Source organism: Scardinius erythrophthalmus (genome assembly GCF_964197995.2).
Source record: "Scardinius erythrophthalmus genome assembly, chromosome: 3".
In the NCBI taxonomy this organism is placed as follows: Eukaryota; Metazoa; Chordata; class Actinopteri; order Cypriniformes; family Leuciscidae; genus Scardinius; species Scardinius erythrophthalmus.
Genome location: NC_138223.1, coordinates 50265988 through 50379021, shown reverse-complemented (window position 1 = coordinate 50379021; position 113034 = coordinate 50265988). Strand labels below are relative to the sequence as shown.

Below are 113034 nucleotides of genomic sequence, written 5' to 3'. Positions count from 1 at the left end.
AATCTCAGTGTGAATTACTTTAAGACAGAGGAGTGAAGAGAGAACCAAGAAATCAGCCAAAAACAACAAGCTGCACAATTACAGTTTTTCTGAATTGCTAAAACACATTTCTTGAAACCATCACTCACTTTCTCAAAACATTAAACACAAAAGCAAATGTTCAAAACTCATTCAGAGAATCTCTGACTCTTCTGGCAAAATCAAACAATGCTTTCAGATCTTACACACATCAGTCAATATTAGAAACACAACAGATCATTCGTTAGACACTACATGAAGAATGGAGAACACAGAATACAAAGCATGCAGTTACAGGAGAAATATGTATTTATATATTGTAACAAAGTAAACAAATTTTGCAATTCTGTAATAAAGTAGTACTGACACCTGACAGTGGCGAGTGAATAAATACTGTATGCACTGCAAGTACTGTATAGTATTGCACTGAATATTGTATAGTACACTGTAAAAAAGAATACATTGATTTTATTAATATCTAATTAATAAAAATGAGGCAACAGATTACAAGCAATATTATCAATTAAATTTAACAAATTAGAATTGAGCAATAATTAATCAAATGAATTCCTTAAAGGGTTACTTCAGGATTTAGCATTAAGCTTTGTATTAGTAGAAAACCTGTAGTATTTTCGAATTACCATGCTTTCCCCCCTCATATCCCCCTGAGAGGAGAGATTTGTGTATTTTTTGTCTGGAAAAAATCCTCCGATGACGCAAAAATCGTCATTTTGCGTCATCGGAGGATTTTCTGTCCAGAGGCTAAAGACTACAGCCAGTAGATGGCGTTGTTCCGCATGTTTTCAACCCGCCCATACAGGGTGGGATCTCACTCACAGAATGTACACAGTATCAGCCGTCTTTCTTTGGAAGCTAAGCTAGCATGCTCTTGTTCTGTGGAGAAAGCTGAATAATAGGAGAAAGCTGAGTAAGTAGGGGTTACCATCTTCCTTTTCCCGGACTTGTCCGGCGGGCGAGACTGTTAAAAATGTCCGGGATTCGGCTTTTGCGTTCTGCGGTCGCCATTCATTGTTTACATGCACACCTCTCGTTTCAATCTAACTGAATTAATTCCGATCGGTGAATCTGACTGTAGTGTTTACATGAACGCTAAACAAGTGATCGGTTGATGTGCGTTTTAACATTGCTAAGAAAATTCCCGCTCCTCCGTGAGAGATGCGAGACCCGGCGCGTCTCAGTAATGAAGCCACCGGCCTCGCGCTGTTCTCCCGCGGCCGTCAGCCTCGTCCTACTCGCCACAGTAAACATGATGAATGGCGACTGTAGAACGCAAAAGCCGAATCCCGGACATTTTGGGTCTCTAAATCCCTGGCAAACTCATCACTTACTTAGGCTAGCCTTGTTGTTTTCAACTGTGCTCTCTAACCGGTAGGCGTGGCCTCCTAAGGCAGCGAAGCAAGTGCATTCTGGGAGTTGTTGTCTTTCATCCACATAAGCCAAAAATACATTTTCTGGCTTTTCTCAGTCTAGAAAGCTCCAAATTCAAAAATTTCTCCACATTTCTTCTACTTAAATGACCTATTTTAAATACACATTCATCTCCCCAGAGGTGAAGTATCCCTTTAAAAGTAAACCATTTAAAATGAGTAAAATGTACAAAATATATTTTATTGCCAACATTGAAGACACCTGGTGTTAACAAGCAGAATCACTGAAGGAGAAAACCATAATTAAAGTTACCATTGTGGAGATCAGTGTGTGTTTTAGTTGGGCTCTTGACCTTAAATTATTAACTTTAAGTTTTGTTTGGCTGCTGTACATGAGTTATAACAGCCAGATGAACAAAGACAAAAGGTGATCTGATGATGTTGGTTGTGTTTTAACATAATCATTATTTCACAATCATTAGACCTGAATCACTGAACCTCATATAGAATCCAATTTATGAGTCAAGTTAACTTTATTAACTACAGCAGTATAATATTTTTAGCCTTTTCAATGAAATCCAAATGATCAAATCAATAATAAAAAATAAATAAATATGTGTTTTTTTTTTTTTTTTTTTTTAGGCACAAACACACATCAAGATTTTGCGTATGAATCTCAGCAATGGTGACAAACAGATCACCTCTGAACATAAGCTCATTATTTATTCATGCAGCAATGCATGATGGGAGCCATGAATGAGTTTTGATTGGTGGAACCCAGAATGCACTGCAACATGCTTTATTATTGTCACCATTGTTGAGATTCACAGGCTGATTATTGATGTCTGTGTGTCTCCTTTTTATGGCGGAGAAACTTTTTAGAAATTATTTGCCTTACATTGTAAAAGTTAAAAAATATTATGCCGTACAAGGCCAGTGCTGCTATAGTTAATAAAGTAAACCTAACTCGTAAATTGGACTCTATGTGAGTTCTGTGATTCAGGTCTAATGATTGTGAATTAATGATTATGTTAAAACACAACCCACACCATCAGATCACCTTTTCTCTTTGGCCCCGTTCACACCGCAAGTCTTAATGCTCAATTCTGATTTTTTGCTCAGATCCGATTTTTTGATTGGCTGTTCACATTACCTTTTAAAATGTGACCTATATCTGATTGCAGTGTGAACTGTTTGAGGTTTCAAACTAACCCGCATGCGCAAAAGAACAATAACAATGACATCAGACGCAGCACGCGGTTGCATTAAAGTTCGGGAGGTTATGGAGGAAGTAAGCATATTCGCATTTATTTCAAAATGTTTGTGTAATGGAAGCCGTGAAATTAATGAGCAGGTGCTGAGGAGGAGAAGAACGAGGAGAAAGAGAGCAAAATTGGCTATTTTTGCCTTTTGCGGGTTTATGGCTGTAAATTCACTACAGAGGTCTGTGTGGATGCGTAGTTTGACACTGCAACCACGTTCTCCTGTGTCCCCGTTCTTCCATTTCGTGTGCAATTTTTTCAAAAACGGAGCGGTTACGGTAGGATCCTTCTAGTTTAGCTTGAATTGAAGTATCTCCCCATATACTAATTAGGTCTAACACCTCACTCTCCCTCCATTGACTCACTCCATCACTGTTTTCCATATCTAGTCAAGTTTTTAATGTTAGGCTACTGTCTGTGTCTGTTGTGTCTAGGGCTCCGTCGCATAATTGTGTCAAATGTCGACGTAGGTAAAAGTCGCATCAAATCCGCCGTGGTTGTTCACACTGCGGCCGCATTGAAAAAAATCAGATCTGGGTCTGATTCAGGACCACATATGTATGTGGTCCAAATCTGATTTGAAAAAATCAGATCTGGGCTAGATTTGAGTGTTCACACTACCTCTGAAGAAGTCTGACCTGGTCACTTGACCCCAAAAAAATCAGATTTGGGCCACTTTTGCCTGCAGTGTGAACGGGGCCTTAGTTCATCTGGCAGTTATAACTCATGTACAGCCAAACAAAACTTAAAGTTAATAATTTAAGGGTCAAGAGCCCAACTAAACCACACACTGATCTCCACAATGGTAACTTTAATTATGGTTTTCTCCTTCAGTGATTCTGCTTGTTAACACCAGGTGTCTTCAATGTTGGCAATAAAAGATATTTTGTAAATTTTACTCATTTTAAATGGTTAACTTTTAAGGAATTCATTTGATTAATTATTACTCAATTCTAATTTGTTAAATTTAATTAATAATATTGCTTGTAATCTGTTGCCTCATTTTTATTAATTAGATATCAATAAAATCAATGTATTCTTTTTTACAGTGTATGGAATGTCTGTATATTCAGCATTTGCATACTGTGAAATACAGTGACCAACTGCAGAAGCCCAAAAGGTTACAGTAAAAAACTGTAAATGAAAAGCATGTTACTGTAAAGTACAGTCAGAAGAGTTGAGCAACTGCAGAATCAAGGTCAGTGAGAGAGATTTATTCTGCTTCAGCTTCACGTCTTCATGTCGGTCCGGCCGGAGAATATCATCTCTGCAGGAGAAGAGAAAAACCCTGAAGCAGATCCAGCCTTGACAACATTCTCCACACCTTCCTCTTCCTCTTCCTCTTCGTTCATCACCTCTTTCACACACTCTTCCTCCTCTTATACTCACACTCTTCCTCCTTTTATACACACACTCTTCCTCCTCTTATACTCATACTCTTCCTCCTCTAACTCATACTCTTCCTCCTCTTATACTCACACTCTTCCTCCTCTTATACTCGTACTCTTCCTCCTCTTATACTCACACTCTTCCTCCTCTTATACTCACACTCTTCCTCCTCTTATACTCACACTCTTCCTCCTCTTATACTCACACTCTTCCTCCTCTTATACTCATACTCTTCCTCCTCTTATACTCACACTCTTCCTCCTCTTATACTCACACTCTTCCTCCTCTTATACTCATACTCTTCCTCCTCTTATACTCATACTCTTCCTCCTCTTATACACATACTCTTCCTCTTATACTCATACTCTTCCTCCTCTTATAATCATACTCTTCCTCCTCTTATACTCATACTCTTCCTCTTATACTCATACTCTTCCTCCTCTTATAATCATACTCTTCCTCCTCTTATACTCATACTCTTCCTCTTATACACATACTCTTCCTCCTCTTATACTCATACTCTTCCTCTTATACACATACTCTTCCTCCTCTTATACTCATACTCTTCCTCCTCTTATACTCATACTCTTCCTCTTATACTCATACTCATACTCCTCTTACACACATACTCTTCTTCCTCTTATACTCATACTCTTCCTCCTCTTACACACACTCTTCCTCCTCTTATATTCATACTCTTCTTCCTCTTATACTCATACTCATACTCTTCCTCCTCTTATACTCATACTCTTCCTCATTTTATACTCATAGTCTTCCTCCTCTTATACTCATACTCTTCCTCATCTTATACTCATACTCTTCCTCATCTTATACTCATACTCTTCCTCCTCTTATACTCATACTCTTCTTCCTCTTATACTCATACTCTTCCTCATCTTATACACATACTCTTCCTCCTCTTACACACATACTCTTCCTCCTCTTACACACATACTCTTCCTCCTCTTACACACATACTCTTCCTCCTCTTACAAACATACTCTTCCTCCTCTTACACACATACTCTTCCTCCTCTTATACTCACTCTTCCTCCTCTTACACACATACTCTTCCTCCACTTACACACATACTCTTCCTCCTCTTATACTCACTCTTCCTCCTCTTACACACATACTCTTCCATGAAGTGCGCCATTTGGGACAGGGCCTTAGACACGCACTTGCAAACTTCCTTAAGCACTTCCCCTTGGGAGCAATGTACATCCGAGTGAACGAGACGGAGGGAAATTAGCGAGTGAAGGGCATTACATTTTTGGACTACAGTTTCACTACAGCGGTTTTGCCCTGTCACATTTCATTTTTAAATCTTAGCGACTGTTCTGTCCTAAAACTATCTAAAGGTTATTGTTACTCCTGCTGTTATTTTTTGCTCCTGCTGTTGCTCTTTTAATGAAATAAAATAATGCTTGTGTCATGAACACTTTGATCTCCAAAAACGAACAGCCTAGTATAATAAACTCACTTTATTTTTGAAAGCCTGCATGGCATAACAAACTTTTGCATAGACATTCAAAGGGCAATTATTAGTCTAAAGTCAAGATAACTCTTAATTCCTTAAGTTAATTAATTTTACCTGGGGTTAATGTGTAAACTTGAACACAAATAAAACTTAATTTCAAACAGGCTGAAAGTGTGAACATATTAATTTGTTGGAGACATAAACAAGAATACAATTTAATTTACCTTTCAGTGTGGACACACCATTATGTTACCATTACCATTGATCATTCACTATAAAACTATACAAGCTCAATTACACCAAGAAGTAAAAGAAAATAAATGGTGAAATTGGTCACAGCAAGAAGAGCATTTTGAATACTTAGGGAAATTATTCCCTTCCAGTGCCGTAACATGCATCTCGACGACAAAACTCTCTCAAACTCTCACAACGAAATGTGCATGCGCGGGCAAAAGTGCTGTGGGGTAAAACTGTGGCTCTGCGGCTCTGCAGTCAAACCCTTCTCGCTATTTCAACACTGTGAAACAAAAACTAATTTATTGTTGTCTTTGTTGAATTTTCAGATTGTACAGCGTGTGACAGAAATAGAAATGATATGTGCCCCCAGAAAACACAGCCTCTTCTGTGTGTGCGACACCTCACACATTATATCGATCAATCAGTGTTTTTCAACTGTGGAAAGAAGTCAATAAAACAGCTGGAGAACAAGAATATCACATAACGTTACATAACGCTGGAGAAGAATAACATTACATTTACCTCAAGAAAGCCATTTAATGACCATAGCATGTTAGTTAGCTATAAATATTAGCTATAGAGACCATTTGCTAAATATGCGCACTATATTAGCCTACATATTTATTATATTTTTAGCTATATCACTTAAATATTATTATGTTGTTAGTATAAATAAAACACATTATATTTAATTAGAGTTGTTATTTTTTACCTTTAATTATAATAGTTGACAGGGCTCTGAATGTTTACAGCAATGTGTGAATTTTTTTATTTCCTTGAGAAAAATTATCATGTACCTAAAGTTTATCCAAATTAATGGATATTGAATCAAATCGGAATCAAATCACAATAATTGAATTTGTGAAAGAGATTGAAAATGAAGTTTTTTTTTACACCCCATCAATGCCCCTTTCATAATCATCACTCCAAACTAAACTCAAAAGTTGGCAGCCCTGATGAGCTTTGATGGACGGTGTTGCTGAAAAGCAGAAGAAAATGTACATACAGAGTGAAGAGAGTTTTGTCCAATCAAATGCTCTGAACTTTGAGAAAGTCCCTCCCCCTAAACCATGTGACACTGACCAGCAAGTAGCAAAAGACTATTGGACATTTCTAAAAGGGATGAGCGTTTGACATGTTCAACACAAACTTCCTGTTTCAGAGAGAAATATGTGAGAACAGGACAGAAGAAAGTGCAGATCAGCCGCTCATGAGGCCTTAAATAAAACATCAGAGTGTTTCTAATGTGAATGTAAGAGAGACTCACCGTGAATCATGAGCAGAAAGAAGATCAGAGGAAGAGGAGGAGCCATTCTGACCCGCATCAGCATAACATATATCTATAATACAGCATTCAATTCAATTCACATTAATAAGTTATGTAGGCCCAATTTCAGAAATGTACATATACAAAATAACAGTTAGCTAAAAAAAAAAAAAAACAATGTAATAATTTAAGGCAGAAACATCTCTTGTTTTCATCTCTTAAACAAGTATATGTAAACATACTATTCTTAACATTTCTCATGTAAAGACACGTATGTTATATGAGCAATAATCATTTAAGCAAGAGTGTGTTTGTCTTACCGTGTTGAAGCTCATCAGATCAACAGCAACCAAATGACTGACTGTTTTAACACAAGCACTTTAGCTTTACAGTGAAGGACTGTGTGTGGTTAACAGTTTATTAACACCCAGCGACGGAAATATCACTGTCCCTCCCTCAACAAGAGAACAACATTACTGAACTAAACCTAACTAAAGATAAATGATGATCTTTTTCTGTAAGTTGAAGATGAATAATTGTGAAGATGAATGAAGATGAATGATAGTGATTTACAGGTGAGGCTCATCAGGGTTGATGTCAGTCGCAGGAGATGGTGACCTCTGGTGGCAGTTTGAGGGATTGAACGAGCACATATGAGACGAGGGGCCCTATCTTGCACCCAGCGCAATTGACTTTGTACACCGACGCATGTATCATTCCTATTTTGCACCCGCGTAAAGCGCACTTTTCCCTCCACAGAAGCACGTCGCTAAACTAGGGAATGAACTTGCGCTCCCTGGGCGGTTCCGCTATAATAGGATCCGCTATAGAACAAGCGCGCCTGCTCTTAAAGGGAATGTGAGATGACACTCTGATTGGTTTATTTCACGTTACGCCCAAACCACACCTATGAATAATGAAGCTCTTCAGACCAACCCATTTTAGATTTGGGCCTGGCGCAAGAGCCATTTATCCCGCCGGGAAAATAGCAACAGCGCCAAGACCTGCCCACAAAGTTACTTGCGCTTTGCGCTTTGCGCTTGGACACTTGCGTTTCAGATCATTAAAATAGGGCCCGAGATGTGTCTGACTGCAGAACTATATACGTGACAGCAGTTTCAGGCCAGCAGTTTCAGACCGGACGTTAGGAGCTGACGATCACCTAAAGCTGCTTTATACCAGAGATTGTCTTATTACTGGGAGATACCAGGATCTGTGGCTCTACCATTGTAAAGTGTAACTGCTGAATTGGATCACGTGTGCCTTGATAACCAATCACATTACAGCCTTGACGTCACTGAGGCTGTGCAGGGCCGGTTCTAGACATTTGGAGGCCCTAGCCTAAGCAAAAAAAATGTTGGAGGCCCCCCGCTACGCCCTCCTCCCCTCCACCTTTCAGAATTCACGAGTTCACACTTACATCACATTAAATAGAGTAAAGATCATGCGTATTTTGCGTGCTGTCCAGTGGAAGGTTCAGGGCTCTGAATTTTGTCCCGAACCCAGAGTATTACCCCCGTTTTGTGATAGGAATAATCTAGAACTATTGCATTGTATTTTGGATTGTGTTGTTTATGCTGATAAACAGTCAATGAACAGAGGTAAGTCTGCAGTATATATACCTCTTATCACGTTGATTGGGTTGATAAACTGATTGTGCGTCACTCGTGTTTAATTAGGTTTAATTATCTTAACTTTGTTATTAAAACATCATTAAAGTGTAAGTTGCAGGTTAAATTTTTCACGAAGATAATGCAATGTGTTTATTAAATATAAAGATAAAAACCGCCCACCATTGTTTTTTATACCAAAATGCTGAATATAATATGAAAAGTTGGCACTTTTAACAGTGGTTTTAAGCACTCCCGCTCCATTCCACTAGATGAGGCGTGACGTCATAAGAGGAACTTCACTAGTAGAGTTACCGGCATAATCCATAGTACGCTAGCAAAATGGTAAACCGTTGTGTTTGTGCGGGATGTACAAATTCGTCCAAAACAGGGCACAGGGTCCACAATTTCCCCAAGGCCAAAAGGTTGATTCGTGCCTGGGTGAGGTTTGTGGAGATTTTGGAAAATGTAACACTCCAAGAAAATCCTGACATTCCTGAGCCCGAAACCCTTCCACCTGCATCTGGCCTATGTCACACTGGGTCGCAGTGTGATCTGAAACCTCATGGAAAGTCCTTTGGTAAGTCTAGGGATATATTTTAGTCTGGGGTTCAGGGTTGTAGTGGAGGCTAAACGTCAATAAACATATTCCAAAATCACACTGTATGTATTATTCACATTCATATATGTACACTGATTAATAAGCTATTGTTGTTTAAACCAAAACATAGCAACATTATTATACCATCATTGTCATTATTATACCATCATTGTCATTGTGGCTATGTTTGTCTTATGCTTCTCTGACACAGCTTTGCAGGTAAGGCCCAAGATGGTCAGTGTGGGGACACAGACCACACGCATAAGAACATCTACACCCCTTGCCAGTCCTGATAATAGTGATGAAGAGGAGTCTTTCATCAGAAGTGACACATCCTGGGTGCCTGATGAAGAGGACGTGTCCTCAGATGAGGAGGCATCATATGAGGAGCCGCCACCTCATCCAAGTGACTCTGACCTAAAGTGAGACGATAAGCCTCCTAACTTTCAGCACCATTGATGGCTAGCTAAACTGTGATGTCTGTCTACCATAGCACCTTGTCATGGTCAATGTATCACAGGGTCAGTCCCTAACAAGCCTTTGTATCACTTTACATGCCCTTTACTTTACTTTTTACATTTCTGTGAGTTATTTTCATGTGTGTGAGATATGTTTATGTGTGTTGTGTTGCAGTGTGGTTGTATAAGCTACTGGATACATACATTCCCCCTGGGATGAATGAAGTATCTAATATTCTCTTTTTGTTTTACAGTGGTCCAGGTAAATACATTGTGTGCAAAGACCAGCTGATGGCCCTGTTCACCATTTGCCCTGCCTGTTGTAGTGAATCTAACGGTAGGATGGTGCAGCAGGGTGGCACATTTATCAAAATAAAGCAGGTAAGAAGAACATGTTTGAAAATGATATAGAGTGAACCTTATATAGAGTGATAGAGTGGACTTTAATGTTTTACTTATTCCACAGTGACCTGATAATTTTCTGATTTATTTTCTGCATATGGTAGGTCTGTGCAACATGTGGCTTCCAGCGGTTCTGGCAAAACCAGCCAATTTTGCACAGAAACATGCCAGCCTGCAACCTACTTCTGAGTGGGGCAATTCATTTTTCGGGATGTCTTCCAACCCAAACTCTCAGAATGCTGACATTATTTGGTCTACAGTGTATCAGCGCGAATACATTCTTCCGCCACCAGCGTTACTACACCATCCCCATCGTCATTCAGGCCTGGCAGGAAGAACAAGCAACCATAATAAGTGAATTGAAGGAGATGGGGGGTGGCCTGATTGTAGCAGGGGACTGTAGGTAATGCACAATTTGCCTGATGTTAATATGAGACATGTTTACAGATGACATGGTCTGATGTGCTATGTTGTATCTTTAACATAATTACAATTACAAAAAAAATACAAATAAATACAAATAATCATACCCAGGTCAGACTCTCCTGGACATTGTGCGAAATACGGGACCTACTCGCTGATTGAGGAGAGAATACAGTAAATAAGGTTGTCGACCTTCAGCTTGTCCAGGTAAGTGTGATGTTATCAGACAAATAAATAAAGTTTATCCACTTTCACCACTTACACTGATTGTGTCATGTTGAAGTGCTCAGAGGTCCCGAACAGCAACTGGTGCGAGTTAGAGGGTTTGAAGAGGAGCATAACCCTCCTCAGGGGGCAGGATCTTCAAGTGTCGACCCTCATCACCGACAGGCATCGCCAGGTAAATACAAAGATATACAATATAGATGTATAAATTCTCCCCTCTATTACTGAGTGGTTTCAATTCTTGCCAAAATGTCAAGGAGACCTGGGAATAAGTAAGTCTTACACTGACAAAGCATATCAGACCATGTAAATAGTGCATTAACTACAGTCGCCTGCAACAATTAGGTCACCACCCATCCTCCCGAGGTCCTGAATGATGATAGGGATTGTATCATATACACTGATGCCAGAAGAATGTCCTCATGCTGATGCAATGATGGCAAGATAGTGCAAGCTTCCTAACAGTTTGTGTATTACTTTTAAGGTTGCCAAGTGGGTGCGAGAGGAAATGTGTACTGAGGGGACAAGGCATTTCTTTGATGTCTGGCATGTCGGAAAAAGGTATGTATCCCGATGTTGGAAGCTTTAAGGTAATTCTTGAAATTACATTTCCATCGATATAATACTTTCCATTTGTTGTAAACAAGGTCTCAGCAAGGCTTTGGATACGGCGGTCAAGGAAAAGGACTGTGGGGACCTGATGTTGTGGAGGCCTCCAATTATAAACCACCTCTACTGGACTGCAGCCTCCACTCCTGATGGCAACCCAGAGGTCATGGAGGCCAAGTGGAAGAGCATGGTGAACCACATACAGGACATCCATGAGCATGACACTCCTGCCTTTCCCTGTTGTACTCATCTACCTCTGGAGGGGGAGCAACGGAAAAAGGAGTGGCTAGAACCAGGTATACACCATGAAATATGTGTACTCTATGGTTTTATGATAATGTGACCTGAGAGATTTTTTGCTGGAACCTGTGTTTTAATACAATTTAATCAGGGTAAAACAAAATGTTTTGTTTGGGACTTTTTTTTTTCTACAAGCTCAACGGTTGCGGTGAAACTAGAGGGTGTTGTCACAAAGGCATCCTTGCTGAAGGATGTGAAGCAGCTGTCGCCACAGCACCAAACCTTTTCCCTTGAGGCGTTTCACTCCCTCATCCTGCTCTTAGCTCCCAAACACACAGGGTTTTCTTACCTTGGGATGTACAGTAGGTCAGTGTTACGAAATGGATTAATTACATCTCATATTGGCATGTCATACAGACATCTGATATTTCTATCGCAAAATCTGCTCTTATTTTGTGATTTTCTATAGACTTCTGTTGGCAGCTCTGCACTACAACTGTACTGGCAGCCGCGAAGTTGCGCAAACAAGTGGTGGTGTTGCAAAGTATGCCGTGCAATAGGCTCTATGCACGAACGCTGCTGACATATTTCCGGTAGGATCTCAGCCGGCGTCTTTACTTCCGCATAGCGCATTCTATAGGACAATTCACTTTTATAAAATTCATTTTCTCAGAAACGGAGACAACGATTTTAGAAACTGATTCGCTAGTCGAATTTCGCGTGATATGAGAGAATACTCACCCTTAAAGTTGTCGATGTAGCTCGAAATTTTTAATTTAAAGAACTTCTCTTTCTTACTCATATTTGTGACAGTTAACTGCCTCACAATATTGTTAACATCATTCACGTTAACCGCTGGAAGTTCTTGTAAACAGAGAGTGTAATTTGCCATTATCTCCACCTAATGCAAAAACGGCTTCTGACGCAGCACCGGATGTAACTGGGCGGGCTGAGACAAAACGCGGAAGCGATCGTGCATAGAGCCTATACCCGAGGTTCTGGAAAGGTGAACACACAGTCCGGCCAGTTAAACAGAAGGCCTCATATGGTCAGTAGTTTCAGTCAGTTTCCATCATATTTGGATATGTATGCATGAGACCTTGGTAATCAGTGAATGTGATCTACATGTTTTTCATTTCCCCCGGAGTAAAGGTATGAGTGAGTGGGTATGTATCGTTCTCGGTACCCTTCATTATTTTTTGCATGCTGCATGTTTTTGTTTTATGTTCTGTGTGCTTGTAGTGGTTGTTTGTTAGTTGCGCCTTCTCCTTTTGTTCTGCAATTTTACTTGGTGGTGGGATCCTGTCACTGCAATTCTGCATGTCGTTTGCCATGGTCTGTCATTGTGTGCTGTTGCATGTTAGTGTTGCTTTGTCTTTTATTTGCTTGTAATTGTACCTGGTGGTGGGAGCTTTTAGTTGTTTTGTCATGGGTCACTTTGCATGTGTTTATGCATGTGTGAGTCCCAAAACGCAACCATCTAATAAATGTTTCAAATTGTGTCTAAGCTTTGACTCTTCATATTTATTCTGTTTGATAGGACTTCCAAAATCATATAGCAAGATACTGTACTAAATGTATCACATTTTGTCTAACCTTTGAGTCTTTTCAGATTTAACAGATTTTTCACAGGTATAATAACAAAAAACAAATAATAATAAACACATTTTATTGAAATTAAATTCATGTCTTCTGTCTACTGTTTTTTAGATTTATTTCAATGAGGGGGTTGGGGATGTAAGCTCACAACAACACAAACATACCACAAAACTCTTGGTTGTATGTTTTATATGATAAAAAAATTATGGATAAAATAACTCAATTGTAAACATACTCGTGTGTGCTTCAAGAGGGCCGTGATCCTGCCTGAAATGAGAATAAGCTATTCGCAAAACAAACGGGTTCAGGCACCGGGTTCAGACACGTTAGATCAGCCAGTCTCGCGTCGAGCTGTTCCACTAAACTCCAAAACACGTTCACCTCACGGCAGCACACACTCTCCCCTGCTGATAGCCCACACAAACACAGTGATGGACACATCAATCTCTCTTTTTCTTTTCTGATAATAAACATCGCTAATTAAATCATGAGAAATTGATAAAGCGTGGATTGAGGAAGGGTATTACATGACGTTTGAGGCGTCGATGAGACTAGCGATTGGTGCCTGTGCAGTGTGTGCATCTCTGATTTGGACTGACACCATGTAAGTAAATAATGTCTTCAGTCGTTGTCCCTCCTTGCTATTCTACATGACGACTGTGGTCCAAAAAGAATTTGATGGTTTCCCACATCTTCAGTCATTCTCCAAATAGCCATAATACAGTAGGAATCTAGCAGAGTATGGGTTGCGAGTGCCTCTTGTGACGTCATCACCCAGTTAACGTAAAAACACGCTACCTTTGAAGAAACCCCAATAAATGTTATTTTAACGCATTTTAAGACAGAAATAATTACATACATATAGAGCACTTTAATTTACATTTGGCTGTGGTGGTTAACCTGCAACTTACACTTTAAAGGGCACCTATTATGCAAAATTCACTTTTACATGGTGTTTGAACATAAATGTGTGTTGGCAGTGTGTGAGCAAAACCACCCTAGAATGATAAAAACCACCCAGTAGTTTTTTTACTATCTCAATAAATCATAAGCACTGTCTCAGAACACCCTGTTCTAGAATTCCCTCACTGTGACGTAGAAATGAGCTAAGCCCCACCGACGTGATTTGATTGACATCTGGTTTTGGCATAGACCCCGCCCTCGGTGATCTGTGTACACCATCGCCATTGTTTCAACGACAGCCGGTGTGTAATGTCTCATAAGAAGTGTAGGTGTTCTGTTGTGGGATGTAAGAATGGACATACTAGTCACTGACATCTGAGCCACTGAAAACGCAGCGGATGGATTTTATTTATGAAGAAAAGGCGCCACTTAAACTTCCTAAATACGAGAATCATCTTCTGACTGACTGTTTAGTGAACGAGGAAGTTAATCCTCAAGTGTTGCCTACTGTTCGCGATCCAACGTCACCTCCAGAAGTAAGTGTATTTTATGATTTATGAGCAAATAGTCATTTCAATCGATGCCAGCCAGTTCAACAACAAATGCGTCTAAAGCTATTTATTGGCGTCGTCATAGGAAGTCTCAACAAACAATGTCAGACAGTTTTATGTCACGTAGGCTATCATTTTATGCAGCATTTACAAATGTAAATAAATTAAGGTCTGCTCTATCTCCATAGACAGTAAATAAACGTCTATCTCCCTCCCCTTAAGAAAAAAATAATAATAAATCGTTTGTATATTTCTTCAATGAAGATGGACGCCAATAACATTACGATGTCCAGCAATCGATTTAAATAGTAGCTTACATGGGGTTAAAATGGGGTTCATCAGTGGTTGTATATCAAGCAGGGACATGCAAACGTTTGAATTATTTTGTTATTTCAACAGAACAAATAGAGAGTATCCGCAACGGATTGAAGCGCGCGTCGAGTGAATACAATGCAGTGTGCGCGCGAGCCACACGAGTAAACACTGTATCTGCACCACTGATCGCAGCAGCAACGAGCACTTTGATCACTTGATTAAAAAAAAAAAACACATTTCAGCGCTAGTATCTTATTTAAAAAACGAACTAAATGAATGCTCTGCCAGTTAACTGGAGATGTTTTATTTAGAGAATTTGTAGAATTGGGAAATTCAAGGGGGAGGGGGAGACAGGGGAGCTTTACAGGGGGTATGACTTATCTACAGATGGTGGCCAACCAGAATGAGACTTTTACCGCCGCCGTTCCCGCGGCAAAATTGGGATGTGTATTTGCTGCCTTTTACCGCTGAGTGGCGCTGTAATCACAGACTTCAAAAGTGTCAGTTTATTCTCTTTATGACGTAATCTGCCGCGGCAGCAATAATCTGAGCTGAGGTCACAGATAAATTCAAGATAAATATTGTGGTTAAACGAATTCAAATTCATTAAATTTAAACAAAGTAGACACACGTTAACATTGTGTGCCCAGTTTTTCTATAATTTAGAAAGGCTATGTCAATAGGTTACTTGTCATTTACTTCGTGTTATTTTAATGTGTTTGTAGATTTATTAACTGACACATAACAGTGAAATAAATTAAAATAATTTACCGTAAAATTAAAACATTTTCAGGACTTGCAGTTACCCGATGTTAGTCAGTTTAAGCATTCTTTGTTATATTCATAATTAAATAGGCTTACATGTTGTTATGATTATCATTTGAATTCTTTAATAAATAATCAACCACAATGCCTATTAGCCTACTGCCGCAGCAAAAATAAACCAGTCGAATTTCAAAGTCGTTCGCACACAGCAGCAACTGCGGCATTTTAAAAGGTAAGTTTCCTATATGTTTATAAAAAAAAAAAAAAAAAAAAAAAAAACATGGCGCAAGATCTTGTAAAAAAAAAAAAAAAAAAAAAAAAAAAACTTTTTTCATTATTTGAACAAAAATGAGACTGATTGAATATGTAAAAATATAAACAAACAAAGCAGAGAATAAAACAAACTTTTAGGGAAAAAATATAGGCCTATTATGCTACAACAGAATTGGTTAACATTAACGAAAGCAAAATATGTAAAAATACATTTCAAACAATATAAAACAAAACAAATTCGTGGCCGAGTGGTAGGCTATAACGTTCAAATCCCGAACAAACATGGGCTACTTTTTTATTATTAATGCAGAAAGATTTAATAGTTCTAAAATATTGCTACACCATAGCCTATTGTTTTTTTCTCATAGCCTATTTTAAATATTTTATATTTATAAAATAAAATTACCATTAATTTCCATTTTACATTAGGGACAATTTTTATCCAACAGAATGGCTGAATTAACATCTGCATAATAATAATAATAATAAATAAATAAATAAATAAACAAACAAACAGCACATGGTCTTGTAAAAACACTTTTTAAAAAAATTTTCGACACATAATTTCGAGAAAGTAAATTGCCAATGTTAAAAAAAATAAACAAATAAAAAAGAATATGACAAACTTTTAAAACAGAGAAAATAGTTTATCTAGGCTATCCAGACGATAGCTCTGTGGTCAATGCAATAACAATAGCCTCTCGAAGCTTCAAACGATCTGAGATCGAATCTCAGTATAGCCGACAGTGTTTATGTTTTTCCGTTCTTGATGCTTAAATATGCATCTGTTTATTAAAGTCAATCATCTTGTTTAATTATCAATTGTACATTACAACATCAATTTGCTACATTCCAGTTGAGCCGCTGCAAAGACGACACATCTGATGAAGGAAGACTGTCAGCCGATTGCACCAGAAAATGAAGATGATGAAGCTCGTCTTTAATCTGCTAAATTATTATTTTTTTGTGTGTGTGAATCATTCACGAGATTGAGATGACTGACAGTGATACCCGGCCATAGCAACGGAAGACATTTTTCAAAACAGATCGAACAAATCAGAAAAATACTTTCAGTACAGTATTGCTTTCAATTAAAAAATAAACAATGAAAATGTAAAAGAAAAAGAAAATTAATTATTATACAGCTTCAAATATAAACAACACGCCGACAAAACACAGTATCTCACGGGAGGAGAACCACACCGGCCGTCTGTTTCCTCTCTCTTTTTAAAGCCCCATCTTAATGCACGTTCCTCTCACAACACTCTCTGTAATTCTCCTCACCTGCTGTCAATCAGGCAATTGGCCTTGCTGCCATGGCAACAGATTTCGCGGTGTGATGAGATGACCATCCACAAGAGGTCTCCAAATAAAACTGCCTTCATGAGGATTTTACTCTCTCTCCTTATCTGACTTTTGTCACACCGTGACACCTGCATCACGAGCTGCACTTTCTGTGCGTGCCTGCATAGCCTTACGCTTAGCAGCAAGAAACAAAAGATACAAAAACACTTACAGTTACTGTCATCTCCTGTTGCCTGACTGCTTCTTCCTACTGAATGCTACAAACTAGAGGTCTGCATTCCCGCGGCTGTCCCGCGGGACCCGACCAGATATTTTGCGCCGCGGGATTAAATTTCCGACTAAAAAACGGTAGCGGTCGGTAACTCTGGTGTAATTTGAACGGGAGCGGTCGGTCATTCAATATCACGTTCCCGACGCCGACGTTCTTTCAGAACAGCATATCTTCGCTTTACCTAATCTTAATATTATCGACCACCCGGTATAGGCTACAGTCTGCTCTGCACTCAGGACCGTTATGCACGCGCTGCACGCACGGACCAGTAACGGTTCTTTCTGTCATGCATTGATTGTATTTGCCGGATCTGTGCGCGCGCGCAGCATAGTTCATAACGGTCCGACTCAGGGCAGACTGTATGTTATAAACGGCCCTCAAAAGAAAAAAATGGCAGAACAAAGTGTGGAGCAAAGTGTGGATGCGCTGTCCTTGAAGGACGTTCAACTTGGACTGGACAATGGTCAGTTTACTGCTAAGAAACCCACGTCAGGCAAGTCTAATGTATGGGAGTCTTTTTCATGCATCATAGACGCAGATGGGAAAAAAATACCCTTTGCGCAATGTGATAAATGCCTAAAAGTGTTCCCGTTCAGCAGTCACAAGACTGGAACCTCGGGTTTAAGGCGGCACTCATGCATCATCACAAAGGGTCAAACTAAACTGGCATTTACAAAGTCTAGGCCGGTGCCAGAGCAGTTTAAAAAAGAGACCACAGAAAAATGTGTTGACTTTGTTTGCCAAGACATTCGACCGTATGATACTGTGTCCGGAAAAGGTTTTAATCAGCTGGCCCAACATTTGGTCGACACAGCAGCAAAAATTGGAAAGTTTAATGTCAGTGAGATACTTCCACATCCAACAACAGTGTCAAGAAATGTTGAAAATAGGGCTCAGAGTCTGCGTAGACATGTTGTTGACGCAATCACTGCAGTAATACACAAATTCGGATGTGCAGTTACAACAGGCATATGGACAGAAACTTATCGCAAAACGTCATTTTTGTCGGCAACCATCCATTATGTTAATGAGCAATCTGAGCTACATTCTAGAGTGCTTTTTGCTGTCCCCTTTGACCCAAGCACCTCAAAGACGGGTGAAAATATTCGAATCCACCTGCTGCAGAATCTCAGAATATTTGGCATTGATGCGACAGAAATGGGCAGAAAGATAGTTTTTGTGACAGATCGTGGAGCTAACATGATCAGTGCCTTACGAGGATACACGAGACTAAACTGCACAGCGCACATACTAAATGTGACTCTGTCCAGTGCGTTTAGTCCTGCCGTAATGGAAATGTCTCCAGAGATCGCTGGGCTTCTAACTGATGTTAAAAAATTGGTCACATTTTTCAAACACTCAGGACAGCAGGCCAAGCTAAAAATGTCACTGAAACAATCCGTAGAGACACGGTGGAACTCAAATTTTGACATGCTGAATTCCGTTTTGGAACAGTACGAAGACATCGCATCTGTGCTGACTGAGAGCAAAAATCATGACAAGATCTTACGCATCAACGCCAGCACGCTCAAGTTACTAGTATCATTCCTAAAACCCTTTAAAGAGGCAACTGACGACTTGGAAACCGACAACTCAACTCCAAGTGCCTCACTAGTTCTTCCGTGGTCTGTGCGATTAATTGAGCACTGTACATCAGCCACAAAAGACCCTCTGCTCTCTGAAATCGCAACAGTCTGTGTGAAACGGCTGAAAGAACTACTGTCAACAGACACCACTTTGCCAAATTCAGTTCACATGCTTTATAGAATAGCAACCTTTCTTACGCCAAATCTGCGAAGTTTGAAAATGTTGGATGAAAGAGGGCGTCAGGAGGTGATACAGGGTGTCAAGGAGATAATAGAAGATTTAAAGTTTGATACCCATGGTGAGGAGGATGTTGAGCCAACACCTGCCAAAAGGCCTACTGTTCTCTCAAAATTTTTTGATTGGGAGGACAATGAAGAATCAGTTGGATCGAAATCACTAGATATTCAGATTCAGGAGTACATGACCATGAGACTTGAATTATCAAGTCAACAAAAAGTTTTGCAGTGGTGGGATTCACATCAGTCCCAGTTTCCTGCTCTGAGCAACCTTGCGAGATACGTCCTCTGCATCCCAGCCACGAGTGCACCTTCCGAGAGAGCATTCAGCCTTTGCGGTCGGATTTTGGAAGAAAGACGTACGGTATTGAAACCGTCATCAGTCAATGACATTCTTTTCTTGCATGGATATTTAAAATAGTCTGGAAAAAGCTGATTTTTCCAAGTAAGTAAACGGCTTTCGTTCATTTCATATATTGCCTACAATTTTGAGATGTTAATTTATTAGTTATTGTTGAATTTAATTTATGTTTTGTTTGTAGGAGATACGTTGAAACCGATGTCGGCACATTCCCAGGGATGTTAAATTGTTTTAAAGTGTTTTAATTTTGCGATGGAAGGCCTACAATTTTGAGTTGTTAATTTATTATTAGTTATTGTTGAATTTATTTCGTTTGTAGGGGAGACGTTGAAATCGATGTCGGCATATTCTTTTCTTAAATTGTTTGGTTAAAAAGTGATTTAATTTCGCGATGGAAGGCCTACATATTTTGGCTACAATTTTGAGTTGTTATTTTTTTTTTAAGTTATTGTTGAATTTATATATTTTGTTGGAGAGACGTACGTCAGCACATTCTTCTCAGGGATGAGAAGGTTAAGGCCTACATATTGTTCGGTTAAGGCCTACATATTTTGCTTAATGACATGTCATATTTTCTTTCTTTCTCTGACACTTTTCCTGTGTTGACAGCAAAATTTACGAATTTTGATAATACGAATAAAAATAATAGCCTACTACACTTCTTTTTTTTTTTTCACTGCGACATTTTTCCCCCTACTGTCTGCAGCAAAATGTTAAATTTTGTATATTGACAAGGCGAATAAAATAATAATAAAATAATAGTAAAAAAAATGTTTGTGCAGACTACATTTTTATTTTCTCTGTGAAAATGTACATGTGAAATTCTGGGAGATCTATATTAAGCGGGATGGTCGGGTCGGGAAGAAAATTATTCTAAGCAGACAGCGGGTGAACAAATAGTGTATATATAGCGGGAACGGGTGGGTGCGGGATATAACCCCAGCGGGAGCGGGACTTAAAAAACAGTCCCGCGCAGACCTCTACTACAAACACACTGTATGAACAGCGTGAGCTGGCTTAGGCCACGCCTCACTACTTAAACTCTGAACAAACGTGAACAAACAAGACAACGCGATGACGTAGCGATTGTGTGAGAGGATAATTGGTGTGAAAATGGGAAAGTACAGCAGAACAGTCTACAAACTCCTGTCTGAGTATTGAAGCTGATTCTGCTGATGAAACTGCAAACTTTCTTCAGGAAAACTTTCATCAATTGACTGCACTTCTGACTCCTGGTCTTCATTCCTCTTATCTGGTCCTGGTCTTTAACTGTAAATTCCTCTCCTTCAACAAGACAACAATAGGACTAAAACTAAAGAAAAATGGTGATCTTTTTCTTTGTTGAAGAATGAAGATGAATGATAGTGATTTACAGGTGAGGCTCATCGAGGTTGATGTCAGACGCAGGAGATGTGACCTCTGGTGGCAGTTTGAGGGATTGTTAGCGATGGGCGATTACAAACTTTTTTATTTTGATCCCATACCAATACTTTTTCTTACAGTTTTAACAATGCCAATGTCAAAACCAGTTATTTCTTTAAATTGGTATGTGATTTTTCAAAATTATTTTTAGAAGAAAATATTAAATTACGCTTAAAGGCATATCACACCAACAAACTCCAGCTAAATGCCAGGGGGTGTTTTGAAGTAAACATGAAAAAAGTATTAAAAACAAAAGTGATGAAACCCATGTTTTATCACTAACAAATTTAATATTGATATTTTTTTAATGGAATCAATACCAAATAAGTAGCTTGTGAGAATCGATATATATCAATACTGCAGGATCTATGAGCCCTTAAGGTTTGTACAAGTATATGAGATGATCACAAATACAACTTAAAACATTTAAAGCGAGAGTTACAGGAACACAAAAGACAGAATAACAGAAGTTGATTATATTGAGCACTTTGAGAGCAAACAAAAAAAATGATACATTTTCCAAATTCCATTATCAGAATAAAATGATCAATTATGATTTAAAAGCAGGAAAATGTTGTAAAATGAGAAAGCGTAGATTGTTTGCCTGAACATCACTTTAGGTGTTCTGACTTAATTTTAACATATATTTAGACAATAACAATTCACCAGGTTTTAACTTTCATTTAATTACACTGTTACATCATGTTTCTTAAACTATACAGAAATGAATCTCTTGTGACTCATCACTGATGATCCCTGTCAATCATCAGTGGCTCCGCCCACAGAGCTCAGGATTGGTTCATTTGTGCTCCGCCTCTCACAGCAGAATCTTCCTGTTGATCTGAACAAACAATAAGATGTAGAAAGACTGACTGAAGTTCATCAACAACATTATAAAACCTTTCACAAGATACATAAAACAATCACACTAAACTGAAGAGAGTGTTATTGATTATATTGAGAAGAGCTGCAGGTTCTGACACTTACTGATGGATTCTCATGTTTAGAAAAGCTCTGAGGATCAGGAGTCTTCAGGAGGTCTGCGATCAATGGTCTGTGTGAAAGAGAGCGAGAGATCGGTCATGTGATCATCTGTGATGGAGTATCTGACTTTGACGTCTCACTTACTGTGAGTGTGTCGTACAGGTCAGAGGTCGTGGACTTGAGATCAAGAGCTGTATATGTGTCTTCATTGGGATCAGAGATCTGCAGGAGAGACAGAAGGTCTTGCATCACAAAATATCACAATCACATTAATAAATATACATTTTTAAAAACATGATCAATGATAAACTTTGGAACATACACAATTTTATGAAAACACTATCAAAAAAGTTCCCTGACAATGTTCAAAGTAAAGGGCTTTTTCATATGTTCGTAATTTTAACAGTAAAAAACTGTAAAAAAGCAATGGAAAAGACATGTTAATTGTTTAACAGAGATACCCTTACTATATACAGTGAACAACTGCAATAGCTCTCACGGGACATTTCATGTAATTTTACAGTAAAGTACTGTTAATTGTATGGATTTTGGAAGTACACTATTAAAAAAAAACCTTAATGTTGCATTTACCCGTAACTTACCGTAAAAAAATACAGTAGCAATTGTTATGTTTCACATCATTGAACAAAAATTTACGGTAAAAAACTGGCAGCTGTGGTTGCTAGTACTTTACCGTAAAAAATATGCTAGAATTATTTCTACATGTGAGCCAGCCAGCAACGACAATGAATTAATCTTAAGAACTTTAAAAACACATGTTGTGTAATAAATGTTTTGGACTACTGTTTGATGTAGACCAACACAGACATCAAGAATCAGCGTATGAATCTCAACAACGGTGACAATCAACAAAATAATCAGATAAAACTCTGTACATCACAAAACAAGCTACTAAAAAGTTGCAACAAAAACAACAGCAAAAATAAAATCAGATATAATAATAAAAGAAAATACTAAGGCAATTCAGCATAATTTATTCATGCTGCAATGCATGCTGGGAGATACTGATGAGTTTTGATTGAATGCTCCCATCATGCACTGCACTTTTATCATGACCATTGTTGAGATTCTGAGTGTGTCTGAAAGATACAGTACACTGTTAACCCTTGCTGTAAAAAAAGGCCAGATTCTGACAATATCATACCATTTTCCATTAAAACAGTAATATACCGTAGAAAATAAAACTAGCCTACAGGAATATACTGTGAATTAACAGTGCTCAAAATCGACACTCAGAGGCTGTTTTCCCAATCACACCCTATAACCTCATTCACTATTCCCTACATTAGTTCACTAATATAGTCCCCTTGACAAAGTGAATGAAAAGAAGTGAGTGAATTGAGACACTGATGAACACCTGATAAGCAGAATCACTGAAGGACAGAGAAACAAGAACAGAAAAAAGAGAAACACAAAAACTACAATTGACTTCCAGCCACAGAGTGTGAAACCAGTTTACGATTATTTCTTTCATACATGTACAAAAGTTTTTGTTGAGAATTAACAGAGATTTAGTTAATAATAAAGTTTGTTGTCACCATGATAGAGATCAGTATTTGCTTTAGTTGGTGTCTTGTCCCTTGACTTCTTACCATTCATCTCTCTCTGACTGTTGTAACAGTGAGTTTATAAAACACATTTGTTATGGCAAGAAAGAGCCAAGAGGAAGATCATCAGATGTTTTAGGCATTTGTGATGATGTCACAATTATCCTGCACATGTCTGTGAACATGTTCTTTGATCTTTTCTGTATATATTCTTTGAATTGTTGGGTATTTCATATTTAGCGTATATCAGTGAATCTACAACATGAAATCAATATTTCTGTAATCAATGAAGAATATCGTAAGCATATAGAGCATTAAAACATTTTTAACTCCTGCTTTACTCAGACATACACACACACACACACACACACACACACACATCAACAATCAGCACATGAATCTTAACAATGGTGACAATCAAAAGTTTCATGTCGCAATGCATGCTGGGTTCCAGGATAGTATAAAACTCCCAGCATGCACTGCTGCATGAATAAAAATAAAATAAAAATATTGCCACCATTGTTGAGATTCATGTGCTAATTTGTGATATCTCTGTGTTTCTGGAAGAAAGTGTAGCTCTGTTTCTTTTGTTTACACATGTGTTAAAAAAAAAGAGTCATTGTAATTTATTGTTGTGGTTCCACAGTAGTGGTAATGTAACACTTTTGATTGAGGATTAAACTCTGAACGAGTGAGAATGAACTCCTTAGTGAATGAACAGGCTATAATGATTCTGTCATCACAATCATTACAACCGCAATCATTCACTAACTCTGTGTGCACACAAGTGTGATTTGCACAAAAAGCAGCTCAAGCAGCAAAAGGAACACTAATGTTTTAGCATCAGCATCCCAACTAAAGCAAACACTGATCTCTATAACGGTAACTTCAAACCAAACATTTTCAATTAAACATCTCAATAACAACTTCTGTAGATGTATGACAGAAATAAAGTCATGCTGGTTAATAATAAGTGTAATAATGTGTAATGGCTGGAAGTCAGTTGTAGTTCTTGTGTTTCTCTATTTTCTGTTCTAACAGCAGGTGTTCATCACTAATGCTCAACAATCACCTTTTACTCTTTGTAGTGTGGATTTCCCTGTGGGGTTGAAAGGGTTAACAGTGCAAGATAAAAAGACACACCCACAAAATGTATTTTACAGTAATAAACTGTAAGTTATAAAACAGGTTTATACTGGCAACACTGTTGCCAGTAGTTTACTGTAAAATGTATTTTTTGGGTCACCATTGTGCAGAAGAGTAGAGCCTGTGCTTCAGTCCAGGAGAAGATCTACAAAGATTGATGATATGCTGCATGTTGCTTTATTTAACAGGCGGTGACTGTGTAGTTGCTGGTCCAGTGGAAATCTCTTTATTTACCAAAGTTTTTTTGTGGTTTCAAATTAAAGAAGTTCACAGCAATACTTTGCTCACGTTGTTAATGATTTATAAATTCTAGTTAATACATTTAAATGACAGTTGGTCAATTTAAGGCAGTCGGTTTCTGCAAGTGTAATTAGTTAACTCGAATTTTAGTGCATTTTTACAGTAAATTACTGGCAACAGTGTTGCCAGTATTTTACTGTAAAAAAACCCGGTAAGGTCTAACAGTGTAGTTCAAACCTTTATTGTGCACAATGTTTTAAAATTCTTCAGATTATCACAACACTGATGGATCACATGCAGAATCATAGAGCTACTACAGTCAATATTGTAATATTATTAATATGAAAAACTTTTCCCTTCAACTGAAGCGATGAAGTGCACAGAAGTGTGAGCGTTTGCTGCGGTAACAAAAAATGGCGAAAACTTCCTTCATCTGAGATGAATCCCGAATAAATATTTTACTCCATGTTTCATGTAAGTAAAAGCTATATAAAATTAACAAAATGAAATAACATGAATTTCTTCAAAGTTTGGTCTTGATGTGGATTTTATAGTTTCTGCAGTTTTTCTCACTTTGCTTTCTCTTAATTTGAGCATATAGCTGAAACAAATTGAAGCCACATCACAGAGATTAGACCATGTGTTTTTGACCAGATAAAATATAAATCAATGAGAAATGATTGCACGTGAATTAATCTCTGATTGATCATGTATCTTGTTCAAAACCCTTAATGGCTTGAGTCATCATAAATTTAACAGTAAATTATAATTAAAAACTTAAGCAGATTGGTTAAATTCACTAAAAAACTTCACGGCCAAGGCCATTTACAACTGTCCACTATAATCAGCTTTATTTCATCATTTTCTTATATTATAGTACAAACTGGTTACTGCTGGATTGGGAAAGTTTGAATCCTGTCACTTTGTACATTTACAGTCTGAAACACAGATAACGGCCGATCGATTCATTCTCTGCTTTTGTGAAGTCATGTTTAGATGATTTACCTGTTTCACTGTGCGATCTTCAGATTTAACACTCCTTCGTTTCTTTCTGTTATAATGAAAGACATTAGCAGCATAAGAATTTATTTTAAAGATTACTAATAATTAAAAACACAAATTAGCCATTTCCTACATTAGACCAAAAGTGAATTTATACAATCACTGCAGTTTTTTATTGAGCTCACATTATAAACAGGATGATGATGAAGATGATGATGAAGAATAATCCTCCAGATGCCGCTGTGATCACAATCACATTCCCACCAGCAACATGATGAACTGAAAGAGGAAGATCATCATGATTAACTCTCCAAACTGATGAATGATGTGAAGATACAGGAGTGTGTTAATAAAAGCTTCACCTGTGACAGTTACAGCGTCTGATCTCTGAGATCCATGTTGATTGTGAGCCTGACAGTAGAAGCGTCCACTCTGTAGTGCACTGAAACTCTGTCCAGATCCAACAGCTGAGGTTTCATTCTCCTTAAACCAGCTGAAGTTCAGAGCAGGAGGGTTTGAGTCACTGGTGCAGTTCATTACCATTACACCAAATCCACTTATCAACACTGAGACGCTCCTGGGAGGATCTAATAACAATTATCAGATTGTTATTTTTAAATCGTATTACACATTTTTAAAATGCTAATATGAATTTATCAAAAAAAATTGCATCTTATGTTTTATCATTAACTCACACATGACGTTTAAAGTCACATTATCAGAGTATTTCTCTCCATGTTCATTGATGGACTTGCACTTGTATTCTCCACTGTCATCAGAGCTGATCTTTGAGATGTTGAAGATTCTTCCAGATCCTACAATCGTTCCTCCTTTAAACCAGCTGAAGTTCAGAGCAGGAGGGTTTGAGTCACTGGTGCAGTTCAGAGTCACTGAATCTCCCTCCACTATTACACCAGATGGACTGATGGACACTGAGACGCTCCTGGGAGGATCTGAAACAAACAAACAAAACATTAACAAATAAAATTTGACATCACACTTAGTTGAGACTTATAAATCACAGAGTCACTGAATCTCCCTCCACTATTACACCAGATGGACTGATGGAGATCACAGGTTTCACTGGAGGATCTACAGATGTCAGGTAAAAGTATTTATCAGAGACGGCTGGTGGAAAATGTTCTAGGAAAGACTGCAGTTGGTTATTATTGGACAATTTCAGCAAACATCCCAGTTTAATTTTTCACTGTTTAATGCTCAAAGTTAAAGAAAAAGTTTAAGCCAAAAAGTTAACAAGGAAAAACTATTAAGACTAGAATTTGAGAGGCTTGAAACATTTGAAATACAGACAAATGTTTTACCAAGTTCTGGATTAAGTTTGAGTAAGATTTTTTTTTTTTACTTTTCCTAATTTACAATGAATGTATATAGTGCAACTGCAAAAACTGAGAGGAAAGAATACATGTTACATTTGTTTAGAGATTTTTTATATACAAGTACAATTTTGATACTTCTTTTCCTCGCTCCTCCGTCCTCCAGCCTGTGACCCAGTTTATATAAATTATATATCAAACATATATCAACAGGACATATCGCTTTATCTTTATTATGTATGAATTTCTTAAATAACCAAACTTTAACAACATAAGGGCAGATCCCTTGATCACAGCTGTTGATGCTTTAAAGTGACGCTCCAGTGATCAAGAATATTCCAATATACAAATAGAGCGCTTCTCATTTCTTATTTGTGTATCCTCGTTTCCTTTCCTCGTGTCTCAGTTCCACCCCCTGTAGTGGTGCTCGGCAGCGTCGGCGCTGTGGTGGGGCATTCGAGGGCCGTGCCCCCCCTAGCGGTTATTGATGCCCCTCCTACCCATACCTGTCAACCCTCCCGTTTTTCCCGGGATTCTCCCGTATTTTACCTTACTATCCCGCTATCATCCCGTTTAAATATTTCCCCGAATTTCTCCCCTATTTTTAATCTTTCTATAAAAATATTTTTAAAAAATCCCACTGGGCGCAAACCAGTTAAGCAGAAATCCCGCCCTGCAGCTTATTTCATTGGTTAAGGTTACAATGACGGGTAGTTTTAGGGATCAGTGTTTGGTGTATTCAAACAGCAGTTTGTTTGACAGGCGATCTGACCAATCATAGTAGATTAACATGAGGATTTGAACTTGAAAAACGGAGGGTAGGCACTAGGCAACAAACGTCTTTCCATGGTCAAAACAACATTCCTTTTTATATTCATTCATGTTTATTTGATGCTATAAATATAAATTAACTATAAGGTAGAGATGGTTGGTTCACGAGCAGCTTTAACTGAGGCTCTACAGCGATCTGTCCGACACATTCAAGAGCCACAAAACGGTATTGTTTACTTTTCTTTAAAAAATTACCAAATTTGAAAGTTGAAGTGTTTGAAATTACCAAATGAGACTTTGTTTCATATCAAAAGCTGGTCTGTCTTGTCTGCCAGCGAGTTGTTAACGTTAGTGTCCTCTGAAGTAGTTTGGGGAATAAAAAAATTTGCACGAAGAAGAACAGCAGAGATGGTATTGGAGACTATGTATGTAATGTAGTATGTATGTAATACAGAGATTATGTATTTATTTATGTTAATATCTGCGCAATTAATGTGTAGTAATATCTGCATTTGTGTATACTTGGCTGCCTGTAAGAAGATATGTAAGGGATCATGTAGAGCGAGGCGGTTGTATTACATGGCTACCAACAAAATAAATCAATAATTTGACACAAAATATTGATTTAAAAAGGAGTTTATTTATTTAAAAACTATTGTATTGCTTCCGCTAAAGAAAATAATCCGTTCCGTCTCTACGGTTAAGTCCTGCGTCCATAGCAACGCTCTGTTTTTCATGGCAATGGTGTGTTAACGTTATACTTAGCAGCGGCTGTTATCAAGAAATAACAGACCGCGTTATATATTAGAATTCAACCAAGCCATGTAATTGTAATAATAATAATAATAATTATAATAAACGTGTTTAGTTTTATATAGCATTTGTGCTGTGTTGGACTATGATGTCGCCACTGCGTCAAAATATTTGTCAAACGTCAGTGCCCCCCCGCCGATGACCCAATGCCCCTCCAGTAGATCTGCCCTGGCGCCGACTCTGGTGCTCGGTTACTCAGCGGTGAACACAGGGATTGTGGCAAAGGGACGTAACTTCTCCCTTCCCTCCTTCAGGGAACGGGGGTTACATTAGTAACCTAGACGTTCACATTCAGTCATCACTATGAGTTACGTATAAATATATTTATACTGTATTTAGCGTCTAGGTTACTGATGTAACCCCCGTTCCCTGAAGGAGGGAACCGAGACGTTGCATGACTGACGAATTAGAATCGCGCCTGAGAACATATCATCATCGAAATTTAACAGAACCGCTCCAATGGACATTGTCGAGTGAGATTTGCATCGTGAACCCTGTGCTGTGGTTATAAAGGAAGCGATCAGAGACACTCCCCAAGTTTTCGCAGAGGAGCCGAGTGGTGCTCAACGGCAACGGGACGTAACTTCTCCCAGTTGAGAAAGACATACTGTTAAATGTATTAAAAATGCATTAAAGTATATTTGTATTGTACTAAAAACTAGGGCTGGGTAAAATTATATCGATTTCTCGATTTTAATCGAGTCTCATTTTTACGAAACCATATTGATTCTTAAATCCCAAGAATCGATTAGTCATCCTGTTTTCAGACGATGAATGGATGGAACATTTTTGCGCGCATCTATGGGATCAAATTCCCGCCAAATATATAGCGGTCGCGTATAAAATAATTATAAGCGTGAATCAAAAATTTAAAAACACATGTAAAAATATATTGCACAAACTGAAAAAAAGAATGCAAAATGATCAGAATGGCAAACAACGTGGTCACGGATCAAAATATAATAAGCGTGAATAAAGAAATAACAAGCATGAATAAAAACTTTAAACACATTAAAAGTTATTTTGCACAAAACTTAAACTTATGGTCATGCTTTGTTAAAAAGTATGGTTTTATTACTGTGTACTTTGTGCTTTCTTGCATTTTCTGCTCATATTTTACTCTTTTGTACGCTTGTGATGTTTTTCTCTTCGCTCTTCTTTCTATGTTCTGCGCTTGCTCTTCCAAATGTTGCAGTTCGAGTTTCATGTAAATTAGGGCGGGCTTAAGCGTCACCATTGGTCCACTAGTTCTAGATTGACAGATACTCCTCTAGCCAATCAATCGAAGAGGGGAGTTGACGTCACACCAATGCGACTCGTGGTACAAGCTGTTTATGTTTGTACAATTTCTTCAATTCCATTATAATATACTAAAATGTTATTTTTCTAATACTTTTACATACTGTTCAATTTCTTATTTGTGCTTTGATATGTGCATTTATTAAATTAATTATTTTCGCTTGGCATACCAGCGTGATTGCGTCACCGCCATAGACTGTAAAAAAATAGGTCACCGCACACTTCAGTAGGTGGTGCGCGCCCGTGATGCACTTCATTCTGAGTAAATATAACAACAAAGAAGCTCTGCTGCACTCTCTTTTATTTCATTTTTCTTTAATCATTATACTCCTTTTCAGGAGTGCTACACTTACAAGGGAAGACGGCAGTTCAATTTAACTTTACAAAGACTTTCAAGCAGTAAAGCTATCTGAACTCTGGACATAAATAATTATATTCATTTTTTTTGAGATACATGAGAATGTTAATGTGCACACTGGTAATTGGTGTTAAACAATATTACTTGGCTCATGATGTCAATATGCTAAGGCTGCTGTAAGTAAAACATCCTGCAATTATGAAACACTACAATTCGTTGCAAAAACTAAGTTAAAAACGGCCATTGTCTGAAGACTTTAGGACTTTGACCTGTCGCCGCTACGCATTGCCTTCCCTTTTTTATTAACCTCGCCAAATTTGACAAGATTATTGAAAATGATTGTGTTACAGAGAAGATAGAGAAACCAGTTGAATTTAATACAGTGATTTATTACAAACTTACTGTGTTTACTTACATAGCTACATAATTGCATATTACTTTAGAATTAATGTTTTAAATATAGCTTAAAATTTGAATACAGCAACATCTCCATCAGCGATAGGTAACGTTGTTTCTAGAGTGCCGCAGCTGTCCTGCAGAGTTTAGCGTCAACTCCGATTAAAAACCTCACCTGTCTTAAATATCCTAAAGACGATGATTAGCTGGTTCAGGTGTGTTTGATTAGGGTTGGAGGAGCTAAACTCTGCACCCAGGACCGACATTACACATCCTTGTTATTGATTAAATATTAAAGTAAAACGGCCAGTAGGTGGTGGCTGCTCGGAGAAGATCGACGCTCGCGGTGCCAGGTCAAGTGCATTAGAGGTGAATGATGGATCATCAGACAGGCATAACTGTAACAGGTCGTTGTTAGGATGACGAATTTAACTATACCATATTGCCAGGTATACGTATACCGGCAACAGTTTGAGTTGCAGGCACACATGCAGTTTAAAGGTGTCCTGTTGATGGTCGTCTTCCCCTGTATAACAAGTAAGCATCAGTAGCCACAAGTCGCATTGGTGTGACGTCAACTCCCCTCTTCGATTGATTGGCTAGAGGAGTATCTGTCAATTTAACTAGTGGACCAATGGTGACGCTTAAGCCCGCCCTAATTTACATGAAACTCGAACTGCAACATTTGGAAGAGCAAGCGCAGAACATAGAAAGAAGAGCGAAGAGAAAAACATCACAAGCGTACAAAAGAGTAAAATATGAGCAGAAAATGCAAGAAAGCACAAAGTACACAGTAATAAAACCATACTTTTTAACAAAGCATGACCATAAGTTTAAGTTTTGTGCAAAATAACTTTTAATGTGTTTAAAGTTTTTATTCATGCTTGTTATTTCTTTATTCACGCTTATTATATTTTGATCCGTGACCACGTTGTTTGCTATTCTGATCATTTTGCATTCTTTTTTTCAGTTTGTGCAGTATATTTTTACATGTGTTTTTAAATTTTTGATTCACGCTTATTATTTTTTTATACGCGACCGCTATATATTTGGCGGGAATTTGATCCCATACGCATCCCATCCAATAAATCGCAATAATCTTTGTGCTTTGTTATTATTGATATGAAACAGAGTCTCAGATTTAAAATTACATACATTTTCTTACGAAATTCAAAAACATAATTTTTGGCACTGTGGCGTTAGATCGCTCTGGCGCAGCTCAGCTCTAGAGAAGCAGCACATGACCTTCTCTTCCGCCTTAATAATACCAGTTACAGCGCGAAATAAACATGAATGAGCATCTGAAAGTATGTTAAAATATAGAGTACAACTTATCGAAGTCCGTATCATGTCACATGGAATCGCTCAATCAGTGTTTCGACCGTGGAAAGACGTTAGTAAACAATGTCATGTAACCAGTGATGTAGTGGTGCCTGGAGAAGTGGGTATACTCTTAATTTTTTTAAGCGTCCCAGCAAAGGATGAACGCTCTGTGTTATAAACAGTGACATGTAAGACAAGTCTTGTATATTAGTTCACCCCAAAATGGGCCAGTATAGTATTTGCACATTATCATTTAACTTTTGTTGCTTGACTTCACGGAGAAAGGATCATTATGAAATTAATATTAGCCACAGAAAAGGTGCAGTTTTTGCAATTAATACTGGCTTTTAATTATTTATTAATACTAAATAATTATGAATTTTGAGTGACTATTCCTCAGTCCATCCACACATGAAAATTGGACAACTGTTGAAGGGATCACTGCATCGCTGTCTTTACTGGGTGCAGGGCCGTACGCAGGGTTTTATAAATACCGAGGTCCCAAAAATGATCTTGCTAGGCGGGTTGGGGGATTATTACCCCCTCGAGAAAATATAGATTTTCCTGATCTTGACGTGCATTTTAAAGTGTTTAAACAGTAGCTTTAAAAGCATGTCAGAGGGCAGTAGCATGAAGTTTTTTATCAGATATTTTTAAACATGAGAATCAGTTTAAATGTCGCAATGAACGATCCACGCTACAAAATGGAAATGCAGAATGTTTATGCTTATTGTTGACAATACACAATCACATATTCGAAACGGAAATGGCCTTAAATAAGAAATGATTCAAGGATTATTTTGCATAGATGTTACATTTCAAACAAACGCCAATGCAATCCTTCTGTGTCCAGAGGCATTATGAGCAATTAGTATGAGCATCAAAGATCAGTTTCAGCTACTTTTTCTTTCCTAAATTAATCAGTGTTTTGGACTAATCTGTTCATTTAATCAATGGTTCAATTGCGCACTTATAAAGACAGTCACTTGTCGCCACCTTCTGGCTTAATGATGCAAGTTGCACAAACACAGACAAGCGGAGTGATACAAACAGTGAAAAGTCTCAGTGCTGATACTGGGGAAATACTCGAACACATTCGAGGTAATGTTATACAAATACATTTAAACATTATATTTATTATAATAATGGCAATATATTTAAAAGGGTGCTTGTATTGTTAAATTGAGCTTATAGATTCCACTGTCTTTGATAAAACGGATTATTCCTGTTTGTCATTTAAAACTTCGATCGAAAAACAGCTGTTTAGTTTAGCTACTTGTATGATCGTTAACTGAAGCGTGAAGCGTTGCGTTGGGATTCGCGCTCGGCTCGCACTTTTGTGAACATAAATCCCGCTTGCTTTAATTGGTCTCAAACATTTTGACATGACATTGACGAGCGGGTTTTTGTGTGCCGTAGCAGCTCAGATGAGGAGGTCAGTTATCGTCGTGATGGGCGAATCATTGCAGCACCAAATTAGAGTTAATATTAGGCAATTATTTCACAACTTTCATTATATAGGCTACACTAAACACACATCAGAGGGGATTTTAGAAGTGGGTATACGCAATGCCGACAGAACAAGAAGTGGGTATACGCCATATACCTGCGAATACCTTGGGAGCATTTTGTTAAATATATGCACCATATTCAGGGCTTGACATTAACACCCGCCAACCCGCCAAATGCGGGTGGATTTTGCTCGTGGCGGGTAACATAGTCACTCCAACTAGCCACTTTGGCGGGTTGAATAATTGTAGTCTTTTCAAAAGGCATCTGAAATAAGTGTGACACTACGTCTACGACACTACAACTCCCATGAGTATTAGGGCTGTCAACGAATATTCTCAATTCGAATAGTTTTAAAAAACAGAATTTCAAAGGTGAAAATGAATATTCGAATGTGGAAAAACGCCCGCGGTAGCAGAGGCGCGGCTGTCTGCTTTGCGAGTGGGCGCGCTGCCTGAGGGGTCAGGGACAGGTAACAGGAAGAAGCGTTGACACATTAAACAGAAACATTACTAAAGTGTAGGCTACTGTACTGACTGAATAGATATTGCACAAATAAGGTAGGTTAGATACAGCAGTTTCATGCACTGCAGGCTTCCACTGGTTTGATTATTTACCGTTTCATGTCAAGGAAAAGTTCCGTTTACTACAGCACAGCTCGCTCGGAGCGTTCAATGTAGGTATATACTGTAAAACTTCAATTAATGTTAATAATATTTGTTTCAATCACTGAATGAAGCCTGCTATATAAGTCGCGACCTTAAATTGCTTGCACAAAACTCTTGATCAGCACCCAACATTTGCTTATTGTTGTTGTTCCTTTAAACCGTTTGTGCAGAGAGCTTGACGCCTCATTCGCGCCGCAAGACCCCCAGACGCGCATAAACGCGTCTTTACATTGAAATCACTCGCGCCTGACGCGCTATTCGTGTCCGGCGTGAACGCAGCAGGGTGAGGGCGAGCGAGAGAAAGTTGATTTACTTTTTTTTGTGTAGGTAATACGTTGTCAAATATGTTTAAACTTAAATAAACTACCTATACAAGTAGTTATGTCTCTTTCTATTAATTTGTCCTGTTATTGACGTAAGCGCGCGTCATTGACAAAATGCGCAACCAGATGTTCGAATAGGCAATAGGCTATGTGTTTAGCCTATTGCCGACTAATGTGTTTTTTTTTTGTTTTTTTTTTAGAGGGAATATTCGAACGTCATTTTTGAGCAATTTTGACAGCCCTAATGAGTATTACATGCACACAGTGTTGCCTTGCGCGCTAGTGACCGACAACACAGAAACGAAGAGACAGCTATAGCTCTGCTTGAGTTAGTCGTATGCCAGTGGAGCTATGTGGCGACATATAATACATAATACATGGTTTTATTTAAAAAAAGGAGCTTTACACACAACCTTATCTGAGCTAATGATAATGACAGCTGTATTGTTATATATTTATGCAGTCTTGATTTGGGTGTGTACAGTGGTTTTACATTTAAAAGGGTTGTAAATCTAGTTCAAGTAAATTTTAGCACGCCATAGTCAACTTTTATCAGGTAATTTCACAACAACAAAAATGTGGCTAGTAAAAATACTGTGTGGCTAGTAACTTTGGAAAACCACTAGCCACATTGGCTAGTGAGCAAAAAAGTTAATGTCAAGCCCTGACCATATTACATATTCATTATACTTTTTAATGTTCTTCAATAATGCATGTTTGAATAAATTTGGAAAGTTTTATTATGACAGCCACCATTTACATTTTTATATAATTTCATATAACTTTATTATTATAAAAATAAATAAAAGTGTATTTTAATTGTTTGTATACAAATCAGTTCATTTTTACCTTCAATATTATAGTAGGCTAATGAAGCCAATAGGCTACTTGACTCCCATAGTTTACAATAATAGTAAAGAGATTTGTTTTCCTTGAGGAAATTTGCAATGTATTGTAGGGGAGAGCCGGGACAGTTGAAACACTTTTCAGATAAATGTCGTTTTCTAAGATAAGGTTACAGATAGAATTTTTATTTTTTGTGATTAACAACTCACATATGTGTTCTCTTAGTATCGTGTGTTATTCGGTACAAATATAGAATGATTTAAGTAAAATTTGACTTTGAACGGTAGTTGTGCTTTGTTTCAATCGCCCTGCCTGAGCGGGACGATTGCAGCACAGGGGTGGGACGGATGAAACATAACAGTTTAAACGGCAACTATTCATCTAATGCTTATTTTTGTGAACAATACCTGACAAGTAACTTATGTACATATTGTTACAAACATATTCTGTAATTTATTTTAATTTAAAGGTTCATATTAACCATTTTTGTTATGTCGCCCAATAAACAATAGGCGATAAGCATATGCTCATTTTGTAATCTTTCTAACAGGCTATTTTGACGAAGACAGACAAATCCGTTTACAATTAATTTTCTTACATTTCTCCCTTGAGTCATATTGAGTGTTTGCTAGTTGAATAGCCTGTTATTATGAAGAAAACAAGGTTAACCATAAGACGATAAATGACATTTATTGAAGATTGAAGATTGGACAATTGATGATTATTATACAGAGATAACATGTGTTGCGTAATTGAAAATTAATTTGCATTAAAAGAAACACAAGTATAGGAACAGTATATGAATCTATGAACAGTATAGGCTATGACCAGGTTTAACGGGCAGGACGCGTTGTCGGGACGGTTTAAACACTTGTTTCAACCGTCCCGACAGCGCCTCCTGTCAGTTAAAAAAACTCTGATATTGCCCACTTAAGGGTGTGTTGCAGTACTAATACACCTGCCGTATTATCATTACAATGGCACATGAAACAATAAATCCAATTTGTCAGTCCAAAAAAAGTACCGCACGAAAAAATTCACATACCGCACTAAAAAACAGCTTTGCGGCTTTAACTCCAAAACGGCACAACGTAAAGAAGAAATATTTTCGCAGGTATGGTAGACATTGCGTGCTGTACGTGCTAACGAAATTTGACGTACATGACGCGAGTGGTTTTCAAGGAAATCTCAGTGTTTCATCCGTCCCGCGTTTCAATCGTCCCGGCTCTCCCCTACCTGATATCCAAAATAATCCATATTGAATCGAATCGAATCGTAATTGAAATCGAATCGAATTGCAAGCTTGTGAATCGAAATCGAATCGAATTGTGAAATTTGTGTCAATACCCAGCCCTACTAAAAACATACTCAAGTACATTTTTAATACATTTAATTGTACGTCTTTTCCCCCTTGGCTCCCTTCCCTCCTTCAGAGAAGAGGAGTTACATTAGTACCCTAGACGTTCCCCTTCAGTCGTCACTATGAGTTACGTCAGTGACTGATGAATTGGGATCCCAAAGAAAAACGCCACAAACACTGTCTTCCAGCGCCTCGTGTAAACCGTCTGATCCCCCGCACCGTTGGAGAAGGAGAGGGCTTTACACAGAGAAGTCAATCACTGCTGTTCCTGCTTGTTAACGCCTACTTGTCACTGTTCTGCCATTTTCACTATGATGGTATAAATTAATTAATTAATTAAATAAGTAAATAAATAACCCTTTAACTTTGAGTTCAAAACTGAATGGTAGAAACTTAGAAGAAGTGAATTATTTTTTGAGTCTATTTACCCGTGGAAGAATACACGTATAGGATCACCACATATGGGCACCAGTCTAGCACAGGGGCTGACCACTGACCAGAGTCGCTTCTGACTCCAGAGGAGGAGATGGTGGATGAGTTGTGACGCGATGGGAGTGTAGATCACCTTGACGGTTTATGTACGCATATCGATGTGTTGTCCGTTCGGACCAGTATGCTTGTCTTGCAGAAACCGGCAGAGAGCAAGGAATACTGTGAGCAACTTGAGACAATTGATCTGCCACTGGAGTCGAGTTTGCTCCTTCCCAGTTGACCTGAAGCCCCAGATGGCAGAGGTGTCTAAGCACCAGGTCCCTGTGTTCACACAACTGATCTCGCGAGTGGGCCAAGATGAGCCAGTCGTTGAGATAGTTGAGGATGCGAACACAAAACTCCCGTTACAGGGAAAGGGCTGCCTCCGCGACCTTCGTAAAGACGCCGGGTGACAGGGAGGACTTTGTACTGGTATGCTCGTTCCTCAAACTCAAAGTGTAAGAACGGTCTGTGTCGAGGGAGAATTGAGACATTAAAGTATGCGTCCTTCAGGTCGATCGCTACGAACCAATCTTACGGGCGAACACATTCGAAAAGGTATTTCTGTGTTAACATTTTGAACGGAAGCTTGTGAAGGGCCGATTCAAAACACGCACATCCAAGATTTGCCATAACCCACCACTCTTCTTGCCAACAATGAAGTTGGGCTGTAAAACTCCCTGACCTCACATCGGCTGGAGGGACCGACTCGATCACGTCCTTCGCCAAGAGAAACATGAGGTCTGCAAAATCTGCATGCAGAACAGGGGCCTCTACGTTCACCACTGAGGTTAAACGGATGCCACTAAATCTGGCACTGGGAGAACTGAATCGCATAGCCAAGTCTGATTGTCCGAATGAGCCAGCGTAACGGGCTGGGAAGCTCTAGCCAGGCTCCCAGCGACCGAACCAGCAGGACCACTGGGACCACAGACGTACCCGTGGTGGGGCAGCGAGGTGGAGGACAGGGACCCGTCCCGGAGTGGGGTCTGAGTGTGCAGTGCAATACTACATGGCTCCACAGTTTGCCAGGGGTGCGTGAGAAAGCATGCCGCTTGTTCTGAGACACTGCGTATAATTGATAGGGATTAAAGGGATAGTTCACTTTGAAAAAAAATTTTGGTATGTTTTAGCTTACCTCAAGGGCATCCAAGATGTAGGTGTCTTTTTTTCCGCATTAGTTTCAATTTTGATATTTTTAGGCCAAACCGTTCTTGTCTGTCAGTCATATAATGCAGGTATACGGTCACTGTCTCAAAGAGCATGCACAGAGTTAGGGCTGGGCGATTTAAATCGCGATATTGTTATGCGCATCTCATCAGTAAAGCCGGTTCCTTGATTAGTAGTAAATCACCATCACCTGCTTTCAGATGGAGCGGCATTTACTACAAAGAGCCATAGTTAAATGACAAGCTGAGCCAAATCACATCAATATCGCGGACGTATCGCCAGCGATATTTAATGCGATATGGCTCAGCTTGTCAGTTAACTACGGCTCTTTGTACACAGCGAAACATCCAGTGTTAAATTAACACTCCTGGGAGTGTATGAGTCCACACTCAAGAGTGTTTAAGTTAATGAGATAAGTGATTAATTTAGTGATGATTGAGCATTATTGAAGACACCTGATGTTAACAAGTAGAATCGCTGAAGGAGAAAATCGCAAATTGTAAGTTACCATTGTGGTGATGGGTAGTTGCTTTAGTTGGGCTCTAGACCCTTTTAAGTGTACTTTCGATTTTGTTTGGCTGTTGTGTCTGAGTTAAAACTGCCAGTTGAACAAAGAAAAAAAAGTGATCTGATGGTGTTGGTTACATTATGACAATCATCATTTGAACTTGATCACTGAACTCTTTAAAATCCTTCTTTCTGACTTCGATTTATGTTGTTGCATACAGCATAACTGTGAATCTGAATAATTGGCCAGAATTTTTTGATGTAATTTAAAGGATTTCTTAAAAGATATTTTTTTTAAAAAAAATATTTTTTTTAGGCACACACAGATGTAAAGATTCAGTCCATGCATCTCAACAATGGTGAGGAGCAGAATATTCAATTAGGAAAAGTAAATTACATAGACAATTCAGATCATAATTTATTCATACCGCAATGCATGATGGGAGCCATTAATGAGTTGTGATTGGTGGCAGCCACTGCAACATGCTTTATTATTGTCACCATTGTTGAGATTCACAGGCTGATTATTGATGTCTGTGTTTTAAATTAATTTATCTGAATGTCTTTTTGATCAGAACAATGTTTATTAAATTTGAATTATAAGTAAAGTACTGATAATCATAGGCTGAAGAATCACAAAACTGCTGCTAACAAGTTAAGCCAAACTATCTCAATATGTTTACTTTTTCAGATCACAGCATGATTATGTCAAAACGTAGACAACACTATAAGATAACATTTAACTTTGTTCAGTTAACTGTTATAAATCAACAACAGCAGACGAACAACAGTAAATATTAAAGTAAACATATAATGGTCTAGAGCCCAACTAAAGCAAACACCCATCACCTTAATGGTAACTTACAATTTGTGATTTTCTTCTTCAGTGATTCTGCTTGTTATCATCAGGTGTCTTCAATAATGCTCAATCATCACTAAATTAATCACTTAATTATTTCCTCAGCCCTAAATGCCGCTTCATCTGAAAGCAGGTGAAGGCGATTTACTACTAATCAAGGGAACCGGCTTTACTGACGAGATGCGCATAACAATATCGCGATTTAAATCGCCCAGCCCTACACAGAGTCCAAATTAAAACAATTCCACATCGTCCAAATTAATCAATTCCCCATCGTAAGTACACATTGATGGCCTAAACAGTTGTGCTGTTTAATATATTTTTTTGGAATTCTTTTTTCAGGATTCATTGATGAGTAAAACGTTAACAGCATTTATTCATAAAAACAGCATTTATTCAAAATAAAAAAAAATTCTAACAATATAAATCGTTACCATCACCTTTTATCAATTTAACGCATCCTTGTTGAATTAAAGTACTAATTTCTTAAAAAAAAATAGTGATTGTTCTGTTGTAAAGTTTTTCTTTCTTCAAAGCAGAGACCAGGAGACAGTTGGGATCGCGTTCAACGGAAGTTATTCTTTATTGAGAACTCCTCTGTACGCGGCTGTAGAAACTTCCAACATGATCTAACTAACATAACTTTACATGGTGTCTTATAGGCATTTTAGGAGGAGGGACTTTTGGGGGGGTGGAGACAAATTCAAACAAAGCATGTAAATGAGTATACAGGTTAAGGTAACACCCTAGACTGTGAGGGTCTGGCCAATCCTAATTTAATTAGCATAAGGCTCCAAGAGCCATTTGGGTCCGAAAGCCATTTGTAGCTCAGTGAATCATTCGTGTGCTAATCCCATCAGTCTGAGTGAAACTGGGACTCGAAGAGCCATTAAAGAAAACAGGTATTACAACTTTGCTGAGATCTTAACCTTAAAAGCTAAAATCAGTATTCTTCACTGTGATGTTATGTAAGGAAGCATATCTGAAATAGATTCTTAAATTTTAACCCTTCAGTTCCCAAAACTTTTGAACGGTAGTGTATATTGTTACAAAAGATTTCTATTCTAAATAAATACAGTTCTTTTTAACTTTTTATTCATCAAATAATCCTGAAAAAAGTATCTCAGGTTATAAAAAAAATATTAAGCAGCACAACTGTTTCCAACATTGATCATAAATCAGCATATTAGAATGATTTCTGAAGGATCATAAGACACCAAATACTGGAGTACTTGCTGATGAAAATTCAGCTTTGCATCACAAAAATAAATTACATTTTAAAGTATATATAAAAAAACATTATTTTAAATTGTAATAATATTTCATAATATTACTGTTTATTTTTTATTTTTTAACTGCAGGCTTGATGAGCATAAGAGACTTCTTTCAAAAACATTAAAAATAGTAACGTTTCCAAACTTTTGACTGGTACTGTAAGTCTTAAAATCTTTTTAAAGGGAACACTTCACAAATTATTGTAGATTTTTATTTTAAATTTACAAAAAGCATCAGAAGTTTAATTTTATGAAAATAATAATAATATAATAATAACTTTTTTTATATAGCACTTTTAAAGCAGCTTCTTAAGGCGCTTTACATAATAGAACAAGCACATTTAAAATAGAACACAGTGAAAAAAAAAGAATGAACAAAGATAAAAAAAAGTAAAGTAAAAGCTAATCTAAAAATATGCGTTTTCAAATGAGAGAGCAAATGTAAAATTTTTATTTTTATATTTTATATAAAATATATATTTTACAAAAAATATTCAACTAAAACTTCAAGAAAAGCAAAGCTAAATATCTGAACAAATTTTAGGAAAAAAAAAAAATCAGTGCGATTTTTTGAGCGCAGTACCAAACTTTTCCACTAGATGACATCCAGACTCCTCTGATGACCGTATAAGGACTCTTCGATTTCCATATATGGATTAAGTGATCTTAACTACAGTCTGCATGCTTTCAAATGCTTTATAGTTTGTCAAGATTACTTTAGGTTTAGACTAAGATATTATTATTATAAATGTATAATGGCAAGTGTCCCACGGGTGTTGGATAGTCTTAAAAATTGTGGTTAAAACATTTTTATAAATCATAAATTCAGATATTTATTCCTTGTAATGTTTGAAAAGTCAATCTGTACTCACACATGACATTGAGCTGAACATCAGGAGAGATGTGAGTGTGTCCGTCTACAGCACAGCTATATCTGCCTGAATCCTCTCTTCTGACTGACTGCAGCAGGAGTTCATTGTTTCTGTCTCTTCTCTCAGTTAATGGCTGTGAGTTTCTGTACCAGATGAATGTTGCTCTGTCAGTCAGAGCGCAGCTGCTTTTACATCTCAGAGTGACTGAATCTCCCTCTGTCACTCTCTCAGGAGACTCCACCTGAAGATCTGAACACAACACACACATTATATCTGGTCCGTGTACGTTTTGATAGTTTGTTTTCCAATTTGAAATGAATAAGCAGAAACGAGAAAACGGCCCCTTTATTCGTTTTTTTCAAATAAACGAAAAAAATAGATTTCGGCTTGATTTTTTGTTTTTTAGTTCACAGGCAAAAAACGAATAAATTACTTCAAAATTCGTTTTCCACATGTGGGCGGCCTGACACGCCCCCTTCCGCCGATTGGTCAAGCAAATCTGAGCATGTGACGTCATCAGTTGTCGCTCAGGTCAGGGTCTGTTCAACAAAATAATAGTCCTTTACTATGGCTACAGATTCTTAAACTGTACAGGGCAGGTCCGGGCTTTCTTCTGTGCAACTTTACGCGTTTCACAGAAATCTTTACATCAGCAATATTAATTATTAGTCTGCCACCAGCCTGTTTTATTTAGCTGTGTGTGGTGAAGCCGAGCGGGAGAGGCTCACTGACCAATGTTCAGATCAGCAGTCAGAACTTTTCTTTTAGACGCTCCGTTTTGCCACGGGATGGTGATTGCAAATACTGTAATGCCAATCGGCTGAGGGTAGGCCTACACTGTTAGAAAAATCTGTAGAAATTACAGTATTACTGGCAGCTACTTGCCAGTAACTTACTGTAGATTTAAATTGATGTTATTTACTGGCAACAATTTGTTCAAAATTAAATGAACATTAAACATTAACAAGTCTTTATCTTTACAGAATAAAACTAAAATAACATCCTCATGCAAAGCATTCTGGGAACCAAAATCTGAAGGAAAAAAAAACAGAAAAAGGTTGATGAAGATTTCTGGTTCCCAGAATGCTTTGCATTAGATTGTTATTTTATAATTTTATTCTTTAAAGACAAAGACTTGTTAATGTTTAATGTTCATTTAACTTTGAACAAACTGTTGCCAGTAAATAACATAAATTTAAATCTACAGTAAGTTACTGGCAAACAGCTGCAAAACTACAGCAATTTTTTTACAGTGTACCGATGATGGTGAAATACATTTTTACTGAAACTGTAATCATATCCGCGACCGTGAGAATGAGATAGATGATTGACAGGACGATAGCGGAGGCAATTAAAGGCGCAAGAGAACTTCTGTTAACAAAAACATACATAAAAAACTGTTTATGACTTTGTCTTTGTTTTATTGTTTTTGTTGTTTTTAGTCAAATAATAGTGAACCACAAACTGACACTTCGTTTTAAAGGGCAATTTCCAAATATATTTTATTTATTTGTTGTATTATGGGTATTTTATAATACAGCATAAATGAAACAAGCACACGTAATATGTTTGCCCATAGGCTAAACACCACAGTTTTTTGGTTTTGTTTGTGTGAACTTTTATCCCCAACCATATTTCTTCATGGGCTCCGCTCCAGGGGTCACATCAGCACCCCTACTTCCCATGGTACTAACTGTAATTAACAGTATGCTGACCCAGTTTATATGTAAAATCTTTGGTATATGTAATCTATATGTAATATCTAAAAACACTTTACAGTGTGATGGAAATAAACTTTTCTTAAAGCGTCTTGTATATCACCACAGATTTATTGACACCCTTCTATCTGTATTGTATACTGTAATAGACAATTGTCCTGCAAAATGATGAGGTTTTTTTGTAAGAAAAACATTGCGAGCAAATGTCGAATTCTTGTTTGAAATATAAATCAACAACGTAAGAGGCTTTAAACTTTTCTTAAAGCGTGTTGTATATCACCACATTTCTGTGAAACGCGTAAAGTTGCACACACTGTTAACCCTTGCTGTAAAAAAAGGCCAAATTCTGACAATATCATACCATTTTCCATTTAAACAGTAATATACCGTATAAAATAAAACTAGCCTACAGGAATATACTGTGAATTAACAGTGCTCAAAATCGACTCTCAGAGGCTGTTTTCACTCACACCCTATATCCTCAATCACTATTGCCTACATTAGTTCACTAATAAAGTCCACTTGAATGAAAAGTGAGTGAATTGAGAAACTGATGAACACCTGATAAGCAGAATCACTGAAGGACAGACAAACAAGAACAGAAAAAAGAGAAACACAAAAACTACAATTGACTTCCAGCGACACTGAGTGTGAAACCAGTTTACAAACCAGTTTACGATTATTTGTTTCAGACATGTACAAAAATTCTTGTTGAGAATTTACAGAGATTGAGTTAATAATAAAGTTTGTTTTCACCATGATGGAGATCAGTATTTGCTTTAGTTGGTCACTTGTCCCTTGACTACTTACCGTTCATTTCTCTCTGGCTGCTGTAACAGTGAGTTTATAAAACACATTTGTTGTGGCAAGAAAAAGTCAAGAGGAAGATGATTAGTTATTTTTGGCTTTTGTGATTGTTTACCAATCATCCTGGACATGTCTGATATTCAGATCTTTCCTGTATATTCTTTGAATTTATGGGTATTTCATATTTAGCATATATAATTGTGAATCTACAACATGAAATCAACATTTCTATAATCAGGTCTTCTGAACAATATAGTAATCATATAGTGCATTAAAACATGTTTAACTCCTGGTTGACTCAGACACACACAGACATCAACAATCAGTATATGAATCTCAACAATGGTGACAATCAAAAGTTTCATGTCGCAATGCATGCTGGGTTCCAGGATAGTATAAAACTCCCAGCATGCACTGCTGCATGAATAATAAAAAAATATTGCCACCATTGTTGAGATTCATGTGCTAAATTGTGATATCTCTGTGTTTCTAAAAGACAGCATAGCTTTGTTATTTTTTGGTTATGCATGATGTGTTAAATAAGTAATTATAATTTATTGCTGTGGTTTCACAGTGCCAATGTAACACTTTTAAATGAAGATAAAACTCTGAATGAGTAGGAATGACCTCCTTAGTGAATAAACAGGCAATATGATGATTTTATCACCATAACCGCATTCATTCATAAACTGTGTGTGTGCACAAGTGTGACTTGCACAAAAACACAGCTCAAGCAGCAAAAGAAACACTAATGTTTTAGCATCAGCATCCCAACTAAAGCAAGCACTGATCTCTATAATGGTAACTTCAAACAAACGTTTTCAATTAAACATCTTAATAACAACTTCTGTAGATGTATGAAATAAAGTCATACTGGTTAATACTAAGTGTAATAATGTGTAATGGCTGGAAGTCAGTTGTAGTTCTTGTGTTTCTCTATTTTCTGTTCTATCAGCAGGTGTTCATCACTAATGCTCAACAATCACTTACATATTCACTTAATTATCTCCCTGCAACACTGTCTCAATGTTACTTTTACTCTTTGTAGTGTTGATTTTCCTGTGGGGTTGAAAGGGTTAACAGTGTAAGATAAAAAGACACACCCACAAAATGTATTTTAACAGTAATAAACTGTAAGTTATAAAACAGGTTTATACTGGCAACACTGTTGCCAGTAGTTTACTGTAAAATCTTGTTTTTTGGGTCACCATTGTGCAGAATAGTAGAGCCTGAGCTTCAGTCCAGGAGAAGATCTACAAACATTGATGATTTGCTGCATCTTGCTTTATTTAATAGACAGTGACTGTGTAGTTGCTGATCCAGTGGAAATCTCTTTATTTACCAAAAATTTTTTGTGGTTTCAAATGAAATAAGTTCACAGTAATACTTTGCTCACTTTATTAATGCATTATAAATTTTAGTTAATACTTTTAAATGACAGTTGGTAAATTTAAGACAGTCGGTTTCTGCAAGTGAAATTAGTTAACTCCAGTTTTAGTGCATTTTTACAGTAACATACTGCAGATTACAGTAAATTACTGGCAACAGTGTTGCCAGTATTTTACTGTAAAAAAAACCCGGTAAGGTCTAACAGTGCAGAAGAAAGCCCGGACCTGCCCTGTACAGTTTAAGAATCTGTAGCCATAGTAAAGGACTATTATTTTGTTGAACAGACCCTGACCTGAGCGACAACTGATGACGTCACATGCTCAGATTTGCTTGACCATTCGGCGGAAGGGGGCGTGTCAGGCCGCCCACATGTGGAAAACGAATTTTGAAGTCATTTATTCGTTTTTTGCCTGTGAACTAAAAAATGAAAAATCAAGCCGAAATCTCGTTTTTTTCTTTTTTTTTTGAAAAAACGAAAAAAAAAGAATAAAGGGGCCTTTTTCTCGTTTCTGCTTATTTCATTTCAAATTGGAAAACAAACTATCAAAACGTACACGGACCATATCTAGTGCTGCTGTCATACACTGATTATTATTCAACATAATGCACAGAAGAAGAGATAAACCTCATCAAACTCACCTGTGACAGTAAGAGTCACTCCTGGAACACCTGTCCATTTTCCATCAGGTTTATCAGTGATGAATCTGAAATAGTACATGCGTGAATCCTTCAGTGTCACATGACTCAGTCTGATGTTGCAGTTCTGCTGTTTATCTCCCAGATACTGAAGCCTCTGACTGTATTCAGGGTCCTCAGACAGATCTGGAGGCTCAACACCCTTTTCAAAGTTTTTGGTCCAGAACGTTTCATTTATCTTATATCCAGTAGTAGGGTATGTATAAGTGCATCTCATTATCACTGTTGAGTCCTTTAGTGCACAGATGTGTGAAGGACTGTAACTCACACTCCAATCATCACTAGAAACCCCTGAAACACAGAATTCATCAAACTGTAAATGTTGTTTTATCTGTTATATTGGATCATGAAAACATGACAATACTTTATTACTATTTGAAAACAGCGACTCATTACAGGAAATATAAGATAAGTGTAAATAAATAATCTCAGTGTGAATTACTTTAAGACAGAGGAGTGAAGAGAGAACCAAGAAATCAGCCAAAAACAACAAGCTGCACAATTACAGTTTTTCTGAATTGCTAAAACACATTTCTTGAAACCATCACTCACTTTCTCAAAACCTTAAACACAAAAGCAAATGTTCAAAACTCATTCAGAGAATCTCTGACTCTTCTGGGAAAATCAAACAATGCTTTCAGATCTTACACACATCAGTCAATATTAGAAACACTACAGATCATTCGTTAGACACTACATGAAGAATGGAGAACACAGAATCCAAAGCATGCAGTTACAGGAGAAATATTTATTTATTTATTGTAAATAATTTTGCAATTTCATAATAAAATAGTACTGACACCTGACAGTGGTGAGTGAATAAATACTGTACGCACTGCAAGTACTGTATAGTATTGCACTGAATATTGTATAGTAAGGAATGTCTGTATATTCATCATTTGCATACTGTGAAATACAGTGACCAACTGCAGAAGCCCAAAAGGTTACAGTAAAAAACTGTAAATGAAAAGCATGTTACTGTAAAGTACAGTCAGAAGAGTTGAGCAACTGCAGAATCAAGGTCAGTGAGAGAGATTTATTCTGCTTCAGCTTCACGTCTTCATGTCGGTCCGGCCGGAGAATATCATCTCTGCAGGAGAAGAGGAAAACCCTGAAGCAGATCCAGCCTTGACAACATTCTCCACACCTTCCTCTTCCTCCTCGTTCATCACCTCTTTCACACACTCTTCCTCCTCTTATACTCACACTCTTCCTCCTCTTATACACACACACTCTTCCTCCTCTTATACTCACACTCTTCCTCCTCTTATACTCACTCTTCCTCCTCTTATACTCATACTCTTCCTCCTCTTATACACACACTCTTCCTCCTCTTATACACACACTCTTCCTCCTCTTATACTCACACTCTTCCTCCTCTTATACTCATACTCTTCCTCCTCTTATACACACACTCTTCCTCCTCTTATACTCACACTCTTCCTCCTCTTATACTCATACTCTTCCTCCTCTTATACTCACACTCTTCCTCCTCTTATACTCATACTCTTCCTCCTCTTATACACACACTCTTCCTCCTCTTATACTCATACTCTTCCTCCTCTTATACTCACACTCTTCCTCCTCTTATACTCACACTCTTCCTCCTCTTATACTCACACTCTTCCTCCTCTTATACTCATACTCTTCCTCCTCTTATACACACACTCTTCCTCCTCTTATACTTATACTATTCCTCCTCTTATACTCACTCTTCCTCCTCTTATACTCACACTCTTCCTCCTCTTATACTCACACTCTTCCTCCTCTTATACTCATACTCTTCCTCCTCTTATACACACACTCTTCCTCCTCTTATACTCATACTCTTCCTCCTCTTATACTCACACTCTTCTTCCTCTAACTCACACTCTTCCTCCTCTTATACTCACACTCTTCCTCCTCTTATACTCACACTCTTCCTCCTCTTATACTCACTCTTCCTCCTCTTATACACACACTCTTCCTCCTCTTATACTCATACTCTTCCTCCTCTTATACTCATACTCTTCCTCCTCTTATACTCACACTCTTCTTCCTCTAACTCACACTCTTCCTCCTCTTATACTCACACTCTTCCTCCTCTTATACTCACACTCTTCCTCCTCTTATACTCACTCTTCCTCCTCTTATACACACACTCTTCCTCCTCTTATACTCATACTCTTCCTCCTCTTATACTCATACTCTTCCTCCTCTTATACTCACACTCTTCCTCCTCTTATACACACACTCTTCCTCTTATACACACACTCTTCCTCCTCTTATACTGATACTCTTCCTCCTCTTATACACACACTCTTCCTCCTCTTATACTCATACTCTTCCTCCTCTTATACACACACTCTTCTTCCTCTTATACTCACACTCTTCCTCCTCTTATACTCACACTCTTCCTCCTCTTATACACACACTCTTCCTCCTCTTATACACACTCTTCCTCCTCTTATACTCATACTCTTCCTCCTCTTATACTCATACTCTTCCTCCTCTTATACTCATACTCTTCCTCCTCTTACACTCATACTCTTCCTCCTCTTATACACACACTCTTCCTCCTCTTATACTCATACTCTTCCTCCTCTTATACTCATACTCTTCCTCCTCTTACACTCACACTCTTCCTCCTCTTATACACATACTCTTCCTCCTCTCCCTCTTATATTGTTTCCATCCATTATTGTTATCAACATTCAATGCAACATTTTGAGTCAATTTAGGCACTTTAACCCCCTGAGGTCGGCTGTCGCGCCGGCGCGATAGGCTCGTTTTTTTTTCGTATGAGTGCAAAAAAAATAAAATAATAATTTTTATCTTATATGCTTGTGTTATACATCAATCGATCCTGTTTAGTGTGTATTTTTTGTGTATGCTCATAATAAAAAACAAAGTGTTGTGCTTTTCGCCAAATAAAGAAAAATTAACATGATGCGAGTTCTGCCTACTCTCCGTCACCCAGTGGGCACCTTGATGTCAAAATGACGTCACGAAATAGGTCAAAAATGAAAGTCATATTGACGTCAAAGTTTCGATGTCAATTTGATGTCGAGATTTTGACCTAGAGCTGCTGATGTCATTTTGCCAAACAAAAAGGTGAAACGCATGGCCGTACACTTATTACCAGGTTCACTTAAAACTAATCAGATTTACTTTATTTAATTTCCCGTTTAATGAAATCATGTTTTGTATTTTAAAGTCACCATGATGGTGGTTAGCGTTTGCTTTAGTTGTGCTCTTGACCCTTGACTCTTTAATATAATTTTTTTTTTTTTTCTGGCTGCTACAATTGTGTGTTTATAAAGCACAATTTTTGTAGCTAAACAAGCCATGAGAAAATGAGATCAAGTGATGTTGGCTGTTTATTGATAAATCATCATCATGTAACTGTCTGAATATCTGATCTTATTCAGTGTCTAATGCTTTGATTATATAGGACTTGTGTTTTTGATGTTGTTTTCTAATAGAAGCTGTTTAATTTTACAGCATGAGAGCAATGTTTGTCAAATAGTATAATGGATTTTAAAAACATTTAGTGCATTCAACTTTCCTCTACATTATTACTTAGACATCAAGAATCAGTGTATGACTCTCAACAATGGTGACAATCAATGAAACGCTTCATGCTGCAGTGCATGATGGGTACCACCAATCAAAACTCACCCATATCTCCCAGCATGCATTGCTGCATTAATAAATTATGCAGCTGGAGTTGATCTGATTATCTGGATACTTTGTTTGATTGTCACCATTGTTGAGATTCATATGTGGTTTCTTGATATCTGTGTGTGTCTAAGTAATGCCATAGATGAAAGGTTTTTGTGCACTAAATAGTTTTTAGAAACCAATTATATTATTTGATAAAACTTCTAGACATGCTGTATAATCAAATGACTTAAAAAACAATGAATAAACAATGTTAAAACCACAACTCATATATAATCAAAGCATTAGACACTGATTAAGATCAGGGGTTCAGGCAATTACATGATGATATCATCATCAATAAACAACCATCATCACCTGATCTCATTTTCTCATGGCTTTTTTAGCTACAACAATTGTGTTTTATAAACACACAATTATAGCACTCAGAGAAAATTTTATATTAAAGCGTCAAGGGTCAAGAGCCCAAAATAAAGCAAACGCTAACCACCATCATGGTGACTTAATAAAAACAAAATATGATTTCATTAAACCGCAAATTAAATAAAGTAAATCTGGTTAGTTTTAAGTGAAGCTGGTAATAAGTGTACAGCCATGCATTTCACTTTTTTGTTTGGCAAAAGGTCAAAATCTCGACATCAAATCGACACTTTGACGTCAATATGACTTTCATTTTTGACCTATTTCGTGACGTCATTTTTGAAATCAATGTTGATGTCATATTAATGTTAAATTGACGTCAAGGTGCCCGCTGGGCAGTGAAGTCAATTCTGAAACGCGTCCGAAAATGAACTGTAACTCAGCGAATACTCAGTCAAACAGGCATACAGTCACACAGGCATGAAGCTTGAATTCTCTTCTTTTAAATGAAGCAATCCCAGTGGGCATTTGATGTCAATTTAACATCAATATGACATCAAATTGATGTCAAAATTACGTCAAGAAATAGGTCAAAAATGAAAGTCAAATTGACGTCAAAGTGTTGATGTCAATTTGATGTCAAGATTTTGACCTCTGCTGATGTCATTTTGCCAAACAAAAAGGTGAAATGCATGGCTGTACACTTATTACCAGCTTCACTTAAAACTAACATCAACACTTTGACGTCAATTTGACTTTCATTTTTGACCTATTTCTTGACGTAATTTTGACATCAAGATGCCCGCTGGGATTGTTATAAAAAACAAATATTCACAGTTTATGTAATATGTATGCAAAGAGCTCAGCTAATTAAGTTTTAATGTGCTCCGCCCACTGAGAGCGCGCGCTATTCAAACGCAAATGTGAGGCGATCCAAACAAACCTGTGAAACGCCCACATCAGCTGGATAACACACACCGCGAGTTCACTTTCAGACTTATGTACTTTACGATGCTGTGAGGAATACTACTATCTTGATAATCCTGCAAAAATTTACCTCAGAAGTTCTGGAAGTATCATTTCGAGGAGCAAACGGATCCCGCTGAGGAATTAGGTCAGTTCTGTTTGCTTTGTTCTACTCGGAATGAATGAACGCACAGATGCACGCTGTTGTGGAGCTACTACAGCTGGCAAAAATACTGTTTAAATATGAATTGCGTTTCTGTGTATGAATGAATGAACGAACGAACGAACGCACAGATGCGTGCTGTTGTGGAGCTACTACAGCTGGCAAAAATACTGTTTAAATATTGATCGCGTTTCTGTGTGTGAATGAATGAACGAATGAACGCACAGATGCGCGCTGTTGTGGAGCTACTACAGCTGGCAAAAATACTGTTTTAATATGAATCGCGAATACAAATAAATATTACACTGGAAATATTGTTACAATTTTAAATGTTGTTGTAATTGTATAACCTTAAAAAAATAATAATTTCTGAAATCTGAAAATACAGTATGAGAACAATTAACTGCACAATTACTAGAAATGTTTACCTTGGATATTGTACAATTTGCAAGCAAAATTTGTGGAAAAAAACAACAAACCAGTTATATATTGTCCTTGCATTTTTGTGGCTCATTCACACACCTGAATGAAAGGCTCATTAAGTATGCAGCCTCATTATGCGGGCCCCATTGACTCCACAGGTGTGAATCACGCCCACCCGCATATGGCCTTTCCAAACAAAAAGTGTTTTACAAGATTTAAATCAATGTATTGTGTTATGTGAATGATTAGGCAGGATGATTTTCACATAATTTTGAAGATAAAAATTCTAGGCAACGTCATCCATTAGTCAAAAGTCTTATTTACATATATTTAGAATGTGTTTTATGGCCTTATTTCAGAAACTTTAGTTTTTTTTTTTTTTTTTTCAAAAACCATGCATAAACATTATTCTATCAAAAATACAAACATGTACATGCAAGTTGTTCACATATTATGGTAGCCCTGTTTGTGCTAAATAGAGTGAATTTACACCTTTGCCATTAATATGTTTATAAGCAACTGAAAAAAGCACAAATGTCAGGGCATGTCAGAACATCTCAAGGACCCCAAAACCCCTCCAGACCCCAGAGGGTTAAACTGTCTTGTATTTTGTATGGTTTCCTCTCATCATTGGAAATAAGTGTGAACAATTTTGATCCGTTGTGTGTAAACAATGACAACTGTGTTGTAGTTGTGTTTGACTTTAGCCTGCCTGTGTTTAGTGTTTTGAAACATAAGTGCATCACAGTGAGAAATGTGTTTTAATGAGTGAGAATGTGTTTTGAGTTTTGCAAAAAGAGTGCATGAGATTTGCAAAAAGTGTTTTAACTTCCTGAACTTGTTTAATGTTTTACAGAAAGAGTGATTTATTCGACAAATTGGTTTAGGCTATTGAGAATTTGGTTCAGAGAAGTGGGTTTAGTGTTTTAGCAATTCAGAAACACTGTATATCCTTGAATATGACTAAATATATATTTAACATATATACATTCACTTACGAGAACAAGAGCAAAAAATATTCACGATCTAGTGCTAGGGCAGGGCTGCAAACTGTCACGCTTTCAGCCTGAGACTCTAATCAACACGTTTCACACTCTCTCACGCCACACACACATTTTCTCATGCAGAACAAAATGGCTAAACATTCATTGCGTGAGAACAGCAGAACTCGGCAAACTGCAAGCATCATCAAAACGGCCAACGCCTCTCTATGGGCAGAGGTGTAAAGTCCAGGGGTCAGAAAGTAGAAGTCCTGCCATATGTTTATTACACCCATGAACTCAGTCAGCTGATTCCACTAATTAGATCTCTCTCCTGTCTGAATTAGCAAATCCAGGTGAACAAAATACTGAGGAGGACTTTTACTTTCTGAACCTGGACTTTACACCTCTGACACTGACAGACAAGACAGAGCTGGTTACTTTTAAATCTCAGATTCTGTCAATTTTATTACGAAATTAAAACAATAAATATCGTTTTGGCGTTGTAAATGTGAAGTGGCAGATCGCTGTAGCGCCTCAGTTCAAGCGGCACATGAACCGATCATCAACGAATGAACAATAGGTAGGCTATGTTGAAAGATACAGTAAAACTTACTGAAATGTAAAGGCCTCTGTAGTCGCATAGATTCGAATACTCGTATATTGTTATTCATATGTTTTATTATTATTATTATGTATTGTTGGTTACCATTTATTAAGTAGGCCTATAGATGTTTATGTTAACATCACTTAATCCTGTATACTGGCGGGTGACGCTAGGGGGCAGTGGTGAGCCGCAGGGCGTTTCACTTTTTGACATGAAGGAGTCACACTGCCAGCTATTTCAACCTTTCAACACTGTGAAACAAAAAATAATGTATTGTTGTCTTTGTTGAATTTTCAGATTGTACAGCGTGTGACAGAAATAGAAATGATATGTGCCACCAGAAAACACAGCCTCTTCTGTGTGTGCAACACCTCAAACATAATATCGATCAATCAGTGTTGTTCAACCACGGAAAGAAGTCAATAAAACAGCTGGAGAACAAGAGTATCACATAACATTACATAACGCTGGAGAAGCATAACATTACATTTACCTCAAGAAAGCCATTTAATGACCATAGCATGTTAGTTGGCTATAAATATTAGCTATAGAGACCATTTGCTACATATGTGCACTATATTAGCCTACATATTTATTATATTTTTACCAATATCACTACAATATTATAATGTTGTTATTATAATAAAAATACATTATATTTAATTAGAGTTGTTATTTTTAATCTTTAATAATAATAATAATAGCTGACAGGGCTCTCTATGTTTACAGCATTGTATGAGGTTTTTTTTTTCCTTGAGAAAAATTAACATGTATCTATTGTAACTAATATTTATCAAAATTAATCGATATAGAATCAAGATCAAAATCAAATCACAAGAATTGAATTTGTGAAAGAAAATGAAATAATTGAAATCGTGAAATTTGTGTCAAGCAATAATAATAATAATGATAAAAACAGTAGCCTACCTGTCATTGTACCATGTAAACATTTTAACATGTTGTCACAAAAATTCTAAACTTCTGTTATTTTGAATAATACAATTCCATCTAGTTACCAAAATGTTTTGCCAATCACAATAAACTTATTGTGATGCAAGTTTTTTTTTTTTTTACACCCCATCAATCCCCCCTTCCATAATTCTCCCTTTAAACTAAACTCAAAAGTTGTCAGCCCTCAGTGATCTTTTGATGAGCTTTGATGGACGGTGTTGCAGAAAAGCAGGAGTAAATGTACAGAGACAGAGGAGTGAAGAGAGAACCAAGAAATCAGCCGCGAACAACATGACACACTCTCAAATAATGAAATTAATTAAAAAAAATAAGACGAAGAAAATCAAAGTTGATTTATTAAATACCCAATGACATCAAAATATTAGTTTTGTGGCTTTTCAAATCAATCAAACAAAATGTATTTATATAGCACAATTCATACATCAAAGCAATTCAATGTGCTTTACAAAGAAAAATAATAAAGAAACAAATAAAAACATCATAATAATAATACAAGATACACAGACACAAGAAAGAATAAAAAGATTTAAAAGATGGGATAAGAAAAGACATAAGAAGCTGTAAGGCTGAGCAGTATAGAGCTCCGGACGTCACGTGACCTTTCTGTTTACACCGCCATTTTGGCAGTAAAGAGGCCGTACGAGACGAGCGTGAACGGATGACGGCAGCATGAGTTTTAAGGCAACAGAGTTCACTGCGCACTTTAATTAAAAAGATATAGACCTGTACATAGCAAAACTTAATAGATTAAACATAACAGATCCCTATAATGCCCCCGGGGTGCTTTTCATGTGTATTATTAATAAAGGAACTTATAACGTTAGCTTTCCTTAACTGCAGTATCAACGTTATATAACTAACGTTACTTCATTAACTTTCCCTCGCCCTATTCCAGAGACTCTTTAAAGGCCTACAAAAGCCTGGAGGGTACAAATGGACACAATCAAGCGTTGTTATCAATATTCAATTTTGGAGTAACGTTATACCAGCTTAAACCTGCTCTGTCGTCATTGGAAAGGCAAGTCAACTGTGTTGTTATCGACGCTAGCTGTCCTTGTTTGTTGGTAGCAAGGATAGCAATATCACTGTGAGAACAGTAGACTCAGTATGAAATCTTAATCCTTTAATCCCAATTTTTTCCAGACATGAAAATATACGAATGATGTGTCATAGTTGCCCATTGAAATAATCTTTTTTTTTTTTTTAAATGTTTATGGACAGTGTGTGAAAATTTGTGTTAATGGCCAATCATAAACCGGTGGGATAATGTATCGGGTATATATATATATATATATATATATATATATATATATATATATATATATATATATATATATATATATATATATAAACAAACTGATATTAGTTTACACATTATCCCACCGGTCACAATTGTGACTGAACATAAAACACATTTTTTTCACACACTTTCCATAAGCATTTAAAATGCTTTTAAATGCTTTCCTCCACCTGTTCCTCCACCCTCCACCTGTTCCTCCACCAGCAGCTGTCCACCATGTTGAAATAGTAATTGTTTTGAATTATTATTCGACCCGACCGCTATCGATAACGCAAAAGCCGCTCTGGCGCTCTCCTGGTTGACTGAGTTTAGATTGCATGACGTCAGCCTCCGGAGCTCTATAGCTAGGTTTAAGAGCTCAATCATAATCACGTGAAAAAAGAAATGTTTTTAACTTGGATTTAAAAATCAACACATTTGGGGCGCATCTAAGATCTTCTGGTAATTTGTTCCAGTCGTGTACAGCAGAGATGCTAAAAGCAGCTTCTCCATGTTTCGTTCTAACTCTTTGCTCCACTAGCTGACCTGAGTTCATTGATCTAAGAGTCCTGCTTGGTTTATATTTTTCAAACATTTCAGAAATGTACTCAGGTCCTAAGCAATTCAACGCTTTATAGACTAAAAGCATTACTTTAAAAACTATTCTATAACTGATTGGGAGCCAATGTAAAGTTTTTAGAACCGGAGTGATGTGCTCTATCAGTCCCGGTTAATAATCTAGCAGCAGCTGGAGCTGCTTTACAGTCTTTTTCTTATCTATCAGCTCAGAGCTCATTTATGCTAGTGAAGTCCTTTGACATGATATATATTTAACATGTACACATTCACTTCTGAGAACATGAGCCAAAAATATTCATGATCTGCTGCTACAGTGATTTTTGTCCAATCAAATGCTCTAAACAATGAGAAAGTCCCTCCCCCTAAGCCATATGACACTGACTAGCAAGTAGCAAAAGACTATTGGACATTTCTAAAAGGAGTGTTTGACATGTTCAACACAAACTTCCTGTTTCAGAGAGAAATATGTGAGAACAGGACAAAAGAAAGTGCAGATCAGCCGCTCATGAGGCCTTAAATAAAACATCAGAGTGTTTCTAATGTGAATGTAAGAGAGACTCACCGTGAATCATGAGCAGAAAGAAGATCAGAGGAAGAGGAGGAGCCATTCTGACCCACATCAGCATAACATATATCTATAATACAGCATTCAATTCAATTCACATTTATTTGTATAGCGCTTTTCACAATGCACATCGTTTCACAGCAGCTTTACAGAAAATATCACATTACAGAGTCCACATTACAATTTAGTGTGATCTGTTATCAGAGGAAACTAAGTTATGCATTTCAGAAATGTACATATACAAATCCAAAACATTGAGCTCATTGAAGTAATGAATACTTAAGTTAATATATTCATCACTTAAACAAGTATATGTAAATCACCCTATTCTTAACATTTCTCATGTAAAGACACATATGTTATATGGGCAATAATCATCAGTTTCATTTAAGCAAGAGTGTGTTTGTCTTACCGTGTTGAAGCTCATCAGATCAACAGCAACCAAATGACTGACTGTTTTAACACAAGCACTTTAGCTTTACAGTGAAGGACTTTGTGTGATTAACACTGTTTATTAACGAACGCCCATCAACGGAAATATCACTGTCCCTCCCTCAACAAGAGAACAACATTACTGAACTAAAACTAACTAAAGAAAAAACATGATCTTTTTCTGTAAGTTGAAGATGAATAATTGTGAAGATGAATGAAGATGAATGATAGTGATTTACAGGTGAGGCTCATCAAGGTTGATGTCAGTCGCAGGAGATGCTGACCTCTGGTGGCAGTTTGAGGGATTGAACGAGCACATGAGACGAGATGTGTCTGACTGCAGAACTATATACGTGACAGCAGTTTCAGGCCAGCAGCTTCAGACCGGACGTTAGGAGCTGACGATCACCTAAAGCCTGCTTTATACCAGAGATGGTCTTATTACTGGGAGAGACCAGGATCTGTGGCTCTACCATTGTAAAGTGTAACAGCTGACTTTTATCATGTGTTCCTTGATAACCAATCACATTACAGCCTTTACGTCATTGAGGCTGTGTCTGAAATCGCCCCCTATACCCTTAAATAGGGCATTATTTCAGAAAACAGCCATTTGTAGTGGTGTCTGAAACCATAGTGGACGTTATTTAGTGTACTCATTCAATCCCACAATGCACCGCAATAACAAGTGCCCAACAGATTTAGGCCCTGTCCCAAATGGCACACAGGATATTTTTGAAGCTCTTTTATTGGAGGGGATTTTTTGAAGTGAAGAATAACTGTAAATCATAAGCAAAAAATTTGCAACTAGGTTTGAATTTAAGGTATATTGCTTTGTGAATATGATATTTACCCATCGTACAGAAAAAGTTTAATATATCATCTAGCTTTTAATTTTCAGAGAAATCAGAGTGAAAAATAACCTTACTGACAGAAATATTACAGGTCTGGTTGTTGTTGGACAGGAGAAATCACATTTTTTGCGCTCCAACGTCGTTATCTCCATGTCAACTACACAGCCTATTACAGTTCTATATTTTGATATTGTGCATATCACCTGGGCATTAGACAATAGATACACCATGCTTATTTAAATGATGTATACAGTTGTACATAATAATACATAATGTTCCATTTGAACTAAGATTGCAATTTTAAAACATAATGAAAATGTACATGAGTTTCAGATGAATTTACAGGTTTCAATATTCATACTATGTTTACATATGACTCAGTAAAGCCCTGCCATTCGGTTCTATTTATTTAATGAATCTTAATGCGATCGTATTATTAAACGCGCTATTATTATGTTTGAGACATCAACCACTGGTCGATGACCATAATGTTTGTATAAACTGTAGGTAACCACTGGTAAAATGTACATTTAGGTCATAAAAACCGTAATATTTTCTTCTCAGCCATGTCAACAATTATCCGCGAGTGAAATCTCCTCCCATCTGTTGTCTGATTGGCCTTTCGCAAGGATTCCTGGGTAGTTGAAGTGTGTGGAGCCTGCATCTATGCGGGCTTCGCGGAAGACCGCTTCAAGGGTACAGAGGGGGCGCTGCTGAGCACACTTCAGAGCGGTAAAATGCTGAATGGGAAGCCTACGGACTCGTAGACTCAGCGAGCACGCGCAATTCAAGTCCAGGAGACCGAAAGTCCGCATGAAGTGCGCCATTTGGGACAGGGCCATACACTCAACGGCTAGAGAATACCCATAATGCACTGTGAGAGTCATTTGCCAAATGAATTCCTGCATCTGAACAGAAGATGGCGCCGCAACTGAATCATCCATCCATCCATCCATTTTCCAAACCGCTGGTCCGTGGCTACAGCGTAATATAAAACAGGTATTAATTCCTTTTTTATTGATTATTAAATTGTTAAATTAAGGTTTATACATGCTAGTTTCCATGACAGAGTTCAAGGTGAATCTTTTCATTTCTACTGGAGCAAACATGTTGAAGATTAGCCGATGGGCTGTCGATTCATGAAGGCGAGACACTACAGGTGAATAGGGTAAAATTTTAAAATAGTAGATATCACCATGAAACTTCCTCAGTTGATTACTTACACAAGTATATAAAAAAATTACAAGTTTTAGAAATTTGTATGTTTAATTATGCAAATTAGGCATTATCTCATTAAAAATTCACAATTTTGCATATATTTTCGGTAGATAGATCTGAACATATGATAAAGCCAGGTGCAAATTTCTTTTTTCATTTTGTTTACACACAAGATGAAAATAAAAACTCAGGATATATGCTTTTATAGGAAATCAAAATATACTGTCCATAGCCTTAAAAAATCGATTTTCGCCATATTTTTTTTTATTAAAATGTCACATAAATCAGGCCAGGAATTATTTATTAACAAATCCCTCTGAAAATATCTTCAGAATACTGGTAAGTGTATAACTGGAAAGTCTGGTGTACACAGGTGCTACATAGGCTGAGATGTTTGTACTGGAGAATGACAAAAAAAAAGTCATTTTGAGAAACCGGCAGTTAAAGATTTAAATAGCTCTAAACGAGATTTCGTCCTTAGCTTTAAATCCCCCTTTGGACATTCACGATTGGTTACTGATAGAAAGGAAACACCCATATTTGGGTTACACTGGAGATGTGCAGGAGACTCGGAGCTTTACAAGCGATGCCGGCCATGACAGACTTCAGTAAACAGACGGAGCTCGGCGTGTCGCGTTGTAATGCTAACTTCCTGGTAAATTCGGGAGAAACTTACTGCCGCAAGTAAACAAAATGTAATAAAATAAACATCTTAATGTATATTTTCAACGTTTTCTTTATAGCAGCTTGAAAGTACACATATTGAAGGAGTAAACTAGCCCAAAATCTCAAAACTGACCACTGCATGAAAAATCGATGTTTTTGCCTGCCGTGTCTCGCCTTAAATTATAAGATATTTCCTCACTAAAGTGGTTAATTCAGTGTTATGAAGCCTCTCCTCCATTGACAACCATTAAGAAAATGGCCTCTGGTCTCCTTCCCAGCATAGCACAGCGTAGCACAGCGTTAGCAAGCGTTACACTTTTTTTCCGGCTAAGGTTGCAGGCTTGCCAAAACCACTAACCCTAATTTCACAATTACTATAAACTCCAGCATAATGAATACCCAACCCCACCACTAAACCTGACCTTAATGCTGCTGTAATCTCCACGCTAACGGCCGGTCTGAGACTGCTGGTCTGGCGCTGCTGTGGCGTGTGGCTCTGCGCTGGGCTAGTATTGTATGAGCGCATCACTAATAAAACTGATCACTTATAGGGAAAGTCACAGGAACACCAAAGACAGAATAACAGAAGCTGATAATACTGACCATAACATGATAGTGTCCATTGTGAAGAGGCACAATTATGATTTTGTTCAGTATTTTAGGGTAAAATTATAAATTATTATTTAAAAGCAGAAAAATGCACTTTATCCACCAATGAACATCACTTTAGGTTTTTTACTCTGTAAGAACTGATTTTCCTGCTAAGACAAAACTCACCCTGCAATAAAGCAATAAAACTCACCCTGGACAGAAGATCGAGAGCAAAGGACATTGTCTTGTCCAAACTTATCTCATCCCCCCTCTCCCTCCTCAAGTCACTAAAAGTTCACTAAGAATGTCTATATATCACATATGATGTATCTTGTGAATCTATTGTTTTTCCTTTTCATTTTGATTTCATTTCATTCGTTTGGTATCATTTTAAATGTCTCAGTGCGATTGGTAAAATGGTGTTATTTTCATTGCAGACATTGTTAGTATGAGAAAGATTGAAACCTTGGGAAAATTCTGTTCAAGATATCTGATAATTCTCCCCTCTCCCCCGAAACTAGGTGTTACCCCCTGGGGTACATGAATTGACCCACAACTCTAAACAATATTTGTATAACCCTTTTGTTCTGGTCTGAGTATTTAAGGCTAGGTGACAGAGCAGTCTTTGGAAAACATTCACACACCACTGTCTGTCTCTGTCAGGAATGCATTGCTTACTTTTAGAGTCATCTTTGAGTCATTGATGTCATGTATTTATTATTTCTGAATTGGCTTTTAATCACTTGTGCATTTGCGCTTATTCTGCATTTTTTCAGAAATCATTATTTACTAGTACACTGTAAAAATAAAAGGTGCCTGGAGGAACCTTTTGGGGTTCTTCACTTTGCCACACCGGCGGAACCGTCTGTAGATCCTCTAGGCACCCTTTAAAAAGGGCCGGTTCTCTGAGGAACCACACAGGTTTCCTGAGGAACTCTTATATTAGGCACTGTGTGGAACCACTTTGGGTGCCTCCAGGAACCAAATTTATTTATTTTTTTATATTTAATTTCATGTTCTTACTATGGTTACCTTTGACTTCTATTATAATAAACAAATTGAACCAAATATAAAATAAGAATTGTTTATTACATATTTGATATTCATTTTTATACATACACTTCCATGCACATGAAAAAAAAAGCTAACTATAGCTTAATATCAATGAATACACAAAAAAAAGTATAATACAAAAGCAACATGAATAATCAACCATGTATATAAAATAGATAAACAAGAAAATACATCTCAACAAAATGCATGGAAACACATATGTTCCACGAAATAAATCAATGTAAAAAAATTACATTTTGACTAATTAAAAATGTCCATCATACTTAACTTTAAAACATTTGTGTTTCAGTCCGATGGTTAGTCTGACATCACTGTTTCCAAGTCCAAAAGCTCTATCAGATGCCAAAAACAAACAAACATTGCTAATATGCACTCATTGTGCTGTAATATTCCTGAAAATTATGATCCTAACCTTTATCTCTATACCGAAATCTCAGATGGTTAGTTATTCAGCTATTTTGAATCATAAAATGTTGAAGTCTGGGATGCCGTTAGACTGGAGACTGTAATGTACACTGTGGCTTTTGAAAAGCTTAAATGTGTGACTTGAATCAACAGTGTTCATAAATGGTTGTTGAGTATTCTCATGAAACAAGATAGAGGAAGTAGAAGTAGAGGCTTCGACCTGGACACAGTATTCAGGTGCTGTAAAATTATCTGTTGTTCTGTGAATGTTCACTGGTGAATTCCAGTCATTTCAATAAGAATCCACACGATCAGCAATTTCGTTTGTGGTCAAAAATGTCACTATGGGACCAAGTTGGTGTGAGGTAGCCTACTTAAAGAGTTAGAAAAGTGAAAATGTACAGCAGATTTGTTTTCCGTTTGGTTTCCCTCTTTTCTGGTGGATGGTCCAGGAACTTCAATGATTTTCAGGTCTACATGAGGATTTTTATTCTTGATCAAACTTGTATTTCAGCTTACCGAGATCCCTGCAAAGTACAACATTTACTGTTAGTAATGTTATTAAAGTGATAGTTGTGAAATTTAAATAATTTCATCAGCCTTGTGACGTTCCAAACCTGTATGACTTTATGTCTGTGGAACCCAAAAGCAGATCTCAGGCATAATGTGACCCCAGTCACCATTCAGTTTCACTGCATGAAACACAAGCAGAAAAAATTGTGTAAATCATTCATGAAACCATTCTTATGTACACTTGTCTAGTTCAATTCAATGCAACAATTTATGTAAAAATTGTTAAGCTCCAAAAATGCCCCAGAAACGATCCTAAAAATAATCAATGAGTTCACAACTCATGTGTTATGGGTTGTGTTGTAAGTCTTCTGAAGCCATAATAGCTTTTTCCTTCTTTTTTTTTGTCGGAAAAGACTAAACTTGAAGTTATAATTCAGAGTTAAAATGTCTTATATTCAAATGCAAATGATAAAGATATAAGAAAAAATGCATAGCATTATTTGTGAACCAAACCTGTGATATTATTTTTCTGAGTAACATGAATGAGATTTGAGAGCATGAGGGAAGATTTTCAGAGAATAACTGATTAAAAAACACAAGTACACAGTCAAACAATACAATTTCACACAGAGAAAGTTCATAGTAATAAAGTACAGCATGTGGTGCAGGTACTTACTGTAATTCAATGTTGCCACTGAAATGTTCAGATTATTTTAGAAATGTACTGGTTGTGCTGAGGAAACAAAAGAACAAAGCTGATTATTCACAACATAATATTTATTGACCAGTAAATGTTTTTAAAATGGTAACGTATTTGAGAGAATGAGGGCACCTGTAGTAAGTAAAGTTAGGCTAAACAAAAACAGCAAACTATAACGTTAACCTGTTTTTGTTATTCATAACAAACGCCAAGAATCAGATAATTTTCTAAATTAGTTAGGCTATATCAGCAATTTGAAGACACAGTTGTACAGAATATGTTGAATTGAATGACTAAATCAATATAAGACAATAAGTCATTATTTCCATTTGTTTATTAGATCAACGTAGTTAGCATCGCGGCTAAAACCTTCATACCAGATACTGTGCAATAAACGAGTGGTAAACACTGTAAAAACTTAGTAATGTATAATAAATTTAGTTTATATATATGTGTGTTTGAATATATAGTGAGTAGTAGACTCTGTATTTATATTTATTTGGCGAGTTTACAAACCTTGTAATGGAGAGCCGAACAAACGGCGGAAGCTTTGATGAGAGGAGCCGTTACTTTCATGATGACGATCAGCTGAGCTTTGTTGCGCGCGAGGATCAATGAAGCGACGACAGCGGAGGAATAGCAGCAGTTTCGTGACAGAATAATACTTTTCTCCTCCTGCTTCTTCTTCTTCATATAATATTATTATTATTTAGTGTTGTTGTTTAAGGTTTAAATTACTTAATAAAATAGGCCTATACTAAATATATGTAAGCTACCCAAGTGAAAAAGACTAGGTTACTGTTAAATGTATTAAAAATGCATTAAAGTATATTTGTATTGTAGGTCTACTAAAAACACACTCAAGTACATTTTTAATACATTTAATAGTACGTCTTTTTCACCTGGGTATATATACTGAATCAAACGTAAGTAGCCTATAATAATAATAATAATAATAATAGGATAATAATAATAATAGAATAATAATCTAATTCTGGCCTCACTGAACCATTGGGTTCCTCCAGATGCTGGCTTTAACATAAGAGATCTTACAGGAACCACTTAAATGTTAAAAGATCTTCCAATAACCCTTTTATCGCATTCAAGTTCCTCTATTTTCCCCCAAAGCACTTTGAGGTCTCATGGTAATGAAAAGGTGACTCCAGAACCTCTGAAGTAAATACAAAGTGCTTAAAGGATCCCATAAGTTCCAGCAAGAACCTCAAAGATTGTCAATGCTCCTCCAGTAACCCTACTATAGGAGAAAGAGCTTTGAGGCACTTAAATTACATTTTTAAGTTCCTTGAGTATCCGACAAGATATTTGAGGCTCCTTTAGTTTTTACAGTGTAGATTAAAGTGCAGTCTGGTGTTTCCGCAAATCTCTGTCCAGGATAGATCAAACCGAAGGCACTAATAAATGGAGCATGGGGCACATCATTGAGGAGACCTTCCGATTTCTGACTATCACTGACTTAGCACGTTGCAAGCTCGCAACTATTAAAAAAATTACTCCTTTGTTATGGGTCTGCAGTGAGCGGCCGCTAAGGGTAAAATAGTAGCACTGCACCCTCTGACTATTTCAGGACTGGCTAGTTTGTGATCGTGCACAGCAAAAAGTCCAGTGTTAAATTAACTCTCCTGGGAGTTTATATGGCTCCAGAGTCAGTGTTAAAATATGAGTGTTAAATTAACACTCAAGAGTGTTAAAGGTAATGAGCTCATTAAGTGATTAATTGAGTGATGATTGAGCATTATTGAAGACACCTGATGTTAGCAAGCAGAATCACTGAAGGAGAAAATCTGTTTTTTTTTTTAAGAAACCGTTATGGAGATCAGTGTTTGATTTAGTTGGGCTCTTGACCCTTAAATCATTAACTTTACACTTTATTTGGCTGTTGTATCTGAGTTATAACTCTCAGATGAACAAAGAGAAAAGGTGATCAGGTGGTGCTGGTTATGATTTGATAATCATAATTTCACCTGAATATCAACTCTCATTTAGAGAGTCAGATTTACCTTGTTGATTTCAGAGCCTGTGATTCTACAGCAAATGATTTTTATCATTATCAATATAATGCAATATATTTCTTAAAAATTGTTCTGATAAAAATACCTAGGAATTTGCTTTAATTAGACACACTGACATCAATAATCAGACTGTGAATCTCAACAATGGTGACAATAATAAAGCATGTTGCAGTGCATTCTTCGGTGCCACCAATCAAAACTCATTCATGGCTCCCATCATGCATTGCGGTATGAATAAATTATGATCTGAATGGTCTCACTAATTTCCTTATCCTAATTGAATATTCTGTTTGTCACCATAGTTGAGATTCATACACTGATTCTTGATGTCTGTGTGTGCCTACAAGAAAGATTTTGTTTTATCAGAACAACTTTTAAGAAATCCTTTAGACTAGTTAGAAAAAAAAATTCTTATGCTGTACAATCACAGTGATGCTGTAATCAACAGAGAATAAGTCAGAGATTAGACTCTAAATGAGTTCAGTGATACAGGTGAAATTATGATTATGTCAAAACATAACTAACAAAAGCTGATCAACTTTCTCTTTGTTCATCTGGAAGTTATAACTCAGGTACAACAGCCAAAGATAATCTTATGTTTACAGTTTATGAATAAAGAGCCCAACTAAAGCAAACACTGATCTCCATAACGGTTTCTTAAAAAAATATATTTTCTCTTTTGGTGATTCTGCTTGTTAACATCAGGTGTCTTCAATAATGCTCAATCATCACTAAATTAATCACTTAATTATCTCATTAACTTTAACACTCTTGAGTGTTAATTTAACACTCATATTTTAAAACTGACTCTGGAGTAGGGCTGGGCGATATATCGCGCGATATTGTCAGGCGCATCTCATCAGTAAAGCCGGTTCCCTTGATTAGTAGTAAATCACCATCACCTGCTTTCAGATGAAGCGGTGTTAAATTAACACTCCTGGGGCGAATGTGTTGCCTGGGGCTGTGAGTGTATATGAGTCCACACTCAAGAGTGTAAAGTGTTAAAATAAGAGTGTTAAATTAACACTCAAGAGTGTTAAAGGTAATGAGATAATTAAGTGATTAATTTAGTGATGATTGAACATTATTGAAGACACCTGATGTTAGCAAGCAGAATCACTGAAGAAGAAAATCACAAATTGTAAGTTACCATTATTGTGATGGGTGTTTGCTTTAGTTGGACTCTAGACCATTATATGTTTACTTTAATTTTCACTGTTGTTTGTCTGCTGTTATTGATTTATAACAGTTAAATGAACAAAGTAAAGTGTGATCTGATAGTGTTGGTTATGTTTTGACATAATCATGCTGTGATCTGAAAAATAATACTTATTGAGATAGTTTGGTTTGATTTGTTAGCTGCAGTTTTGTGATTCTTCAGCCTATGATTATCAGTACTTTACTTATAATTCAAAAATATTTAATATACATTGTCCTGATCAAAAGACTTTCAAATGAATTTATTTAGAAACACAGACATCAATAATCAGCCTATGAATCTCAACAATGGTGACAATAATAAAGCATGTTGCAGTGGCTGCCATCAATCACAACTCATTAATGGCTCCCATCATGCATTGCGGTATGAATAAATTATGATCTGAATTGTCTATGTAATTTACTTTTCCTAATTGAATATTCTGCTCGTCACCATTGTTGAGATAAATTGACTGAATCTTGATGTCTGTGTGTGCATAAAAAAAAAAATTTAAAACTACTTTTAAGAAATCTTTTATATTATATTAAAATTTCTGGGCATTTATGCAGATTCACAGTAATGCTGCAACCAACAACATACATTAAAGTCAGAAAGAAGGATTTTAATGTGTTCAGTGATAAAGTTCAAATGATGAATGTCATAATGTAACCAACACCATTAAAACACTATTTTGCTTTGCTCATCTGGCAGTTATAGCTCAGATACAACAGCCAAACAAAGTCGAAAGTAAATACATAAGGCTCAAGAGACCAACTAAAGCAAACACCCATCACCACAATGGTAACTTACAATTTGTGATTTTCTCCTTCTGTGATTCTGCTTGTTAACATCAGGTGTCTTCAATAATAGTCAATCATCACTAAATTAATCACTTAGTTATCTCATTAACTTAAACACTCTTGAGTGTGGACTCATACACTCCCAGGAGTGTTAATTTAACACTGGATGTTTCGCTGTGTACAAAGAGCCGTAGTTAACTGACAAGCTGAGCCATATCGCATTAAATATCGCTGGCGATACGTCCGCGATATTAATGCGATATGGCTCAGCTTGTCAGTTAATTACGGCTCTTTGTAGTAAATGCCGCTCCATCTGAAAGCAGGTGATGGTGATTTACTACTAATCAAGGAACCGGCTTTACTGACGAGATGTGCATAACAATATCGTGCGATATATCGCCCAGCCCTACTCTGGAGCCATATAAACTCCCAGGAGAGTTAATTTAACACTGGACTTTTTGCTGTGTGAGCGCACATTCCCAACGTGACGTCTCAAAGCAACACCGAGTCCTTAATGAGCGGATATTTGAAATTATGAGATGCTCAGAATAATCAAAGATCTAAATTAATTCATAATTTATATTATGACTATTTTCTAATAAGCAACAAGATCTAAATTTGATTATCATTTGAAATTGGAGTCAGATTAAGCGTAGAGCTAAAGTAATATTGAAACTAAAATTCTAATAAATTAAGTGAACTTCACTGGAGCGCTGAAAAGACATACACACATTATCCCTTCGCCAAGACCGTTGGACTCCGTCATTGGGCCAGTGGGTGGTCTTTACAACTCCTCTGACTTAATTTTAGCATTTATATGTATATATTTTTACACAGTGACAATTCACCAGCTTTTAACCTTTATTTAATTCCACTGTTACATCATGTTTTAACTATACCGAAATAAATCTGACTTATTAAGCTGGATTTGATTGTTGGCGATTTGGCTTGATCTTGGATTGTCTAATAGTTTCAGTGCACGCGGGTTTCGTGACATCATCGAAGTCCCATTTCATTGGCTAGGTGCCAACCAATAAAACGGCTCCTTTAAACCCCCTCCTCCTCCCGCCCCCCCTTTCTCTCTCACCGCCTCTGAGTTTCAAGTGCACAAGTTAGTTTTGCACCTGATATATCGCAAAAAGAGTAGCAAAAGTCAAGGCGTGAAATTTGAAATTGCAGTGACAGATTTGAGAAGTTGCAAGTGCCTAATTGACCCACTAAGCAAAATGATGTCCAAAAGACGTCTTTGTCACAAAAATCGGACGTTGAAAAGATGTGATCATTCCACAAGGTTGGTGGTTATGAATGCCAAAACATCTGACAACATTCAATGCTTTTTTTGTGCTGATTTCATCATCAACCATAAGCTGATAACAACTGATCTTACTTACTATTGGCTTTCTCTGCCACAACATTTGTGTTACACAAACACACAGTTAAAGCAGTCAAATAAAAGTTAAAGTAAAAGAATCGGGGACCAAGAGCCCAACTAAAGCAAACACTGATCACCACAATGGTGACACTTCAAATTAAACAAATATCAACATCTAACCTCTGTTAATTCTCATTAAGATCATCTGACAGCAATAGTCAAAGTAATTATGTCTAAATGAGACCATAAATGATGTTGAAATATGGCCACAATGGCCACATATGAACTAGTTTTAACCTTGTACGAAGGTTCGATGAACGTCTATATCGGACGTGCAGAACACGTCAAAAAAATACGTCATAAAAATTTTCATTCTAGACCCTCAGTGGACGTCTTTTCAACGTCCGATTTTTGTGACAAAGACGTTGAAAAGACGTCTTTTGGACATCATTTTGCTTAGTGGGGAGGTTGTACCGCGAATGTGAATGTAAGATTAAACGCAAAATATATATTACAAGTTTGTGTCTGTCGTTGTATTTCTGTGAATGGCATTTTACACATTTGTGTCTACTTGTCTGCAGCTTCAGATTCACAATTTGTGACTATTGTCTGCGAGTGCAAATTTCAACATTCAACTTCAGATTTTTATTTTACAGGTTTTCACATTTGAGCTGTTAGTGTAAATCTTCATGTACAAGTACGAATATTTATTGTACAAGTTCTCAAATTCACATCTACGTGCTCTCGAGTTTTGCTACTGATTTATCTTTATACTGAAGCATGTGCAGTAAGTGGACTTTGTCTAACTTTTTACAATCCATGGGAAGAAAGTGCAAATCTTTGTAATACCCATTTGTTTCCAATGCATAGGACAGTGAAGAAAATAACGTAAATAACTTTACTTAATTTATACTTGTGTACCTGTTATTTAGGGCTGGGCGATTTAAATCGCGATATTGTTATGTGCATCTCATCAGTAAAGCCGGTTCCTTGATTAGTAGTAAATCACCATCACCTGCTTTCAGATGGAGCGGCATTTACTACAAAGAGCCGTAGTTAACTGACAAGCTGAGCCAAATCACATCTATATCGCGGACGTATCGCCAGCGATATTTAATGCGATATGGCTCAGCTTGTCAGTTAACTACGGCTCTTTGTACACAGCAAAACATCCAGTGTTAAATTAACACTCCTGGGAGTGTATGAGTCCACACTCAAGAGTGTTTAAGTTAATGAGATAACTAAGTGATTAATTTAGTGATGATTGAGCATTATTGAAGACACCTGATGTTAACAAGTAGAATCGCTGAAGGAGAAAATCGCAAATTGTAAGTTACCATTATTGTGATGGGTAGTTGCTTTAGTTGGGCTCTGACCCTTTTAAGTGTACTTTAGATTTTGTTTGGCTGTTGTAATTGAGTTAAAACTGCCAGTTGAACAAATAATAAAAAGTGATTTAATACTGTTGGTTATATTATGACAATTATCATTTGAACTTGATCACTGAACTCTAACTGTGAATGTGAATAAATGGCCAGATTCTTTGATGTAATTTAAAGGATTTCTTAAAACATGTTTAAAAAAATTTTTTATTTTAGGCACACACAGATGTCAAGATTCAGTCTATGCATCTCAACAATGGTGAGGAGCGGAATATTCAATGAGGAAAAGTGAATAACACAGACAATTCAGATCATAATTTATTCATACCGCAATGCATGATGGGAGCAATTAATGAGTTGTGATTGGTGGCAGCCACTGCAACATGCTTTATTATTGTCACCATTGTTGAGATTCATAGGCTGATTATTGATGTCTGTGTTTTAAATTAATTTATCTGAATGTCTTTTTGATCAGAACAATGTTTATTAAATTTGAATTATAAGTAAAGTACTGATAAGCATAGGCTGAAGAATCACAAAACTGCTGCTAACAAGTTAAGCCAAACTATCTCAATATGATTCCTTTTTTCAGATCACAGCATGACTATGTCAAAACGTAGCCAACACTATAAGATAACATTTTACTTTGTTCAGTTAACTGATATAAATCAATAACAGTAGATAAACAACAGCAAATATTAAAGTAAACATATAATGGTCTAGAGCCCAACTAAAGCAAACACCCATCACCTTAATGGTAACTTACAATTTGTGATTTTCTCCTTCAGTGATTCTGCTTGTTAACATCAGGTGTCTTCAATAATGCTCAATCATCACTAAATTAAACACTTAATTATTTCCTCAGCCCTAAATGCCGCTTCATCTGAAAGCAGGTGATGGCGATTTACTACTAATCAAGGAACCGGCTTTACTGACGAGATGCGCATAACAATATCGCGATTTAAATCGCCCAGCCCTACTCTTAATATCTGTGTACGGCTCATAGCGGCTGTAGGAAACATCTCTGCATGCAGGAAAACACTGTGAATAATTGAGATCATCTCACCTCCTTCATAGCAGATCTTCTGTTCATCCTTTTAGTAAGACTGTCAGAAGAAAGATGAATAAACAACACATTTAACGCCTCAAATAACTGCAATTTCAGGATTCAAACAGAGATGGCGACAAAGAGGCAAAGCTTACGCACTACCGCTTTAAATGTAACACTTAACCTAAATGTAATACAGTAATTCTTCATAAAAAGAGAAGTAGATTTTTTTTAAATGAACTTCTTACCAAATGTACATCACGAAAGCACCTGATGCTCCACCGAGTAAAACACCAACACAAGCAGCAACACCGACAGTTACAGACAAGAAACATCTGACTGCTGAAATACAGATACAAACACACACCAATGTTTAACAGGACTAGATCAGACAAAATATACTGACAGATAAGAAAGTAAGCAGGAGTATGTGGTTAAAATACAGAATATGATTCATAATGGACTGATGGACACTGAGACACTCCTGGGTGGGTCTAACAGAAAAAAAAAACGGAAAAAAAAAAACCCTTTAACAATCAAATTAAATTTGACATCAGACTTACGAATCACCCTCCATTATTTCACCTGATGGACTGATGCAATCACAGGATTTATTGGATAGGAGGATCTGTGTCAAGTAGAAGGTATGAAAAATGAAAATATAATTCATAAAACTCACACATGACGTTTAAAGTCACATTATCAGAGTTTTTCTCTCCATGTTCATTGATGGACTTGCACTTGTATTCTCCACTGTCATCAGAGCTGATCTTTGAGATGCTGAAGATTCTTCCAGATCCTACAATCATTCCTCCTTTAATCCAGCTGATTTCTGCAGGAGGGTTTGAGTCACTGATGCAGTTCAGAGTCACTGAATCTCCCTCCACTATTACACCAGATGGACTGATGGACACTGAGACGCTCCTGGGAGGATCTAACACAGAGAAATATTGATATCATTAACAATCATGTTAAACTTAACATCACAGACGATGTTTCGAGGATTTAATGTCACAGTTACTGGACCATCATTTACTCACACATGACATTTAAAGTTACAGTATCAGAGTATTTCCCTCCATGTTCATTGATGGACTTGCACTTGTATTCTCCACTGTCATCAGAGCTGATCTTTGAGATGTTGTAGATTCTTCCAGATCCTACAATCGTTTCTCCTTTAATCCATCTGATTTCTGCAGGAGGGTTTGAGTCACTGATGCAGTTCAGAGTCACTGAATCTCCCTCCACTATTACACCAGATGGACTGATGGAGATCACAGTTTCACTGGAGGATCTACAGATGTCAGGTACAAGTATTTATCAGAGACGGCTGGTGGAAAATGTTCTAGGAAAGGCTGCAGTTGGTTATTATTGGACAATTTCAGCAAACATCCCAGTTTAAATTTTCACTGTTTAATGCTCAAAGTTAAAGAAAAAGTTGAAACAAAAAAGTTAACAAGGAAAAACTATTCCGACAACAATTTGAGAGGCTTGAAACATTTGAAATACAGACAAATGTTTTACCAAGTTCTGGATTAAGTTTGAGGAAGATTTTTTTTTTTTTACTTTTCCTAATTTACAATGAATGTAGTGCAACTGCAAAAACTGAGAGGAAAACAAACCCTTACATTTGTTTAGAGATTTTTTATATATAACTACAATTTTGATGCTTCCTCGCTCCTCTGTCCTCTATGGAGAGAGAATTGTGTCTTTATTACATGCAAGAAAATAAATGATCTGAGAGAAAAAGTTATCACTGATAGCAAAAAAGCATTTCATGAGAGAAAAAAAATATTTGAGAGAAAAAGTTTTCATACCATTAGCAAAAAATAATAATATTTGAGACTAAAAAAAGTTTTGAGAGAAAGTATTTTCTCATAGAACATAAAAAAATATAAATTTGATTTTTTTTTTTTTTCTGAGAAAAAAAAATCTCTCAAAATACTTTGAAAAAAACTCTCAAATATATATATTTTGCTATCAGTGTGAAAACATTATCTCTAAAAAAAAAAGTGTTTCTCTCAAAACGCTTTTCTTTGCTCTCCTGTCAGGATTTTGCTTTCACTGTGAAAATTGTGTCATGGGCGGGGCCACGTTCCTATTGGCCAATCGGGTGAGCATAGTCTTGTCTTGGGAGTCGAACTAAATCATTATACCATTGTTATGTTAACATACTCATATGTTACCATCGCATGACATTGTTATGCGCATCTCATCAGTAAAGCCGGTTCCTTGAGTAGTAGTAAATCACCATCACCTGCTTACAGATGAAGCGGCATTTACTGCACAGAGCCGTAGTTAACTGACAAGCTGAGCCATATCGCATTAATTATCGCAGGCAATACATCCGTGATCATCTAAGATCACCGTGAATCATCTTACCCAAACATTGGAGTGTCCGTGCTCAACTAAGGCAGAGGCGGCATCTGTGCCGGTGAACCGAACAATGGTATTCAGTTCGACTCCCAAGACAAGACCATGCTCACCCGATAGGAACGTGGCCCCGTCCATGACACAATTTTCACAGTGAAAGCAAAATCCTGACACAAGAGCAAAGAAAAGCGTTTTGAGAGAAACACTTTTTTTTTTGAGAAAATGTTTTCACACTGATAGCAAAATATATTTGAGAGTTTTTTTCAAAGTATTTTGAGAGAGATTTTTGAGAAAATACTTTCTCTCAAAACTTTTTTTAGTCTTAAATATTATAATTTTTTGCTATTGGTATGAAAACTTTTTCTCTCATTTTTTTTTTTCTCTCATGAAATGCTTTTTTTGCTATCAGTGTGATAACTTTTTCTCTCAAACTTTTTTTTTTTCTCTCAGATCATTTTTCTCGCATGTAATAAAGACACAAATCACAATCAGTCACAAGTTCATATGTCACAATAATTTTTATTTATGCTTTACCTTTGTAGTTTAAATTCATTATACACAGCAAAATTACCAGTGTTAAATTAACACTGCTCAGAGTTTATATGAGTCCACACTCAGAGTGTTATAATTAACACTGAAGTAGTGTTAAAGTTAATGAGATAATTAAGTGATTAATTGATTAATTGAGTGATGATTGAGCATTATTAAAGTCATATGATGTTAATAAGCAGAATCACTGAAGGAGAAAATAATTGTTTTAAATGGTCACCATTATGGTGATTGGTGTTTAGTTTAGTTGGACTCTTGACCCTTACTTTATTAACTTTAGATTTTGTTTGGCTGCTGTAATTCGGTTATAACAGCCAGATGAGCAAAGAAAAAAGGTGATCTGATGGTGTTGATTGTGTTTTAACATAATCAGTAGTTTGCCTGAATCACTGAACTCATTGAGAGTAAAATATGAGTAAAAAAAGAGAGTTAAGTTTCCCTAATGGATTATAGCAGCACTGTCCTTGTCGAGCATGCCATTTTTAGCCTTTTCAATGAAAACCAAATGATCAAATCAATTACGAAAAAAAAATCTTACAAAATGTTCTTTTCAGGCACACACAGACATCAAGAATTAGCGTATGAATCTCAACAATGGTGACAAACAGATCAACTCTGAACATAAGCTCATTATTTATTCATGCAGCAATGCATGATGGGAGCCATGAATGAGTCTCGATTGGTGGTACCCAGAATGCACTGCAACATGCTGTATTATTGTCACCATTGTTGAGATGCACAGGCTGATTCTTGATGTCTGTGTCTAAAAAAAAAAAAAAAAAAAAAAGCATGTGAACAACTTTTAGGAAATTATTTAATTCAAAAATTGGGCTCTATATGAGTTCAGTGATTCAGGCTAAATGATTGTGAAATAATGATTATATTAAAACATAACCAACACCATCATAACACATTTTCTCTTTGTTGATCTGGCTGTTATAATCGAATTACAGCAGCCAAACAAAATCTATAGTTAATAAAGTAAGGGTCAATAGTCCAACTAAACTAAACACCAATCACCATAATGGTGACCATTTAAAAAAAATATTTTCTCCTTCAGTGATTCTGCTTATTGACATCATATGTCTTCAATAATGCTCAATCATCACTCAATTAATCAATTAATCACTTAATTATCTCATTAACTTTAACACTGCTTCAGTGTTAATTATAACACTCTGAGTGTGGACTCATATAAACTCTGAGCAGTGTTAATTTAACACTGGGGATTTTGCTGTGTATATCAAACATATATCAACAGGACATCTTGCTTTATCTTTATTATGTATGAATTTCTTAAATAACCAAACTTTAACAACATAAGGGCAGATCCCTTGATCACAGTTGTTGATGCTTTAAAGTGACGCTCCAGTGATCAAGAATATTCCAATATACAAATAGAGCGCTTCTCATTTCTTATTTGTGTATCCTCGTTTCCTTTCCCCCTGTAGGATTCAAGGGAAGGTTGCAAGGATAGAAAATGTTTGTTATTTAACAAATCAGTGACCACGGGAAAAACTTTAAACTTCTCCCAGTTGAAAAAGACATACTGTTAAATGTATTAAAAATGTATTCAAGTATATTTGTATTGTACTAAAAACATACCCAGCTAACAGACTTTTGTTATAAGAACGTTCTCCAAATATTCAGTGTTGGTTCTGGGAATGTGAAAAATGTCCAGTTTTCTTGATGTTAGAAGAACGTGTTTTAAAAGGTATAATGTTCCTCAAACGTTCTTTCAACTTAATTTTAATTTAAAAGTCAACATTATAGGAACGTTGATTTCTAACATTCCAAGAACATAAAAATGTCCAGTTTCCTTAATGTTACTAGAATGTTATTTAAAGGTTAGTGTGATATTCCTGAAACATTCTTTCAATCATCTTTTGAAAGAGTAATAAGAACATAAACTACAACTTTCTTCAGACACAGCCTTAGATGAACTGAAGATAAAAGACATTAACTCTCTGAAGATCTGATTAAACAACTCCACCAACAGCATTACCAGCTTCACTTATTACTAACCAGACTGACTTTACTTCTGTCACGTCTAAAGAAGATCTAATTGAGAATTAGCAGAGGTTTAGATGTTGATGTATTATTGAAAATGTTTCGTTTGAGGTCACCATCATGGAGATCAGTGTTTGCTTTAGTTGGGCTCTTGACCCTTGACTTTCTTTAAGTTTGTGTTTTTTCAGCAGTTGCAGGTTAAGAGTTTAAGTTTACAAAAAGCATCATAGAAGTTTAAGTTTATGAATATATATTTTACAAAAAAAAAATTCAACTAAAACTTAATCAAAAATCAAAGATAAATATCTGAACAAATTCTGAGACAAATTTTAGGTTGATATCTAAAAAAATAAAATAAAAATCAGTACGATTTTTTGAGCGCAGTACCAAACTTTTCCACTAAATGACATCCAGACTCCTCTGGTGACCATATAAGGACTCTTCGATTTCCATATATGGATTGAGTGATCTTAACTACAGTCTGAACGCTTTCAAATGCTTTATAGTTTGTCAAGATTACTTTAGGTTTAGACTAAGATATTATTGTTATAAATGTATAATGGCAAGTGTCCCACGGGTGTCGGGCAGTCTTAAGAATAGTGGTTAAAACATTTTTATAAATCATAAATTCAGATATTTATTCCTTGTAATGTTTGAAAAGTCAGTCTGTACTCACACGTGACATTGAGCTGAACAGCAGGAGAGATGTGAGTGTGTCCGTCTACAGCACAGCTATATCTGCCTGAATCCTCTCTTCTGACTGACTGCAGCAGGAGTTCATTGTTTCTGTCTCTTCTCTCAGTTAATGGCTGTGAGTTTCTGTACCAGATGAATGTTGCTCTGTCAGTCAGAGCGCAGCTGCTTTTACATCTCAGAGTGACTGAATCTCCCTCTGTCACTCTCTCAGGAGACTCCACCTGAAGATCTGAACACAACACACACATTATATCTAGTGCTGCTGTCATACACTGATTATTATTCAACATAATGCACAGAAGAAGAGATGAACCTCATCAAAGTCACCTGTGACAGTAAGAGTCACTCCTGGAACACCAGTCAATTTTCCACCAGGCTTATCAGTGATGAATCTGAAATAGTACATGTGTGAATCCTTCAGTGTCACATGACTCAGTCTGACGGTGCAGTTCTGCTGTTTATCTCCCAGATACTGAAGCCTCTGACTGTATTCAGTGTCATTAGACAGATCTGGATGCTCAACACCCCACCACCTTAGTATTGGGCCTTTTGTCCAGAACGCATTCATGATCTTATATCCAGTAGTAGGGTATGTATAAGTGCATCTCATTATCACTGTTGAGTCCTTTAGTGCACAGATGTGTGAAGGACTGTAACTCACACCCCAATCATCACTAGAAACCCCTGAAACACAGAATTCATCAAACTGTAAATGTTGTTTTATCTGTTATTTTGGGCCATGAAAACATGACAATACTTTATTACTATTTGAAAACAGCGACTCATTACAGGAAATATAAGATAAATGTAAATAAATAATCTCAGTGTGAATTACTTTAAGACAGAGGAGTGAAGAGAGAACCAAGAAACCAGCCAAAAACAACAAGCTGCACAATTACAGTTTTTCTGAATTGCTAAAACACATTTCTTGAAACCATCACTCACTTTCTCAAAACCTTAAACACAAAAGCAAATGTTCAAAACTCATTCAGAGAATCTCTGACTCTTCTGGCAAAATCAAACAATGCTTTCAGATCTTACACACATCAGTCAATATTAGAAACACTACAGATCATTCGTTAGACACTACATGAAGAATGGAGAACACAGAATCCAAAGCATGCAGTTACAGGAGAAATATGTATTTATATATTGTAACAAAGTAAACAAATTTTGCAATTCTGTAATAAAGTAGTACTGACACCTGACAGTGGTGAGTGAATAAATACTGTACGCACTGCAAGTCCTGTATAGTATTGCACTGAATATTGTATAGTATGGAATGTCTGTATATTCAGCATTTGCATACTGTGAAATACAGTGACCAACTGCAGAAGCCCAAAAGGTTACAGTAAAAAACTGTAAATGAAAAGCATGTTACTGTAAAGTACAGTCAGAAGAGTTGAGCAACTGCAGAATCAAGGTCAGTGAGAGAGATTTATTCTGCTTCAGCTTCACGTCTTCATGTCGGTCCGGCCGGAGAATATCATCTCTGCAGGAGAAGAGAAAAACCCTGAAGCAGATCCAGCCTTGACCACATTCTCCACACCTTCCTCTTCCTCCTCCTCCTCGTTCATCACCTCTTTCACACACTCTTCCTCCTCTTATACTCACACTCTTCCTCCTCTTATACACACACTCTTCCTCCTCTTATACTCACACTCTTCCTCCTCTTATACACACACTCTTCCTCCTCTTATACTCACACTCTTCCTCCTCTTATACTCACACTCTTCTTCCTCTTATACTCATACTCTTCCTCCTCTTATACTCATACTCTTCCTCCTCTAACTCATACTCTTCCTCCTCTTATACTCACACTCTTCTTCCTCTTATACTCATACTCTTCCTCCTCTTATACTCACACTCTTCTTCCTCTTATACTCATACTCTTCCTCCTCTTATACTCATACTCTTCCTCCTCTAACTCATACTCTTCCTCCTCTTATACTCACACTCTTCTTCCTCTTATACTCACACTCTTCCTCCTCTTATACTCACACTCTTCTTCCTCTTATACTCATACTCTTCCTCCTCTTATACTCATACTCTTCCTCCTCTAACTCATACTCTTCCTCCTCTTATACTCACACTCTTCCTCCTCTTATACTCATACTCTTCCTCCTCTAACTCATACTCTTCCTCCTCTTATACTCACACTCTTCCTCCTCTTATACTCACACTCTTCCTCCTCTTATACTCATACTCTTCCTCCTCTTATACTCACACTCTTCCTTCTCCAACTCACACTCTTCACCCTCTTATACTCACACTCTTCCTCATCTGATACTCATACTCTTCCTCCTCTTATACTCATACTCTTCCTCCTCTTATACACACTCTTCCTCATCTGATACTCATACTCTTCCTCCTCTTATACTCATACTCTTCCTCCTCTTATACTCACACTCTTCCTTCTCCAACTCACACTCTTCACCCTCTTATACACACACTCTTCCTCATCTGATACTCATACTCTTCCTCCTCTTATACTCATACTCTTCCTCCTCTTATACACATACTCTTCCTCCTCTTATACTCATACTCTTCCTCTTATACTCATACTCTTCCTCCTCTAACTCATACTCTTCCTCCTCTTATACTCACACTCTTCCTCCTCTTATACTCACACTCTTCCTCCTCTTATACTCATACTCTTCCTCCTCTTATACTCACACTCTTCCTTCTCCAACTCACACTCTTCACCCTCTTATACACACACTCTTCCTCATCTGATACTCATACTCTTCCTCCTCTTATACTCATACTCTTCCTCCTCTTATACACATACTCTTCCTCCTCTTATACTCATACTCTTCCTCTTATACTCATACTCTTCCTCCTCTTATAATCATACTCTTCCTCCTCTTATACTCATACTCTTCCTCTTATACACATACTCTTCCTCCTCTTATACTCATACTCTTCCTCTTATACACATACTCTTCCTCCTCTTATACTCATACTCTTCCTCCTCTTATACTCATACTCTTCCTCTTATACACATACTCTTCCTCCTCTTATACTCATACTCTTCCTCCTCTTATACTCATACTCATACTCCTCTTACACACATACTCTTCTTCCTCTTATACACACACTCTTCCTCCTCTTATATTCATACTCTTCTTCCTCTTATACTCATACTCATACTCTTCCTCCTCTTATACTCATACTCTTCCTCATTTTATACTCATACTCTTCCTCCTCTTATACTCATACTCTTCCTCTTATACTCATACTCTTCCTCATTTTATACTCATACTCTTCCTCCTCTTATACTCATACTCATACTCCTCTTACACACATACTCTTCTTCCTCTTATACTCATACTCTTCCTCATCTTATACACAGTAAAAACCCCAGTGTTAAATCAACACTGCTCAGAGCACATATGGTCCCACTCTACAGAGTGTTAAAATTAACACTGAAGCAGTGTTGAAGTTAATGAGGTAATTAAGTTAACACTGAAGCAGTGTTGAAGTTAATGAGATAATTGAGTGATTAATTAAGTGATGATTGGCCATTAGTGGTGACACCTGATGATAACAAGCAGACTCACTGAAGGAAAGAGAAACAAGAACAGAAAAAAGAGAAACACAAGAACTACTGACTTCGAGCCATTATTGCACTTATTATTTTACCAGTTTGACTTTATTTCTGTCATACATCTACACACGGACTTATTTAGATTTAACAGACGTTTAGATGGTAATGTTTTATGGAATGTTTTGTTTCATGTCACCATTATGGTGGCCAGTGGTTGCTTTAGTTGGGCTCTTGACCCTTTCCTTTTTAACATTAGTATTTTTCTGGCTGCTCCAACTCTGTGTTTATAGAGCATATGTGTTGTGGCAAGAGAAACTATGACTTTGGCTGTGTTTCCTGAAAGCATTGCAAGCCTAATTTGATTGTACAGACCATTTGTTGCAGTTGGTCTGTTATTAAGTTAGGCTTAAGATGCTATTGGAAATGCAGTCCTGGTTAAGATTTGATGATGAAATTACTAGTGACCTGATTCAATGATGGCACCCATCATTATAAACTGATTATCCACATGTTTTATTAATTTTCCACAACAGTAGTTACTTCCAGCAATGTTTTAATGCTCTGGAAGTTTTACAATCACACAAAGACATCAAGAATCTACATATGAATCTCAACAATGGTGACAATCAAACAAATGCTTCATGTTGCAGTGCATGATGGGAGCCACCAATCAGAACGCATCAATGGCTGACATCATGCATTGCAGCATGAATAAATTATGCAGCTGAATTGTCCTGTAATTTTCATTGTTTTTTTCTGTTGGCTTTTATTTTGCTATTGTTTTGTTCTGACTTTAGTAGCTTGTTTTGTGATGTTCAGAGTTGATCTGTTTGTCACTAGTTTGTGTATTGTCACCATTGTTGAGATGCATATGCTGATTCTTGATGTCTGTGCGTTTAAACACAATAACTTTTTGCACAAAGTATTTTCAAAATTTTTCCTATTGCTGTTGGATCTCAAACTGTAGAATCTCAGGACTAGAATCACCAATACTAAAACGAGACATCAAGCATATAGTCAAATATTTAGACTCTGAATTACATCAGTGAATCAGGTCACTACATGATGATAATGCTTTTATCATCAAAACATATTGTGAGCAGGTCATGTTTTCTCTTATAGTAACAAATGTGCTTTATAAACACAATGATGGAACAGTCAGAGAAAAACTTTTATTAACAAAATGAAAAGAGTCAAGAGCCCAACTAAAGAAAACACTGACCACCATAATGGTAACTTGAAAAGAAAAATTCCATAAAACATTACCGTCTAAACTTCTGTTGAATCTCAAGAACTTTTGTCGATGTATGACAGAAATAAAGTCAAACTGGTAATAATAAGTGCAACAATGTGTAATGACTCAAAGTCAGTTGTAGTTCTTGTGTTTCTCTTTTTTCTGTTATTGTTTTTTATCTTTCCATCATTGATTCTGCTTATTAACATCAGGTGTCACCACTAATGGCCAATCATCACTTAATTAATCACTTAATTACCTCATTAACTTCAACACTGCTTCAGTGTTAACTTAATTATCTCATTAACTTCAACACTGCTTCAGTGTTAATTTTAACACTCTGTAGAGTGGGACCATATGTGCTCTGAGCAGTGTTGATTTAACACTGGGGAATTTACTGTGTACACATACTCTTCCTCCTCTTACACACATACTCTTCCTCCTCTTACACACATACTCTTCCTCCTCTTATACTCACTCTTCCTCCTCTTACACACATACTCTTCCTCCTCTTATACTCACTCTTCCTCCTCTTACACACATACTCTTCCATGAAGTGCGACATTTGGGACAGGGCCTTAGACACGCACTTGCAAACTTCCTTAAGCACTTCCCCTTGGGAGCAATGACGTACATCCGAGTGAACGAGACGGAGGGAAGTTAGCGAGTGAAGGGCATGACATTTTTGGACTACAGTTTCACTACAGCGGTTTTGCCCTGTCACATTTCATTTTTAAATCTTAGCGACTGTTCTGTCCTAAAACTATCTAAAGGTTATTGTTACTCCTGCTGTTATTTTTTGCTCCTGCTGTTGCTCTTTTAATGAAATAAAATAATGCTTGTGTCATGAACACTTTAATCTCCAAAAACGAACAGCCTGGTATAATAAACCCACTTTATTTTTGAAAGCCTGCATGGCATAACAAACTTTTGCATAGACATTCAAAGGGCAATTATTAGTCTAAAGTCAAGATAACTCTTAATTCCTTAAGTTAATTCATTTTGCCTGGGGTTAATGCGTAAACTTGAACACAAATAAAACTTAATTTCAAACAGGCTGAAAGTGTGAACATATTAATTTGTTGGAGACATAAACAAGAATACAATTTAATTTACCTTTCAGTGCGGACACACCATTATGTTACCATTACCATTGATCATTCACTATAAAACTATACAAGCTCAATTACACCAAGAAGTAAAAGAAAATAAATGGTGAAATTGGTCACAGCAAGAAGAGCATTTTGAATACTTAGGGAAATTATTCCCTTCCAGTGCCGTAACATGCATCTCGACGACAAAACTCTCTCAAACTCTCACAACGAAATGTGCATGCGCCGGCAAAAGTGCTGTGGGGTAAAACTGTGGCTCTGCGGCTCTGCAGTCAAACCCTTCTCGCTATTTCAACACTGTGAAACAAAAACTAGTTTATTGTTGTCTTTGTTGAATTTTCAGATTGTACAGCGTGTGACAGAAATACAAATTATATGTGCCCCCAGAAAACACAGCCTCTTCTGTGTGTGCGACACCTCACACATTATATCGATCAATCAGTGTTTTTCAACTGTGGAAAGAAGTCAATAAAACAGCTGGAGAACAAGTATATCACATAACGTTACATAACGCTGGAAAAGCATAACATTACATTTACCTCAAAAAAGCCATTTAATGACCATAGCATGTTAGTTGGCTATAAATATTAGCTATAGAGACCATTTGCTACATATGCGCACTATATTAGCCTACATATTTATTATATTTTTAGCTATATCACTTAAATATTATTATGTTGTTAGTATAAATAAAACACATTATATTTAATTAGAGTTGTTATTTTTTACCTTTAATTATAATAGTTGACAGGGCTCTGAATGTTTACAGCAATGTGTGAATTTTTTTATTTCCTTGAGAAAAATTATCATGTACCTAAAGTTTATCCAAATTAATGGATATTGAATCAAATCGGAATCAAATCACAATAATTGAATTTGTGAAAGAGATTGAAAATGAAGGTTTTTTTACACCCCATCAATCCCCCTTTCATAATCATCACTCCAAACTAAACTCAAAAGTTGGCAGCCCTGATGAGCTTTGATGGAGGGTGTTGCTGAAAAGCTGAAGTAAATGTACAGACAGAGTGAAGAGAGTTTTGTCGAATCAAATGCTCTGAACTTTGAGAAAGTCCCTCCCCCTAAACCATGTGACACTGACCAGCAAGTAGCAAAAGACTATTGGACATTTCTAAAAGGGATGAGCGTTTGACATGTTCAACACAAACTTCCTGTTTCAGAGAGAAATATGTGAGAACAGGACAGAAGAAAGTGCAGATCAGCCGCTCATGAGGCCTTAAATAAAACATCAGAGTGTTTCTAATGTGAATGTAAGAGAGACTCACCGTGAATCATGAGCAGAAAGAAGATCAGAGGAAGAGGAGGAGCCATTCTGACCCACATCAGCATAACATATATCTATAATACAGCATTCAATTCAATTCACATTAATACGTTATGTAGGCCCAATTTCAGAAATGTACATATACAAAATAACAGTTAGCTAAAAATAAAAAAAATAAACAATGTAATAATTTAAGGCAGAAACATCTCTTGTTTTCATCTTTTAAACAAGTATATGTAAACATACTATTCTTAACATTTCTCATGTAAAGACACGTATGTTATATGAGCAATAATCATTTAAGCAAGAGTGTGTTTGTCTTACCGTGTTAAAGCTCATCAGATCAACAGCAACCAAATGACTGACTGTTTTAACACAAGCACTTTAGCTTTACAGTGAAGGACTTTGTGTGGTTAACAGTTTATTAACACCCAGCGACGGAAATATCACTGTCCCTCCCTCAACAAGAGAACAACATTACTGAACTAAAACTAACTAAAGAGAAATGATGATCTTTTTCTGTAAGTTGAAGATGAATAATTGTGAAGATGAATGAAGATGAATGATAGTGATTTACAAGTGAGGCTCATCAAGGTTGATGTCAGACGCAGGAGATGGTGACCTCTGGTGGCAGTTTGAGGGATTGAACGAGCACATATGAGACGAGGGGCCCTATCTTGCACCGAGCGCAATTGACTTTGTACACCGACGCATGTATCATTCCTATTTTGCACCCGCGTAAAGCGCACTTTTCCCTCCACAGAAGCACGTCGCTAAACTAGGGAATGAACTTGCGCTCCCTGGGCGGTTCAGCGCAAAAAAGGAGGCGTGTTCCAGCGCAAATAGGATCCGGTATAGAACAAGCGCGCCTGCTCTTAAAGGGAATGTGAGATGACGCGATGATTGGTTTATTTCACGTTACGCCCAAACCACACCTATGAATAATGAAGCTCTTCAGACCAACCCATTTTAGATTTGCGCCGGGCGCAAGAGTCATTTATCCCGCCGGGAAAATAGCAACAGCGCCAAGACCTGCCCACAAAGTTACTTGCGCTTTGCGCTTGGACACTTGCGTTTCAGATCATTAAAATAGGGCCCGAGATGTGTCTGACTGCAGAACTATATACGTGACAGCAGTTTCAGGCCAGCAGTTTCAGACCGGACGTTAGGAGCTGACGATCACCTAAAGCTGCTTTATACCAGAGATGGTCTTATTACTGGGAGAGACCAGGATCTGAGGATCTACCATTGTAAAGTGTAACTGCTGAATTGGATCACGTGTGCCTTGATAACCAATCGCATTACAGCCTTGACGTCACTGAGGCTGTGCAGGGCCGGTTCTAGACATTTGGAGGCCCTAGCCTAAGCAAAAAAAATGTTGGAGGCTCCCCGCTACGCCCTCCTCCCCTCCACCTTTCAGAATTCACGAGTTCACACTTACATCACATTAAATAGAGTAAAGATCATGCATATTTGGCGTGCTGTCCAGGGGAAGGTTCTGGGCTCTGAATTTTGTCCCGAACCCAGAGTATTACCCCCGTTTGTGATAGGAATAATCTAGAACTATTGCATTGTATTTTGGATTGCGTTGTTTACATCCAATAAGAGATTATTAAAATCAAAGTGAGGAGATGGGGTGGTGGAGGGATGCTGATAAACTGTCAATGAACAGAGGTAAGTCTGCAGTATATATACCTCTTATCTCGTTGATTGGGTTGATAAACTGAATGTGCGTCACTCGTGTTTAATTAGGTTTAATTATCTTAACTTTGTTATTAAAACATCATTAAAGTGTAAGTTGCAGGTTAAATTTTTCACGAAGATAATGCACTGTGTTTATTAAACATAAAGATAAAAACCGCCCACCATTGTTTTTTATACCAAAATACTGAATATAATATGAAAAGTTGGCACTTTTAACAGTGGTTTTAAGCACTCCCGCTCCCTTCCACTAGATGAGGCGTGACGTCATAAAACGAACTTCACTAGTAGAGTTACCGGCATAATCCATATTACGCTAGCAAAATGGTAAACCGTTGTGTTTGTGTGGGATGTACAAATTCGTCTAAAACAGGGCACAGGGTCCACAATTTCCCCAAGGCCAAAAGGTTGATTCGTGCCTGGGTGAGGTTTGTGGCTACCAAGCGGGCGGATTTTACTGCTGCCTCTGTGACCAAGTCAGCCGTCATATGCAGCGAGCACTTCACTGACGATGACTATGACCCTCGAGACATGCGTCGGCTTAACATGGGGTTTAAATGCCGGGTTAAACTCATTTCGGATGCCAGAAGTAAATATTAGCATACCCGAGGCAGACAGACATAACACACTTTAGCTACTGTAGCCATCACTGGTGCTGAAAGTTAGGAGTAGTGATAAGGCTATCTTCTCGCATAGCTCCCAAACGTTAAATGCCTTGCCATGAGTGTTTGCTCATACGACCTGTGTTAGACAATGTATCATATAAATACATGTTTACATACTTTCTTACTCATTATGCTTGTGATTCTCACCCGTTTTCACTGGTTCTCACACAAGATTTTGGAAAATGTAACACTCCAAGAAAATCCTGACATTCCTGAGCCCGAAACCCTTCCACCTGCATCTGGCCTATGTCACACTGGGTCGCAGTGTGATCTGAAACCTCATGGAAAGTCCTTTGGTAAGTCTAGGGATATATTTTAGTCTGGGGTTCAGGGTTGTAGTGGAGGCTAAACGTCAGTAAACATATTCCAAAATCACACTGTATGTATTATTCACATTCATATATGTACACTGATTAATAAGCTATTGTTGTTTAAACCAAAACATAGCAACATTATTATACCATCATTGTCATTATTATACCATCATTGTCATTGTGGCTATGTTTGTCTTATGCTTCTCTGACACAGCTGTGCAGGTAAGGCCCAAGATGGTCAGTGTGGGGACACAGACCACACGCATAAGAACATTTACACCTCTTGCCAGTCCTGATAATAGTGATGAAGAGGCGTCTTTCATCAGAAGTGACACATCCTGGGTGCCTGATGAAGAGGACGCGTCCTCAGATGAGGAGGCGTCATATGAGGAGCCGCCACCTCATCCAAGTGACTCTGACCTAAAGTGAGACGATAAGCCTACTAACTTTCAGCACCATTGATGGCTAGCTAAACTGTGATGTCTGTCTACCATAGCACCTTGTCATGGTCAATGTATCACAGGGTCAGTCCCTAACAAGCCTTTGTATCACTTTACATGCCCTTTACTTTACTTTTTACATTTCTGTGAGTTATTTTCATGTGTGTGAGATATGTTTATGTGTGTTGTGTTGCAGTGTGGTTGTATAAGCTACTGGATACATACATTCCCCCTGGGATGAATGAAGTATCTAATATTCTCTTTTTGTTTTACAGTGGTCCAGGTAAATACATTGTGTGCAAAGACCAGCTGATGGCCCTGTTCACCATTTGCCCTGCCTGTTGTAGTGAATCTAACGGTAGGATGGTGCAGCAGGGTGGCACATTTATCAAAATAAAGCAGGTAAGAAGAACATGTTTGAAAATGATATAGAGTGAACCTTATATAGAGTGATAGAGTGGATTTTAATGTTTTACTTATTCCACAGTGACCTGATAATTTTCTGATTTATTTTCTGCATATGGTAGGTCTGTGCAACATGTGGCTTCCAGCGGTTCTGGCAAAACCAGCCAATTTTGCACAGAAACATGCCAGCCTGCAACCTACTTCTGAGTGGGGCAATTCATTTTTCGGGATGTCTACCAACCCAAACTCTCAGAATGCTGACATTATTTGGTCTACAGTGTATCAGCGTGAATACATTCTTCCGCCACCAGCGTTACTACACCATCCCCATCGTCATTCAGGCCTGGCAGGAAGAACAAGCAACCATAATAAGTGAACTGAAGGAGATGGGGGGTGGCCTGATTGTAGCAGGGGACTGTAGGTAATGCACAATTTGCCTGATGTTAATATGAGACATGTTTACAGATGACATGGTCTGATGTGCTATGTTGTATCTTTAACATAATTACAATTACAAAAAAATACAAATAAATACAAATAATCATACCCAGGTCAGACTCTCCTGGACATTGTGCGAAATACGGGACCTACTCGCTGATTGAGGAGAGAATACTGTAAATAAGGTTGTCGACCTTCAGCTTGTCCAGGTAAGTGTGATGTTATCAGACAAAGAAATAAAGTTTATCCACTTTCACCACTTACACTGATTGTGTCATGTTGAAGTGCTCAGAGGTCCCGAACAGCAACTGGTGCGAGTTAGAGGGTTTGAAGAGGAGCATAACCCTCCTCAGGGGGCAGGATCTTCAAGTGTCGACACTCATCACCGACAGGCATCGCCAGGTAAATACAAAGATATACAATATAGATGTATAAATTCTCCCCTCTATTACTGAGTGGTTTCAATTCTTGCCAAAATGTCAAGGAGACCTGGGAATAAGTAAGTCTTACACTGACAAAGCATATCAGACCATGTAAATAGTGCATTAACTACAGTCGCCTGCAACAATTAGGTCACCACCCATCCTCCCGAGGTCCTGAATGATGACAGGGATGGTATCATATACACTGATGCCAGAAGAATGTACTCATGCTGATGCAATGATGGCAAGATAGTGCAAGCTTCCTAACAGTTTGTGTATTACTTTTAAGGTTGCCAAGTGGGTGCGAGAGGAAATGTGTACTGAGGGGACAAGGCATTTCTTTGATGTCTGGCATGTCGGAAAAAGGTATGTATCCCGATGTTGGAAGCTTTAAGGTAATTCTTGAAATTACATTTCCATCGATATAATACTTTCCATTTGTTGTAAACAAGGTCTCAGCAAGGCTTTGGATACGGCGGTCAAGGAAAAGGACTGTGGGGACCTGATGTTGTGGAGGCCTGCAATTATAAACCACCTCTACTGGACTGCAGCCTCCACTCCTGATGGCAACCCAGAGGTCATGGAGGCCAAGTGGAAGAGCATGGTGAACCACATACAGGACATCCATGAGCATGACACTCCTGCCTTTCCCTGTTGTGCTCATCTACCTCTGGAGGGGGAGCAACGGAAAAAGGAGTGGCTAGAACCAGGTATACACCATGAAATATGTGTACTCTATGGTTTTATGATAATGTGACCTGAGAGATTTTTTGCTGGAACCTGTGTTTTAATACAATTTAATCAGGGTAAAACAAAATGTTTTGTTTGGGACTTTTTTTTTTTTCTACAAGCTCAACGGTTGTGGTGAAACTAGAGGGTGTTGTCACAAAGGCATCCTTGCTGAAGGATGTGAAGCAGCTGTCGCCACAGCACCAAACCTTTTCCCTTGAGGCGTTTCACTCCCTCATCCTGCTCTTAGCTCCCAAACACACAGGGTTTTCTTACCTTGGGATGTACAGTAGGTCAGTGTTGCGAAATGGATTAATTACATCTCATATTGGCATGTCATACAGACATCTGATATTTCTATCTCAAAATCTGCTCTCATTTTGTGATTTTCTATAGACTTCTGTTGGCAGCTCTGCACTACAACTGTACTGGCAGCCGCGAAGTTGCGCAAACAAGTGGTGGTGTTGCAAAGTATGCCATGCAATACCCGAGGTTCTGGAAAGGTGAACACACAGTCCGGCCAGTTAAACAGAAGGCCTCATATGGTCAGTAGTTTCAGTCAGTTTCCATCATATTTGGATATGTATGCATGAGACCTTGGTAATCAGTGAATGTGATCTACATGTTTTTCATTTCCCCCGGAGTAAAGGTATGAGTGAGTGGGTATGTATCGTTCTCGGTACCCTTCATTATTTTTTGCATGCTGCATGTTTTTGTTTTATGTTCTGTGTGCTTGTAGTGGTTGTTTGTTGGTTGCGCCTTCTCCTTTTGTTCTGCAATTTTACTTGGTGGTGGGATCCTGTCACTAAAATTCTGCATGTCGTTTGCCATGGTCTGTCATTGTGTGCTGTTGCTTGTTAGTGTTGCTTTGTCTTTTATTTGCTTGTAATTGTACCTGGTGGTGGGAGCTTTTAGTTGTTTTGTCATGGGTCACTCTTATACTCGTACTCTTCCTCCTCTTATACACATACTCTTCCTCCTCTTATACTCATACTCTTCCTCCTCTTATACTCTTCGTCCTCTTATACTCACACTCTTCCTCATCTTATACACACACTCTTCCTCCTCTTATACTCACACTCTTCCTCCTCTTATACTCATACTCTTCCTCATCTTATACACACACTCTTCCTCCTCTTATACTCACACTCTTCCTCCTCTTATACTCTTCCTCCTCTTATACACACACACTTCCTCCTCTTATACTCACACTCTTCCTCCTCTTATACTCTTCCTCCTCTTATACACACACTCTTCCTCCTCTTATACTCACACTCTTCCTCCTGTTATACTCTTCCTCCTCTTATACACACACTCTTCCTCCTCTAATACTCATACTCTTCCTCATCTTATACACACACTCTTCCTCCTCTTATACTCATACTCTTCCTCATCTTATACACACTCTTCCTCCTCTTATACTCACACTCTTCCTCCTCTTATACTCTTCCTCCTCTTATACACACACTCTTCCTCATCTTATACTCATACTCTTCCTCCTCTTATACTCATACTCTTCCTCATCTTATACACACACTCTTCATCCTCTAATACTCATACTCTTCCTCCTCTTATACTCATACTCTTCCTCATCTTATACACACACTCTTCCTCCTCTTATACTCTTCCTCCTCTTATACACACACTCTTCCTCCTCTTATACTCATACTCTTCCTCCTCTTATACTCACACTCTTCCTCCTCTTATACACACACTCTTCCTCCTCTAATACTCATACTCTTCCTCCTCTTATACACACACTCTTCCTCCTCTTATACTCACACTCTTCCTCCTCTTATACTCTTCCTCCTCTTATACACACACTCTTCCTCCTCTAATACTCATACTCTTCCTCCTCTTATACTCATACTCTTCCTCATCTTATACACACACTCTTCCTCCTCTTATACTCTTCCTCCTCTTATACACACACTCTTCCTCTTCTAATACTCATACTCTTCCTCCTCTTATACTCATACTCTTCCTCATCTTATACACACACTCTTCCTCCTCTTATACTCTTCCTCCTCGTATACACACACTCTTCCTCCTCTTATACACACACTCTTCCTCCTCTTATACTCATACTCTTTCTCATCTTATACACACACTCTTCCTCCTCTTATACTCTTCCTCCTCTTATACACACACTCTTCCTCCTCTTATACTCATACTCTTCCTCCTCTTATACTCACACTCTTTCTCCTCTTATACTCTTCCTCCTCTTATACACACACTCTTCCTCCTCTAATACTCATACTCTTCCTCCTCTTATACTCCCACTCTTCCTCATCTTATACTCTTCCTCCTCTTATACACACACTCTTCCTCCTCTTATACACACACTCTTCCTCCTCTTATACTCTTCCTCCTCTTATACTCGTCCTCCTCTTATACTCTTCCTCCTCCTATACACACACTCTTCCTCCTCCTATACACACACTCTTCCTCCACTAATACTCATACTCTTCCTCCTCTTATACTCTTCCTCCTCTTATACTCACACTCTTCCTCCTCTTATACTCATACTCTCCCTCCTCTTATACTCATACTCTTCCTCCTCTTATACTCATACTCTTCCTCCTCTTATACTCATACTCTTCCTCCTCTTATACTCATACTCTTCCTCCTCTTATACTCATACTATCCCTCCTCTTATACTCATACTCTTCCTCCTCTTATACTCATACTCTTCCTCCTCTTACACTCATACTCTTCCTCCTCTTATACTCTTCCTCCTCTTATACACACACTCTTCCTCCTCTTATACTCACACTCTTCCTCATCTTATACACACACTCTTCCTCCTCTTATACACACACTCTTCCTCCTCTAATACTCTTACTCTTCCTCCTCTTATACTCATACTCTTCCTCATCTTATACACACACTCTTCCTCCTCTTATACTCTTCCTCCTCTTATACACACACTCTTCCTCCTCTTATACTCATACTCTTCCTCCTCTTATACTCACACTCTTCCTCCTCTTATACACACACTCTTCCTCCTCTAATACTCATACTCTTCCTCCTCTTATACTCTTCCTCCTCTTATACACACACTCTTCCTCCTCTTATACTCACACTCTTCCTCCTCTTATACTCACACTCTTCCTCCTCTTATACACACACTCTTCCTTGTCTTTCTTGTTCTCAACATTCAGTGCAACATTTTGAGTAAATCTAGGCACTTTAAACTGTCTTGTATTTTGTACAGTTGGTTTCCTCTCATCATTGGAAATAAGTGTGAACAATTTTGATTCATTGTGTGTAAACGATGACAACTGTGTTGTAGTTGTGTTTAACTTTTGCCTGCCTGTGTTTAGCGTTTTGAAACATAAGTGCATCACAGTGAAAAATGTGTTTTAGTGAGTGAGAATGTGTTTAGCGTTTTGGAAAAAGAGTGCATGAGATTTGCAAACAGTGTTTTAACTTCCTGAACTTGTTTAATGTTTTACCGAACGAGTGATTTATTCGACAAATTGGTTTAGACTATTGAGAATTTGTTTCAGAGAAGTGGGTTTAGTGTTTTAGCAATTCAGAAAAACTGTAAATCCTGGAATATGACTAAATCAGTATTTAACATATACACATTCACTTCCGAGAACAAGAACAAATTAAAGCTGCAAGCAGCCTTTCCGGGGCCAAGCCCTTCTGGTTGTTTGGCTTGTTTGGATACATTATTTTTTTACTAGGAATCTTTTGAACATTGCACAATTCACATGGTTTAACATTTGCTACACATTGGAAATGATTTAACAATCTTCAAAGTTAAAGCCTTTTGCTTTACTTAGTATTTGGTTTACACTCATACACTGTGGTTTGCTTAATAATTTTACAGAGACTTAAGATGTTGAAGGTAGAATCGCTGTAGCACAATGCGGAGCCAGAAGAGCAAAAGATTAGTAGAATGCTTGAATACAAGAATCGACTCGACATAATACACAATTTTACGTAGTCATCCTACGCAGGATTCGAACCCCCAACCAGAATGGCTTGGGACTCATAGCACATGGATTAACAGCTTGCGCCACTTAGAGGACATAGAGTTACAAGCTGCAGAGGAGAGCATTCAGTGTAAGAATGAGCACACAAAATCATGTTAACGAGATTAGCATGCTAAGCTAGCTTAATGCTAACGTAGCTTATGGTTATCCTGATAGCTGAAGAGCCACATTAGAAAGAATGGCATTTGGTTAGCATGCTAACCAATAATTATGCTAAGCTAACTAGCATAAGACAACAAACAGGGTCAACTTCAGAGAGGAATATCATGGGAATGTAGACAACTATCAAAAATCTGTTCAGTCATTTCTGTGCGGTTCGGTCTAAAGAACATCGAATAAAATTTTGGACAAAATTGAGCAAGATTTGAAGGAGTAGTGAAAAAACAGTTTTTCATTTGTTCCAACATGGCGGACAGTCACATTGTTGGAAAATGACAAATGAGACATTGTCGGAATTGGCATAAACCAAGGAACGTAATGACATAAAGCAATCAAAATTTGAACAATGTTTTCAAAAGTTAAGCATTTTTGCAAAAAACATAACTCTGGAACACTAGGTGGCGCTGTGTTCAAACTTCTCAGGTACCTTCAGGACATGGTGTTGATCATCCCTACCAGCTTTTGTGATATGTCAAATAGTTTAAAAGATATGTCAATTTATGACAAAATTCAAAATGGCGGACACATGGTTCATTCGGAATGTGTAAGAAAACACATTTCTAATTAAATGGGAAGAAAGATTAATGTAAGTATTATCTGGGTAAAAATAATTCAAGTGACAATTCACAGCTTTATAAATGTTCAGAGAAAGAGCAAAATATATATTTATCTGGGTTATAGGTAATTCAGAATGTATCAGTACTGAAGGGTGATAGTTCAGCCCTTATAGTAGTATTTATTTTCATTGTAACAATTCAAAGTTCATTGCAGTGCTGAAACAATTGAATAAACAAGACAATGTATCTGGAATGTGGAAACCACAGTCTTTTGGTCAACTGCATGTCATTTACAACAGTAACATGTGGTTGGCCAACACATTGCAGTTTCTGAGTTCTTGGTTGGGAACAATTTAAGAAAAAAAAATCTGGTTTAACCATTTTTGTGCAGCTCATTTATAATTTGACTGAAATTACACACTAGACATTTAGACCAATAATGGAAATTTTATAGGGGACTAAAATTAAAGTACAGTTCGTATGAAAAGAGGATTAGTTGGAGTTTAAAAACAAACCAAAATTTAAAGCAATATAAATGGAAGTACAGGTACAAAGATAAAGAGGACAAAAGTTAGTGACGTATTGCATTTATTTAGAAGGAAATCAATTTGGGTGAAAAAAAAAAGTAACCATCAAAAGTAAAACATTGATAAAGAAAGCAAAACATTGATAAAGAAAGCATCCTCTATAGTTGCAAAACTTAAACATTTAATCAAGTAGGAAAAAAGCATCATAATTAAATCATTTTATAGTAATGTATATTTCCATTACAAATTTTAGCAACTAGAAATGGGGGAAAAAAACAAACAAACATTTTAACTATTGAAAAGTAAACCCCTATAGATACACATCTACACATTTTTTACAACAAAATACAAGTTATACAGGCTATATAGACTTATCACAAGTTTTTTTTTTTTTACAAAATTGTTTGTTTTTTGTTACAGGTCTTTTTTGCGGGATGAAAACTGCAGCAGGTTCTTGTGATGATTCAGTTTCTCCAATTTGAAGAAATTGTTCGTCGCTTGAATGTTTGGTTTCTGTTGCAGGTGTTTTTTGCGGGATGAAAACTGCAGCAGGTTCTTGTGATAATGGAGTTTCTTCAATTTGAACAAATTGTTTGTCGCTTGAATGTTTGGTTTCTGTTACAGGTGTTTTTTGCGGGATGAAAACTCTGGCAGGTTCTTGTGATAATTCAGTTTCTTCAATGTGAAGAAGTTCCTCATCAGTATCGTGGTTGGGTGTTGTTTGCATTTGTAGAACCTGCATGTTGTGTGTAAATGTTACGGTTAAACTGTTCATGGCCAGGAACAGCTGTTCGATGTCCTGGGCATCGGTGTGGTTCAGGTCAAGTAGTGGTGCTAAAAATGTCTTCAAAATGGAATTTGACACTGTTAAAGAGAGCTCCGTTTTGTTTTCTTTAAACTCAAAAATGCCACCGAGTTTTGTGACGTAAGCGGTGCCACTCCTTAACATTTTGCACTTTGTGCAGCGGTGGAAAGCAAATTGCGGAGAAAAATCTTGCTGAAGAGTGGCACACTTTGGGCAGTGTTTACTAATGTTTATTTGGACACCTTGCAAAGCAGAGGTGATGGTTTTGTGAGAAGTAATTTCTTCTTCAGACATTTGGTGAAGTGGTCCAGTAGAAATTTGAACTTTTGAAGGTGTAATTGTCGAGTGTCTGGTTGATTGTAAAAAGGTTTTTTGTTGGTACCTTTTTGTCATTAAGTTCGTAAAGTCATACGAATTCCCTTGATGGACGTCATTAATAAAGTTGTCCCACAAGGCAATTTGAATTCCTCCGGTTTCATCATTTATCCAACAGTTCATTACCTCTCCTTCAGTCTTGTTAAAAAATACATTTTTAACAGACTGTATCTTTGTTACTTTGGCTTTTAGTGTGGGTATCTGTACACAAAGAGAGTGCGAGAGAGAAATCAGTCATGCCATTTGTTTTCAATGTACTTCAACTTTTAATTTGTATGGAAAAATGTTGTGCAACTTACATGATGCTGTGCATCTAGGGTTTTCATTTCGGCAATGGTGGAGGGGTATAGTTGCTTTGGGGGTTTATGGGGGAATGGTACTTGAGTCACTTCGAGTGTTGTAGAGCTGGTACTCTGGATATCATATTTTGTGTCATTGCTGTCTGGAAAATGAAAGAAACATTTTAAAAAAATTAGATGACAAGGAGGCACATGTGCAATCACTTACATTTTACTTAAAATACCATGTCATTTTTTTTAAATACTAATAATAACAACAAACAAAGCATTGTGAGTTTGTAATAAATGTTGACCACGTCACAAAAGTAAACCGAAACCATGTATACAACTATATACGTGCCTCACAGACATGAGAAATATATTAATGGAAAGTTTGAAATGTCTACTTTAAAAAACATGAACTGATTCAAATCTTAAACACTTTCAGATTATGTAATCTGCATGAAACAGTTTCTTGTTTTTTCAAGACACATTAATTATTGTTTGCAGGTGCACCACAGCAAGCTTTATGCGTTTGAGCACTGATTAGTTGATTATGTACATAGGGGATTAAAGGCTTATGATTTATTCATATAAATGTGCTATCCGTTGACTAATTGCTTAAGTGAACAATTGCTAGTTGACTAGAAAAATCTTGGGCAACCAAAGGAAAAAAAAAAAGTAAAGTAACTTATGGGATCACAATTAAAAATGACTACAAATAAAAAGTGGAGTAAAATATACAAGGCATACTTACTTGGAACTTTCTTTGCATTCATGAGTTTGATTGCAGAGCAGTTTCTTGCAGCATTGTTCCATGAGGTTTGTTGATTACACTGAAAGATGACGGTGTGGTGGTATGTGTCCCTGTCGGTTTGTAGTGAAGCGGTGAAGTATTTGCTATTAATTTTAGATAGTTTTATGGGTGATACAGAATGCACGTATCCTGAAATTGAGTCTGGAAGTTGGTTCATTTTTCTCTCAATTTTGTTTTTCAATATTTCTGTTCTTACAGTGGAAAAGTTCTAATGGAATTCTTTGCAGGATACTCTGGTATTTAACATAATTCACAATTGATTGGGAATGTACCATTACTAATTAAAACAGATTGAGTTGGTTCATAGTTAATTAATTGGAGTGTGTCATTCGTTGATGTTGATTTTAAGTTTATTAGTTAATTAAGGTCTTTAGTGGTAAGTTGTGGATAGATTAATACCTGTAAGTTAATTGGCTTGTTTGTCATTACACTACATTTGATTTTTGCCTGTTATGTATTTGTGGTATAGGCAGGTAAAAATAATACACCGATTTATGTATAGTTTTTTATAGATATTTACAAGTATTGTGCAATAAAGAAAAATGACAATGATATTTTATGGAATTATTTCTTTATTCATTTTAGTAAATATAATTTTTGTGTGGTAAACTTTGAAAAGTTGAGTGACATGTACAGCAATGATACTGGTATGATGAAACTGTCTGTTAAGTCTGTGTTACTGCTGTTGTTGATATTATCACTGGTCCAGACAAAGTAATTAATATGAATCAAAGCAGTCAATGTTTTGCATACAATGCATCAAATAGAGATTGTGGTAAGTCTATTCAATATTAAGTATCAGTTATATCCATTGAACAACAAAATTCCCTTAGCGGTTTTAGTTAGTGTGTACATTTGGAGTATTAAAGTATTGATGGGTTATTATGTTTACTTCATTTCTATATAGATGAGTACTATTTATTTAATTTTTACCCAAAATGAGGTGATATGAGAATTATGCAGCATGTGTCATGTAATGTCTGTTTCATTCATACATGAAGTTAGAGGGCGCCCTTGCCTAGAAAGTGTTCAAAACATTTCAGAAAATCCTTTATATAGCATTTAACGATCGGTGCAGCTGAATAACATGCAGGTAAAGACATTCTGAGGGATGAATGTTCAAGATAATAAACAAACTTTTATGAAGATGTATGTTTTGTGTTATTACAGCCACATCCTAAATATGTGTTTTAAATTACTTCACCGTACATTTAAGCTCTTTATAAGTGCGTTTCTTGTGACAATAATTAATTCTGTCTTGGCAACAAATTGCGAAGTGTCTGCTTTCAAATGAGGCTGAAAAGAGGTGGAGTCATTCGTCTGTGTTGCTAGAGCAGGTGAGGTTGATTCTAAGATAGATCTAAGATAGGTCAGAGCAAAAGATTAGAACAATGCTTGAATCAACACAATTTTTATACTAATCCAACACGGGGTTCAAACCCACAACCGGAACGGCTCGGGATTAGTGACACATGGTTCAGCAGACTGCGCTACTCAGAGGACGTACAATCACAAACTGCAGAGGAGAGGCTTCAGTGTAAGAATGAGCACACAAAAGCAAGTTAACCAGATTAGCATGCTAAGATATCTTAATGCTGATGTAGCTTATGGCTTATGACGTGGTACATCCAATCCTGGCAAAATAGATATCCTCAGATTCGACATGCAAGGAATCGATAGACACCAATTTTATGATTTTGTGACAAATGGTTCACAAGTTACAGCCTCTGAACCAATTTTGGGTCGACCTTGTTAAATTTGATCTAATCTAATCCCAGTGTAAGAAACATTAGTACAGCTCTTACCCAGCTAATAAAGGAGCTCAAATGACAATTTATACACAATTTCAAAGTCGCCCCACACTGGTCTCGAACCCACGACCAGAATGGTTCGGGATTCATGACGCATGGTTGAACAGATTGCGCCACCCAGAGGACATGTTTTACAAAACTGCAGAGGAGTGGTTTCAGTGAAAGAATGAGCACACAAACGCAAGTTAACCAGATTAGCATGCTAAGCTATCTTAATGCTAATGTAGCTTATGATGTGGTATATCCAATTCTGGCAAAATAGATATCCTCAGATTCGACATGACGCAAGGAATCGATAGACACCAATTTTATGATTTTGTGACAAACTGTTCACAACTTACAGCCTCTGAACCAATTATGGGTCGACCTCATTAAGTTTGCGACATCATAACTTTTTTTTTCCAGTATAGCAAAAAAATCGGGGACAGTACTTTTATGCGGCTCAGTCCGAAGATCATTTGAGTACATGTTTGGACAAAATTAGACCAATTTTGAAGGAGGAGTAGCGAAAAAACTGTTTTACATTCGCTCAAATATGGCGGCCAGTCACATTGTTGATAAATAACATATGAGATATCGTTGAAATCGGCATAAGCCAAGGAATATATTGACATAAAGAAATCAAATTTCAAGCAATGTTAGCAAAAGTTATAAGCGTTTTTTCAAAAAACAATGATATCTCTGGAACACTAGGTGGCGCTGTGATCAAATTTCTCAGGTACCTTCGGGCCATGCTAATGATGATCCATACCAAATTTGGTGAAGAAATTTCAAATAGTTTAAAAGATATTGCAAATTATGACATCATTCAAAATGGCGGACACGTGGTACATCCCATCATGGCAAAATCGATATCCACGGATTTGTCATGACCCAAGGAATCGATAGACACCAAGTTTATAATTTTCTGACAAACTGTTCATAAGTTATTGGCCAAAATATGCATTTTCCATATCTCATGACCCGTAGGTGGCGCTGTTCCCAACTTTGGCATGGAACCTCAGATCATGCTTCCGATGAAGTGTACCAATTTTCGTTTCGATTGATCAAAGTTTGGCCGAGCTATAGCTTCTGAACCAATTTTGGGTCGACCTCGTTAAGTTTGCGACATCATAACTTTTTTTTTTCCAGTATAGCAAAAAAATCGGGGACAGCACTTTTATGCGGCTCAGTCCGAAGATCATTTGAGTACATGTTTGGACAAAATTAGACCAATTTTGAAGGAGGAGTAGCAAAAAAACTGCATACTGTACTTTTCAAAATGGCCACTACTGTAATGGGCGGAGTCTTAATGTAAGATATTGGTTCTGATCAGCATGATGAGATGAATCAGGTGTACTAAGTTTCATTTTTCTAGATCAAAGGGTTCAAAAGTTATAGCCATTTCAATGTTGAATTTTTGAACTGCTGGTGGCGCTATAGAGTTGGACCTAGAGACTCAAAAATTGCTACAATTACTTTTCATTACCATCACTACAAGTCTGCCAAATTTCATCATTTTCCTATGTATGGTTCATAGGGCTGCCATAGACTTCCATTGGCGGAAGAAGAAGAATAATAATAAGAAAACTAACAGATACAATAGGTGCCTTGCCCCTTCGGGGCTTGGCCCCTAATAATAATAAGAAAACTAACAGATACAATAGGTGCCTTGCCCCTTCGGGGCTTGGCCCCTAAAAATATTCACAATCTAGTGCTAGGGCAGGGCTGTGAACTGTCATGCTTTCAGCCTGAGACTCTAATCGACACGTTTCACACACTCTCATGCCACACTCACATTTTCTCACGCAGAGAAAATTTGCTAAACATTCATTGTGTGAGAACAGCAGAACTCGGCAAACTGCAAGCATCATCAAAGCGGTCAACGCCTCCCTATGGGCAGAGGTGTAAAGTCCAGGGGTCAGAAAGTAGAAGTCCTGCCATATGTTTATTCCACCCATGAACTCAATCAGCTGATTTCACTAATTAGTTCTCTCTCCTGCTGAATTAGCAAATCCAGGTGAACAAAATACTGAGGAGGACTTTTACTTTCTGAACCTGGACTTACACCTCTGACACCGACAGACAAGACAAAGCTGGTTACATTTAAATTCTAAGCTCTCAGATTCTGTCAATTTTATTACGAAATTAAAACAATAAATATCGTTTTGGCGTTGTAAATGTGAAGTGGCAGATCGCTGTAGCGCCTCAGTTCAAGCGGCACGTGAACCGATCATCAACAAATGAACAATAGGTAGGCCATGTTGAAAGATACAGTAAAACTTACTGAAATGTATATGCCTCTGTAGTCGCATAGATTCAAATACTCGTATATTGTTATTCATATGTTTTATTATTATTATGTATTGTTGGTTACCATTTATTAAGTAGGCCTATAGATGTTTATGTTAACATCACTTAATCCTGCATATACTCTCAAATAATGAAATTAATTTGAAAAAAAAAAAAAAATAAGACGAAGAAAATTATCAAAGTTGATTTATTAAATACCCAATGACATCAAAATATTAGTTTTGTGGCTTTTCAAATCAATCAGTCAAAATTTATTTATATAGCACAATTCATACATCAAAGCAATTCAATGTGCTTTACAAAGAAAAATAATAAAGAAACAAATAAAAACATCATAATAATAATACAAGATACACAGACACAAGAAAGAATAAAAAGATTTAAAAGATGGGATAAGAAAAGACATAAGAAGCTGTAAGGCTGAGCAGTATAGCTAGGTTTAAGAGCTCAATCATAATCACATGAAAAAAGAAATGTTTTTAACTTGGATTTAAAAATCAACACATTTGGGGCGCGTCTAAGATCTTCTGGTAATTTGTTCCAGTCGTGTACAGCAGAGATGCTAAACGCAGCTTCTCCATGTTTCGTTCTAACTCTTTGCTCCACTAGCTGACCTGAGTTCATTGATCTAAGAGTCCTGCTTGGTTTATATTTTTCAAACATTTCAGAAATGTACTCAGGTCCTAAGCAATTCAACGCTTTATAGACTAAAAGCATTACTTTAAAAACTATTCTATAACTGATTGGGAGCCAATGTAAAGTTTTTAGAACCGGAGTGATGTGCTCTATTTTCTTAGTCCCGGTTAATAATCTAGCAGCAGCTCTTCAACATCTGAATGAGCTGGAGCTGCTTTACAGTCTTTTTTGGAAGTCCGGTTAATAGTCCTTTTAGTTCTTATCTATCAGCTCAGAGCTCATTTATGTTAGTGAAGTCCTTTGACATGATACATATTTAACATGTGCACATTCACTTTGAGAACTTGAGCCAACAATATTCATGATCTGCTGCTACAGTGATTCTTGTCCAATCAAATGCTCTGAACTTTGAGAAAGTCCATCCCCCTAAACCATATGACACTGACTAGCAAGTAGCAAAAGACTATTGGACATTTCTAAAAGGGACGGGCGTTTGACATGTTCAACACAAACTTCCTGTTTCAGAGAGAAATATGTGAGAACAGGACAGAAGAAAGTGCAGATCAGCCGCTCATGAGGCCTTAAATAAAACATCAGTGTTTCTAATGTGAATGTAAGAGAGACTCACCGTGAATCATGAGCAGAAAGAAGATCAGAGGAAGAGGAGGAGCCATTCTGACCCACATCAGCATAACATATATCTATAAAACAGCATTCAATTCATTTCACATTTATTTGTATAGCGCTTTTTACAATGCACATCGTTTCACAGCAGCTTTACAGAAAATACCACATTACAGAGTCCACATTACAATTTAGAGTGATCTGTTATCAGAGGAAACTAAGTTATGCATTTCAGAAATGTACATATACAAAATCACAGTTAGCTAAAATAATTTAAACAATGTAATAATTTAAGGCAGAAACATTGAGCTCATTGAAGTAATGAATACTTAAGTTAATATATTCATCACTTAAACAAGTATATGTAAATCACCCTATTCTTAACATTTCTCACGTAAAGACACATATGTTATATGAGCAATAATCATCAGTTTCATTTAAGTAAGAGTGTGTTTGTCTTACCGTGTTGAAGCTCATCAGATCAACAGCAACCAAATGACTGACTGTTTTAACTCAAGCACTTTAGCTTTACAGTGAAGGTCTTTGTGTGATTAACACTGTTTATTAACGAACGCCCATCGACGGAAATATCACTGTCCCTCCCTCAACAAGAGAACAAGAGAACAACATTACTGAACTAAACCTACTTAAAGAAAAACCATGATCTCTTTTCTGAAAGTTGAAGATGAATAATTATGAAGATGAATGAAGATGAATGATAGTGATTTACAGGTGAGGCTCATCAAGGTTGATGTCAGTCGCAGGAGATGCTGACCTCTGGTGGCAGTTTGAGGGATTGAACGAGCACATATGAGACGAGATGTGTCTGACTGCAGAACTATATACGTGACAGCAGTTTCAGGCCAGCAGCTTCAGACCGGACGTTAGGAGCTGACGATCACCTAAAGCCTGCTTTATACCAGAGATGGTCTTATTACTGGGAGATACCAGGATCTGTGGCTCTACCATTGGAAAGTGTAACAGCTGACTTTTATCATGTGTTCCTTGATAACCAATCACATTACAGCCTTTACGTCATTGAGGCTGTGTCTGAAATCACCCCCTATACCTCTAAATAGGGCATTATTTGAGAAAACAGCCATTTGTAGTGGTGTCTGAAACCATAGTGGACGTCATGGGCGAGGCTAGCCCCTTTTTAGGGGCACCCCTAAAAAGGAGCTCAGCACCCCTAAAACTTGGAGTAAGAAATGTTATTCTAAAAAAAAAAAAAAAAAAATATATATATATATATATATATATATATATATATATATATATATATATATATATATATATATATATATATATATAAATTTTATTTTGTCTTTGACAAGGTTAAATAATGTTCTTTATCTTCAGTCGGCAGCAGCGCCAAGCAGAGTGCAGGTCAGAAACAGAGGCGCGCGTGTGTGTGTGTGTGTGTGTGTGTGTGTTTGTTCATCTGAGCCTCATTGGTCTTTCACTTCTCGTCAGTGTCAGAATATTTGAGATGACCAATCAAATCAAAGTAGGCGGGCTTTATGTTCACAGAAGCTGCTGAGCGCGAATTTTACATGGAATTTTAGCAGCACGACTGACGCTTCAGTTTACGGTCAAGTGCGAGTTAAGAAGATGTAAGTAGCCTAGCTAAACTAAACATTTTATATTTGACAGTTTTTTAGGTCATAAATGTTAAACGAATGACAAAAATAATTAGAAAACTAATAAACTTTTGTCTAATTTCACCATTTTGAGCTGAAAATACTCCTATATAACGTGTAATTATGTCATTGTGAGGGGACAAGAAACATTAACAAAGCCGTTTTCATAGGCACAAGATTAATAATGCATGTGTACATGTTGAGAATTAATATAATACAATTTGTAGCCTTCAGTAAATTAAAAAAGTTCAGCTTTAGGAGGGGAAGAGACAGGGCAAGATCAGGAGACTGAGAGAAAAAGACAGAGTGATGGAGATGAGGAGAGAGCAGGTTTTAAATCTATTTCTTATCCTTTTTTGGCCTTCAAACGTCTTGAAATGCACATATCAGAGAAATAAAAATGTTTAACCCCATAACAACCTCAAATTTATGACCTCTTTGATTATAAAGCCCTGTCTACGGCCATGTATTAGGCCTAGATCAGTAATGAATGTGTACATATTGTGAATGAATTTAATAAACCTGGTAGCTTTGTCTGAGAAAATTATTCATAAATCAACCTGAAATCAGTTGACCCTATGTTTACTTTCTTCACTGACAGACAAAAATGAAAAGCCTTTATCAGTCAAAGCTCAGCTTTAGGAGGGGAAAAGACAGAGCAAGAGAAAAAAAAAGAGAAAAAGAGTGTGATGCTGATGAAGTGTGGAAAATAAACAGCTACCCGCACATGGTTTTAAAGCTGTTGTTATCCAATTTTTTTGGCCTTCAAAACATCTTAAAATGCACATATGTAGATCAGAGAAATCAAAATTTTCTCGGGGGAGCATGCCCCCGAACCCCCCTAAATACCTTGCATTTGGTACCTCAGTGATTATAAAACCCTGCCATATGCATGTTACTGGATGAATGAATGAAACTAGTTAATAATGCGCATTAGACCATAAACTAACTTTTTTTTTTTTAAATCATACCCTCATTGGGGGCTGAGCCCCCCTAAAATGAAAATCCTAGAATCGCCCCTGGTGGACGTTATCGAGTTCCCTCATTCAATCCCACAATGCACCGCAATAACAAGTGCACAACAGATGAGAGCTGTGTCCCAAAGTGAAGGCTGCGTCCTTCGAAGGCCGTATTTGAAGGCCGGATGGCCGTATTTGAAGGCCGATTGCGTCACCGCGGCGCGACGAAGGACATCCCAATTCAAAGGCTGCATCCTTGGAAGGTCGCATTTGAAGGCCGATTGCGTCACCGCGGCTCGATGAAGGCTGTCCCAATTCAATTCTCCATCCTCCGAAGGCCGCATTCGAAGGCTGGTTGCGTCATCGCGCCGCGACGAAGGCTTCCCTGATTCAAAAGCGACGCCAAATGCACCCTTCGTTTCCCCGTGAAAAGAAGGATACATAAATGGACACTTAGCGGCCTATTCTACCCCATAAGTCATTGCGCGCCGTTGACGACAGCATTTATTTATTTATTTTTAAAGGCGGCCGAGACTAGAGATCGGTGGTGGACAGCAAATTCACATTTAAATGTAAGTATGATGTTTTCATTTACTCAAATAGCTAGCGAAACCAGAGTTAAAGTTTCTTATAAACTTCTTCTTAACTCATTCGTCCCCATTGCGTGGCTACATTTATCAGGTAGTTTTAGGCAAAACTTGTGGTAATAACGTTATTAGTTTAACGACCTATTTGTAATATTTGCACTTGTGTATTATAATAAATATCACTCACCCAATAAAGCCCAAAACAATAAGAAAAGCAGTAACGTTAGATAAGGCAATGGGGTTTCACTTTTATGTGTTTTTGTAGTGCTGTCATGCAAGCTATGTGATTTTAACCAAATTTTAGTATATAGATATATGATTTCTTAAGTATTTTGTATGCATGTCTTGATGTGTCATATTTTGCAGTGTTAACAATGCATTTAAGATTGCTCCTCTGTGTTAAGTACCCTTTTCTGCCTTTTTAGAACAATTCAGGAAAAAATGGGTCTATATAAATATATATAAAAAGAAAAGTAATAGAACATCTTTGCTGAAATGTATTGTCCTGTTGTTGTTAACAAGCCATGGTTCATTTGCTCTGCCTTTAGGATTGCAAGTGTCCTGGGACAGGAGAGGGTGTGAGTGGGAAACCCACTGCTGAAACTTGGCCCTGGTTTGTCCTCATGGATGAGGTGTTGGGACAGAGGCATTGCACCAACCCCCCTATCCTCATCGCCTCAATCCCTGAGGACACACCAGGGCCGAGTTCAGTAGTGGGTGCCCACGGTGAGGAGGAGCCAGGGGCAGCAGCACCAGCCCCACCAGTAACAGCACCAGCACTAGCACCCACACCAGCAGAAGCACCAGCACCAGCACGAAGGCGCCGAGACAGGACGAGTTTTTGGACTTGATCAGAGAAGAAATGCAACTACAGAGGGAGGCAGAGGCGAGGAGAGCACAGGAAAGAAGGGAGAGGATGGACAGGCTGTTTTCTCTTCTTGAGAGAATGATTGAAAAATATTTTTCCTACATATTCTTGTTTAACTTTTTTCACTTTTATTTTTTAAAAGAAAAATTATGTACATTTATTTTTATGCAACTTTAATTGTGTAAATAAAAGAGAATGCATTGTTTATTTTTGTAATGACAGTAATACTTTCTGCATGAAACAAATTCTATACCTTTTTATTTTTTCAAATAAAATTGGTAAATGAAAATCATTTGTTCTATAGGCTACATTAAAGTACATTTTCCAACTATTTACAAAATACGTTAAACATATCAAAATCAACATAAACACATTTAATTTTACAATACATAAAATAAGAAAAAAATGATAGACTCTATTGAGCTGAACTGCTGGACCGGGATGGGCTGCCCCTGGTAAGGCCTCCTGCTGGTGGGACATCATCTGGGATGGCCTCCAGGGTGTTTAAGAGCATATTTCCACTATCCACTAAGTTGTCTACCAACAGGTTTGCAGGGCTGATTCAATCGACGCCTTTCTGAAAAAAGTACTTTTAATAACTACTGCATTTATATTAGGCTACTACTGCATTACTGCGTAGGCTATGTTGCATTTTACTTCTGTATATTTTCAATATACAGTAATATCTGGTTGTTACATTATATACTTTTGTGTAATGTAACCATATTGTGATGTGAGGGAAAAAAGTACTTCAGGTTACTTCACATTTGTAAGTGAATACTTAACGAAATATGCAGTTCCGAAAATTAAAGTAACAAAATGTAGGCTTATTGTCACAATATTAACAAATTGTTGCTAACTACAGCAGCGTCCCATATCAAAGGGCGCATCTGACGCGCTCGGACCCGTCTAGCCTACGAAGGATTGTTCTTGTCGCCTGGCAACCGTGACAGCTGCAGATGACGAGCGCGAGAAATACTGGACTTTTTATATTAAATTGGGTTTTTTATTTAAACAGGGCTAAACCGAAAATACATGATCCGGCAGCGGCAGGCTCACCATGTCCTCCAGTAAAATATAAAACATAAAAATGACAATAGCCGATTCTGGCTCCATAGCTGTTTACTCAGTTATCAAAATGAATGATCAGGATAGCAGCTGTCCTCTCGCACCGTTGCTTGGCGCCTGGAGCGGTGATCGGGAACACCTGGTTGCACAATTAGGAAATCCTAGGAAGGCTACATGGTGGCTGCATCCTTGAAGTCTGCGTCCTTCGAAGGATGCAGCCTTCAACATTGGGACACAGCTATACACTCAACAGCTAGAGAATACCCACAATGCACTGTGAGAGTCATTTGCCAAATGAATTCCTGCATCTGAACAGAAGATGGCGCCGCAACTGAATCATCCATCCATCCATTTTCCAAACCGCTGGTCCAAAGTGGCTACAGCGTAATATAAAACAGGTATTAATTCCTTTTTTATTGATTATTAAATTGTTAAATTAAGGTTATACATGCTAGTTTCCATGACAGAGTTCAAGGTGAATCTTTTCATTTCTACTGGAGCAAACATGTTGAAGATTAGCCGATGGGCTGTCGATTCATGAAGGCGAGACACTACAGGTGAATAGGGTAAAATTTTAAAATAATAGATATCACCATGAAACTTCCTCAGTTGATTACTTACACAAGTATATAAAAAAATGTATTACAAGTTTTAGAAATTTGGATGTTTAATTGTGCAAATTAGGCATTATCTCATTAAAAATGCACGATTTATATATTTTCGGTAGATAGATCTGAACATATGATAAAGCCAGGTGCAAATTTCTTTTTTCATTTTGTTTTCACACAAGATGAAAATAAAAACTCAGAGGGATTTCAGGATATATGCTTTTAGAGGAAATCAAAATATACTGTCCATAGCCTTAAAAAATTGATTTTCGCCATATTTTTTTTATTAAAATGTCACATAAATCAGGCCAGGAATTATTTATTAACAAATCCCTCTGAAAATATCTTCAGAATACTGCTAAGTGTATAACTGGAAAGTCTGGTGTACACAGGTGCTACATAGGCTGAGATGTATGTAGCCTACTGGAGAATGACAAAAAAAAGTCATTTTTAAAAACCGGCAGTTAAAGAGTTAAATAGCTCTAAAAGAGATTTCGTCATTAGCTTTAAATCCCCCTTTGGACATTCACGATTGGTTACTGATAGAAAGGAAATGCCCATATTTGGGTTACATTGGAGATGTGCAGGAGACTCGGAGCTTTACAGCGATACCGGTCATGACAGACTTCAGTAAACAGACGGAGCTCGGCGTGTCGCGTTGTAATGCTAACTTCCTGGTAAATTCGGGAGAAACTTACAGCCGCAAGTAAACAAAATGTAATAAAATAAACATCTTAATGTATATGTTCAACGTTTTCTTTATAGCAGCTTGAAAGTACACATATTGAAGGAGTAAACTAGCCCAAAATCTCAAAACTGACCACTGCATGAAAAATCAATGTTTTTGCCTGCCGTGTCTCGCCTTAAATGATAAGCTATTTCCTCACTAAAGTGGTTTATTCAGTGTTATGAAGCCTCTCCTCCATTGACAACCATTAAGAAAATGGCCTCTGGTCTCCTTCCCAGCGTAGCACAGCGTTAGCAAGCGTTACACTTTTTTCGGCTAAGGTTGCAGGCTTGCCAAAACCACTAACCCTAACTTCACAATAACTATAAGCTCCTGCATAACGAATACCCAACCCCACCACTAAACCTGACCTTAATGCTGCTGTAATCTCCACGCTAACGGCCGGTCTGAGACTGCTGGTCTGGCGCTGCTGTGGCGTGTGTCTCTGCGCTGGGCTAGTATTGTATGAGCGCATCACTAATACAGTTTTTCTCAGTTGTTTACACACATTTTCTGAAAGCATGCCTCATATTCTCAGAACTCTACACACAAATCAAAACACACACACACGATGGGCAAAACCCCTCAATTCTCCTGCAAAATTAAACTTTACGTTCAAAACAATGTTATTTCTTCTCAAAATGGTATTTTGTTTTCAAATGACACACACAAACCATCATATGAATAGACATTTATAAGAACCAGTTGAACACTGATATCTGTGCTCAATGTAAAACACTATGATGAATGGTAAAATACTTCTTCTCCATTCATCATAATGACTTAGGCCTTTTTTTATGTTCAGTGTTACACTTACTACAGACATTACATACATAAGTGTGTTGTAAAATATCTGAGAATATTGTTTTTATACTCAGAACACACAAATACACGGTAACAAATATATTTTATTTTTTCCACAAAAACAATGTACACAGTGTACATCCCAACCAACACAAAGTTGTATGGTCTACATACAAAACAACAGAAGAATTGACTGTATACAGTTACAGTAAAAAAAAAAAAATCCAATGTTGGCATCCATTGCTCATTGAAGAGCTCACCTGTTGCTCTTTTATGCTAAAGCTCTGATTGCTAATTGTAAAACTGTGTGACGGGTGTTTGCCCATGTGATGAGTCAGTGTGCATATCTGAATGGCAGTGTGTTCCTTGTGAAAACAAGAAATTTTCTGCATGAAAAATGTGCCAAAAGCAGAGAACTGTGTGTAGTGTTTTGAAAAAGGTGTGTTTTAGATCTGCAATCTGAGTGTAAAGCAGGAATTGTGCTTGTAGTTTAGCAGAATTGGTTCAGGGGGTTGGTGAATGAGTTACATGTTGTGGTCATTGTGTCTCAAGTACCAGTATATGTGTGTAAACAATTGAGAAAAACTGTAAAACTAATCTCTTAAAGGGAAAGTCACAGGAACACCAAAGACAGAATAACAGAAGCTGATAATATTGACCATAACATGATAGTGTCCATTGTGAAGTGGCACAATTATGATTTTGTTCAGTATTTTAGGGTAAAATGATAAATTATAATTTAAAAGCAGAAAAATGCACTTTATCCACCAATGAACATCACTTTAGGTTTTTTACTCTGTAAGAACTGATTTTCCTGCTAAGACAAAACTCACCCTGCAATAAAGCAATAAAACTCACCCTGGACAGAAGATCGAGAGCAAAGGACATTGTCTTGTCCAAACTTATCTCATCCCCCCTCTCCCTCCTCAAGTCACTAAAAGTTCACTGAGATTTTCTATATATCACATATGATGTATCTTGTGAATCTATTGTTTTTCCTTTTCATGTTTGGTATCATTTTAAATGTCTCAGTGCGATTGGTAAAATGGTGTTATTTTCATTGCAGACATTGTTAGTATGAGAAAGATTGAAACCTTGGGAAAATTCTGTTCTCCTCTTTGGGTGATATCTCTTCAAGATATCTGATAATTCTCTCCTCTCCCCCGAAACCCAGGTGTTACCCCCTGGGGTACATGAATTGACCCAAAACAACTCTAAACAATATTGGTATAACCCTTTTGTTCTGGTCTGGGTATTTAAGGCTAGGTGACAGAGCAGACTTTGGGAGCCTGTAACCAGGAATGACCCCCATACAGTGCTGTTTCAGTGTTGGAAAACACTCACACACCACTGTGTGTCTCTGTCAGGAATGCATTGCTTACTTTTAGAGTCATCTTTGAGTAATTGATGTCATGTATTTATTATTTCTGAATTGGCTTTTAATCACTTGTGCATTTGCACTTATTCTGCATTTTTCAGAAATCATTATTACTAGTAGATTAAAGTGCAGTCTGGTGTTTCCGCAAATCTCTGTCCAGGATAGATCAAACCGAAGGCACTAATGAATGGAGCATGGGGCACATCATTGAGGAGACCTTCCGATTTCTGACTATCACTGACTTAGCACGCTGCAAGCTCGCAACTATTAAAAAAATTACTAAAAAATAGTAAAATAGTAGCACTGCACCCTCTGACTATTTCAGGACTGGCTAGTTTGTGATCGTGAGCGCACATTCCCAACGTGACGTCTCAAAGCAACACCGGGTCCTTAATGAACGAATATTTGAAATTATGAGATGCTCAGAATAATCATTCTCCCTTCGCCCAGGCCGTTGGACTCCGTCAATGGGCCAATGGGTGGTCTTTACAACTCCTCTGACTTAATTTTAGCATTTATATTTATATATTTTTACACAGTGACAATTCACCAGCTTTTAACCTTTATTTAATTCCACTGTTACATCATTTGTTTTAACTATACCGAAATAAATCGGACTCAGTTAGCTGGATTTGATTGTTGGCGATTTGGCTTGATCTTGGATTGTTTGGTTCTTCGACGCTCATCCTGGACTTGCAAAGAAAGCTGAAAACAAAGATGATCTGGAGTCCGTTCTTCGTACGTCGCTTAATACATCCGAGATCAAATGACACATCCAAGATGATATCATCAGGTTTATCATGATCTGGCTAATTAGGTTCTTCGAACACACCTGTTATTTATTATTAGTATTGCTGGATTGAGTTATCTGAGATAATTGTGCGTTCATGCGCTGGTTTAAAAGGGGATATGTATCGATAGTAGAAACATTGATCAGCAACGCTGCTATCGGCTGCTCATCATGGCCAAAGAGCGCTCAGTTTTACTCCTCAGCAGAGCAAGAGCTACACTTATTACAGTAGCTATATATTTTTGTATTTTAATAATTTAATCATTACTTTGTTCATCTGTAATGTCAGAGCCTCTACCCACTGGAACATGGGAACAAGTAAAAGTGAAGTACAAGAATATTCTACATAATGGTAATCTTTACTACTGATACTGGTCTTAGTCTGTTTTTAACAAAGCACTGTTAAACGATGTGTTTGTCTGTTTATAACAGCAACCAAGACAAAGGCTGAGCAGAAACAAACAGGTGTTGGTCCTGCACCCCCACATTACAGAAGAGCTGGCCCTTGGGTTAAATGTGAACCGACCCGTTGTGGAGATCGTCCCTGGGTTCAGCTCTTCCTCAGACCCATAGCCAGAGACCAGTAGCAGCAACTCCTTCATTACTGGTAAATACTGGAGATTTCAATTATCTTACTAAACTGTCAAATCATTTGTTTCTGCATTAAATTAAGTAGGCCTATAATCCAAATGGCTGGTACAGTTATTTCAACTGGTAAATCTTGAGTAATGATGAATTGCTTTGACTTGTGAAAGTGAAACTGATAAACTTATGTTAACATAAAAATATTTTGCCATGAGTTATTGATCACATCTTTACAGTTTTACATAATGTAATACTTGCTTGTGTGTGTTCTTGGGGCTTTAATCCAAAGATAACTTTAGGATTATAGCAATAAAACCCTCGGACACGGACGAGTTCTTCTTTAGCCTCTTTCTCTCTTTAATAACTCTTTCTCTTCCGCTCTCCTCTCTGTCCCCCGTCATAATAAAAGTCCTCACAACAACATCCACTTTAACACAATATTTACTGCTGAATTAACATTGAAATATTCAAATATA

At 37.3% G+C, this 113034-nt stretch overlaps 1 protein-coding gene across 1 annotated transcript; it reads right to left on the bottom strand.

The window, feature by feature from the left end:
* Positions 1-21470: 21470 nt before the first annotated feature.
* Positions 21471-103039, bottom strand: LOC308688252 (B-cell receptor CD22-like). Its single transcript, XM_081361211.1, has 13 exons — positions 103007-103039; positions 84544-84616; positions 77692-78048; positions 77347-77593; positions 72777-73030; positions 72416-72670; positions 26832-27089; positions 26499-26723; positions 26322-26415; positions 26140-26185; positions 22325-22402; positions 22184-22250; positions 21471-22037 (listed from the first exon to the last, which is right to left on the bottom strand). The coding sequence occupies exons 1-12, from the start codon at positions 103019-103021 to the stop codon at positions 22218-22220; spliced, it is 1935 nt and encodes a 644-aa protein (XP_081217337.1). The 5' UTR covers positions 103022-103039; the 3' UTR covers positions 21471-22037; positions 22184-22217.
* Between the last annotated feature and the right edge of the window lie 9995 nt (positions 103040-113034).

What these genes read in the sequence shown, in the direction of transcription:
- LOC308688252 (XM_081361211.1), bottom strand. An exon ending in TGTAACTTTAAATGTCATGT is followed by an intron (nt 72,671 to 72,776) that starts GTGAGTAAATGA and finishes TCTCTGTGTTAG; the next exon opens with ATCCTCCCAGGAGCGTCTCA. An exon ending in TGTGACTTTAAACGTCATGT is followed by an intron (nt 27,090 to 72,415) that starts GTGAGTTTTATG and finishes TGTTTGTTTCAG; the next exon opens with ATCCTCCCAGGAGCGTCTCA.